General features: G+C 41.2%; 2 protein-coding genes and 1 non-coding gene across 7 annotated transcripts; 2 read left to right on the forward strand and 1 right to left on the reverse strand.

Moving 5' to 3' along the window:
• Nucleotides 1–4,532: 4,532 nt before the first annotated feature.
• Ccdc191 (coiled-coil domain containing 191) lies at nt 4,533–72,682 on the reverse strand. Of its 2 annotated transcripts, none has more exons than XM_027412648.2 (17): nt 72,463–72,682; nt 70,214–70,252; nt 65,826–65,967; nt 60,897–61,034; nt 59,452–59,630; nt 57,860–58,083; nt 52,966–53,116; nt 40,525–40,715; nt 32,351–32,600; nt 27,811–28,271; nt 26,968–27,071; nt 24,840–24,922; nt 24,116–24,217; nt 11,669–11,812; nt 9,033–9,185; nt 8,245–8,390; nt 4,533–4,967 (listed from the first exon to the last, which is right to left on the reverse strand). In XM_027412648.2, the coding sequence occupies exons 1-17, from the start codon at nt 72,547–72,549 to the stop codon at nt 4,823–4,825; spliced, it is 2,739 nt and encodes a 912-aa protein (XP_027268449.1). In that variant the 5' UTR covers nt 72,550–72,682; the 3' UTR covers nt 4,533–4,822. The 2 variants fall into 2 exon arrangements, with proteins under 2 accessions (XP_027268449.1, XP_035300435.1); XM_035444544.1 differs by lacking the exon at nt 72,463–72,682 and adding an exon at nt 72,233–72,455.
• Nucleotides 72,683–72,782: 100 nt separating this feature from the next.
• On the forward strand, nt 72,783–99,413 carry Qtrt2 (queuine tRNA-ribosyltransferase accessory subunit 2). Of its 4 annotated transcripts, none has more exons than XM_035444546.1 (10): nt 72,783–72,928; nt 73,036–73,161; nt 79,518–79,738; nt 81,267–81,322; nt 85,416–85,492; nt 85,939–86,151; nt 91,207–91,406; nt 93,822–94,087; nt 95,517–95,634; nt 97,398–99,413. In XM_035444546.1, exons 3-10 carry the CDS (start codon nt 79,536–79,538, stop codon nt 97,627–97,629), a joined length of 1,365 nt encoding a protein of 454 aa, XP_035300437.1. In that variant the 5' UTR covers nt 72,783–72,928; nt 73,036–73,161; nt 79,518–79,535; the 3' UTR covers nt 97,630–99,413. The 4 variants fall into 4 exon arrangements, with proteins under 4 accessions (XP_035300437.1, XP_035300436.1, XP_027268451.1 ...); XM_035444545.1 differs by having other exon boundaries at nt 73,036–73,154; XM_027412650.2 differs by having other exon boundaries at nt 72,785–72,928; nt 73,036–73,154; nt 93,822–93,973.
• On the forward strand, nt 76,687–76,819 carry LOC113834273. The gene has a single exon (XR_003484963.1). It is a non-coding gene; the product is annotated as a small nucleolar RNA SNORA84 (small nucleolar RNA).
• Nucleotides 99,414–130,242: the final 30,829 nt, after the last annotated feature.

Genomic DNA, 130,242 nt, shown 5'->3' on the forward strand with positions numbered 1-130,242 from the left:
GGGTATTTGCAGTCTCTTCAGCCACGCCTGTCCCTGGCCTAGAGTCAAATGTTCATTTAGAATGAAAGTTGGCTAGGATGCAACTAATTTCTGTGTGGGTTTTAGGTAAGAGAGATGGTAGTAATGTCAGACAGCATATGTGGGCAGAAATTGGTAGTTTTCATGTCTCTTGAATGCCAGGTATGTAGCCAACTCTGAACGTCTAGCTGCTGCTTAACATTTATAGAAACTGTAGTCAGTACTTGTAGTCTCCCTTATCTTCTGCAGCAGTGCACATGTGACGTGATGATGAACGTTACACTGAAACCTGTCACTGAGACAATTAGGAATGACCACTGCCATTCTCAGAGTTTGCCACTCAAGGGTCAGTACCCCTCATGTGGATGGGGGAACTCCTTGTCAGCTCTGTGGCTCATTGGAATGAAGAAGCTTGTTTCTTCTTTTTATTTATGTGTGTATGTGTGTAAGTGTGCATGTGCGTGTGTTTGTATGTGGAGGCCAGAAGAGCTCCATGGAGCTGGAGTTACAGGCATCCATGAGCCACCTGCCATGAGTGCTGAGAACTGAACTTGGGTACTCTGGAAGAGCAGCATGTGTTCTTAACTGCTGAGTCATGTCTCCAGTCCTGAAGCTTAGGTTTGGATAACTGATTGGTGGCTTACAGGGGAAAGGTAAACCTGTAAGAAGATCCTTGTTTTGTGGATCTTTCAGCCTTCTCGTTCACCTCCCTACTGAAGTGTGTCTAGGAGAGGAGAACAGGGTACATGGCTTTCCAATAGTGTACTCATTACTGCTTTCTAGCTCTTCCCAATACTGAATTGTTCCCTTGTGTCTCCCAACTGTGGCTTAGGAAAGACTTGAGTTCTACAGAATGGGCCGTCCTTCTGCCCTGCCCTGGAGGTGGGAAAACTCCCTCTTCATGGTTTGGTTTTTACACTTGTACTGTTCTGGGATCCCAAAGATCAAAGACAATTTGTGAGACCTTAAATTTTCCTTGGCCTTCTTGCTTCATAGAGGGGAAACAGGAAATGCACATTTGCCTTTTAAGGGCGTGTTTCTAGGAGATAGTAAACCAGGGGTCAGCCACAAGCAGCCTCTGCTAGGCCCCAGGATATCTTTCGCATATATTCCTGGACTTTTGAGCTTTCTTATGATCTCCAGTTGTTTGTGGGATTTTGTTGTAGGCCTTGATATTCTCCAGGTGATAAAAGGTTTAACTAGAGTCTTTAAAAGGTCAAGGCCTTGCCAGAGGTGGTGGTGGTGCATGCCTTTAATCTCAGCACTTGGGAGGCAGAGGCAAGTGGATCTTGGTGTTAAAGGCCAGCCTTGTCTACAGAGTTCTAGGATAGCTAGAGCTACACAGAGAAGGCCTGTCTTACAAAAACAAAAAAAACAAAAAACAAACAAACAAAAAAAACCCCAAAAACCTAACCAACCAACTACAATAAAAAAGAGCCAGGCTTTTGTGAAAGGGCTGTCCCAAATATCCAGTGTGGATAAGCCATCAGGCACTAGACCATGGGAGCAAGTGCTCCCCAGAAATGTGACTTCAGATAAGCAGGTTCTCTCTCTTGGCCTCTCTCTCAAGCTTCATAAAGTCCCATTCTGTCCTGATTCCTTACGTTACTACCACATTATCGTGTACATTCCCAGCAAAGAACAGTGTGCCTGCCTGAAAGAGTCAAGGGAAAAGCACGGAGGATCAAGACTGAAGGAAGGGAGAAATTCCTTCATTAGTGGAAATGTTTCTTAGGAACTTGCAAAAGCTTACCACCTCGTTGGCAGGCTACCCTGAACGCTGCTAAACTGAAGCCTTCAGTGTGTTTTGGGGATAGTGCTATTTGTTTCTTCAGCCACAGTTGTTGAGGATATTACAAACCCCTGCTCTCCAAGTGGTCTTTTCCTTTGGTGAATGCATTGATTGTGGTATACTGTGCCATCTGCCTAGAAGGAAGATTGCCATAAACTTTCTCTTATGCAATAGTCCTTGACTTCTAATATTTTTAGCAAGAGAAAACTTTGTATACTAGAATCTACCACTGCCAGGAAACACAATGCCAGTAAGAGCCTGTGTGATACTGGTATCTGCCTGACAGACTCACTTCCTTTGGTAGGACATCAGCTTTTTATATAAAGCTCAGTAGACAAAAGTGAAAGCTTGTAGATGCACACACAGCTTTACCCACGAAGTTGAAGAAGTACGCTCTGTGCACTCACTCACCTCTTTAAACTAGCTAAGTAGGTTTCTATGACTTCACTTCCAGTTAGCCATATTTTGGTACCCTGCCTTTCAAAAAGGAAACTTTATTCCAAACAAGTAGTGGATGTGAATTGTGCGCTGGAGGCATCTGCTTGGAACTTGGTTTGCTTGGCAGCAGTTTGGCAGGTGAACTGTTTCCTATTAACCGTGCAGAGGTCATGGGGGCAAGAATGAAAACCATGTTAACTGAAGAGCAAATGAAGCAATGTTCTTGGCTGCTGAGATTTGTGTAACTGTTCTGAAGAAGCAGCTGAACTGAGTCCAGATGCTGGTGGTCAGTCAGCAACGCTTGAACTGGCTCTAAGCAGTTCACTGTAGGGCCGCAGGCTGAACGGTGAGCAGAGCATGCTGTTTGCCCCACGTTGGGCTTGTGATTTTATTGTTACTGGAGCCTTCCTGGGGCACTTTTCACCTTTAGAAATTCATATTTAAAAGGCAAAGCTTTAAAGGCAGAGATAAACTGTTCTAATGATACAAATAAAATTTTGGGTTTTTTTTTTTTTTTTTTCAGGAAAAGCCATTGACAAGATGCTATGTAGGAAAAGCCATTGATAAGATGCTATGTATGAGCAGCAAGCTCTAGTTGTGGTGCCAGGGTCTGGTGATTTGATGATGCTAGGGCTTTGGGGCCATGCCATTTGATTAATTTGGGGGTCTGATGTTAGACTAAGTGAAACCCAGGAATGAATTTCTGTAGTCAATATTTAATATGGATGGCCCAACAGCGTGAAGTGGGATTCCTCAAGCCAAGCTGGAGGCTGAGGGCTGGACAGTTTGCACTCTTTTTATACCTGTATCCACATCCTATCACCTCAGACTCAGATACAAGGCCTTTTAAATGGAGATTTTACCAACTACTGCCATTTGTGCAAAATAATGTCCTGTGACAAGTTGTCTAAAAGGAAAATAAAGTGCTTTCTTTACAGAAACAGTTGTCAGCGATTCTTGGTGTGTCCTGAAAGTGTTTCACCTTAAGAAAACCCTAAGCTGTGTGGCCTCCTGACCATCTCTTCATCCCCATCCCAAGGCTATGCGCTGACCCTAAACTTCATCTCCCTCGTTTCCTCCCTGGTTTTGTAGATCAGATACTGTTTATTCAGGCACTAGTTAGCAGTCATGTTTCAGACCACATCTTCGCCATGGCCCATCAAGACTCTGATCATGCAGAGGGCCTATAAGATGGCACTATGACCCCATCCAAATACGTGTCCCAAAGAAGCAATTTCTGGTTGGTGCTTGCGGTGAAGCAAAGATTAAGATAATTTTTATATGACTTATTTAGGACATGCTTACTGAAGAAATTCACCCTTTTCTGCAGGCTTATTATTAATATTTGTGTATGATTTTGATTTGTTTTTAGTTGTTAATGGCCAATATTTAACTGGGCTATAATTAAGCATAAACAGTGGTTTAGATGGAATGATATTAAATATGATTTTAGTCCTATTTTTCTTGTGGCCATTGCTCTTAAACACTTGTGTTTTTAGATGGCAACTGTATGATGCTGTTTGCGAGAAAGGTGTGGCTGGGCTGCAGTTCAGTTCTGGTGTTCTCTTGTCTCTCAGCCCACCACTCCACATCTTGCATGAGAAAAGGACTAAGGTCATGGCATGGAGTGCGGCCAGGTAGCTTAAGAACTATTCTGGATCAAGCACATTCACTCAGACAGTTTACCAGTTCAGCTGTTCTGGGTTACCATGATTGTTCTCATTTTACTGTGTGCATCTGTAGACTATTTGGATCTGTCACAGTAAAGATATGTTTTATAATGAAAAAAATTCCTAGCAGATGATTCTGTGTAAAAGTTCACAGAAGGTAACATTTGATCAATCTCTATAGAATCCCAAATATTAGAACATTCTTTGAATTCAGTGTAAGTTGCCAGGCCAAGCAGACAAAGCAGATGGATTACTTAGAAGCTGCAGTCAGGAGCACGGCTGGGCATTTTGATGAGGGGCTGGATGGTCCCTGCTGGAGCTGTTATTAGCGTTTGGAGTTTCCTTCATGCTCATCAAGGTGCTCTGAAATCAGGATGAGTTGCTGCACTCTGCTGCAGCTGTATAGGGTACCTTTTAATTGTACTTGCCATTGGGTGGGATGGGCCCTGTCCGGCACCTGTCACTCATGCTGTGGTCGAAGAACACAGACCCGCCCATCCCTTCTTTTCTAGGTACTCACTGCTCTGTTTTTATCCAGTGTCACACTTACCAGCATTTCACAGTAAGTGATAAGGAAACATCTTCCTTCACAAGTCCAGGCAGGCACACACTCGTCCTTTTTGGAGTTTATTATGCTAAAAATATATAAAATACACCAAACAGTGGTACTCTGGACTGCTCCTTTGGATGACCCACTGTGATAGACATTACAACAAATGCCTAACAACCCAGGAGAGATCAAGAAAGAAGAACAAATTCCCAGGATAATTCCACTGGTCAGTGATGCTTCTAGAAAGTAAGCTAGGTTCAGGTAGGTGTGTGGGTGCGATAACCTGCATAAATCCTGGCCCCAAAGACTTCCCTGAGGACAAGCATGTAGCTATTGGTATGCAGCCCGTAGCTGTCACAATGGTGTCAGCGCCTGGAAGTCTGGAAGGATGTCGGCAACCTTCCGACGGAGTTGCCCTCGCCGTTCTTCTCTCACCCTTTCTTCTTTTGTAAGCTTTACAAATGCCTTCCATGCCTGAATCATGACACTGAGAATCTTCCTTTAAGAGTAAAAGGGAGAGAGAGGTGGAAATCAATGGGAATCCTGACAGTATACAATGCTATTTAAAAAAAAAAAAAAAAAAAAAAACAGATGGGGATTCTGCAGTAAGTTGACATTTGCACCTAGAACCCTGAGCTGATAATGCAGGCTTTGGTATTTCTCAGTTGATCTGGTCACAGCCTGCACACTGACCAAGCAGGACCAGGAATTCTGACAGGCTTGGGCAGACAGCCATCAAGATAAAAACTGTATCCAGAAGCACTCATTTAGGGCACCCAGGGCTCAGTGCTCACATAATTTAAAGCTTGACTGGTAAGCGCACCCCCAACTACAAGAGAAAGCATCTAGAAAAGATATGCTAATACCAAGTTTGGAAAGGAGGTGTTCGGATGGGTGTGTGGGGGTGTTCACATGTTGACACGGAGTGCTGTATTTGGGAAGCATGCATGCCTTTTAAGGACTGTCCAGTACCTAAACAAGCTGAGCACTAGGGATACTGTGGTGAGGCCTAATAGTCTCTGCCCAGTTAAACAGCTAGCCTTAGTCAGAGCTGTGGGAAGGGACAATGGTGGAGAAGCAGAGGCACTGCCCAGTCTCAGGGTGAGGAGCATCTGAGGTGTTGAAAGGCATTACAGGTGAACTGCAGTGGCTACTCCTGAAGAGTGCAGGCCTTGAGTAAAGGTGAGGAGTCAGTCACAAGCTATAGGTTGGAACATAAGCACAAGGTTCCCAAGGCTATTTGTAAAACTAGAGGCAGTGATGATATTTATTCTGGCCTCTTAGCCAGTTAAGGAAGCCCCAGGATGCACCTCAGTCATTAATTTTACGGCTGTTGGTTGGTTGATGTTTTGGAAAAACAAGGTCCCACCCAAGAGTATCTACTCAGCCCACCACTGAAGGACTCCTGTGGTCATCACTAGGGCCCATCCCAGGCTTGACTTGACTCTGCCTCCCTCCCTCACCGGCTATTTAAAGCTCCTCTCCCAACTATATTCCAGGCTTTTTGATGCTTACACTGTGGCTCCTCCTATTCTGCCCCCCTGAAATCTCTGCTTGATCTAGGGAAATAAAAGAGAGCAAAAGAATGGACAGAAACACTGAGGCCGACTGCTGGTCAGAGGATGACATCTGAGCAGAGCTGAATGACGTGAAGGATGAGATAATGTGTGTTTGCCCTTAGGTTGAGGTGGACTTTGTGTCTCTGAGGGGCAGAGCAACCAGGAACAAGGAACAACATGGGAAAGAGACCCAGTCATAGTAGTGTCTCTATACCAAACACATGGACTCATGTTGATTCCATAGTTTTCCCATACTGATTCCACACTTCAAACCCTGAAAAGGAACACTGTCTTGCTATTGTGCCTTACAGCTTATAAGTGACAGTAAGGAAAACGAGAAGGGAGGTGTGTCAAGAGCAAGATTTAGAGCAAGAAAAGCCCGTGCAGAGTCCAGTAAGCTGCCTGCTTGGGAGTACGTGCTGTTCCCTTGTTAGAAGTGAAATCATGACATTACTCCCCCAGGATCATTACCTAAGACATGGTTTGTATGAAAACTCCAAGTTAATCTTCAGGCTGAGGAAGACAACTGAGGCAGATGAAAGGAGGCTGAATGTGTCATATTCACAGTGGCACAAAACTCAGATCACACCAGTTATGATTTAGGCTCAGCAGTGCATTAATACATTACTGTTTCCTTGTTCAGTCTTCACAACAGCCCAGAAGGTAAAGTCTGTTCTTACTTATTTTAAAGATTTTTTAAAAAATTATCTTTTATTATATTCCATTTATTTATTTATTTATTTATTTATTTATTTATTGTGCATTATGTGTCTGTACGTGGGTTTGCACATGCCACAGTGTGAGTATTGAGGTTAGAGGACACATATTGAACTGGGGTCATCAGGCTTGGTGGCAGGCACCTTTACCCACTAGGCCATCTCGCTGGCCCCATGATGGAAGACTCAAAAGGTTATGAATCCAGAGTCACATAGATACCGAATCCTAGCCTTCCTCTAAAGCTGATGCACTTATTCAAAGGTAAGTCCCCTGAATACTGTCATTTATTACATAGTTACCTTTATTTAGACCAAATTATAATACACTTGTTAGTCTGTTCCCAGCCCACTGATTCCAATAACTATACATTGAGAACAAACAGTTTTTGGTAGGAGTGAATGTCCTGGTATAACAAGATATGCAAGAGATGTGCATATACACAGTGAAAACAAAGCATCCAAAGCTGATTGTGAGGTGGGGAGGAGAGGGCAACCCCACCCCTCACAAGCATCCCCATCTCAGGTATTGCTGCAAATACCCACTACATTAACTGTGCTTCCCAGGAGTGACACTTGACCAGCAAAAAGGGTTTTCCTATCTACTCTTGGAACATTTCTGTACAAATGCTTAGAGAAATTCTAAAGTCAGAGAATAAACGCCTACTCATTTATAAGATATTTGTGTGAGAGACTACATTATCTTTCCATAAATAAGACCAAATTGCATTTTAAACATTAACTAGTAATACCACATCTATACACAGAATTCAAACCAAGGAAAAACTACACTGAAGTGTTGAAGGCTCCATGCTTAGGAGGGGAGCAAGGATATGGTCACTGTACAAATCAGTAGATTTCTTTAGCTGTAGGAGGGACTTTGATTAGGAAGGGGCCTATGGGACAGTGAGGTTCTACTTTGACCTCAGTTGTGGTGACACGGGTGTCTAGAAATTACTATCTTCATTTGGTTTATACACTTTAAAATTTTGTGGTGTATTTCACATTAAGAAGTCAAATTTAAAAATAAAACTCTGTGCTAAGGGTACTTGTTGCTCTTAGAGGACCTGTGTTTGGTTTCTAGCACTCACATGGTGGCTCATAAGCACCTCTAACTCCAGTTCCAGGGGATCCTATGCCTCTTCTGACCTCTGTGGACACCAGGCATGCATGTGGTACATTCACATTTGCATAGTCTCTTTCTCTGTCTCTCTCACTCACATATACACACACTAAAAATTAAAAAAAATTAAACCCTGGTGACTAATAAGGAACATATTTGCTCAGATATGTCCCATGAAGTTCACATTTGGTCCCTGCCAGCCTGTAGGTGGATAGGACAGGCTTCCTCATCATTTTAAAGTTGGTTTCCTGTGATGCTCTCACCCATGTGAGTCAGGAGAGCCTAGCTCTCCTAGCCTCCACCTCATCATTTCACAGTGCAGCAGTAGAATGTGTTACAGGCAACTGGGTAGTCAGTGAGCTTGAGAGCTTGAAGCCTTACCTGTCACAATGTTCTGCTGCAATCGCAAGTTTTCTCTGGGATTCAGTCTTCAGATCCCTGACCATGGTAAGCCAGGCCCTGAAAAACTTCTTCTGCAGGAAGTAGACACAGAGTTTTCTTGCTTCTTTCTCCAGATCACTGACATACTAGTGGGTGTAGTGAGACAAATAATATCAGCAGACAAGTAGAGTAAGTAAAAAAAACAAATGACAAGAACCAAAACAGACACACACAGCCAAATAATAAACGATGCAAAAGGCTGAAAGCTAACAAGGCAGTCAAGATAATATCTTCCGCAACATACTATAACAATAACAGCAATTCAGGAGCACAGTCAGGTGTAAGGTTGACAGGAGAGGTTTCCAAAATCAACCTAAGTACTGTGTGACAAGAAAAACCAAGGACTATAAAAAACAAAAGCTGAAGTAAGGACTCATTACAATATAAACACATCCACTTTATGGGGAAAATGACGTGTGCTTGAGATTTTATACTAACCAAAGTTAGTATAAAGGAATGAACTGGATTCATGGCTCTATGTTTTTGAAAAACCAACGAATATGGCATTATGAAGGTCATTTAGGTTTTTGTTGTTGTTCATGGGGAGTTGAGCAGGGAGATGTATTTAGTTTTGCTTTTCTGAGGCAAGGTCTCACTATATACTCTCTAGACTAGCCATGAATTCATGGCAGTCTTCCTGCCTCAGCTTCCCAAGTGCTGAGATCATAGGTATGTGTCATCACACATGGCTCAAGGAGATGCACTCAAGTCCTTTCTGTGTGGCTTACCTGGAGCCAGCTTTGGAAGACTCTTCTACACAATAGTTGGGAATACAACTGATCAGCCTGGGCTGTCCTCGTAGCCAGAGTTTCCTGGCTATACCGGAACCAACTGAGCAGGCATTTTCTTTGTAGTGCCAAACAGTGATGTTCTTCTGCTACCTGGAAAATGTTTTAATGAAAAGAGGAAGTTATTCCTTAAATTTTAAATCACTTAAGGAAACATACATAACTAGGGAAATGATACCATATAGCAGGTTTAAGATAGTTACTGGACAAGAATAATCTTGAGTTGCCTATAGTCTATGTCTAAAAGACTGGCAACTGGCCTTGTTCTGTGGAGCTCGCAGATTCACATACATGCTCTTTCAGCGCTGACTCACTGAGGTCACAGACACTGGCTCCTTATGGAAATGGAATAAGCAGCTTCTACGACATCACTTCATGCCCACTAACCTTCAGACTGGGTGGCTGGCAGTGCTCTTAGTTTGCTCTCCTGGAACCTGGACAGCAATTCCATAACAGACGGCTCTTTATTATGTACTTAACCACTGTCTAATTGAGGAAATGCCAATACTTTCAATTAGTTTTGTAGAATGAACTGTCACCAGGATTGAAATTTAGACATTATCAATAAACCTCAAAACCATTGATTCAAAAATAGCATGATGAATATTTTAATGTCTCACCAATTTAAATGGCTGAGAGTCTCATCCCAAATAAACACAACTCAGCTTTTATGTATGAAAAAGAGACTGTCATGTTCCTTTGACAGAAGAAAAAGACCCTTCTCTTTGTAGACCTCTCTAGACAGTGACACATTTCCCTAGGTCTCATCTAACCACCCAGCACTGTGAACATGCTTCATCCAAGCAGATCTCCTGGAAGTCATATTTACTGGCCAGAACGGCCATCACGGGAGCTCTGGGACATACCAAACTTGGCAGCTAAAGGCCGAACAACATTCCATCTGGTTTTGAACTTCTTGATCACTAACTTGAATGCCCTGTTTTATGTGGTGGGTAAATTTGTCAGTGGAATTGAAACATTTCATTGATGTTGGATTTCAGGTATCCCTGTAGCAGAGCAGTTTGCTGTTCTCTGTAGCAGCATTATGTACTCTTTACAATGCAATTTCACAGCACCTCCCGATGGAGTAGATGGAGCTTCATCCCTTAGTGACCTTGAGCCTGACCTTGTGATTGTTCTGTTTGATGAAATATTGGTGGGAGTGTTTGGCAGGTAGATTAGCAGCCTGGAGGACACTGGGAATAGACTTTCTACCTCACAAGGCACAGCTTACAAAACCATGACCTAGAGCTATGGGGCTGATTACCACTCAAAAGAATGGGATCTGAATATACTCCCTGCCCTGGGAAGAGACATGACATTTCAAAGCACCAGAATGTCACTAATAAAAAAAAGTTGTCTAAAATTTATTTTCATTATGTGTCTATATATGTAGAGGTTCACAGAGGCCAGAAGAAGGCATTAGATTCCTTGGAGCCTGAAAAAAACAGCCTGTTGAGAGCACTCAAGGGTGCTAGGAAATGAGCTCTGGTTCTCTGCAAGAGCAGCAAGCACTCAACCAGTGAGCCGCCTCACCAGGCCTGATACCTAACTTCTAACTTTCCAAGACTACAATCTACTTGGAGGCTGTCTAAAAGAACAAAGATATACCACTGCCTTCTTGAAGCTGAGTCATACAACTGGGTGTGTCACTCAACTGGACAGACCAAGTTCCTCAAGAAAAGCTGCCTTTTCTACACACTTTAGAAATAGAATTCTGCCTTAAAATGTGAAGTGGGGCTGGGCAGTGGTGGCGCACGCCTTTAATCCCAGCACTTGGGAGGCAGAGGCAGGTGGATCTCTATGAATTCGAGGCCAGCCTGGTCTACAGAGCAAGTTCCAGGGCAGGCTTCAAAGCTACACAGAGAAACCCAGCCTCGAAAATCAAACAAAAACAAAAGAGTGAATTGGGACAGTGTAGTCTCTTTGGTCACTCTACACACCCACCCTGGGGGTGGATGGGTGTTCTCCATTTCATTCTGCAATGAACTTCACCCATGTTCTACTGTACACTCTATTCCGATGGAGATCACAAGGACCTTGGAGTCAAGGACTCCAGAGCAAGGTCCTGATGATGGATAGCAGAGTTCACAACAGGCTTGGTCCATCTGCTAGTTAATTGCTAGGTGGAAGGCACAACCTGAGTAGCTCTGGATCCAGTGACTCGGGTTGGGGAGAGACTGGGACCAAAGCTACAACTGGCCTCCAGATTCCTGAGAAATAAGAATGAGTTGCAATGCACTGAGATTTTGGGGTTGTCTGTGGCAGAGACCCAGCCACCCTTATTTCTCTCAGTTGTAAACCATGCTAAAATTGAGAGTTACCTCTATTCCTTCTGTAGTGGTGATCTCTAATAAAATCATTCTAATTTCCAAAACCTGCTAAATTACAAGTATTTAGATAGCCAAATCTACACTGTTATTCACAACAGAGAAATACACATCCTCAAGGCAGTTCTCTTTCTGGCTTTTAAAAGCACTACATTCCCTCCACCCTAAAGCCTGACTTTCATGGTGTTCGTGCTGTCCGTGAAAGGCCTACTTTCTAATTTGGGGGTTGATACCACGATGGCACACCTCAGTGCTTTGCTTGCTTTGCATTCTCAGTCTCTTCCAGGGCTCCAGGCCTTTTTTCCTTAGCAAGACCTTTTCATAATGATCTTTGGCTACTGCTTCCAACTCTTGATTTCTCTTGATTCTCTTCTGTTTCTCTAGTTCTTTCTGGGGGAAAAAGAAGGAAAAACTCCATGATTAAAAAAGCCTTAAGAACTTAATTTAGACAAAAAGCCAATGAATTGCACAAGTAACCACTAAATAGTGTGTCAATTATATAATAGAACTCTGGAATATATATATGTTGGTCATGAGCTCTACATCATTTGAGCTGTATATTCTTGGGTTTATTCAACATTGTTCATAGAAATGAGCTCCACTCCCCTCATTACTAAAAAGTTAAAACATCTACTCAAGAGAGAAATCAGGAGGTTTTCTTTATTATTCTAGAAAACCCAGCAATGCAAACCTTCACCAGAGTTATGATGTAGAGCCTTGTGTATAAATAATGTTGGTCAAATGACAACTCTGTTGAAAGTCTAGAAGAATATTCTTATCAATGAGGTGTTTCTTTCCTAAGTGAACAGTACATCCAGATACAAGCTAAAAGGATTTATCATCACCAAGCTGCCCTCTGTCCTGAGCAGAAAGATTAACTCCCCCTGGTGGTTCCCCAAGAAAAAGACACCTTGTGCTCTCTCACAAAGGGCATACACTTGTGAGTGGTGTGCCTAGGAAAGATGACAGAAATGTAATGGTCTACCCTACAGACACCATTATCTATTTACTTTCTGTCTTTTAATAAAAGCAGCCTGTAATAAAGGTGGAAGAGAAAAAGTCTACTCAACCAAAGTGAGCAATAGGAAGGCACTGCTTTAAAAGCAGATGGCAGACTGCCCTCAAGGTGGTCACTTGTGGGGCAGAAATGCAACATTCAAGTTCCTTTTCATTCTTTAATTTCGTGTTGTGAAAAGGACAATGGCAAAATGGTTGCTTCAACAAGCTACTTTATGTGTATGAGCCTTCTGCAAGAAGAAAGGGGGAGGGGAGGGAGGAGGGAGGGAAAGAGAGAGAGAAACAGAATCAGAGAAACAGAATCAGAGTATTTCTAACAGTTAAGGGGACAGCATTCTCATCTAATTCCATTACCTATCTGCAAGTTCTTGAAAACAAAATGTCCACATTCTTTAGGAAATTACATCAAAACCACCTTCATAATCTTTATTTCAGATAATCAAGATCCTTCTTGAATGGGAGGCAGACATAAAAACTGTAGACAAGCATTTCTTCATGAGTAAAGAATAAATGAAACAGAAATGGATTGTTTCCACATGCAGGGAACTATCCTGCATCAATGGCGGCTTACAGACAGACATCAGAGCCTCACTTCCATTTTTTGGAGAAGCCCTTGGGCTCAGCCTGAAGAACCTGCTTGCATGGACCCACAATTTATTTTCCACTTCTTTGTACAGGAAGTGAATGACAGCTGTATCCATTCAGCTGAGACATTGACATGGTATGATTCTGTTTTGAGAAAGCATTTATATTGGGGATCTATAGTGGGGTTTTAAAGAGCACATAGTTCCCTCAGGTTAAAAAGCAATATTAAATATGAGTTTCTCTCTGATTTAAATTATATTTTGCATAATTACAAATGATATATGAAAACATCTCATCCAAATGTTTATCTGTATCAGCCACTATATCTCGAGCGAAAGATCAAGGATTACAAATATGTTAAGGGAAGTATAGGACACTTAACACTGTTTTAACACTAATTTCTTCACAATGGATCACAGAAATCAAAATAGAAACATACTGGTATATGCCAATTTAAAATAAATAAAAGCAAATAAACCAAAATACAACCACCAACAGAAAGTCCCTTTGATCCATGGGATGCCAAAATATACTCTATTCCTTAACTGATCTCAATCTGCTAGAAGTGGCACCTTTCCTAAGTCGCCACAGAAGGCACTCTCATCCAGGTCATGAATGATGCCAATGTTTCCAAACTAAAGAGTCATTTGTTTGCTTCAGAACTGAGCTCAGTTCATACTGCGCTGGGGCAACCATCACTCCTCCCCAATTCAAACACTTCTCTCACTGTTCTGATCATAAGTTCTCCTGGATCCTCTGCAAAAATATTTATGCATCCTAGGCTATGGCCCTGAACTCTCATCTCTGTCCAGACAACCCCTTCCAGGTTGATTCTAGTCACTTCTAGAGCATTAAAAACACTGACATATTTGAAATTTCTAGACTCCATATTCCCATCTTGATGTACAAGTTTCTCTATCCAGCTGTGTGTGCCTAACAGGTATCTGACATGTGTGTGTGTGCCATGTGGGAGCCTCCTCTGCATCCAGTGGCTCAAATATCCTCTGCTCAGGATGGTTTTCCTGTCTTGTTTCCCACATTATTCTCCCTGGCCTGCTTCTTTCAATGTTAACTCATTATCTCTTCCAAACTGGCACAGGTGCTTTCTGAAGGCAGGGATGTCTGTCCTCACCGCTCCGTTCTAACACTGGAGAAAAGACTAGCACATAAGCAGATATTTCACAGGTACTTACCCCATGAGCCAATATGTTTACTAAAGACTGAAGACTTCATTTTCTCTGATAAAATTATCTATTTCAATAACAGATATTAATTTCCCAGTAGTTAAAAGCATATTTATAAGCTGGGTGTGGTGGTGCCCACCACACTAGGGAAGCAGAGGCAGGTGGATCTCTGAGATTAAGGCCAGCCTGGTCTACAAAGCAGGTTCCAAAGTAGCCATCAACACCCCCCCCAACCCAGAAAAAAAGCATAATTATATGGGCATAAAAAACCAGTTTGATAAATAGTACTAGAAAATATATATCTGATAAAATACAATGGGACTTTAAGAGGTTTTATTTTTAGGTCATGTTGTAAGACCCATGAATGGCACCATTGTAGGAAGCCGGTTCCTGCATTATCCATTACAATAATAGGTGCCTGAAGACACCAAGATGTAAATTACTTCACAGGCGCTGGGTAATTTCCATTCCTTTGATCTCTGCCTATCCCGTGGCTCATTTTGGCCTGAGGAGCTGAAGCCATTCATAGGGTAACACGTCCCAGGCGGCTGGCCAGCCTTTATAAGGGATGGTTTTCTTGGTTCAATGTCTCCGCTCTGGGAAGCTTATGCTCTTTCACTCTCAAGATGCATTAAAGCTTGTCTGCAGAAGGATCCGAGTGTCCCATGTGTGATTTCTTGCTGGCGAGAAATACAGAGCGCGCGGGACATATGGTGCCGAAACCCGGGAACATATGAACATCTCCAGCACCGCGGAGACCCCTTGGCTACAAGGCGGATTCAGAACTGCAGGATGGTAAATTCGGAGAGGTATGTTTTTTCTGGACTTTGGCTTAGGAATGTTGCTATTTTGGGAGGTTAATATAGAGGCTTCTATGCTTTTACTAGGAGCTATTTTGACTTTTCTCACTGTTGTAGCAATCTTAAAGAAGTCCAGAATTACATATCAGAAACCGAATGTGGTGAGAGATGGGGCGCGCCTAACAATAAAATATAAGAAAAAAGGACCTCCCGGGATGTCTAGTGACAAGGGAGTGAATAATTTGTTAAGAGAAACAGCAATAAATAAGAAAAAAGGACCTCCTGGGATGTCTACTGACAAGGGAGTGAATAATTTGTTAGATGATTCTATAAATAAGTTTAAAGCTTTAAATCTTGATAGCTCTGATGACTCTGAAAGCTCAAGAGATAAAGTTTTAGAGGAAACAGCTCAGCTAGGTGAAAAAGAAACAAAAATGGAGGAAGAGAAAATAGGGAATAACCGGTCACACCCCGGTAAATTTAAGAGAAATAAAGACTCAAAACCTAGCCTCTGCCCTACAACGAAACTAGAGGCCTTGGAGCTGAACAGCTCAGACTCTGAGATTTTAGACTCTAGCAAGGAAGCAGAGCTAGAGGAGAAGACAGCACGATACCACCCCGATAGATATCGGCTGCCAAAAGTGAAAACAAATATGAGGCCATCGCCTATTAATCCAGCGGGTGTGCTTCTATCAGCACCCCCATTATTTGGTACCGACTCCTTTTTACCATCAGAGGAGCGGAGAAAATTACAGATGGCTTTCCCAGTCTTTGATAGGGGAAAAGGCCATGCCTGCTATTCAACACTTCTTAAAGGCCTGGAATGCCTGGGGCTTTAAAGCCTCATAAACATTGACGCTCGGGCCAAGCGTCTCACCTCAAAACCTAAAAGGCCAAAAGGAAATGGTAAAATGGAAAGATATCTTAACTGATCTTTGGAGAAGCCCGGATCCTATTCTCATAAGATCCAGGGGAGCGATATTGTGTTTTCTCACAGGATGAAGAAAATCCCCTGTAGATCCCAGAAAGACTCAACCTGAAGAGCCTCTTCGGACCTTCAAAAGTCGGAACTCCACCCTCTCCCCCGGGAGTTGAGAGCCGCTATTGTTATCCAGATTAACTCCTGCCCTTGGCGGAGAGATTGTCACTGCTTAAGGGGTGGGGGTGGGATTGTTTGATGCAGCCGCTTGCGGATTGCTGTTATTTTTGGCTGGTCTGTGAGAAAAGGGGTGGGGGTGAAATTGTTTGATACAGCCGTTTGCGGATTGATGTTACTTTTGGCTGGCATGTAAGCTCCAGGGCTCAAACCAAGAGATCACCCAAGCGCTTATATTTTGGCTAACTATGCTTAAGCAATAGGCCGCCGGCCAGACAGCTCTTGCACACCCGGAGCCTAGGCTCATTGCACAGGGTAGAGTGTCTGGTCTGGGCAGCCCAATGAGGGATGCTGAGCAAAGGCATCGCACAGAGTTGCCTATTATGCAGGCTTCTCTGGGAGGTACGTTGACCTGCATAAGGGTTACCTGCCCTGAGACTCCCTTTCCCAGAAAAACGGCAGAGGACAGGTCAAGAGCGCTTCGGGTCAAGCTAACAGCCTGATGGCGACTCTTGTACACAGTCTTAATGTTTGATTTTGGGAAGGTTCAACCTCTACCTCTATCCCTCAACATATGGGTGACCTATTTGCTTGTAATAATATAAAGCCTTTTCATTAATTAATAAAAAAAGGGGGATATGTAGGAAGCCGGTTCCTGCATTATCCATTACAATAATAGGTGCCTGAAGACACCAAGATGTAAATTACTTCACAGGCGCTGGGTAATTTCCATTCCTTTGATCTCTGCCTATCCCGTGGCTCATTTTGGCCTGAGGAGCTGAAGCCATTCATAGGGTAACACGTCCCAGGCGGCTGGCCAGCCTTTATAAGGGATGGTTTTCTTGGTTCAATGTCTCCGCTCTGGGAAGCTTATGCTCTTTCACTCTCAAGATGCATTAAAGCTTGTCTGCAGAAGGATCCGAGTGTCCCATGTGTGATTTCTTGCTGGCGAGAAATACAGAGCGCGCGGGACACACCATTGCTGCCATATTTGACATGCTTTCCCGTGAGGGTCACAGAAAGAGGAAGCTGTAGCCATGCCCAACCTTTGTACCCCTTCCTCCTGAAAACAGAGGGCCACTTTATCATGGACTTTTCCCTGAAAACTTCCTTCCTCCTACTTAATATTACATGTTGTCTTGATTAATCTTTTGTCAACTTGATACTAGCTAGAATTATCTGGGAAGAGGATCCCCAACTGAGATTGTCTGTGGGCAAATCACTAGGCATTGTTTTGATTAGATGTGGGAGGGCCCAGCTCACTATGGGCCATCCCTGGGCAAGTGGTCCTGGGTGGTGTATAAGAAAGCAGGCTGAGCAAGCCATGGGGAGCAAGCCAGTAAGCAGCACCCCTCCATTATCTCCACTTCAGTTCCTGCCTTGGCTTCCCTAATAATGGTCTGTAACCCATGAGCCAAACAAACTCTTCTTCTCCAAGCTGCTTTTGGCCCTGGTCTTTATCATAGCAAAAGAAAACCAAACTAAGACTCATGTCCTTTTCCACACACAGAACTGAGCTTATCTTTTATTCCGTATGCAGAGAAATATATGTGATTGTCCCCGAGACAATCTGTCACAGCAATAGGAGGGTTACTCAGCTATCTAATTACAAAGTATGGGACCTCTACTGGACAGTCTGCCGATAAATGCAATGAGCAAAAAAATCTGCCAACTAAAAGAAGTTAAACCAGGTTTCTCTCAAGGGCAGCCAGGCACGTACAACTGACAGACAAGTCACAGCAGGCACTGGTTCACGAGTGCCACCAAGCTTTTGTTGTCCATAGGAATAACATCCCCATGGTCATGGAGGTTGTGTATCTGGGTCAGCTATGTGAAATATACAAGGAAGGCGGGGGCTGCTTGTGCAGAGTATGGTGCCTCAAAAGCCCCGAGACCATGGGACAAACCGAGTGGCTAGCACACGGAGCACAGCATGCTCACACAACTGAAACATCCACTCGAGAGCTGAAATCTCTCTCAAGGAAGGCTCACTCACTCACAGCCAGTCTGCAATTGCACTGATCTCAAATGTAGGTGGTTACAGACTGAATGGAAGCTGGTCTAAATGAAAAAGCTTTTGTCTGTTGCTATGGGCTGGCATTTCTAAAAAGGGAAGGTTTGGGCTTGGTAAAGTGAGATAAAATACTCTCCTGGCCAGTAATTTTTTTCAGTCGTTTTTGGTCTGTTCAAGCATTTTGCTTCCAACAAGAAAAAAGCCAGACAGAGAACAGAAGTAATGTCTTTTGGTGAACTGAGCTGAGGCATGTAATCATCCCCCAAACTGGAGAGACAGGTACTATTAGGGGGCTTACCTGAGAATGCACAAACTACAAGAGACTGAACTGCTAAAGTAGTCATTTTGATGAAATGCTTGTTGTGCAGGGAGGTGGTGAAAATACACCACCGTGAGAAGGGTAAGGCTCACGAGAGTGCTTCCATTCCTCTGTAGACTTTTCCTCCTCCGTGAACACCAAATGTTTTCACAAAGATGATAAGGAGACACAAGAGGAGGTTTCCTAATAGTCTGGCTGGGAGAGAGAAAAGAGAAGAGCAGCAGCCCCAAATCTGCCAGAGCATTCTTTGTTGTTGTTATTTTTTTACTTTATTTACTTTTGTTTTTATGTGCATTGGTATTTTGCCTGCATGTATGTCTGTGAGGGTGTTGGGTTTCTTGGAACTGAAGTTACAGACAGTTGTGAGCTGCCACATGGGTGCTGGGAATTGAACCTGGGTCATCTGGAAGAACAGGAAGTGCTTGTAACTGCTGCACCATCTCTCCAGCCCAGCCCAAAGCATTCTTCTTCTGAGAATGAAAGCTCTGTCTACAGCTACCACCTGAGAACAGTGGGGTGCCCATATTGTGGCCAGTGAGGGCACTTTGGGAAGTCTGCCAAATGAGATCCCTCCCCAACAACTGCTGTAGGGAAGGGACAGTCACAGAGCCAGGAGGGAAGTGAGGTAACAATGACAGTAGTTCAGTTTCTACACAGGAACAGAAACTCCAGAACCAGAGCTGGGCACGCCCAAGACTGAAATATAATCAGAGTAGGGACTACGTCCCTTCACCCCCACCTCATCACCTACTTACAAACACTGTGTTACAAAACAGGAGGAACTGGAGAGGACAAGGCTTCTGGGGAGCAGCACAGAGAGAAGACCCAAAGCCAAGTCACTAAAAAAGTAAAGCCTCTGGTGTCCATAGCAACAACAAAAGGCAACGGTAGTAACCGCAGCAACAGTAAACATCAAACAAAACCCAATTCCTGCCTAGATTAACACAAATCTCCACACTAAAGCCCTACACACTCAAATTTCTATTGCTTTAAGCAAATGTCTGGCTTTCAACAACAATATATATAATACACCAAAAGATAAGGATAATTTCCAGAACAATAAAACAATCACCAGAACAAGACACAGATATGACAAAAATGGTGAAGTATCAGAATTTTAAATAATGTACGTCCGTGTTAGAGACTACAATGGAAAAGGTGGACATCATTCAATGGCAGATAGGTGAATACAGTAGACATGAAAACCACAAGGTTCAAAACAAAAAGTGCTAGACGATAAAAATGAGGTAACAGACATGAAGAGGGCCTTCAATGTAGTTTTAACAAGATGAAATAGCTGAAGAAAGACCCAGACAACTTGAAAATAAAAGCAAGGAAGTCACCATAACTGCAAAGCAGCAAGAGTGAGAAACTGGTACAGCTGAGAAATAGAACACTTGCATGACTTGAAACCTGGAAGGAGAATGAAAAGAGGCAGCTGAAACATTTGAAGAACAATGGGTAAAGGTATTTTTAAATTTTACGGCAAAACCCCAAACTACATATCAAAGAAATTTAAAACTACAAGGCAAGCAACCTAACAAACAAACCCTATCTAGGGAAATCATATTCAAGAGGGAGACACTGAAACAGTCTTGACAGCAGGAGAGGGAAGAAACTCCTCTAGCCAACTGTTAGAGACTGAAGTCCATACGTTGAAACCCTAACTCTAAGTTTCAGTAAATGATCCATGAAAAAAGCAGTGAAAGGGTAGGGAACCCGACAGGAATCATGTCCTTGTAAGATATTCCAGACAGCTTTCTGCTTTCTTCCTCCTCCTGAACCTCTACCAAAGAAAAGGTCCTGTGAGGACACGAGGGACTGAGGCTGTCTGAAAGGAAGGAAGCAGGTTAGACGCTGAAGGACTCTGCCACCAGAAGCCCTGCCCCATGACATAGATGAAAAATTTAGATCTGGAAAAAAAAGAATTTAGATCTACACAAAGAAATAAAGAACACTAGTAATGGAAGGAAAACTCCAACGATCCTATCATCAATACCACTAAAAGGCAAGTGTGTAAGTCAGTTTAGCAAGGCACCGAGTATCACATAATACAAGCAAATACAACAGGAATAACCTGGGAGAGACAAAATGAAATCCAAGGATGTAAGGCTCTCAGATGACAGGGGAAGTATGTGATTTGAAGGTGGATGGAGATTATTAAACACTAGACAGGGCCGGGTGTTGGTGGCGCACGCCTTTAATCCCAGCACTCGGGAGGCAGAGGCAGGCAGATCTCTGTGAGTTCGAGGCCAGCCTGGTCTCCAGAGCGAGTGCCAGGATAGGCTCCAAAGCTACACAGAGAAACCCTGTCTCGAAAAACAAAAAACAAAACAAAACAAAAGACACTAGACAACACAAAATATTCTTAAAAGGAAAACAAACAACTCAGTACAGGAGATAAGGTAGGATCATAAAGATACTTATTAAACTCAGAGAAGACAGGAAGAGAGAGAAATGGAGGACAAGTACCACAGATAGAACACAGCATGTTTTAATTCAATTATGTCAATGTCACTTTTGTTTAGTAGCATAAAAACTACAAAAACAGGGCTGGAGAGACAGCTCAGTGGTTAAGAGAACTGGCTGTTCTTCCAGAGGTCTTGAGTTCAATTCCCAGCAACCACATGGTGGCTCACAACCATCTATGCTGAGATCTGGTGCCCTCTTCTGGCCTGCAGAACATCTGGGGCAGAACACTATTATAATAAGTAAATAAATAAATAAATAAATAAATAAATTAAATAAATCTTTAAAAAAACAACAAAAACATTTTCTGGAAGACATTTTTCAGATTGGATACTTCCAGTTTGCTTTCTGTTCGGATAAACACTATGACCAACTTTCTTCCAGAATGCTGAAGAGGAAAGAATACTTTCAAACTCATTTTGTGGGCCAGTGTTAATCTGAACCAGAGTCAAACAAAGATGATGCAAGAACAGAACATACAGTCCAATATTCCTAATGAGTATCATTTCTTAAAACCTCAACAAAACAGTGCAAGTCAAGTTCAAGATTACATTAGAAATATTATATACCATAATCAAGTGACATCTATTCCAGGAATGTAAGGACAGTTTTATCTACACACATCAGTAAATGTGATACTCCATTTTGTAATAATAATAATAATAATAATAATAATAATAATAATAATAATAATATAATTAATAATTCCATGTTCATCTCAATAGAAGAAAAACAGAAAATTCAATATCCTTTATAATAAAAATTCTCAATGAATTGAATATATAAGGAATACTCAAGGATGAAAAATATGATGAACCACAGGAAACATAACATCCAACAGCTTAAGAGCTCCCAAATGAATTAATAGATCTGAAACAGATTTTGAGACAGAGGCTAACTCTGAACTCATTATAACAAACCATATATGTTTGAATCGATGGGAGTTAAGGTTCAAATTATCAGAGAGGACATTTGCAAGCAAAGAAGATGGATGGCTATAATAAGCCCTCTAGTCCTGGATTAGAGCTGGAGACATCAGTATGAGTTCACTTTAATTGTATAAGAAGGAAAGGTTATAATCAGATGTGTATGCATGGCTATATATGTATATATATATATACATACATATATACATGGCTATATACATATATACATACACACATGCATATGTGTGTGTATGTATGTGTGTGTGTGTGTATGTATGTATATATGTATGTATGTCATCTACCCCTATCTTCCAACATTCCAGAATCAGGAATGTTCCAGCAGTAACAGCAGTGCCCAGACCTTCTTTTCCAGCTACCATATAGAACTAAGGCATCTTGAAAAAAAAATGTCTGATTCTAGGGCTTAGCAGTGAAAATATGAGATTAAAAAAACTGCAGAGAATAAGTTGTTCAGAAAGGACAGAAGGCTAGGGGCACACCTAACCAGAAGCCAGCCTCAAAGAGCTCCCAAAGCCAGCCAAAACCACAATTTAAATAATAAAGTTAATAACAGTATTTTCATCATCCAAAGTACAAAATAAATATACATGAGTCCATAATTATATAAATGATAACTGAATAAAAAAATGAAGGAAGCAACCAATTTTATTTACAGAATTCCTAGTATTGACTGTAGATACTCTTCCAGGGAGGGTATGGAGCTGAACTGTTCCTTCTCCCTGTCTTGAGAGAAGACTGGGCTTAACAAATCTCTCTCTCAGGATAAAGTGTGAAAAGGAAAAACTGGAAACTACAGTGATGAAACCTGTTAGGCACTGGCTAACTCAATTTGTCACATAGACATGAACAGATATACTTCATATGGATATCATGTACAATGCTGCCATGCATTTAAGAGGGACCGAGTGTCACCCTAAAAACCCTCTAGTGTAGAGGAATTGTCTGAAGAACACCAAACACAAATGAAGGAACATTTTTGAAATCTCCTGAAAAGTCAGGACAGATGAGTAAAGACTGAATCTGTCACAACCCAGAGGGCACTAAGGGGACAAGGCAACTGCAGGGATGTGAGATCCCAAGGTAGGTCTTGAATATTCTTGGAAAAACAATGTCTGCAGTAATGTGTTCAGGATGACTTCTGATGAATGCTACGTGGTGGTATTGGTTAGCATTAGATGAGCAAGACATACAGCACACTACTATTTTTTCTTAAGCACACCTTACAATGTTTCTGTAAATCTGTATTAGTCCAAAACAAAGATTTGTAAAGAGCATCATTGTATATATAAATTAAGCAGCCCTGAAGAATTCTGAATATACTTATGATACTCTAGAAAAGAAAAAGAAGAAAATTTACAGCTATCTATACCTACGGACAGACAATGATCAATCTATTAACAAAGAGATGCTAAGATGCTGTAATAGAATTAATTCTTAGTGCTGGGCTCAGATATTTTCCCTTTCTTTGTAGTTCTCAAGTTTTCTACAGTGAGCAGATATGAGAGACACACTTGTTATACCATATGTTTTAAAAATCATTTTGTTGCTTTACAGTAGTATGACCTCAAGTCATTCCATGGTACATTACATTTATAAAAAAAAAGGGCTTGTAGTCAGATATGTATGTCGACTTTGGCATATTGTGTCTCTTTTCTGGAGACTCATAATGTCTGGTAAGATGTCAAAAGTTTTGGGAAGTCAACTAATTAAGGAACTTTGTTTATCTTAAACAGCATTTTCCAAAACCATTTGACTACCGAATTTACACTTTCTCAAAACAGCTTACTATTTCAGGAGTGACTAGGGCGACATGGAATATAACACATGTTGGGGAAATGTGTTTTAGAATATCTCACCAGTTTTTAAGGGAAGAAACAGCTGCTTTTAGAGATTTCTTATGTTGATTTAGCAAAGGATGAAAATGCTTTTACTGTTTCCAGAATCTATGTGGATTTTGCCTCAGATGACTTCTTGACTCCCTTTATCCTGTGTAGCATCTGACACAGCAAATACTCTACTGTATTTCCTCCAATAGATAAGGTCATGTCTTGTCAACTAGCATTTAATAACTCGTCTTCCAAACACTCGGAAGCATATTTTCCTCTAATTGTTCATTGTCTATTCACTCATTCACCACATTTGCTAAGAGCATCCTATGTCCTAGGTACACCAATGGCTAACAGAATGAGTAGAGAGCCACCAGATCACTACAATGGGCCTCAACAGAGAGGCAACTGGCTAAAGACAAGAGACTCCACTAACCATCTTCTTCAGCCTCTTTTCCTCTCGTTTTCTCTCAAGCTGAGCTTCCTTTTCTTCGGCATCCTTCTTTTGGCGTTCTTCCTCTTGGGCCTTTAACTGAGCCTGAATAAAATTAGAAGACAGAAAACTCAGACCCCTTCCCCTGAGTGGGAAAGGAGATCTTTTGTGGTGAGGCAGTCAGCTATCCACCAAGTGCCAGTCCTGCCCCTGAACTACCAATGCGTCTTGTGACACTGCACATGAATATAACATTTCATGATAAAATGACTATTTCACTTCTTATTTTCACCTGTGAAACAGGAAGTCTGGTGTGGTGAAATCTGGTTAGCCCACCCCTAACAGAACTGTTAATTTTTTTTTCTTGTAAGTGCAAATTTTACTTCTGACAGTAGGTCAAGATACATATCTACTTTGGAAGATACATTGTTTGCAAAGTCATTGGGTCAGACATCTGTCACCTACAGCATACTAATTGTGGTTATCTGTGAACCTTCCAGTCTGCTGGCTGTCATTCACTTTTGTAACATTTCCTTTCTGCTCTGCTAATGATGTTGAGTACAACCTCCCTTATTTTCCTAAAGCTGAATTCAAAGGGGTGGGCCACAAGCCTTTCCTAAGTTGTTCTAACTCTACTATCTCAGGAGGCATGGACAAGCAAGGTTCCAGTTTTGGAAATCTGAACAAGTCACTTTTCTTGCCTCAGTTTGCATTCCGAATTTATTACCAATTTGTCTTCTTCTTGTTTTTTCTTCCTTTCTGCCAAGATCCGCCTACGTTCAGCTCGTTGAATTGCTCTCTCTTCCATGGCTAAAAAATAGTAACATAGTCCCAATATAAAAAAAATTATGAGGCACTTTGTAAAATAAGTGTCTCCATATTATAGTCACATTTAGAGTTATCATTAGAGTTTTCTTGTCAATTGAACATTCTGACATATGGAGCTTATGTAACTCAACAGGTTAAAGACCTAACATCAGCAATAATGAACAATATACACATTCATTACATTTTTGTTTACTTTTTTAAGAATATATTTCTAGTGGTTTAAATAAGACAATGTTCCTGGATGGTGGACTTTTACTATATGAAACTCAGAAATCAGAATTTTAATATATTGTTAATGAACAAGAAAAATGTAACTACAGCTAACAAGTACTTGGAGAGTAGAAAATTCATTAAATCTCACTTTAAGTGAGGCTATGCATTTTTTGGTGAAGCCACTGTCCATGGTCTGTACAACAACAAAAGCTGAAGTTGGGGTCATGGTGAATACATTTCAATGTAGTTTTCAGACCCAGGCACCCAGATGGGCAGGAAATGGAAGTGAACCAGGCATTTGGAGAACTGGCATCAGAATGAATTTGAGTGTCAGACTCCTGTTCTTGACAGTTTATTAAATATCGATCCAAAAGAAACAAATGTGCAAGATGGTCTGATAATACGACTGTAACAGTCAGGGCTGGCGCGGGGAGGGGGGCATGGGCAGCAGGAGCACTGAGTTCTGCTCACGAAGCCAGCCAATGGTTACTTTCCATTCCTTGAACATTTAAGTCCAAGTTTTAAGAATTAATAAACAAAAAACTCACCAAGCTATTTCTTACGGATATTAAGTGTCTGCTTTGCCACAAAAGATTAGTGGTGGTAGCACAGATGGCAGAGTGAGACTGTCCTTAAGGAGGCAGAAATAGATTAGAAGATTAAAGAGCGGAGAAACAGAGTCTCAGCAACACATCTCTCCGATCTTTCCTAGATTGAGTCATTAAAGGCTACTTGAAAAATAGGCTGGGATTCTAAAATAGGTAAGTCATTGATCAAACAATAATTTTAAAAACTTATCACAATGAACTGGACATTTCCTGGTCAGCCTCAGTAGTGGGCAAAGCCAGCGTCAGCTGCTGCCCTGCCAGATGGTTGATATATAGACAGCCAATCTCTTCATTGACAGAAATGACCACAGTACCCTTCAGATGTCATTACTTCTTGCTAGGGTGGCAATTTTGCCATAGCTTAAAAAAAAAACTAGATTTACAAAACTCAACATAATTGTCAAAATACTCTCCACTGCATGTACACACACACACACACACACACACACACACACACACACACACACACACACACGGGGGGGGGGAGCAGAGCAGCTAGCTATGTGCTAAAATTAATTAGCAGAATCACTAGGTAGGTCTTGAGGAATGCTTCTACTCTCAAAGCATTATTTAGTTTTTAAATAAAGAGTTCCATGTGCATCTAAAATGCTATTAAATTAAACTATCTGGTTTATACATCTCATTACCAAAATGGCACTATTAAGACAATGCATCATAAAATGGCAGAATAACTTGACTTGAATTGCTATGAACTCCTCAGTGTTTTGGCATCGATGGAGTATAATGGCAGATGAACTTGATCAGTGTTTAGCCTTTGCCTCTACTCAGGGGTCTCAATTGTGTATCCCCCAACGTCCCCCCCATTGTCCACAATCCAAATCTCTAATTAGAGAAAAATGATGTACCTTTCATAACTCTGTGTGTGTGTGTGTGTGTGTGTGTGTGTGTGCGCGTGTATACATGTGCACACACACACACACACACACACACACACACACACACACACACACACACACACACACACACGCACGCACATATAGCTGGGAAGGCCACCAGGGCTGGCAAAAGGGAAAGAAAAGAGAGTATCAAGGCTCTTGAGCATCCCATTCCTCCATGTCATGAGTCTTAGATTTTCACCAGGCTTTACCACGTCTCAAAGCCTAAGAGTGCTAAGCAGGCAGTCCCAGACAAACGCTACTCCAGTAGAAAAGGCAACCATCATGAGAGCCATCTAGACAGCCTTGCCTTTCAGTAAGGGATGGGGTGCTGTTGGGTTCTTTTTGGATGCAGAAAGACAATTTCTGGAACCAGTTCTACTATCTTCACACCTTTTGGAAAGAACAGATGACCTGGGAGAAAATAAGGAGAAAAAGAAAAGAAAAAAACAATTTAAATCAATAATTAGCTTCCTTCAAAGTCTTCACACCTGAGGAACTCAAAACACTAAACAAGGTTCAGTTTAACTCTTTGAGTTACACCCAGACTAATGTCGGCACAGGAGGACCCCATCCTTGTCTTCTGATCTGTTCTCCTAATGACCTTCACCACACATCAACTATGTCTCAGGCACACCTGAGACTGTCTTAAGAGACTTTTGAGAATGAGAACTCCTATTCCAAGCCTGAAGGTACATAATTTTACTTCAAACAATAAGCAAAGTAATTACTCAGCCCTGGGGCTGGTCCATAGGGTCCATGTTGTCTGCCTGGGCTTCTCAGCATTACACAGAATCAGAAACCCAGAAATCTAGTTAGAACAAGCATTCTTCTCTTTCCCTGCACAATTACAAAGTTCCTCTCACAATGGCAGCTACCACCCAGTGCTCACTATATAATGCAATCTACCTAGGCAGCCTTTGCTTTAAATATCTATGTACCCCTCAAGGGCAAATCAGAATACATGCGGCTTCTTGGCTGTGAGTATACAGACGACATAACAACCACGGAGTGTAGAAACCAAGCAGTGTGAGTGTACAGACTACATAAAGACCATGGAGCATAGAAGCCAAGCAAAGATATTCAGCAGCCTCTTTCTTAAAGGCAAACCCCCTCCAAACAATGTCAGAGAGCTCTGACACTGCTGGCATACTTCAGAAGTCTCTGGCAGGTTCCCTGTGGCTCCTCTGCTCCTCTGGGATTGGACAGAAGATGACTCTGTGCTTCTGTGACTGATGCTGCACGCTCAGCTGCCCACCGGGCCTCAGCCAACCGCTGGTTTTCCTTCAGCTTCTGAATGGTTTTCTGCTGTTCCTTGAGTTTCTTCTTTTGCTTCTCAATCAGCTGTTGCTGGTACACATGGCGATTGTGGAAATGGCCCACACAAACAGGCTCTGCTTCCTGGCTAGTGGTCTCAGGCTTTTCATGGCTACCAGGCTGTTCAGCGATCTCAGCATCTGGAGTCTTGGGCTGCTTTGCATCAGCTGTGCTCCCAGAGACATTTGGGAGGGGACCCTGAAAATTCCCCTTGGTTGTTCTTCCTGGGGAATGGCTGAGTATACAATCACTGCTCCTCATGGGTAGCTTTTCCCAGGCAGTGGGCATGATGGTGACCTGGGGAAAAAGATAATAATCTAATTCAATGCTGATAGGCTGAGATCCTGGCTTGGTGTCATTAGTGTTGTTTTGTTCAATGACACAAATATGCTGCACCTCAGCTAGAATTGCCCTGCTCTCCAGGTGAGGGTGCCTCAGATACCACCAGCTTAGCACTGTGAACCTCTCAGGATGTCCACTCCACGTAAGAGTGAGTGGGAACGTGGCCACAGCTGTGAGAGTTGTTGTCATGGGCCAAGGCATCTGCAATGAGCTGGAAGGAACTGCCTCTTTCAGTTGTATGGGAGAATATTTCATGTAGCTCAGGCTGGCCTTGAACTAAAGATCCTCCTGTTTCCCCTTGCCAAAAGTTCTGGGACTACAGGCATGTACCGCCATGCCCAACCTTCTCTTAGGATTTTCTCAAGTTCATTTTGTAACTAGACAAGTTCATTTCTTAATAAAAAAAATTAAACATAAAATTAACTCTAAAATTTGCAGAAATCTGAGTATTTTGTGGTGTGGGAAACATTTTTTTTTCCTCAAGAATGTTTGAAAACTTTCTTCTTCACCTTAGATACTTGGAGACTTTTTCTTAAGTCTAAACGTGCGTGTGTGTGTGTGTGTGTGTGTGTGTGTGTGTGTGTGTGTGTGTGTGTATGTATGTATGTATATATGTGTGGTATGTGTATATATGTATGTGTGTATGTATGTGTGTAGGTATGTGTGTATGTATATGTATGAAAGCCTATTGTATAGTAATTTTTTTTGTTTTACAAAGGAAAAATACTTTTTGCTGACCCTTTTCATTTAAAGGTAACAACAGTAAGAACTTGGTAAGAAAAAAGGTTTCTTTCAGCTATCAGCTATTTCTTAAGATGCAGCAGATCTGTTCTTTCAAGGCCTGTTCTGTCTTTACCAAATTCATCCTTAGAAACAGTACAGACTTCAACCCCAGGTCTGATTTCGACACCAGTCTTCACTCTTTTCAACTATCTGTTTGGGGAAGTTTTGGTAAAGCCAGGTCTATGCAAATATCTGTACTACACAAGAACAACTTTATCTACATACCTTGTATTAGCATACAACATAACACCTTTTAAAGATATAAACTTCCTTTATAGATAGGATTCATACTCCATGACGTTATCTGGGGGGAAGGAAAGAAGCATTCCTAAGAGCAAAATTTAGTCTGGCCAAAATTTGTGTCAAGTTAGAATGTTTGAGTTCATGATCTGATCAGCTACCAATTCTGCATGTGCATTGGCATGCAGGAAAAGCCATGAGTGGTCCCATGTTAAAAGCCTTCAGCACTAACAGGGTACCGTCCTCAGGGACTCAAAAGTATTGTCCACGATGATGGAAATGCTTTCCAAGACTTAGCTCAAGTGAGGGATGTGATCCAGGGAAACTCGGACACGTTAAAGACTTTTAAAAACAACCTTTTATTTTAGAAATGTCAGTGGACATTTATTCATGAGAACACGTGCTTATGTAATTTAGCATCAAGCAGGGTGGATGTTTTAGGTGCTTTTAAACCTTGTGGTAATGACCCCTTATTAGCCCAGCAAGACTGCATAAAAGCTTCGAGTACAGCAACAAGGTTTCTTTTGGATCATGGTAACTTCTGAAGGTAGAAACAGGAGAATGAAACAAAAGCTTAGTGGTACAGTTTGTACTCACTGGAAGAGAACTGCACAGCCTGGTCTACACAGCTGGTAGGGGAAATTACCTACTAGCTAATGGATAATTTTGAAATCTTTCAAGGCATTTCATTTGCTCATGTTTCACTGTACATCCTAGAAAAGATGGAAGTTTGTTTCATGAACCATAAGGTCTATTTTAGTCCCTTCTTTTCTCTTGCTCTATTTTTTTTCCACAGAATTATTTGCTTGATAAAACTTTTTCTACTTTGCTTTATATACTTGGAGGCTTTTTTCCTGAAATATATATGTGCACATTATATATATATATGTGTGTGTGTGTGTGTGTGTGTGTGTACATATGTATATCATACAGTAATTTTTTGTTTTACACAGGAAAAGTATTTTTGCTGACTTTTTTTCATTTAAAGGTAACAACAGTAGAACTTGTTAAGAAAAAAAAGGGTTCCATTCAGCTATTTCTTAAGATATAAATCTTTTCTGGGTTTCAATGGAGATGAAATTATCTAGCTGATATAAAGGTAGATAAAATGCCTGGGGGAAGGGCCCAGAATGTTACATAAACCCCATAAGCATTCTCACTGCCCTTCTTTGTTGAGAGTCCGCTTAAATGAAAGCCAGACTGCTTGCTCACAGTAATCAGGGTATAAAGCAAGGCTGAGACCCTCAGGTGCCCAATTTAATTTTATGTGTCTGAGTTAAGTACTTAATAGCACTCAGAGCAGGGTGGAGGCAGAGGATCTCCTAAGGTTTTTTACAAGACATGTGAACAAAGGAGGAAAAATTGTTTTGAGTGACCTCATAAAAAATGAACAGCTGGGCACAGCATCAAACCCCAAACCAAACCAAAAAGGCATATCACCAAGTGGACAAAAGGTCTGCAGTACACATAATAATGTAAGTATCAATATTCCTAAAAGTATAAAGAACTTCTGTAAATAAAGCAGATACGCACACAGCAGAAAAATGAACAAAGGTACTAGGAGGTGACTTACTTATGCCTGTCTTCTTATATCCATATTTATATATATAGGCAATATAAAAATGCTTCATTTTACTAGCAATAAAAATGTAAACGATAAAGAAACAAGACAAAATAAGATAAAAATAGAATATGCATTCTCTCTTAAAATATTTACCCTAAGTAAAGCATTATGCATATATGCAAAGACTTAGTTACTACTGGGATGTTCAGTGAACACTGAAATAGAGACAAACTGAAAACTTAAATTTCAGCCATCCGTTGACTTAAACAACTTCTAGTTTTAGGTTTGCCATAGAATATCATGTAGGCATTACAAAACGGTGGCAGAGAACTGTAGTCCATAACCAGGGTAGATATCAAGTTCACCTGTAGAACTACTTTAATGAAGAACTTTGGTTAAGGTATATTTAATAATATAAAAATGTCCATGTTCTATTTAGGAAATTCAAAGGCTGTTTATAGGAAATTAAATAGTTATGTTCATATTTAAAAAAAAAACCAACCAAACAAAACCCACAGAACAGCCTTGCATAAAACCAACACTTAAGAAGGCAAGAGGATTGGGAGTTCAAGGCCAACCTTTGCTACTGAGTGTTTTTTAGGCCAGCCTGTACTATATGAGACCAGGTCTCAAAAAGAAAGAAAAAAAGAAAGAGAGAGAGAGAGAGAGAGAGAGAGAGAGAGGAAGGGAGGGGTGGAGAGGGGAGGAGGGGGAGAGGGAGAGTGGAAGGAAGGAAGGCAGGAAGGAAGGAAAGAAGGAAAGAAAGAAGAAACAAAACAACAAGCCTTCGTTTTCCTGATTACAGCAGGCTAGATTTCTTCAGTGACCTGGTTGAGGGAAATTTAAAGCTAAATAAAATATTAATAATAACAAATTTATATATGCTTCAACAGAGAAAAGAATAGGTATCTCTACTTCCATGTTACCCCCAGGTAATGGAATTATAGACTTGGTTGTTTATTAAGACTGGCCTTGAACTCACTAAACAGCCCAGGCTGACTTGGAGATTGCAACTACTGGTATATAAAAAATAAATAAATTCCTGCTGATTTTTATCCTACCAAATTGTCACAATTAGTATGAACAACTTTTCTTATTAGAAAAAAATTAACAATACATTATATCACAAGTTTATCCAAAAGCATATAAAGATTAAGAGTTGTTAGTAAGTTTTCTTTACTCATCTCTTTCTAAAGGTTATTCACTTAGCTGTTATGAATCCCTTCTGTATCATGTCCTTACCAACTTTCAGCTAGCCCAACATTGATGTATGACTATTAGACAATTCCAGTCAAGGAAATAGTAACAGTCTGAGTGGTAACCCCTGTGTTCTGCAGCAGCCCTAACTTTTGCATAGCCTAGACAAGGCAAGCTGATTTCAGCTGCTGTAAGAGTGCAACGCTCAGATGCAAATCTGTAATGAAGCCCAAACAAAGGAACAGTGTACCTCTCCACTTCCTGCTGGCTGGTCCACCACAGCTGTTGCCTCTGCAAGATGATGGATACCCAGTGACCCATTAGAATTGAGTTTCCCGAGAGAGGCTGCCTTCAGCAGCTCATCCATTTTCTTCCTAGTTTGCTCCTTTGCTCGAGCCAGCTCCCTCTTTATAACTTCTGAACCATGCCAACGCTGCCATTCGGAAAAGCAGTATCGAAGAACTTGTTTCCGGTTAAACTCAGTAGCGAGCTGTTGTTTTCTAAGAGACAAAGTACATCCATTAAAAAAAGAAGAAGAAGAAGAGTCCATTTATAGTGTTAGTGGATAATACAAATGAAACATGAGGCCAAAGAAGTTCCTGAAATGTTCCATCTTATCATGTTACAGTAAACTAAATGAAATGACTTACATCCCAGCATTGCCTTTAAGAAGAAAAAGCAATTGTACTGTTCTATCTTCCCACTAAGACATATTAGTTTATATTATATATACATGTAACTATTTTGAAAAGAAGCATGCATTAGGGAAAGAGAGATTCAGGCAGGGGTGGAAATCTACGGCAGGTAGGTTAGGAGAAAACTCAATAACTTAGCCATATCACCCTGTGATGCCAATAATTATGACTCATCACTGGGCGGTGGCGGTGCACGCCTTTAATCCCCGCACTCGAGAAGCAGAGGTAGGTGGAACTCTGTGAGTTTGAGGTCAACCTGGTCTACAAAGCAAGTTCCAGGACAGCTAGGGCTGTTACACAGAGAAAACCTTGTCTCAAAAACAAAAACAAAAACAAAAACAAAAACAAACAAGCAACAAAAAGACTTATCAAAATCTAAGTCAAACTCTGAAGGTGATCTTGGTAAAGACAGGCTCAGGAAGAGGATCATTGAAGAGGACCAAAGCCTTGAACTGTTGTGAAGACATTAGCTAAACACTAGACACATGTGAAGAGCACAGGCCAGGCTCCCACTCTCAGGGAGCTCAGCCATCACCTAAGAAAGAGCTACTTTGGGCTCCTAGAACCTTCATAAACAGTGACCCTGGCTGGTTGGAGTTGGGAGTGGACACTTGATTTCTCCATGGGAAAAATCCCCAAGAGACATCATGGTGGAAGTCGGTCAAGAATTCAAGGCTTGGAGCTGTGTGGACTGGAGTTTAGATCCCCAGAGGCAAGGTAAACACCAGGTATGTATAGTAGCCTGTCTGTAATCTCAAAACAAGAATCATTAGATCAACCTGGCTAGCATGCCGATGTCAGCAAGAGACCTTGACTCAATACATAAGGGAAAGAGCAATATAAGACACCTGACACAACCTTGGGCCTCCATCTGCACACATGTGAACGTCACGTCTAATTGGACAACACACACACACACACACACACACACACACACACACACACACGGGATTCAAGACTAGAGGTTTCTTGTATCTATCTACTGGGGAATGGTTATCCCTGTGACCTTGGAACTTATTATGTGATTCATTATGTAGCCTCAGGTGTCCATTTGGAGACTTAAAATCCAATATTGTTTATTTGCCTTTTTGGTTTTATCTGGTAAACATAACTAAGTTCTCTACAGCACTGTTTCCATAACTCTTTCTATTAAACATTATACATACACTCTGGGGTCCTGTGAGGAAAATCATAACCATATAAATCAGTGAGTGAGGAGAACATTTCTAGAGATTAAAAAAAAAGACTAGCATACTTTTGTTTATGACTGTTTTGCCTGCATGTACATACATATTCAGACCACACGCATGTATGCAGAACCCAGCGAGGCCAGAAGAGGATGTCAGATCCCTCTGGAACTGTAGTTACAGAAGGCTGTGATACCACCCCACATGAGGGTACCCCAAACTGAATCCAGGTGTTTTGCAAGAGCATCAAGTACTTTTAACTGCTGAGTCACCTCTCTAGCCCCCATTTCTAGTTTCTCTTTGACTTCTGATGGTTACCTATAGTGAAAAATGTGACATCACAACTTAATATAGAAGTTTATATGTAAACTTAAATGAAACTAAAGTATATATATATAGCTGAAACAAAGTTTCACCAAATGGTAGTTCCCCTTGCTACCAAAAATGCACTGCTATTTCTAATCCAGTCATGAGATATAAGCACCTCAGCTGCCATGGTTTTTAACATACCTTCTAAAAATGTGGAGACTGAACTGTAACATTATGAAGAAGTAGAGCCCTGGAAAGGTAACTGAGAAGCTGGGGATCATAGCTCAGAACTATAGTGCTTACCTGCAAGCCAAAACATGAAAACAACTATCAGGCCATGAAGGCTCTGCCCCTGGAAACAGACTGATGCTCTTGTCTTGGAGCTGGGTTACTAATGAAAACGGTGAGAGCCCGGCTCCTGTCTGTGCAGTGTGTGCTTGTTTGCCCTTGTCATGCCAGTACTATGCTCTTGGTTTCTAAGTCCCCAGATCTAGGAACCAAATAAACTTCTATTGTTCATAAATTATTCGGCCTATACTACTCTGCTACAGCCACAGAATATTGACCAGGACATTTTCCAACAACATATATCATTATATTTAATTGATCTTTATAATGGTTGATTATAAAGTCGATGATGGCTGACAAATACTTGGTGACTGGCAGATATCTTCTATACTAAAAGTATACTATAAGTCATAATAAAAACATATGCATTTACTATAATGGAAATAAACTGTCTAATGAGACTGCCTTGATACAATTTTTAGAGCAGGCAGTAAGTTAAGTAGCAGGGAAATCTCCAAAAGCTAAGCAGGGAGGCAGACAAAAACCTATAGTTTTCTCCAGTGAGTAAAACTTATAAATTTTAGGACAGAAGATGCTTGTTGCTGAGTCTGATTAATGTGAAATCCAATTTACATCAATCTTCTCGAGAGGGATGAGTGAGAGAGGCACCTGGTGTGCTAATATCGTTTTTACAGCATAAACAGCCCAAAGCAGCACTAGGCTTTTGCCCTTCAGTTCAATTCTTTAGATACTATGAAAGACAAAGAGAAAACCGTCTCTATAACTCTATCAAGACTAAGAATGTAGGAAAGTGAGAAGAAGGCGTGTTTGTTCCAGTGCTGAGAGCCCTCTCTGACGGCTGCACAGGAGATCTGGAATGCAGACAGGACTTCTGTGTTTGCCAGCTAAGGTGGAAGGGCAGAAGACAGACACTAAAACAAGAGAGGCTGCTTCCATGCCTGCTGCTCTGCACTTCATTTTGGCACAGTGACAATGTCCCATATGAACCAACTTGTATACTTTTTAAAAGACTGCACTAAAAATATAGCTAGTTCTGAAGAGGGGGCAGTGAATCACCTCAATTTCATAAAATCTTAGTGAGATGCCATCTCATAGGTAAATTCACCTGAAGAAAAAGCTTGACATACAGTTCCCAGGAACCATAAAGAAGGGCAGAGTGCCTTATGGAAAACAGCCTGTCCCAATATGCTTGTGAGCTAAATCAGAACATTTCTAGCAAGAGCATATAAATTGATCATCATAATTACATAACTGCCTGCAAAGAAAGGCTGTCTCCGAAGGCCTAAGAGTACAAAACAGGAACAATTTAAACAGGAATTCAAGTGTGAACCATGCTGCCCCCAGGATCAACACCTCTAACAGTGCTGTAGTGGAGGTGTGTATATGGAACCCTCAAAGTCAAGAGAGCTTCAAGCAGATCTGGGACAGTGGGCAAGTGGTTATGGTCTCTAAGCTATGATGCTTCCGCAGAAATGGTGCTGGGAACTCTACACTGTCTAGTCTTCAAACGATTTTTTTTCTTTTGTTACCTTAAATAACTAAAACAAAATCTAAAATACAGAATGAGATCCACACATAAAGTAATGCTATCTTACAGCAAGACTACTGGATATCTAAACCATGTCTTAATGTTTACATTTTTTTTTTTTGGGTGGAGGTTAAACAGTGAGCATGCAGAGATCAGAGGAAAACTTGCAGGAGTGAGTTCTCTCTTCCCACCATGTGGGTTCTGGGGATGGAACTTGGGTCGTCAGGCTTGATGGCAAGTACCTTCACCACCTGAGCCACTTCACTGGCCCTGAGTCTTGAATTTTTCAGAAGGGAATGGGAGAGGAAAGATAACCACATGCCAGTGATCTAAGTGCCGAAATCTGATGCAGAACACAACAGCAGCAGAACACAGGAGCAGCTGCATTTGGGATGAGCATCTTCAGCAGGAACAGGAAAGAGCAAGCTAATGCATTCAGTAATGTACCAGGTAGCCCCCAGGGAAATAGGGAATATGAGACAATTTTGTTTAAGAGAGTTTTTGAAGTGAGCCAGGCAGTGCAAGCCTGGCCTCTGACTGTCTTATTAGGAGCTCACCAGATGCGCATTCGACATGGCTTTTGGCCACTCACCCGGGAACCCTGGTGAGCACAGAGGGGAAGGCAACTGAACACGATTGACAGAAGTGCTCTGTCTATGATTCCCCAAAGAAGACTGAATGCAGAAGTATTAGGAGTGAAGAATATGGACAATCAAGGACTCTAGGAACAAAGAAGTGGGGGGAGGAGCTTGAGATATGGCAGAGAGCTTAAGGCATGTTCTAGGCAGAGCCAGTGGACAGGGAATGTGGAAGGTGGTTGGTACAACCTAGGACAGGTGCTTCATTGGAAAGTCCAGAGAAAGCAGAGGAACAGGACTAAAGAAGGGCCAGCAGACGGTACTGCAACCAAACCCTGCTTATTCCCATTTTTCTGTAGAGCTGCCTATAAATCCAAGGAAGAAGGGAGAGAGGAGTCATAGATAGGCAACCAACCTGTGAAAGTGAATATGCTAAGGAAATTGACAGTTCAAATTTCTATACCACCACATCAAATGTGTAAGTAATGAAGTTTTATGAAATTACCTAAGCAAATGAATCTGGAAATGTTTGTCATGTTGAAATTATAGTATGATATTATATTGACATTTAGTGAAACCATTAGTCACAATAACTTTTTTCCCCCATTTTATTTTATCTTATGTTTTGAGACCCAGGTCGACCTCCAGCCCCTGATGGCCCTGCCCTCTCCTCCCACATGCTAGGATTACAGGCATGCACCATCATACCCAACACACTCACTACTTCTGAAAGAAAAGAGATGGATGGAAATAGAGCGACCACAATTCCTATTAGGGAAAGCAAGATGCATTTGTAGGATAAGTGGATGAACCCTTGGAGCGGAGGTGAGACTGTGCACAGGCTCAGAAAGCCAAGGAGGATACTACATTATGAATGAGAACAGAGGGATTTGTTGTTGCTGTAAAAAGGAGTGGGAAGAACAGAAGATAGCTTGCAAGGCTGGGCCCTGCAGGGGAGCAGACCACTGGGGTGGGGTGTGTGTGGGGGAACCTCAGGGGACAAAACCACTGTGGGTGCAGAAACCAGGATGTGGATTCAGCTCACATCTGAATCATAGACAAGTGGTTTCAACAGCATCCTGCAATAAGTCACAGCATCACCTGTGTCTTGCCACCCGGTGAGCAGTAAGTCCCATGGGAGTGAGCATTCTACCACTGGCTCTCACCTACCCATGGGGCTCACTGGAGCACGAAGACTCCATCCGGTTAAACTTCAGGAAAGGAAGCAACCGAGCCTTCCTTCACTAACTGGCTCAGTTATCAATGTAGTCACTGTCCACTGACGCATGTGGAGCAACCTCAATGGGCACGATGAAGACGGTCCAGGTCTGAGTTTTCTAAAACAGATTCTAGGACAATATTCAACATACGGAGAGCTGGGGACTCAGAAGGGGCTGCAGAAACAGGTCCTCTGCCTCACTCCTTTCTCATAGAACCTGACACTTGTTAATTACCACTTAGTTCTCACATCATAATCTAAAGCAAATTGCAACACAGAAGAAACTCACGGCTAGCCTGGGAAACCATGACTAAGATGCTGTTTGTCTTAACTGGGAGGCAGTACTGTCTGCTAAAGGCATCCCAGGGACAAGGCTCTGGTCCCACACATGCTCCACTTGGCTTTATGAGAGTCACTTCTACTCTTGGGGCTTTCTTTCCTCATTTGTGAAATGAGGGGCTGGATCTGACAATCCTAAGGTGTCATCCTGCTCTAGGGTATTTTTTTTGTTCTAAAGCTTTATAGTAAAAAAAAAAAAAGTATTATAAGTTAAATATTTTCTAACTTTAACTGTTAAAACAATCTGAGTACCCATTCTGAACATTTAAAAATAGACACCTGAAAATAATTCAGATACCAGACTAAAAGTTCTGAGATCTTAAAAAAAATTGGCACACTATACTATTATGAAATCTCCATTTAGTGCCTTTATATTTAAACTGTTTAATTGGAATGGAATCCTGAGTTCTCCAGATTTTTCTTCTACAAGTTTCTTCTGGCACGCAAGTCTTACAGGCAGCTTTTAACTTTAACATTTCACTTTCCTCTCTGTGCCCTTACACTGTCTCCAGTTTACATACTTTACCCAGCAACCCCCACCCCCATCATTCAGTTTTCCAGTAGGCTGTCACCCAAGTCCTTACACCAGTCATGAGGTCCTGGGATTTTTGGAAACAGATTAAAGGAGAGTTCTCTCCATTGGCCCTTTCCACTGAAGATGTACCCCACTGTATAGTCCAAAAGAGTCATCCTTCTTCTTGAGAAGCTTTAGAAATTCACCTTATAACTAACTAATACCTAAAGTCCTTGGACTGGCATGTAAAGCTTTCCATGAGGGCTGGAGAGGATCAAGGGAGAAGAGCACTTGCTGCTCTTTCAAAGGATCCAAGTTCAGTTCCCAGAACTAACATGGAGGCTCACAACCATGTAGCTCCAGTTCCAGGAGATCTGATGGCCTCTCATGATTTCTACAGGCTTCTGCATACATGTGGTACACATACACTCGTGTGGGCCCACACACAAACACACAAATTAAAAAACAAAGAAGAGAGAAAACAAGCAACCAAGCATCTAGCTTCTTAAAAGTTGATGGACTTGAAGGCCACTTGTTTATCTCCAGCCAAACCAGAAGGCTACACTTCCACCCTGATGAATCCTGCTCTACACAATCTGAGGCACCTAACAGGCCAGTGACATTTCCTAGCAGCAGAAGGGAACATATTCCTCACTGTACAATATGCAGAACACTTACACTGTTTCTAGATACTGTTTATCTCACATAACTGAGTTCTTTGAGGACAATGAACCATGTGCTTAAAGCCTATATAACCTCATGTGTCCAACACCTACAAAACCTCCCAGGTCTGATGCCATCATCGGGTTGCACAGCTGTGCCTTTCAATATAACAACTCTTCTACATGCCATTCACTTCATTTTTCATCCTGAATGAATGGCAGTGTTGTCAGTAATGATCACACATAAGAACAGAATGGTTCCTTCCACTTCAGTGACATTGATTCCAGAATTAAAAGGTGATGGGCTGAGGGTGTGGAGCCCAGTAGTAAAATATACAAAGTCTTGGGTTCCAGAGCCAGCACTACTAAGCAACAACAAAGCAAAAATAACATGCACGTGCGTGTGCATGTATACACGTACATGCACACACACACACACACACACACACACACACACACACACACACACACACACACTACATCCCATGCAAAGTTAAACTTGAAAATGAAAAGAGAAAATGTATTTAATTTTAAGATAATGAAATTTTAAAAAAGTTTTATTTGACAATAAATTTTGTATGACACAGCACGAGCAAAGAGGGATTTGATATAAAAGCGACAGAAACCTCTAAATAAGGTGTGGAACAAAAGACAGCAGTGTGGGAGGAATCACTCTTGGCAGGTTGGTCCTCCCAGATGGATGTTCCCTGTGTCCTTAATTAACATTCTATGTGCAGACAGAAATTCTATCAATGAGAATTATTGGCATATAAACCAAACTCCCTCTTCAGAACTGTGAGATGGTAAAAGGTGCAGTGCTGTTCATTAGCAATGGAAGACCAATCTTTCCTTTACAGAAAGGGAATGGGCTTCATCAGTACATTTTAATCAGATAATCACTTTGCTTCTAATTTTCAGTTAAGTCTTTCTAGCTGTGGGTAACACAGGAGAACAGATCACTGTATCATAGCTGATTGCAGTGGACAGTGTTTTCTCGAGTTGATTTCTGGGCTCTTCAGAGGGAAGATGCCCTAGATGATAATAAGCACAGCAGAAGGATTTTCAAAGGGTCTAAGTAATGTACCTGTTCTCTTCCCTAAGGTCATTTTCCAAGGCTTGGGTCTCCCGCTCCAACTTCTGGGTTCGTGTATGGTCTCTCCAGGCTCGCAGGACCTTCAGTTGAAGCTTCCAGTCAGAAAGGGTCCCAGCTTTCCCCAGCTTAATCCTGTGGTCTAGAATCAGCTTATGCCAGGCAGAGAAATACCGTTTTTGACACTGAAGTGGAAACATTTGGAAAATCACCACCAATCAGCTTTTGTGTTTCAAATATGCTACACTGACAGTCCTGTCCTCAGATTTTCCTATCACACTGTTTTGAACAAATCTATTACCTGTGATTCTGATGGAATGGAACAAAGCTCAATTCTTTCATGCTTATAGGGTTGAGTAATACTTAATTCAGACATCAGAGGCAACCACAGCTTCATGACTTAAACTAAAATACTCAGTTCTCATTACAAGGCACAGTCCTGTGGTAATCGGGATAGCAGGTCATATGGTAGACAGGAACTAGAGACCTGCGGAGAGATGCTTCTGACATGACCTGCCCAGCTAGGATGTGTCTTGGGGCTTAAAATAGTAAGCCTTTAGTTCAATCCTGTCTTAGGCACCACTCCTGTCCTTCATGAGAGAACATGGGAGTTCTCAGGGGAGCTGTATGGGGCCTCTGTTCTTTGAAAACAAGACAACTAAAAATGACAAGCCTAGCTGGGCCACCACTAGTCATGTTATTGGGGTTTTGAGGAACAGGCCTAGAGATGTCCAGGTCATCATGTATCTATGCAGCCAACAGCAAATTAGACGAAGTCTACCACCCCTAACAAAGTCCCCAGGGTACTTTACTCATGATCCAGGTCTAAGGATAAAGCCACTACTACTCAGTCCTTGACTATATACTCTGTCCTCATAAAAACATGCTGTTCTTTCTTTCTAGATCAATCTACTGTCAGTCCTAGCCTCAACACCAAGCGTATGCTATGTCACACTTTCCTATCTCTTCATATTAACTTCTGTCTTTCTTTTCTGCCTTTTCTCTGCTCACTCAGTACTTATTTCTTTCCCAGGTCCTATGGTCAACTCTTACCACAACTTTAATGCTCCTCCCACTATTCCAGAGCAAGCTGTGCATTCTTCAGCTAAGGCAGTTACCACTTCATGAAAAATCTCAAGTTTATTGACTTCCACGAGACCGTGGCACTCCCGAGAGACGGGAATAGGATCCTTAAGCGGGGACAACAAACCAGACAGGAGTGTAAGATCAAACAGAAAGCAATATCACAGGAAGTGGCTTATATGGGAAGGATGGGTTTCAAAGCCATCATCTTAATTCACTGCTTTCTTCTTTGTAAAAATACTTAGGGATGCTATTTCAGTATTTACTAAACACCTGGCACTGTGTTTCAGTTTGGGAACTCTAAACAAAGTTGTTGAGGAAACAATCTATACTTTTGGAAGGTTATAGGAAAACAGGAAACAGAAATAAAAGGCTGGGGCCAGTGAGATGCCTCCTGCAAGCCTGACAACCTGAGTTCCATTCTAGAACACCCAAAAGGACAGAACTGACCACACAAAATTGTTCTCAGTGCTACTTTGTTTTCTGTTGCTGTCATAAATGCCATGACTGAAAGCAACTTTGGGGAAGGAAGGGATTATGTGGGTTACGAGTTACAGTCCATCACCGAGGAAGCCAAGGCAGAAACTTGAGGCAGGAACAACCTAAACAAAGCCCTTATCCCCCTTATATCACTTCAAATGAGGGCACATTTTCTAGAATATCAACTCAAATACATGGGGGGGGATAAAAAGAGGAAAGAAAGGAGGTAGAAGAGGAAAAAGGAGGGGCTTGCTAGATACGGGATTTGCCTTCACCTATGACAAGGGGACACAAAAGGTGCTTCCTATTGTTATTTGTTTCTTTATCTTAAAGAATAAAGCATCTTAAAATAGTTTTTTTTAGATTTATTTATTTCTATGTGTGTGGGTGCTTTGCCTGCATGTATGTATGTTCATGAGGGTGCCTGGTGCCCAACGAGCTCAGAAGTAGAATCTGGACCCCCTGGGACAAGAATTAAGGATCATGGAGAAGCTACCATGTGGATACTGCGAACCAAACTGAGGTCCTCGGAAAGCACATGTTTTATGTGTATGGATGTTTTGCCTGCATGGATGTCTTTGTACCACTTGAGTGCCTGGTGTTTGTGGAGGCCAGAAGAGGGCATTGGATCTCCTGGAATGGGAGTTACAGATGGTTGTGTGCTACAGTCTAACCTGGGTCCTGTGGAAGAGCAAGCAGCCTGTGCTCTTACCTACTAACCATCTTTCCAGCTTGGGTTTTTTGTCTCTCTTGTCATAAAGTTCAAAGTAACTTCTATGTACTGTTACACTTTTAACTGTTCATTTACTCATGTATTTATTGATGCTAGAGATCAAACCCAGGGCTATGCACATAAGCAAATGATATACAGCTAGGCTACACCATCAGTCCTTTATTGTTTTATACATACTATTTTATTACTTCTTAGATCATTAGGATAAAATCAAAACTGTAAGTATTCTTAGGAGTCACCCCATTGAATTAAAACTTTAAGCAGACTAATGCTGGATGATTAAATTCACAAAGTAAAGCATTAGTGTTAATCCCAAGGCCAAAACTCAAACATTCTGGCATCCTGGTGACTCTAATATATTAGGTAATTAAGTCTACCCTAACCATGGAGGGCACATGCTCTGCTTTGAAACTGGAAGCAAACTACATATCTATCGTTTACCACACTAGACCAGCATCTGTTAGAAACTTACCTGAATTTAGGAGAGCAAAGCTGGAATTTATAAACTCTATAGTCAATATGTTCCTTTAGAGTCCCAGGGTTAAGACCCTGAGAGCAAAGGGTGGCTTTTAGGGGTCTGGAGTGGGTCCCACTGTGCAGAAGCTAACAACAGCACATCGACAGGCTCCTGGAATACTGCTTTACTGAGGTAAACATTCTACTGGGATTTTTTTTCCTGCTTACTCAAAAGCAATCTCATTAAAATTTAGATTAAAAATAAAGAATGAATTGAGGATAGCTGTTTAGTTATTCTTGATCCAGAGTGAACATTATTTAGGTAAACATGAGTCTGATAAATGTGCTTCAGGAAACACCAGAGAAAGGAATATACTTTAGTCCTCTCATTTAACTTAGAAGGGACAAGTGGCACACTTCCACCGATAGCATCTATTTGTTCCCTTCACTCTGACATGAGTCACTTTTCTTATTGCTGTGACAACATTCTTGGCAAAAGCAATTTAAGGGTTTATTTGGGTCCTAGGTCCAAGGGTATAGTTAATCATGGCAGGGAAAGGATGACAGCTACAATGGTCCAGCAGTAGTTGCAGTTAGGGGCAGTCAGCCACATTGTGCCCCCAGTCAGGAGGCAGGAAGGGATGGATACGATCTAAGCTGGCTTTCTCCATTTTGGTTGGGACAGCCCACAATGACTTCCTTCTTCTGGTAAACCCTCTCTGCAAACCCCCTCCCTGGTGTGTCTCCTAGGTGATTCTACATATAGACAAGGTGACAATGAGGATTAAATATCACCCTCTGCAGTCCCAGTAAATTGCCTGCTTCTGTGAATCAGTTCACAGTCTAGAACAGTGGTTCTCAGCCTTCCTAATGCTGAGACCCTTTAATACAGTTCCCCATGTTGCGGTGACCCCCCCACCATAAAATTATTTTGTTGCTACTTCATAACTAATTCTGCTACTGTTATGGATTGTAATGTAAATATCGGATATGCCACCCTCAAAGGAGTCGAGACCTACAGGTTGAGAAACACTAGTCTAGAACTACAACGGTGCTCCAGACCTTTGCTCTTCGTAACATGAGTTATTTAAAAGCACACTTGAGTTGGAAGAGGAGTGCATTCTGTTTGAGCCACGAGAATTCAAACTTTTAACTATATATCTAACCAACATGGCCTCTCTCCATTTCTTTCTTACTGTATTTGTCTCTGTATCTGGTTTTTCTGGCTGATGGTTTGCAAATAATAATCACACATTCTCCCCTAGCTTCTACTTTCTCTTTATCAAGCTGCAGTGATAGGCTTGGTATGGTAAATGAACCAGGGAAAATCACTGTGGGAATGAGCTGTACCTAAGTATGAATCTATAATAATTTTTCAAATACAATACTACAATGTGAGAGGAAGTTTTAAAGTGAAATGCTGTCTTCCCCTTAAAATCTTCCACAAGACAGCATTTGGTTTTTAAGGATTCCACTCAAGAGAAGAAATGACAGCCCACCCTGCTAAATTTATTACCTGCACTGGAGTTGCCCTCGTTCTGTTGGCAAGGAAAGCTCTTCCCTGAAGTGTAATCACACTGCTGTCACTGCAGATGATTGACACTAGGTGGAACAGCAATTTGCTATCTAATCTTCATTGTAATTCTAACCCTGTCACTAGAGATGCTTGTTCTGATTAATGAAGTGGGTAACTCATCAAAATTCTTCAGCTATTTCCCTTTTGTCAGAAAGCTCGCTGATAATTGCATCAAAATTCTCTGTCATGGAAAAATAAACAATGAATTGTAAAGAGGACAAAAATGTCAACAAGTTTACAATTTATTTTTGCTGAATGGGACTAACAGTGGTGCAACCAGTAGTCTAGGGGACTTGGCTGAGGTTCAAATGTCAGGAAGAAGGTTGCCCTCCCATGAACGCCCTAGGGACTCCTTTCTGCTCCCATTGTGAAAGGAACAGCTCTTCCATGCTGCAACTGGAAGAAATCTTCAATACCTTGCTTTCCTGCAGGGTCCACTGTTTGTAAGAAAAAGGCATACAGGCGCTACAAAGAAGCTGGGGCTTCAAAAGGATCTTTCCACAGCAACATGAGTCTGCAGCGGGAGGGACCACCTTGAATTCTGGAATGGAAAACAAGTGCCCTATGACTTGTCCTACAGTTCATCTTTTTGTCCCCACCCTTCAAAGAAAAGCTGTCAGATGCCATGGAAAACTCCAGAGGCCTAAAATCTGTACACCTCTACCAGGTGACATTTGTATATTCAATTTCATCCTTTCTTCTTTTAAACATATTTTTTACAATCCTTAGTTTCAGAAATTTAACAAGTGTATCCAAAAGGACAATCAAAGAATAAACCTTCACTCAACTTTACAACTTATCAACACTTTTGTCAATCATGGGCTCCGTCTGTCTTCCTGCACCTTTTCCCCCCCTACAGAGTTGAAAAATAAATACTAGACATCAGACACTGGGACATTTTACCCTTAAGTATGTCCATATGTATAGGTGACATAGGATGTTTGGTAAGTTCTTCATTCTGTTAAGAAGTCAAATCAACAACATTATATTGAATAGTTATTTTGTATTGCTCTAGAAGGACTATTTTTAGAAGCAATTGGTTAGCCTGACCACAATGTAGCTTACAGCCTGATCACTATAGGATAGGGCTCCTTTCCCAGCAGAGCCTGGACTACATCAGGATAGCACCATGTCTTTAGGGAAGACAGGCCGCTGCTCCTCATGGTCTTCTCATTCCCTTGGAGATGCCCTCATCCCTCCAACAGTCCCTACTTTCTGTTTCACGTTCTCCAGACCTGCACACTCACACACCTAAACTCTGCTAAGAGCACATCTGATCAGAGTGCATCAGGCACATGCTTGTTTCGGCTCCAGGGTGGTCCAACAATAAGACAATGAGTGATGCCACTGTCCTCACCCATAGGAGATTTTTATAAATATTCACCAGAAGAAATGTTTGAGAAAAAAATTTATTCTACTCTGTAAATTTTTATGGAGTGGCCTGGACTTACAGCATCGGCTTTCCCTTTAGTCTTTTTTAGAAGCAAGATTTAATCAGTATCTTTTTTTCAAAAAACAAAACCAACAACAACAAAACCAAACATATTGAAGAATAGGTATTGGTAGAGTGCCTGCCAGGAATGGATGAAGCACTGAGTTTGAGATCTAGCCCTGGGAACAAACATTGATGAAGAATAGGAACCTCTGGGCTTACAGCAGGCACCTTTAAAGGCCAAACACTGGCTCTACACTCTGGTCCCCTCATGAGAATGGGCAATTTGGGTTACTTATAGGGTGAGATGAGGAAAAATGACAAGAAGGAAAACTCCATGTCAAAACTGATAAAATTTTAGTGGGAAATTTTCTATAAAGTTGACTATATAAAAGTAATAAGTACATGTCTTCAACACTTTAGGAAATGTATTCCACACAATGCCTTTGGCAATGAACCTAGGGGGTGGGGGTTTCACCAATCCCCGCATGCTTCACATAGGTCTTGGCATCTCTCTCTACAGAGGAAGGACAGTGGCTGGTCACTTCAGATGGTTTTGCTTCAGTGCTCTGTAGGAATTCTGATAACAGTAAGATCTTTGGAAAGGAACCATGCTGTAAATGAGGTACTTAACTACAGTTTCCAGTATCCTGCCAAGAAAATGCTAGGCCCCCACCGGCCCCCATATTACCATGTTTTCTAGGTCTAGTTTAGGATGGATTTTGGAAGGCTCTATGCCACAGGCATAATATTAACGACGATTCCTGTGGGTCATTATTATCTTACCCTCTAGCATAAAAACCTAACCAAATACGAAAATCAAAACCTTCTCCCCAGAGAATGCAGATTTAGGCTAGTATCACCCTATGTTCCATTGTTCTCTGCCACTTTCCCAAGCAGAAGGGATCACAGAGTTTCTAATCTTATTACACAAAAATGTATTTCAGAATAGAGAATTAAGAAGGCACTTTCCAAACAATGTTAAGAATCTCATAGTTAATCCCATGTTGTTTCTGCTAATTAGCTATGACATGTGGATTGCTGAATCTCCCTAAGAAATTTCACTGCCAGATCAGAGAGAAAATACTGGAAAGTCGCTATCCAAAAACAAGTTCCTGATACGCTCAAGGGGAAACTGGCAGGAATGATGCAACACTGCACCTGAACACGTGCACTGGTAAGAGAGGCCAAAGTCTCTCAGAAGTCTATTAATTATATGGTCCACCAGCAATGGGGCAGCCAAGGCAAGTGGACTGCTTTGAGTGTGAGTCCAGCTTGGGTTACTTAGAAAGCTGCTGGTCAGTCTGACTATGGTGTGAAAATCTGTTTCCAAAAAAAAAAAAAAAAACAACAAAAACAAAAACAACAACAAAAAAAAAACCCAAAAAATCCAAAAAACCAAGACTAACTAACTAAATGGCTCAAATGAAATGTTAAGAATTTAGAGGTACAACTAAAATCCAGAATCAAAGCATAAAAAATGATAGAGACCTAAACTGGAGCAACTCCTAGAAAGTGATTCCTTAAAGTCTTCTTGATAATATTCTTTTTTTAAAAAATTATTTATTCAAATTTATTTTATGTGCATTAGTGTACAGATGTTAGATTCTCTGGAGCTGGAGTTACAGACAGTTGTGGGCTGCATGTGGGTGCTGGAAATTGAACCCAGGTCCTCTGGAAGAACAGCCAGTGTTCTTAATCACTAAGCCATCTCTCCAGCAACCCCCTGTCCCCGGGTGATATTTTATCTGTGTATTTCTATCAGGTTTGTGCTGTGAAACATTCTGAGCACACAGGCTGTTATCTCACCCTGTTATGAGTCAGAGGACATTTTCCTTGTTCACCTTGTGAAGGTAGCTTTGGGTTCCTTGAGAACCAGACCTGTACTGGAATTTAACAAAAGAATATCCTATTTCCAGCTATGTCTGTGTAAAAGTATGGGGAGTCAGGTAGGTAGATTTTTACTGTGTTTCAGAATACACTGCAGAAATACCACATTAGAGGTTTAAGACCTATATCCTAATAAATAATGCAGCCACATAGAAGGGGAAGAGAAGAACTTAAACAGTGTTAGAAAATAATATTTTGACTGAAAACTGTAAGGCTAAAAAAGTAAAAAATACACAAATATTGTATTGTAGTTAGACTTGCTCCCATAGTTGTTTGGGAGACAGAATTTACATAATCCAGGCTGACCTCTAACATACTACATAACAGGAAATGATCTTGACTTCCTGATTCTCCTACCTCACTTTCCTGGTTGAACATGTGTACCCCAACACACTCGGCTCTTGGCTTAGCAATTCTCAAACTACATTATAGCAAAGTAGGTCTGAACGACAAGTCAATAGGATGTATATAATGAGCCACCTTTCTTACTGTCAGGTTAAACTGTTACAATGTAGGGAGGGGCACCTGGGTTACATTAAAAACATCATTATGAATTCACAATGATTAATACAAATTTAGACAGTCCAGATTATAAATTACAAATACGGGGAAGGGGGAGGAATAACATAACTCCCATCCATCCCTACACTGTTGTACTTGAATTAGAGGTATTGGATTATGTATTTAATAAGTATGCAGATAGACAGAAAAAAACAGTATGAGCATGCATGGGTTAGTAGACAGGGATACATTTCCTATTTCTATGTGCCAAGAAGGGACAGAAACAACCCTCGTCCCTGGAAACAGCACAACAGCAGGGTTGGTTTCTAAAGATCATTCTCCCATAAAAGGAACCAGGATTCTATGTGCAAGTGTTGATTTCAGCACTATGGCAGAAAAAATATAAGATAAACCTGGAGCATCTTGTGGCACCATTAAAAAATGCTTGAAAAAGAATGGAAGTGTGCTGAAAGGACAGAGATGGAAACCTCTGCTACTTCAAAGGCCAAAGATGGGATACTTTAAGCTCCAAAATAAACAATAGCAAAACTCAGAGGAAAATAAATGTCGGGGAGCTCACACTGAATAAAGTTAATAACGACATACACCAAGTGGGTGATGTTCTAACAGGATCTCTCGCAATGGTAACAATTTCCTACACTGATCACTAGACTTGCTCAACACTGGAAAGGTCTGGTGACAAGGATTCAAACTGTATGGGTAATTTTTGTTACTTTTCTGTATACCAAAAGCAACCTTCAAAAATAGAACCTTAAGCAATAATGTATGAGCTAAAAAGAAAAAACAAAAATCTGTGGCAAAACAAGGACCATTCATTAGAATGTTGTCACTTTTACCTTCAAAATATACTGACATGTCCTTTTTAAACAAAGCAATCAGGTTTAGGTGGGCTGTTAGTTTTGTTATTGTTCCATTTAAAAACATTTATTATCCCTACAACACATTGGACAGGTTTTCTCTGTGTAACAGCTCTGGCTATTCCAGAACTCTTTGTAGACCAGGCTGTCCTGAACTCACAGAGATCCACCTGCCTCTGCCTCGAAAGTGCTGGGATTAAAGTACTGTGCCACCACCACCTGGGCAGGATTTTTTTTTTTAAACTGTAGAATAGAATCCACTGTAAATTTTAAATTAGGAGCTGGGCAGTGGTAACACATGCCTTTAATGCCAGCTCTCGGGAGGCAGAGCAGACAGATCTCTGAGTTCAAGGCCATCGTGGTCTACAGAGTGAGTTTCAGGAGAGCCAAGATTACACAGAGAAACCTAGTCTCTAAAAAACAAGAATTTTTTTTTAAAATTAGGTTTCTAAAGAACAGTATGCTTTCCTTGTGCTGCCTCAAGATGCCCCTGAATATCAGCTCTTTTCCTATTTTCTTGTATTATTTTTATGTGTATGAGTATATGTCTGTACAACACTTATAAGCCTGTGCCTGTGGAGGCCAGAATAGAGTGTGGGAGCCCCTGGAACTGGAGTTACAGACAGCTGTGTACCATGTGGGTGCTGAGAATTGAAGCTGGGTCCTCTGGTAGAGCAGTCCATGCTCTTAAACACTGAGCCATCTCTCCAGATCTCTTTTCATGTATATGTATATGTGTTGTAGCCTTGGCTGTCCTCTCCAGACCTCGTGTGTGTGTGTGTGTTGTGTGTGTGTGTGTGTGTGTGTGTGTGTGTGTGTGTGTGTGTGTGTGTGTGTGTGTGTGTGTGTGTGTGTGTGTAGCCCTGGATGCCCTAGAACTCAATAAGTACACCAGGCTTCCCTAACATTCAGGGATCAATCTGCCCTTGCTTCCCAAGTGCTGGGATAGGCATGAGGCACCATGCTTAGCCCATTTCCTATTTTTTTCTTAGCAATCTTTACTGTTGTTCTAGAAGCATACACTAATTACACCTATCTCTTGAAGGATACAGAATCTAAGAGTCCTTGTAAGTCTTTCTCAAATACTAGTCCTAACTCTTAACATTTCCTTCTAGTTCTGAAACTAAAACTCTTGATTAAATTTTTAATATTGGAATAATGACAACTTCCCATCCATCAAGGATGTCACCATAAAATATGTCCATCTTTTAATAACTCATGTTGACTACTTTTTTCCTTTTATCTTAGTTATCCATATCACAAGTTCCTGTTATTGATTTTCAGGGCCTTTATAAGTCTAATCCCATATTTATCAAGCTCCCTCAGCATCTTCCTACACTCTTTTCCCTTGTTAAATCCACTCATTTATGTATTCATCCTATTAAATTTCATGAATTTTAGCAATGCCTAAGGCCCTAGTGTAGGTGTTATGGGGGCTAGAAAATATACATATTTATCTTTTCTCATCCAACCATCTCATTTACAAATCTGCCAAGTAATTCATTTTATATGAAATGTTATAATCCCTAATTCATACTTTAATCAATTGTTCTTCATTGAAAAAGCTGTTTAGATAACCGGAGAAGTTGTTACGTTTTGAATCTGATGTCCCCAGAGGCCCATGGCTTGAATGCTTAGTCCATAGTTGGTGGTGCTATTTTGGGAGGTTCTGGAAATTTTGCGAGTGGGGGACCTAGATGAGGAAATAAGTCAGTAGGGGCAAGATGTTGAAGGTACATCTCTATCCCCTTTCCAGTTGGCTCTCTGTTTCCTGTCTTCTGTGATGGAAATAGCTGTCCTCTACCAAATGTTCCTGTTGCTATGGCATTCTACTGTAATGCCTGGGATCATGAACTGAGCTCTCTGAAGCCATCATTCAATCAAAGCCTTCCTTCTGCACATTTTCCTGTCAGGCACTTGGATCACAAAGTAACTGATATAGAACATATATGTTCGTCAATATAAAGTTAGTAATGGGTGCAAAGGACACAGGCTTCATTAAGTGGCACTAAGTAAACTTTCTAGAAAAGATTATTCAACCATCTACTATGCTTTGGGAATAAAAAGAAAAAATTAAAAGCTTTGAAAAATCATTAGTTATTGTTCCAATAAAAATTATTCTAAAGAAAGGAAAAGAAAGGAAAAATTAAAAGAGGATCAGTCAGTGAGAGAAGGGACACAAGTTATTTTCATGTTTGGATTTCAGATACAAAACAGGAAGTGACTGACTTGCTCTTGTGCCATCGGCATAACCCAGATATAAATGTCCTTAAGACCGTCAAAGTAGAATCCCAGTGCTCAAAGACAAAGGGCAGTAGTTAAAAGCTATCCCAGCACTGGGGAGGCAGAGGCAGTCAGATCTCTGGGAGTTTGAGGCCAGCCTGGACTACAGAGGGAGTTCCAGGACAGCCAGGGCTGCTACCCAGAGAAAGTCTGTCTCAAAATCAAGAAAGAAAAAGCTATTCCACAGATGTTATTGAGAAGGAATCTTAAGCATAGCTCTCACTTCTCTGGGATTTTACCTAACACCTCTGCAGATTGGAAGAACATCTTGGAAAAGGGACCTGATACACCTACCCATTACTGCCAGGTCAGCAGGCAGAAGGGTGGTGAGGCTGGTTTAGGTATTTAAGATGAACTTTCATGGACTTAGTCTCTGTCTCTGTCTCTCTCTCCCTCCCTCCCTCTCTTGTGGACTTAGCATTCTTGCTCTCATGGACTTAGCATTTTTTCCTCCTCCTCTTATACACTTAAGCATTCTCTCTTCCTCCCTCTTTCTCTCTGTGTTGATGGGGGATATCCATTTGTATGCTATGAATACATGTTTCTCTTATTAGTTGAAGAATAAAGCTGTTTCAGCCAATGGACAGGCAAGATGTAACCAGGAAGGAAGTATAGGTAGGGCTACCAGACAAGGAGAATTCGGGGAAGAGGAAAGCAGAGTTGCCAGACAAACGCCATGTAGTTGCCCAGGAAGTAAGAGACTTAGGCATTCTCCAGTAAGCCAAGACTATGTGGAGGTACATAGATTAATAGATATGGGTTAATAATTAAGAGAGAGCTGGCCAATAAGAAGCCTGAGCCAGGGGCCAATTAGTTTATAATTAATATAAACCTCTGTGTGTTTATTTGGGACTAAACAGCTGTGGGACTGAGCAGGACAGAAACTTCCATCTACACTATGTCTTATTTTTTTGAGATACGGCCCTCACCATGGAGTTCCAACTACACTTGAATTCACTATGTAGCCCAAGCTGGCTTTGAACATGTAGTGATCCTTCTGCCTCAGAAGAGATGAGAGGACAGGCATGACCCACCACACCCAGAACACTTTATTCCATCTCTGCTGGAGCTTCTTGTCATTTATGCTACAGGATGATGAATGGAGAGACACTGTAATTCTCACCTGGTGATTTTCCTTGAAAGTCCGGATTAGTAGCTCTCTCAGTTTTCTTTTTCTTTCTTTTGCAACTTTTTCCTCATTGAGATGAACGTGACTACTTTCCACCATTTTTTCTTCTGGATTCCTCTGAGAATCTTCTTGTCTTTTTTTTTCTCTATTAGTAACAATTTTTTAAAATAGTTACTACAGTTAATAATGAGTAATTATAGCCTACTGTATTGGAATGAACAAACACTGACTATTCCAGAGCAAGATGACAGAAAAAAATCTTAGTTTGCTATTTTGTAATATATAAACAAAATTGTTAAGTACTTTGACAAACAGCCCAGAAGATGCTTTAGTGAAGCATTTCTATTGTTCTATTGACTTTACTACTGACCTATACATTGATCAAAGTTTGTCAATATCTACAAAGTACTCTGTAATGTAGATGTGTTTTCTTTTTCCTTCTAAAAAATTTAGTGTGTGTGTGCGTGAGAGAGAGAGAGAGAGAGAGAGAGAGAGAGAGAGAGAGAGAGGCAAAGACAGAGACAGAGACCAACTTTGTGCGGGTTGGTTCTCTTCCTCTTGGTTTTGAGGCAGGGTCTCTCGTTTCTGCCACTGCATTTCTTATTCTCGGTATCTGTCCTATCTCTGTTACCCATCTTGCTGTAGGAGTGCTGGGATTAGAAATATCAAGTATGAAAATAAATATCAAGTATTTATTTTCTATAAAATACTATAGGACAAGGAATTAAAATCTTTTTATCTCCCCTCACCTTGTAAGACTTTTGTGCAGATATTTTAATACTACCCAACCAGTAAAGCCTTTGTTTACACTAGGTTCCGCTACTCTGTTCTAGGAGTTGATGGCCTAAAACGGTGACCCTTTCTCCTCTGGGCAGCAATTCCTCTTCCTTTCCTCTCTTCAGAACTACCCAGTTCAGTAAGATTGTGAGGCTGGAGCCCAGTCAATGGGGAAAAGACACTGCCACCAGTGTTAGAATAAAACACAAATGTACTTCCTGTTTGGTGTGTCCACTCTTCCAAGCAGACCCTCTTTCTTGACCAAGATTAAAGTTTGTCTTGTCCAGACACTTCAGTTGGAATGGTGGTCTCTTTCTATGGGATCCAGAACAACTTCTAACAGCATTAGGCTTTTTAGTTGGTTCTGGGGATTGAACTCGGGTTGTCAAGGCTTGTGAAATGCACCTTTTCCCTGGAGCCATCTCCCCGGCCTCTATCTCCTTTTGTTTGGGACAGGGTTTATCTGTAGCTTTGGAGGCTGTCCTGGAACTCAGACTGTAGACCAGGCTGGCCTCAAACTCATATAGATTAACCTGCCTCTGCCTCCCAAGTGCTGGGATTAAAGTGTACACCACCCCCACCCAGCTCCTCTATCTCTTTTTATTAGAGGGCTAAATGGATCCTTAAGTAAAAAAGGAACGAGATTCCTATCTTGAGCTTTAACAGGCTTTCTAGGAAGAAAAATTAATAGAATCAAAAATTACTAAGGACGGCTGGGTCTTGGTGGAGCACGCTTTTAATCCCAACACTCGGGAGGCAGAGGCAGGTGGATCTCTGTGAGTTCAAGGTCAGCCTCGTCTACAGAGTGAGTTCCAGGACAGGCTCCAAAACAATACAGAGAAACCCTGTCTCAAAAAACAAACAAAAAAATTGCTAAGGATAGAACAGAATCTAGAGAATCTTCCAAGCCTCCATTCCCTTTCCTCCTGCAGGCCATCCTCCTTCACTTACCAACTCAAGTGTGCTTGGAGATATGCCTGCCCTTCTTTTGAGACTGTCTCATGTAGCCCAGGCTGTCCTTGAACTCCCAATCCTCCTGCCTCCATTTCCCAAGTGGGGAATGACAGGCATGTGCCACTACTTTTATGTGGAGCTGGGGATCAAACCCAGGGTTTTGTGCATGTTAGGCCAGCATTCTACCAACTGAGCTACCCCCAGCTCCCAATATTGTCTTTTTATCAGAGCTAATTACAGATGTATACTCACAAAGCATGTACCATGAATGATGCAAATACTGAGGATCCCAGATCAGCTATGAAAACTCAGGCAATCGCCTAGACTTTCAGGAACTTTATAGTTGTAGAAATTCAAGTTGAGAAGAGCCCAGAATACGGACACTGTGTCATTCATTTTAACATATCATATAGGGGACACATAATATTATGTCTTTTTATTGCTGATACTAGCCTGTTTTTACTGATTATCTAAGGCTGATTATCTACTGTAAGTCTATTTTATTTTCAAAATTATTTTTATTTATGTATCCGTGTGAGTGTATGGTACATGCGTGCAGGTGCCCTCAAAGGTCCAATGAAGGCATCAGCTCCTCTGGAGCTGGAGTTATAGTGGTTATACAGTGGATACTGGGGACTGAACTCCAGTCTTCTGTGAGACCAAGTACACTTGACTGCTGAGCCATCTCTCGATTGCCAAAGCTACTTTTTTCCCCCCTTTTATAATTAATAAATCTCTTTAAGAAAATACTTTATTCAGTAAAGCAAATTCAGGATAATTTACAAATAAGAAAAAAGAACAAAACCCATCAACAAGAAAATCTTACTGGATTGTGCCAAAATACTGGTTTTGCAATAATGTTATATTGGATGGGCCTAGTCATGTCATGGAGGGCTAAATACAGTTCTAGGACTTGGGGCAGAATGACAGATTGCAAATGCAAGGCCTTTGGTGAGACTGCAAGTACCACAAGCCAATAAATAGCACATGATAGAGTTCCAGAACAGGGGTCTGAGTTTTAAAATAGCACCAGGATATATATCTATCATGAAAATAATATATGCTTAATTGTGAAAATTGGAGAGGTAGAAAAGCTATTCATATTTCCTCACAGAAATAACATGTCAATCCTGCTTCATTGTACAATCATTATCTAATAATTTTGTATCATTATTGTTTATTACTATAAATAATGCTATTTTAGTTATGACTGCATAAAAATCTTTGTATTTCTGATCAGTTCTTAGGGCAATTTTCCTAGAACTAGAATTCCCAGGTCAAAGGAAAATACCACTTGATGACTCTTGTTATTTATTGCCAAATTGCTGTCTGTAAAGTTCAAATGAGTTCATCCACCTAAAAGCAGACCGTATTATCTGTGTCACTATAACCACGGGTAAGACTTAACTTAGATGGGAAATGACTAGCCAGTGAACATGTATTGAGTGCCCACTGTGAACTGAACAGAGCATCCTGCTACCATCAAATGTGACTTGTTTTCAGAATTTATTTTAGGTCAGCCTATTTTTTCCAGGCTCAGGAGCAATCTGAAGAGCAGGGTTGACCTTAGTGAGAACTCCCTAACATACTGTGATTGCTTTCTTCGAAGAGCAGCATTTAGAGGAGGCCTGAGCCTGGCACTTGAGTGAGTGGAGCATGAGTCCACTGCTGAGCTGTTTGAAACTGGGCAGAATGAGAGCAATCAAGAACACAGGGGGGAAACTGTGTAGGCTGATGGGGGTGGATGGATTACCTAATAGGTCTTTCTGGCTCTCTGTCTGAGTGTTCAGATACTTGAGTCACGTTGCTGGAAGATTTTTGCAGTCCATGCATCAGTGTTATTTCTCAGAATAAATACATTAGTTATTTCACTTGTGAAGCTCATTTTCTGTGTGAGGATGGATAGCATACTACATCCTGTGAGGGCTATTGTCATTTTCCTCTTATGTCAGATATTCTTTCCCTTTATCAGTAAAGCAATGACTTGTTGCATGATCATCAGAAAATAAGACCCTAGTGCAATTCACAGTAGTACAGGGGGCAATTACTAACCACACAAAAGGGGTAAGGAAATATATTCCACCTTTAAAAATCTTATGCAACCAAAGAAATACAAACCAGTTACTGCAATGCCTATTAAACATGAAAAAAAAAAAAACCTGGAAATGATAGTTCCCAGTACAGAGAAGAGTGTGGCAAACTGGTCCATAGCTGCTGACACTGTAAACAAGTGCAACCAATTTTCAAAGTATTTTGAAATGTTTCAAGAGTCACAAAAAGATCAACACATTTAACCCACTAATTACACTCATAAGGACTTATCCTAAAAATATAATTCAAGCCAGACAGTGGTAGTGCACACCTTTAATCCCAGCCCTTGGGAGGCAGAGGCAGGTGAATCTCTATGAGCTTGAGGTCAGCTGGTCTACAAAGTGAGTTCCAGGATAGCCAAAGCTACACAGAGAAACCATGTCTTGAAAACACAAGACATATATGTATATGTACATGTATATTATATATATTATATATGTAATTCAAAGGAATGACAATGCTCTAGGAATAAATATGCTTAGTGCATTATTATATTGGTATTTTTTAAAACAATTTATTTTTAATTATGTGTATGTGTGTGAATCTGTGTGGGTTTATGTGTGCAGTGCTTGTGGAGGCCAGAAGAGAGCATCAAAGTCCCTGGTGCTGATGTTACAGGTGGTTGTGAGCCACCGAAGGTAGTTTTGGGAAGGTGAACTCAGGTCCTCCAGAAAAACATAAACTGCTCTTAACCACTGAGCCATCTCTCTAGCCCAAATGGCAAGCCATTTTAAATAGCAAAGTGCTTAGCAATATAGGACAAGGCCATCATATGCTATGGTACAGCAAAGCAGTGGGATAATACATACATTCAGGACTCCAGGCATATTTGGTATGGCAAAATAATAAATTAAATGTACTTGATGGCTGTAATTAAGTATGTAAGGGGATCATGACCAGGAGAAAACATGGAAAATTAAAAGTGATTTGTTAAGATGGAGGAACAGTAGGTGTTTTTCTCTTTCGTGTTTAGTGTTTGCAGTGTTATAACATTTCTATTATTTGAGAATACTTCTGACGTTTGATTAACTAGACATCCTCCACAGTGCTCATCACACTGGCTTACATTTTCCATGCTTCTTCCACGGTGTGCCTTCTCTCCAGGATCTCCCTCCGCAGCTTTACCATCTCTCTCTGAATCCCCTCCTTCTCTTTCTTGGCCAGCAGAGCCTTCCTTCTCTTCTCTTCTTGCACTAGATACTGAGCCTCCAAGAAGGCTGCTTTCTTCAGGGCATTTTCCATTCTCTGCAACTCCAGTTGTTTCTCACGTTTTAAGCGATTTTCTTTTACCTTAGGAAAAAATCACAAGAAGAATGGATAGGCAAACATTTAGGACACTTTGAAATTCAGAATACAACCAGTTCGAAACATTCTCACCCAGAACCCCACTGTTTCATTTGCTTCCTGGGGAAAACCAATACAAACAAATGAAGAGGCCTCTCAGCATCCGGGGATGGATGGCCCGTGTGATAGAAAGCTGAGAGCAGTAAAGGGGTCCAAGCCCAAGCTCTAATCTTATTTAGAAATGATCTCCCATTCTCAAGCTTATCCTGTGTATATTCGAGACAATGTTCCCCCTAGGATCTGTACTTTAAAAATCATTTAGGAAAGAACAGTGATGCATTATGGTGGCTCACTCTGCAGGATAGGAGAATAATCCACTACCTTAAAGAACACTGCAAGGCTCTGCTCATTTCTGTCTTTATATAAGTATGCCAGTAATTGTGGCCATATTTGGAAACCAAAAGCAAGACTTTGTGGATAATTCTAGATAAGCACATTCATCTTTTTTCAACACCAGTTCTTCAGCTCCTGGCTCCCCTCTTAACTTTACCCTTTTTCATCCTCTAGTTGTGGTGAGACTTACAGGCAATAGGCATATGTCTTACCAAACCTTCTCTCCTTCCTTCTGTCAAACCAGGATCCTACTTTTCCCATTTTCCAACATTCCCATACTTTATTGGTTTAAAACAGTGTATTTTCAAGATGGGTAATTAGAAATTTAGTGTTGTAAAAAGACAGCCCACACATTTGTATACATTAGTGCCAATTCAGTCTTAGTCCTGGTCATATGGCAAAGACACAGTCATTCTGAGCTCCCAAAACTTCTTCACAAGGCATGGAGATCGCCTTTTCCTCTATTACCTACTATTCCTTTTGGAGGAAGGAAAGTTCCCATATGCCTTTCCAATTCAAACAGCTGAACTAGATTTAATTCAGATCTGTCCTCCTTTTCAAATTATAATCACAAAATGAGTGAATTTTAGTTGTCTAGAAAAGAATTATCCTTATAATATCCAGTAGAATATTCATGATAATATATTAATGTCACCATTCAAAGACCAAATTGGAGCAAATGCAATCTACATATTTATAATCGGAAGTGCCACGTTCACACTAATAAAGTTTAGTTCAGTACTCAACTGGTCAAAATCAATTACTCTAATTTTGGTTATTTCTTAAATAAATTGTTTCCTACTCTCAGTTTATGAGAATTATTTTTCTTCTGAAGTTCTTATATTTTATTTTTATTCTTCCTTACCAAACCACAGATGGCACCCTTTTCATAATAAAGCCTAAGTCTTTATTTAAGCTTATTAAATGTGTTACACAAAGACTGTTTCCTGTTATCCATTTTAATTTTGTTTTCCCTCCCACCTGCTTATGTCTCATCTCCATGGTAAGACGAGGATCCTTCTGCTGCCTCTTGCCTTGGTTTTCCTGCCTTCCAAGCTCTTCCACCATCTCAGGACCCACCACTTCTTTATGGAGCAGATGCTCTATAAATTTCTGAGCAGTGGCACTCTCCTCTTCTTCCTCCAAATAGCCACACAAATCTGAGAGTAAAAAACAACAAAAGGGGAATTTAAAATAATGTTTTATATTTACATTAGAAATACTGAAAAATACAAAGCTGAAATGGTTTGACAAGTAGGAACTGGCAATGCCAACTGGATGGAGTGTGGCCCTCAGCAATCACCTGCAGATAAAAGGGCAAAGCTCCATTCATCAGGAAAGGTCCTCACCAAGTCTCTAAGAACCTCTTCACAGCCAGATCTAAAGCGTAAACAACCTCAAAAATCCTTGCTTAAAAACAACCCTCAATTTCTGTCAGGATATATCTCAGTGGTATAGCTCTTACCCTACCATGTGTTAGCCCTGACTTTTATCCATTTTCTTCCGTTAGAAGCTGTAGAATGGCTATACTGTGGGAACATTTTATGATGTGTACATACTACACTTTTAAAGAAATTATTAAACTGCCATCCAAAGTGGAATGCAACTTTACATCCCACCAGTCCTGTGGGAGTGTCCCAACTCCTCCACATTGTTATCAGGCTGGGCATTTAATTTTTAAGCCAATATTTAATTTTAAGCCATTTGAACAATAATGAGTAGTAACTCTTTGTAGGTCTAGTGTGTGTTTGCCTAATGACTATAGACACTGACAAGTCAGATTAGGCAATATTAAATAGTCTTCTAGCATTCAGAGCTCGTGACTGTGATTCCCTAGCTGGGGATTTTTGTAACCCAGGCTGTCTGAATCAGGTGTGGAAAGTTGCCCTACTATAACTATGTTACCTCATCTTCAGAGGAAAACAAAAAGAAAATCAAAAACCCCCAAACCCTTAAGGTACAATAAAGGACCCCTTATAAGTCTGTTATTTAATTTGTCTGACAATTTGTATGAAGGAGGAAAAGGAAAAATCCTTAGAAAAGAAATAGCCTTTTTTATATGTGAAAATGAATCAAAGCATAAGAAGCATTTTATAATTATAAAATGATATGTGAATGTTTAAGTGTGTTCTCTGTCAAAGTAAATAGTTATCTAATGATATATGGGCAAGAGACACTTTTAATTGTTACATAAATTCATAGGCAAAATTATAAATAATGGAATACTTTAATTTTAAAAAGCAATAGGAACTTACTAATAAGGATATAGCAAAGGAGATTTATACTCAATCAAGAAAATTAAACTCACAAAGATAACCCAAACACACATAAGCCAAATGTATCATTTATTATTTAAAACAATAAAAACCACTTCTTAGAAACATTCATTAGATGTTAAAGCTTAGAAGAACCAGATAATTTCTTACCGTCAAACTTGTCATAGTTCATGTGGCCATGGGCATCTGGCACAGGAGGGCTGCTTAGCACGGCGTTTTCCCCTTCTCCATCACTTGCTAATTCTTGTTGAAGTTTGTTGTCTAACCAGTCATTAACTAGCTCCTGAGCTATCAGTAGAACAAAGACACCTTTTAGTATTACAGGGACTTACAGGCTTCCTTTATTTGCTTCATTCATTCATTCATTCATTCATTCATTCATTCATTCTTACTAGAACATCCATTATGTGACAAATATTATTTTATTAGGAATATAATAGGGAACAGAACTGGAAAGAGAAATGTTACCACCTTGAAGCTAACAGTCTAATCAAGGGAAAATGACAAAACAAATAAACAAGATAACAAATCAGGGAACCAAGAGATGGAGACTAAGTGTTTAAAAACTGTAAGAAGTGTTGTAGTTTTAAATGGGTGGTCGAATAGAATATATTGGGGCAAAGGAGGGAAGTGAATGCACCATATAATGTATAAGGAAATACTGTACCATGTGGGGGGGAGCAAGGTCAAAGGCCCTACTGCATGAGTGTCTAGAGGGCTGGAAAAGTAACTAGGAGGGCAGTGTGGCTGGAGAAATGAGGGACAGACAGATGAGAATGGAAGAGGTGACTTATAGGTCAGACTGAGGTCAAAAACCCCCAAACCCTTAAGGTACAATAAAGGACCCCTTATAAGTCTGTTATTTAATTTGTCTGACAATTTGTATGAAGGAAGAAAAGGAAAAATCCTTAGAAAAGAAATAGCCTTTTTTATATGTGAAAATGAATGTGGTTATTAACAAGGGAGGTCTTGCCCCTCATTTGAAATACAGTTATTTTTGGTTGCTACAAGAAGGGCAAGTGATAACATCGAAGCTATGATGCTGCTAAACACTCTGTTCACAAGATAGCTTCCACACAGCAAAAATACTCTGGCCTCAAATGTCAGAAGTCCTGGGATTAAGGGCTACCATGTCTGGCTTATTTTGTTTTTTAATTTATTGATTTTTAAATTTTCTTTAATTTTTATTTTTTTTAAATTCTATGTATGGGTGTTTGGCCAGCATGTGTACTGTGTAAGTGCCTGATGTCTGCAGAGGTGAGAAGAGGGCATCAGATATCCTGGAATTGAAATTTCAGACAGTTGTCAGCTGCCATGTGGGTGTTAGAAATTGAACATGGGTTCTCTGGAAGAACAGCCAATGCCCTTAACTGCTGAGCCATCTCTCCAGGGCAAGAGGTAACATATTTTAAGAGGATCACTTTGACTTCTCTGTTAAAATAGACTATATGGGGTAAGCAGAGAAGATGTTAACTGGGAGAATATGATAGACTGGTAAGGAGGTGACAATGGTTTGATCTCAGAGTTGAGCAACTAAAAATGGTTACAATCTAGAAAATTTTGAGATGAAGTTGACATGATTTGCTGATAAACAGGGAATGGGGAAAAAGAAATCTTCAGAGTTCTTTTTTTTTTCTTTTCTTTTTTCTTTTTCTTCTTCTTTTTTTTTTTTTTTTTTTTTTTTTTTTTTTTTTTTTTTTTTTTTTTTTTTGGTTTTTCGAGACAGGGTTTCTCTGGAGACTGTCCTGGAACTCTCTTTGAAGACCAGGCTGGCATCAAACTCACAAAGATCCGCCTGCCTCTGCCTCCCGAGTGCTGGGATTAAAGGTGTGTGCCACTACTGACTGGCATCTTCAGAGTTCTTAACTGAAATAATAGAGATGCATTTACTGAGAAGGGAATAGGACAGAGAAGCATCAGGTCTGGGGGAAGACTTAGGGATATCAGGTTGGATGTGCCTGAGATGACCAAATGGGAAGGTCAAGTTGATATTGGTGGCAATACTTGGGGTTTCATGGGATAGATCCAAACTGAAGAACCAGATGAGCATTGTCAGCATACAGGTGTGTCTGAAGCCTTAGAACCAGATGACATTAACAGATGAAGAAAGGAGGTAGAGATGAGTTAAAAACTGAAAACCTGAGGAAATCCACCTTTTAGGAGTTGAAGGGATAAGGCAGAACCAGGAAAGCTGAATAGCAAGGAGAGATCCCTGAGTTGAAAGGAAAGTCAGAGTGTAGTGTGCTGGAAGCCAACTTCCATTTCCATGGCATCATGAAAATCTCAGGGGCTGCAGAGATGGCTCAGTGGTTAAGAGAACTTGCTGCTGTTGCAGAGGACCTGGGTCAGTTCTCAGGACCCACATGCCAGCTCACAACCGTCTGTAACTCCAGTTCTAGAAGATTGACATCCTCATCTGGCCTCTGCTGGCAGCCATGTGCCATGTGGTGCAATAAACTCATGCAAGAATAAACAAGCCGACAAATAAATGAAAGAAAATGACATGTCAATATAGAAGAAATTATTTACGTTAGCATTATCTTCATCTAGGTCGTAGAAATTTCAAAGAAGAGAATCATCTACTTCAGCATTCACTTTACTATTATCTCATAGTTGTGATGTAATTAGGCATTTCTGTATATTACCTGAAGTTAAGAAATAGTATAGATAAAACAGCGGAAACCAAATGGTAATAGTGGCCCTTTATCTGTAGTTCCATTTTCCAGTTTTAGTTACCTAAGTCAACTGAAGTCCAAAAACATCACACAGAAAATTCCAGAAATAATTTCTAAGTTCTGAATGGCACTCAGTTTAAATAGCATAATAAAATCATGCTCTGTCTTATGCCACTCCACCTGGGATATGAGTCATTCCTTTGTCCAGCACATTTATACAAGTGACACTATCTGCTGTTAGTTAATAGATTAGTTGTCATCTCATTTATTAGACTGATTGCCTGCCACGATAATGTAGTGACAGTGTTCAAGGAACCCTCAGGTAATAGCCCAATGCTGTCTCCTTGCTTTGTCATTCACCTCACTTTGTCACGTCACTCAGGTACCATGTCATCACATATCATCACAAGAATGCAGTATAGTAAGACACTTTAAGAGAGATGACAGTCACATAAGTTAGAGTACTTATATAATTATTTGGTTTTATTATTTTATTATCAATCTCTGACTGTGATTAATTTATGAAGTCAATTTTGTCATGAGTATGTAAGTATATGGATAATATTGTAGGGCTTGGCACTGTCTACAGTTTCAGGCATCCACTAGGGGTCCTGGAAGGCACCTCAGGAGGACTACAGTAGAAACTAAGTATAACAAATAAGCTAAAACAGGCCAGAGAAAGGGAGGTGACAATCATTAACCTATGTACAACAAGTTGCGCCTTTATGTGTATAATTTGTATGTAAAACAATCCGGGTCTAACAAATGCCACTCACAGTAAGGGCTTACTAGGAAGTACTAAAAGAACAAGAAAGAGCACTTCCTTTGAAGTTACACTATACAGCTCCTCATGCTGCATGGGGAGAGTAAGCAGAAAAGCAGAGCTTTTCATGGCATGCTCTCCACGGCACTAGTTATGGTAGAATATTAGTGGAGCTGATGAGAAGGGAACAAAAACAGATCTTTGTAAAGCATGCTCTGCCCATACAACAACACAGGCAGGTGTGGACTAGTAGTTTCTCAGGACGTTAGGTGTTGTGGGGATAAAATACCTCCCCCCACCACAAGAGTCCACAAATGGAGTTAAGACAACATTTCTTCCAGATGTTGGGTTTCTGAGGGCTCTTAACATACATTGTGAATGAACTACTAACCCTGAGATGAACCATTATCACTTCTTACCTAACCCTCCAGCAGCTTCCCACTGCTTACTTTCCCTCACGCCCCACCCCCAACATTACATTCTTTCTATATTTAAATCTATATTACATTCATTCCCATCCTATTATGACCAGAATAAAATCCGTGTCATTTTATGTGATGTGTCTCCTGCTCACTCCTTCATGCTCGTGTCTACCGAAGCACCGGCCTCAAGGGTTTTCTTTTAGCTCCTCATGTACACCATGCTTGTCTGTACTTTAAGTTCTTGACACCACCTTGCCTTCTATCTGGAATGCTTTGCATAGTCCACTACCTGATAATTTGCTTTTAATTCTCTTCATTCCCACACTAGAGTGCTTACTCCATGGAAGCGCAGCTTTGCTTTCCTTGTTCAGAGTCAAAACTTATAGTGTCTAATACAGTGGGGCAAGACCTTAATACGCATGCATAGGATAAATGAAGAGACACATGAAATAAACAATCCAGACAGAGGCGGGCTTGCAGGGCATAGTACTCTGTCTTCCCCCTCCCCTGGAGAATCTCCTTCCCAGTCTCCTTTGCAGGTTCCACCCAATCCCTTGAATCCTAGGTGGTACAGTTCTTCAGGCACTCAGTAATCAAGATGGTGAATTCCAAATGTAGGGAACTTTGAGGAGACAAGGAGGTTCAAATGGTTTTGGAGCCTCTTACAGATCAAATTAACATGCCGCCATCTGTGCCATAGGACCAGGACCTTACACTACTCACCAGTTAACTATTCTATCAAATTGCTTCTGTCAGTGGCTGCTTCAAATTTAGGAAACAAAGTGGGCTTTAAATACAGCCTTGTGGGGCTTGGAGATGGCTCAGAGTTAAAAGTGTAGATTGCTCTTGCAAGGAACCCAAGTTTAGTTCCTAGCACCCACACCATGTGGCTCACAACCACCTGTGTCTCTAGCTGCAGGGAACCTGATACCTCTGGCTTCCTCTGGCATCTTCATAAACATGCAGACACCAGTATGAAGACACACACACACACACACACACACACACACACACACACACACACACACACACACACACACATTTACAGATGGCCTTACATGTAGTGATGGAGTTAGCTCCAGAATAAGCAGCTTCAGGACAGTGGAGAAGCAAAGGTTAAGAGTGAGGGGAAGAGTAGCTTTCATTCAGTGCTTTGCAGTGAATGCTGGACTATGCTTTAAGAACTGCTAACATCACATGAGCAAATGCATCCTCTCACCTTCTTCATAGACATCATCATGATACTCTGTTTGCTCACAGGTTCCCAGATCTACCGCGTGTCGCCAGAGCCTTCCAGGTAAATCTTCATTTCTGGTAGAATATGTATTTGAAATGGCAAATTCCGAAGCTTTCTCCACACTCTTCAAAATAAGAGGAAAAAAAAAAAAAACAGAAGAAATCCATCAGATGATAGTAACCTCATTCAGGGTTAGAGAATCCCAGAAGCTGCTTTTCTAACAGCTAGTACAATTCTTTAATTTGCCCATTTTTATTGGAACTCTAGGCAATATTTTAGTTTTTTATGTAATGTTGAATTAATTGAGCAGTTCACCAAGTTCTAACGGGCATTCCTGGTGTTTCTAAGAATGTTGTTTAGGCTTAAGTAAGTGGAAAACATGATTGATGAGAGGTGTTGGCCTAACAACCTGAGCTTCTTCCCCAAGCCCCACAAGGTGGCAGGAGAGAACTGACCTCCACACGTGTGCCATAGCATGTGTATATGTACACACATACATGTACATCTGTCTACACACAGACACACAGACACAGACACAGACACAGACAGACACACACACACACACACACACACACACACACACACACACACACGATAAAATGAATATTTATTTTTATTAGCATGTATTAATTGTCCAAAATAGTGGTTTCATTATGACACATTTAAACATATGTAATATATTTTGATCACATTCCTACTACCTCTTTTGTTCTCCTTTGGGTAACTTTTGTTTAGGGCATTAGCAATGGGTCCTGAATCCTGAATACTTTATTCTGAACAAACATCTGATATCAATTTCTGTGATACTAGGACTTGTAAGTAAACAGGAAGCACAGGCCAAGTTCTCAAATTACTATAGCTAAAAGGGACCACCAGTGTGTATTAGGCAAACCACAGGTTCAATAAAATTGAGATAGACAGCCACCACTTTAATCATTTAGTCTGTTTTAAATCAACAAGAGTTTAATAAAAACATGGCCAAATTCATAGGACTGGGGAAGGGAATGACGGAGTTGAGCAAAGTATCTTGGACTTTGGACAGAGTAGGGAACATTCTACTTCATAGGTGAACCCCTGCATCTGTGTCCCCACAAACCTGCATTCCCTGGTTCTTACTGAGTGCTCACTCTTCAGACTGGCACTGACAAATGACAACTCATGATTCAGTTCTTCAGGTGAAAACTTTGGAGTCATCCTTAACCTAAAATCAGACTCTCTGTCCTCCCCCTCCATCTCTCTCTCTCTTCCTTTTTCTTTCTCTCTCATTCCTGCCCTCCATCCTCATACAAGTTAGAGAATATTTTGATATATAAAGATAAATTATAAATCACAGAGTACTGAATTTAGTGCTAGCCAAGCACCTGCCTGATTCTAAGTGATTTCTCCTCCTTTGTGGATGCGCATCAGGGTTTGCTGGATTTCCTGTTTTACTACAGTATTCCACACAATTCTACTTTAGCAGCCCACTTAACCTAAACCATGTTGTACAGGATGTTTCATTACTTGAACCAAACGTTCTTAACCACCTCTCCACCATCATCATCCCGTTTCCATGTTTCATTCCTCTTACCCCACAACACTGAAATGGACCCAATCAAGTCTTTTAGTCATTGCTAGCCATTCTCTCCTCCATATCTATAAGACCTTGAAAGAGCACCTTCTCTTCCTTCCTACTCATGTGGATCTTCAGCTTCAGCTACTGTCTTATTCCCAAGTCCATGTCCCTTCACTTTTGCAGGATAATCCCCAAGCTTGGATACATTTAATACACCAGTTTTCTTTGTACCATAAAAAAATTATGGTTACCTACTTCAGGTAAATCCATGATGTAACCATGCAACCTTCCTTTTCTCTTATAAAGAGAGGCCCTTATCTACTTTTACCATCCTTCCCCTGAACATATTCTCAGTTGTTTTGGAAAGGGTGGACCACTCAAGTGGATTTGGAAGTTTTAGGAGGAAAGACTGCAACTATTCAGGGTATACCTAGAGTTGTGATATTTTATGGAATAAAACTAGAAAGAAAAAAAAAGGCAGAGAACAGAGAGGTAAAAGGAGAAGCAAGAGAAAACAGTCCAATGGACAAAGATAATGGAGTAGAGGGTGTCGAAAATACAGACATCAAAGCTATCAAATTAAACTGGAGATGTTTGATGGCTATCAAAAGATGACTGGATTTGGTCAGGAAGTCATTTCTAGTAACAGTTCCTGTGGAATGGAAAGTGAAATGAATGGATTGTGTGTGTGTGTGTGTGTGTGTGTGTGTGTGGTAGTTTAGTCGACTGAACAAGAAACAGAAACTAAGCAATAATAATCATGACAAGAGAGAATAATGAAGTATGAAAGCCAAGAGTCCATACTATACATATTGGTAGATATTAGATAAGAAAATAAAATCATTCTATAATCAGAAAAGACTGCAGGGTCATATGAGAACTTATTGATTTTTTTTAAGATGGGAGATTTGAAGGTGGGATGGAGAAAAAGCCAGTGCAGAAGATTTAGAGGAATGATAAAAATCTGAGTCCAGCTTGCTGATAGCTGTATGAAGAAGGAAAGTCACAGAGACAAGACAAAGTAGAATTTTATCCTTGAGTTCCTGAAAGAAGTGGTAAGTAGTTGTGCGATTAAGCCCTGCAGGAAATAGGTACTGGGACTCTGGACACTGATGTGCAAGCTAGGTTTACTAGAGGTTGAGTGGTCGTCCAGGGGCTGGCATTCATGGTGTGATCATTTTAGCCTTCTTTTGAGATAGGGCTTCTTAAGTGGCCAGGGAGTCTTCTCTAGTCCCATCTACTTTGATGCCTCCCAACAAATAATTCCCTTATATCTTTAATTCTCTCATCAGCTTAAAGGAGGTTATTTATGCTCCACTGAGCTATAAACTCTGGCCCGGGTCTCACTTTAGCTCTGGTACTCAACATACCGAGCTTGCATTTGGTAGGCACTTAACAAATAATAGCAAAATGAATAAATAGTTAAAGAAAATACTACAGCTAGCCTGGGAACTAGCTGGTCTGGTGCCCACAATGCCCACAATCCTGTCAACTTAGATAACATTTGTTCAAAATACTATCAGATAGAATATTTTCTCAGGAAAATACTACATGATTTTGAACTATGTGCTACACAAATAAACTAGTTACAACAAATTGCTAAGTTGACACTCAGAAGTACACCCCAGAAGTGTTTTAAAGGCACTTTGAATTCAAATGGTACCTAAATCAAACAATAAACATTTCATGACTGGAAGGTATCAACGGTCAGGAAGTCATTTAAACAACAGCTTCTGTAGGGGTTATCTACCCCAACTCCCTCTCAATGGATGTTCAAACATACTCTTTATTAGTTGAACATTAAGTGAAATTTTAGAGTTTACTCCAATACACCCAGTGATGAAAAACTTGCCTCTTTGTGAAAACTCTCACTCCATTTTTGGATTGTTCTAGACAGAGAATTCTGGTGACACCCATGTAGCTTTTCCAATGGGTCCCATATGGAAGTAACTACAGAATAGTCTTCCATGGGTTTCAGTGAGGAAACCTCAGAAATCTAGGGGACCTCCTGGAGTAGTTCAGTACTTATCCCTAGCATAGGTGTGGACTTTGGGAGACCATTCCACATAGAGGGATACTCCCTGAGCCAAGAAACACGGGGATGGGCCTAGACCCTATCCTAAAGGATATGATAGACTTTGATGACACCCTATGGAAGGCCTCAGCATCCAGGAGGAGCAGAAAGGATATGTGATAGGTAGGGTTTTAGTTGGGGGGGAGGGTGGTAGGGGAAGAGGAGAGTGAGAAGGGAACTGGGATTGTCATGTAAAACAATCTTGTTTCTAATTCAAATAAAAAAAAGTAAAAAAAAAATAGTCTTCCTTGTGTCTGAAGAAGGAAGGCTACAGCAATCTCTCCCAATACCTCTCTATTCTTACTCCTTTGGCCTCTTCATGTGATACCCAGGCCAGATGAAAACATACCTATCCACATGTTTGCTCATCATTTATGCTTAAGCTCTCTCATGAAAACCAAGAGAATAATAAAAGATGTTAAAAAGTATAAAATCGGGGCGGGGGGGCCTGGAGAGATGGCTCAGCGCTTAAGACTGCTCTTCCAGAGGTCCTGAGTTCAATTCCTAGCCATCACATGGTGGCTCACAACCATCTGTAATGCGATCTAGCGCCCTCTTCTGCCCTGCAGGCACACATGCAGACAGAACATTTTATACATAGTAAGTCTTTTTTAAAAAGTATAAAATTGAGGTAACGTACATAATCACATGGGAATACCAACAGTCATGCGTATGCACTTGGGAGATCTGCCATTATGTGTGACTCAAATCTCTTTCCGTCCTGATTTTGAAATGCCTTACCTTAATCCAGTGCCCCACACTGTCAGGGTCAAATGCAGACTGTAGAAAATAGATACAAAGTATTAGTGCGCGACAAAACGTTTTTCAAGCTATCCTTCCCACTAATGCATATGGAAAGTTCACATGCAAGTTCAGCACCAACGCAATAAAAGCACACTAAACCACAGGAGGAGGAGCCGGAAGCCCTGTCTGGGACATCCTTATTACTTCTTGTCTAACCTGCCTTGAGACTGTAATGAAACTAATCAGCAGTCTAGGCATCAGCATTTTTTCTTAAATTCTCCAGGGCTAAGAGTCAAAGTACAGAAATACTAGATGTGAAACTCCATACTAATACTGGTTTAATTCACCTCTCTCTGTAATTTTCTGCTTAAAGACTGTTATGGTCTTTTCTTTCCTATTTGCACAAGTAGCCAGGTGCCTTCCTGCACCCAAGATGATGTGTGGTCCAACAGGAGTGGGGGTGCAGAACAGAATTCTATTACTCAACTTCTACTGTTGCACCAAGCACATGATGAAGAAAATTAATCTCTATCCAAATGATTTTGCTTTTTTTTTCTTTTTTGATTTTTTTTTCAAGATAGGATTTCTCTATTTAAGAACTCTGGCTGTTCTGGAACTCTCTTCATAGACGAGGCTGGCCTCGAACTCACAGAGATCTACCTGCATCTGCCTCCCGAGTGCTGGGATTAAAGTCGTTTGACACCTCCCCAGCATCTCTACCCAGGTGAGACATGAATCTGAAAGAAGAAATCAGACCTCAGGGGGTCTCTGCTCTATTCTCTGTGGCTCCCAGAAGCTTGAAGAACTCTCTCTAATAACTACTGAGCATTCAGGGGTATTTGCTCTGGGAAAAAAAATCAGGCGTTTAAAAATAAAAATGATGGGCCAGCAAACTAACTGGCACATGGAAGTTGTTGGGAAAGGCATAATCTTCTCCCTCGATTCCCTACCACTTCACCTTCAGCTCACCTTACACCCAATTAACGCAGCTGTTCTGCTGAATAACTTTGTCAGTGCAATAAAGAAAGAGCTGATCCTATTCAAACACAGTGGAATTTCAAGGCGCTCTTGTGTCTTTACTTTCTTTATCCTCTAGACAGTAACAATGAGCATTATCAGCAAGAAAGAAAAAAAAACCAACCCTCCCTTTTTTTGTAGTTCTAAGTTGTCCCAAATTTTTTACCTTTCATCATCAAATCTATATTCATAAGCTATTTTGGGCCCCATCTATTATGCAACCGATACTTTGCAGTTGGAGCAACCTCAGTTTCCACTCTCTAATGCGCTGGCCTATGCCCTCTAGTATCAGGAGCATAATTTCCACTAAGTGGAATGTGCCCTGTGTACATAGTTCCTATATTTAGAAGAACCCCACAGGAATGATTGCCGGGGGCTCCCACAAAAGCCACACATCTAGAGGATTGTTTTCCAGTTTAAAGTATAACGGGGGACGGGGGGGGGGTGGTGGTGGTGGTGGTGAAAACAGCTGGTGAAACTGCTCTGCAGCTGAACGTTGAATCCCCTCCATTTCAATACTCTCATTTACATTTGCAGCATTTATTTTTGTGTCTGTTAGAGAGGTATTCTGGAAGGCACACTTGGTATGATTGTGACTTTGCACAGGTCACTTTTGTATGTCACGAGTTAAAAAAGGCATTGTCGGGTTTTCTTTCTTTCTTTTCTTTCCTTTTTTTTTTTTTTTTCCCATGCCTTTAGGAGCTAGTGCACACAAGAGGTAATGGATAAAGGATCTCTTTGAATGCTGGTGGAATTCAGAAATAACCATATGGATAAAGTATTGAGATGCAACCATTTGGACTTCTGGGTTCATTTTAGATATCTGATATAAAACTGGAAACGGGGAATATAAGGGATAACAGGAGAGAATTTAATGCGATTTTTTTTTCTTCCTTTCAAAGGTCCCTTACCCAAGATTTGAAAGGGAGGGGAAGAAATGTAAGGAAAGTTTCTTAAAATTGGTGTCAGACGTAAGGATTTGGGGCAAAGTTCCCTTACCCTAATGGGCACTTAGCGGATCTTACAGGTTGCTGCCCACCACAGTACACAGACCCTTAGGCTCCTAGAACCACACCTCTCCGGGCTGTGTTGGCTCGAGGGCAGTCAAGGCCAGGTAAGGATGCCCCCGGGGGAAGAGTGAGGAAGCGCAGGGCGGGAAGAGACTGGCTTCAGGACTGTGTGACGCCTAGGGCCAGCCCATATTCCTCAAAGCTTCCGATTGGGATCACCTTGGGATTCAGCTTCCTGGAGAACCGTTTCCAGCGACTCGGCTCCATTCCCTTCTTTGAGGACCTTTCCTGGGATGCCAGCAGCATTTTTTCAAGCTCAGGCCGAGACTTTGTCCACAACAGTGACAATCGCTCCTCCTCTCAGGCTGCATTCGAGTGGTGCTGGGAGTTGTAGTCCCACCACCTACCAGTTAGACAGGGATCGGACATTCCGGAACTACTCCTCCCAGGAGGCATCGCGCGGGAAGCTCTCATTGCCCAGTTACCATGGCATCGGTGGGTCTCGCTGGGTTGCTTTAGCAGGGCCTTTGCCTAAGTCCGGCGCTTGGCGATGACGCAGAACTTCCTGATTGGCTCTGCAGCGGAGGCGGTGGTTCAGTGGGCCGCGAGTTCTGCGAGCCGAACACGTGTTACCTCCTGCAAGGAGTTTAAGGGTCCTGGCGGTACCGAGAGTTGTAATCTACGGGTGAGTATCTCTTTTCCTTGATGAGGGCGGGTGAGTCGCGCCCACTTTCTTGATTGCATTTCCGTCTTACTCCCACCTTGACATTTCCTGGTTTCCTGTTGGTCTAGGCTCAGTCTCCCCAGTAATATTGCCGGACACATACATCTGAGAGAGAAAAGGACTTGACTTCCTTTCTTCCGGCCTCTGCCCGGTGGTGAGCTGCTCAGCCGGAAGTTGAGTTTACCAGGTACTTGGTAAGGTATAAAAATAGTAAGCTTTACAGCTCCAGGGATGCCTAACGAGACTAAAGGAAAATTTAACCTGAATAGCTAAGCCTGGATGTTGTGAAGAACACTCCATTGAAGATGTATTCTTTCAAGGAGGGGCAGAAATTAAGAACTGGTTTGGACCCAGCTACTTGCCGGCAATTGAGTGTACTATTGACAAAATGGGACTATATGTACCTACACCCTGGGAGTATTATCATGATTGAAAATCAATGTATGTAAAACATTCTGCCAGGAATTGTAAACCAAACTTTAAATTGGTGGGAATACGATAAGGAACATTGTACCCCTATTTGTCCTAGCACCTGCTGTCTAACTTGAGTGTGAACCAGAAAGAGGATGGTTGAACAGGTTGTCTTACATTCAGACCTTACGCTGTCACAACAGTAGTTCATTTGGAAGAGTTAGTTTCATGTCTGTTCTTTGGGAGAGGTGCCTATTTTTTTTCTGAGAGAAAAGCAGAGTTCAGAGAAGTGTTTTATGCCCTGTTGTAATTTAAGAAAAGCAGTGCTCGAGAGAAAGACCCCATACGACAGGGTTCAAGCAGAGGGGTTTTGTATTAGGGAAGGGGGGTTGGGTATCCTGGCCTCCAGGGGATGGGAGTAGCAGGAGAGAGAACGGCTGGGGGGCGGGTAGGCAGGGTCCTTTTTTAAGGGAACATAGTGAATATGCACAAGTGGTGCTCTTAGAGCCTGAAGCTGAGAGTGTGTCCTGTCAGAACCCAAGGACAGGCCAGTACAGATACCTGAATACTAACATACCCAGATCTCAGGGAACCCCCAAAGACCACTAAGGAGACCGAATCCGTATGCAAAAGCAAACAGCCTTTATTCAAGCCCGAGCTTGAACTCTCTGCCTATCTGATGCAGCAGTTGAGACCAGAGAGTGCCCAGCCTGGGCAGGGTAAGTTTTTTTGTTTTTTGTTTTTATTATTATAGTAGAGTTTGTGGGTGAGTGGATTTTGGGGGTTTAAGACTCTGATTGACTGACATTTGTCTAAGGGTGTCTTGGTGAAAGGGGAATAGGTGCTACACTGGGCTCTAGGGCATCTAATGGTCTTATCTAATCTAATATTAATCTAACCTCATCTTATCTTATGGTTGGGATACTTGGAGTGTCAGGTACTCCCCCTTAGATGCCGTCCTCCCTGGGTGGTGTTGACCTCAACCCGGTGATGCCTGCCAGTAAACTGAAACTCAGGCCTACTTTTTAGCTGGTTTTCATTAAGCCTGCCATAACAGCAGTGCCTAAGCTGTTCTGGGCCCCACAAAGTGAACATAATACAGTTTGTGTCTTTTTAGAAAGGCTATAGAGCAGAGTTCTCAACCTTCTTAATGCTGAGACCCTTTGTGGTGACCCCAACTCTCAGATTATTTTCTTTGCTACTTCATAACTAATTTTGCTAATGCTATGAGTTGTAATGTAAATAATCTGTGTTTTCTGATGGTCTTAGGTGACCTCTGTGAAAAGGTTATTTTACCTCCCCCCAAGGGGTCATATCCCATAGGTTGAGAACCATTGCTCTAGAGGCTGGAAAGATGGATTAGAGACAGAGGAAGGAAATAGGAAAAAAACAATAACACTGTAGCAAAATGGGAAATATCACAGTTAATATGGAACCATTTCATGGGTTGTTTGAGAAATTTCCATTTTCCCTAAGCCACCAGCCTATATTATAGTCTCAAAACCTAGACTTCTGTAATTTCAGGACCAGCTCTCCCAGTTACTACTGGTGACTGTCTCAGTCACTGTCCTATTGTTGTGAAGAGACTATAACCAAAGAAAGCATTGAATTGGGGCCTTGCCTACAGTTTCAGTTTTAGACCATTAGCATCATAGCAGGAAGCATGTTGGCAAGCAGGCAGACACTGGAGCAGTAACTGAGAACTATATCCTGATCTGTAGGCAGAGAGAGGGATTGGCACGGGCTTTGGAAACCTCAAAGTCCACTACTCCCAGTGACACACTTCCTCCAACAAGACCACACCTCTTAATCTTTCTTAATTCTTTGAAATAGTGCTACACTCTGGTGACTAAGCATTCAAATATATGAGCCTATGGGGCCATTCTTAGTCAAAGTCAAACCACAACAGTGACTTCATCAGCTTCACTTTACTAATTTCTAAAAGGCAGGAGAGAATAGAATCTATGTTGTATTTGGCACAAGGGTAAATGTATAAAGCCCAACAGTAAATACCCAATAAATGTAACTACTGCAATTGTTAGGCCTTTCAATGGATGAGATTAGTCTAGCTTTATTGTGATCAATAGCATTTAGATTTCTCAATCATCATTTGCATTTTTTTTTTCCTGTTTTTGAGACAGTGTCTCATTATGTATTCCTTTCTGGCCTGAAGCTCAGAGGTTTGCCTGCCTCTCTGTTTCTCAGGTGCTAGGATTAAACATATGAGTCACCACTCTGCTAGATATTTTGCCTTTTCTTTTTTTAAGATTTCCTTTTATGTTCTGTGTGTGTGACTATTTTTGCCTGCATGTATGTATGTGCATCACAAGCATGCATGGCACCCTCAAATGAGAAAGGAAACCTGATCTTTTGGAACTGCAGTTACAGAGTGAGTGGCCATTTGGGTGCTGGGGATCAGACCTGGGTCCTCTGCACAAATAGCAAATGCTCTTAACCACTGAGCTGATGCAGCAGTCCTGTATTTTCTATTTTTGATGTGCTTTTTTTTGTTTTCTTTCTTCCTTTTTTTTTTTTTAATAACTTTCATGGGATAATTGAAATTTCTTTAAATTCCTTTATTCCTTTCGAACATGTTTATATATTGTATATTCTATTATTCATTTCCTTGATGACTGTTTCCAAACTTTCAGCACTGCACCTAGTAAAGTTAGTGTATTTCTAGTTAGTGTATTTCTCTCCCCCTTCCAAATAGCATAAAAATTTTTAAATATTTAGAATATTATAGCATCCATCATTTTTGAGTTGGCTCAGTGCATCATATTGTTCAGAAGTCCTTTATAGTTTGTTTCTGTACATATACAAATGTTGACTCTATATGAAGAAGATGGAGAAGATATGGATGTTTATTTACAAATATTTGTAAACCCCCCCCCACCCAGTGATTATCTAAGCTTGCTGCATTCGGTTATCAGATTTGGGCCATCTTTCCATAAAGACAATCCATTCAAGAAGCATTGAAAAATTCTTTCTCTCCTGACAGACAAGGGCAGAGTGGCATTAGCAGTGCTAGGGGCAGGGTGTTGTCAGAAATGCACAGATTTGCTTACAGCCTGTCTGTCAGTTTTCCCTGCACCCGCAGGGTCCCTTCTTAAGACCTCCAAAAGCTTTGTGGAAGTGAAATGCAAAAGACAAAACCGGTGATAAAAGAGACTCACAATAAGTGAAAAGGGAGGGGATGGTGACAACAGCAAATAAAACCATTTGATGTCTTGGAGACATTGGTCTGCATCTTGAATTTTGCTTGGGTTAGTGATTATGTCACTCCCAAATTATGTTTTAAAAACTACGCCCTGTGGTTGCTGGAGGCTGTTGTGTAGGTACAGCTTTCTAGTGGATTCAGTGGGCCAGAGAAATCCTGTGATTTATGCATGGGAGCTGTTTCTTCTCAGCGGCTGCCATAGCCCGGTCATTGGTACATTACTTAAAAGAAGAAAGAAAGAAAGAAAGAAAGAAAGAAAGAAAGAAAGAAAGAAAGACAAAACCCATATATGTCAGTATACATTTATGTCTATATTGTATACATTAATTCATAATAAAGACGCTATATAAAAATGTTACAACCAGAAAAACATATCTGACATTGGACAATGAATGAGGATAGGAAGTATTGGTTCTAGCTCTGAAAAAAATTCTATTTATGTTTTTGAATGTTGATTTCCAGCTAAGGTGCATTTTCTAGGGCCAGTAAGATGGTTCAAAAGGTAAAGGTGCTGGTCACAAAACCTTATGACCTGAGTTTGGTTCCTGAGGCCCTACATGGTAGGAGGAGGAACTGAATTCTTCAAGCTGTGCCCTGATCTCCACACTGAACTGTAGTATATTCTGTGTGTGTGTGTGTGTGTGTGTGTGTGTGTGTGTGTGTGTGTGTGTGTGTGTGTGTGTGTGTGTGGTGTGTGTGTGTGTGTGTGTGTGTGTGTGTGTGGTGTGTGTGTGTGTGTGGGTGTGTGTGTGTGGGTGTGTGTGTGTGTGTGTATTGTCCTTTTTTCATTTTCATTTCTTGAGACAAGCTCTCACTGTGGACCTCAGGTTAGCCATTGAATCAGTATCCCCCTGCATCAGCCTGCATCTGGGATTAATGGTAGTCACCACCATAACTAGTTTGTCTGTAGGTTTATCAATATTCACTCCATCATCACGAAACAGAATCACTGATAATATTCAGTTCCCTTTTTGGAAATCATCTTCCTTTTTTTCCTTTTTTTTGTAAGTATGTCCTTTAACACTTTGAATTACCATAACTTGGATGAAACTTAAGAAGCCCAAAGCAGCAGAAAAGATACACAGCATTAAAAAAAATTGGGAGGCATCTGTTTTTTTTTATTAATTTATTTTTTACATTCCAATCCCAGTTCCCTCTCCCTCCTTTGCTCCCACTCCCTCTCCCACTCTGCCCTCCTCCCATCTACTCCAGGGAGAGGTAAGGCCTCAAAATCTTATAGTATGAGCATCCCCCTCTTGCTCAAGGAGAGGATTCCATAGCTAAGCTGAGGGTTTGAATTTGGTCTTTTAAATTATGGGGATTAACCATCCCAACTAAAGAACTGTATCATACAAAAGCCAATCTCTGCATCTAAGAACTGGTGACTGATGTCTTCAAAGGGCTAATGTTTTAAATTGTGCATCTCAACCTGGTATGGGTTTGTCCAACTCTGTTGGGTTGTAATAAACAGTGATTGTCTTTGAAAGTGATGCTTTAGAACATAGGCTCTCCAGTTGCATTTTTATCACATAACTATAGTAAATCATTTACTAGTAAAACTTGGGAGGGGCTGAGGGACTGAATCAGTGTGTAAAGTGCTTGCCCTGCAAGCATGAGGACCTGGGTTTGGATCCCCAGCACCCATGTAAATGCCTAGTGTGGCTGTTATGCACCTGTAAGTCACCATTGGGTGCTAAAACAGGTGAATCCTGGGGAGTTGGGGTTACTTGCTGGCTTCTGCATATATGCATTCTTGGGAGTGAGCACTCATGCAATCACATGCACATGAAAGTTTGGCTTGGTCCAATTGGCAAGAGTTCCCAAGAGTCCTTGCTGTAGTGATGTAATATGGTATTTGTAAAATACTATATTAGTTGATATGACCAGTGACATTTAAATTTAAAAAGTGTGTGCTTATATGTGTGTAGGTGCTATGACACATATATGTGGTTAAAGGACAACTCTGCAGAGTCGGTTCTTTTTTTTACCCCCTTTCCAAGGGAGATCAAACCAAGGTTGGCAAACTTGGTAGCAAGCACCTTTACCCACTGAGCCATCTCTCTAGCCCTCCAATGACATTTTATAAATGGTCAACCTTACTGGGTTATCAAACTCTATAGTGTGCATCTTAAAACTCATAATTTTTCACACTAAGTTCTAATTGTTTAGCAACATCCTACAAATAATGTTTTCTGGTTTGTTTGTTTGTTTGTTTTTTCCAAACCATCTTGGTGTATCTATAGAAGTTAGAAAGAATATCTGTATTTTTTTTCTTAAGAAAAGTTTTACCTTTCCCATTATGAAATCACTCATAGATCATTTATACACTCATGTGTGAATAAACTAGAATATGATCCTACCTTGCAGATAATCTGTTATCTGTGCAGTCTTTGATGTATATTCATTGTACTGTTTTGGAATCTTTTCTTTATTGCACAGCACTATTAGGAGGAAAAAAAAACAATATTGCTTACTATTCTCTCAAGTTGGAGAAAGAAATGTAGTTCAAATTAGTAACATGCCATAAATGGTATGACCCTCCCCTGTATGTTTCCAAGGCTGAGTCACCTCGTGTGCCATTCTCTGACAATTAACCTATTCCAGTCCTTTCATTCATTTTTTTTTATCAGCATCTACAAAAGCATGCACACGTGCAAACACGCACATACAGACACACATACACCACACTACATTTCAGAGTGATTGGTGTTATCATTTTGCTCTGGAACTTTGGAGGAAGAATCTTGGTTTTTGCTTTTTTTTTCCTTGTCCTCATCCTGATCCCCAAGGAAGATGTGAACTGGAGGTATAGACATACAGCCATTCATTGTTGTGCACATTTCTTTCTTGGCACGTTTCTTTACTTAGCCTTTAGATGTCATGAACTGCCTTCTAAATTTAATGCTGTTTTCTTCTCAGAACCTGGAGGAGTCCCTAATGATGAAGCTGAGTCTCACCAAAGTCGTTAATGGCTGTCGTCTAGGAAAAATACAAAACCTGGGCAAAGCAGGCGACTGCACAGTGGACATTCCAGGCTGTCTTCTGTACACCAGGACTGGTTCAGCCCCACACCTGACGCATCACACACTGCACAATATCCATGGGGTCCCAGCCATGGCCCAGCTCACACTGTCAACCTTGTGAGTGCTGAACCTAACCATTCAGGTATCCAGCTTTTAGAGGCAGCAGAGAGGAAGGTTTCTTTTTTTTTCCCTCATATGCATAATTTATAGATTTTAAAGATGAAATCAGGAAAAAAAAGTATTAGATATTATACAACATTTGGTCCTGTAAGACCCTCGAAAAGCTGAGGCTTCCAGAATCTTAGCCCAGGACCTCGGCCACCCCAAACACAGAATGGAGGCGAAAGCTTGATGCAAATTGCATGAGACTTTATTGTAGTTTAACGAGCTAACCCCATGTTAGCTCGGGTCTTTGACCCACCCACCATGGCAGATAGCTAGCAAAGACAGTTCGAAGCTACTGCGTACAGATCTTTATAGGGCAGCGTAAGGGGAGTGTCTAGGGGTATGAACAGGCTCAGGATTGGCGTGCCTCCAGGCTTGGAGGGTTTGCCCTGTGTTGATTGGTCAACTGGTTGTTATGGCCCATAGGCCCTCCCAGGGTGGTTGCTATGCTCTCTGCGTCATTGCTGTACGCTTGTCTGTAAAGCACACTCAGAGCCATAAAGCATAGTGCCACCAGCTAACTTCTGATTGGTTCCTTGTCACGAGGCAGGCATCTGACTTTCTAGTGACTAACTAACTTCTGATGGGTTCCTTGTCACAAGGCACGAATCTGACCTCTAAGTGACCAAGGCAAGTTTATGGCAAGCACGTGTTCGGCTGTTATGGCTGCCGAAAGGGAAGCTGGTCCCTTCAGTCCTAACCTGGAACCACAAGCCCGACCTGTCTGTTAGCAATACTTTGCATTTCGGTCAAACTTTCAGGCCCTTTCTATTACTCCCTGCGTGTAAGAACAAATGGAGTTCAAAGGTTCCTCTGCCCTCTGTACCCATAGTTGCTGGTACAACTTTATTGAAATGAAATAAATAGAGTCAACTCATTTTGTTAAGTACAAACTAACTGTGTTTAATTGAAACTGTTATATGATCAAGTAACTGACTTATTGTGTTACTAGTGATTTTACAGAGACAAGAAAAAAGGAAGAAAATCCAAGTGTTCTGAAGCAGTTGTTGTTTTGTCAGTTTTTCTTCTCATGCACTGGCAAATTATATACCTTCGTTTTAACTAATGACCCCAGCCCTGCTGGTTGGACATCTTGAAAAGTGGTATGCTTTGCTGTTGAGGAGGCATTCACTGTCGTGTGGCTTATTTGGGTGAGAAGAAGAGGGCTTCTGGTGTTGCACAGCGTAGCTAAGGAATGAGCCATTGTGCGGTTTAAGTATCTTTTTTTCAACTTCAGCAAAATGGTTACCAGCCAGCCATGTGACCAGCTTGCCATGCGGCTGGCTGCAAAATGGCGGTGACCTGCACCATTTGTTTTAGCTGTATGCTTCTAACAGAACTTAGGTTATGCCAAAACAGAACATTTTAAAACAAGCATACATAATTTACTTGAGAAATAAACAACTTTTTAAACCAGAAAAAAAAAAAAAAAAAAGAATGATCCATTGCTATGCTGTGCACTTTTCTGTTTTTCTTACAGAGCAGAACATCAGGAAGTCTTGGCAGAGTATAAGAAAGGAGTTGGAAGCTTTATAGGTAAGGACTATTTAAATTACATGTATGCGTGATTTGTGATGTATTAATTTGGAGTTTGTTGGTCCTGATGGCTTACTGTGATTCCCTCATACATTTATTTATCTTTTTTTAAATAATCATCTTTGGGGCATCTAAGAACGAGGCATTGGGGGTTGAAGGTTCATTAGAAACACATGGTTCTTGCTGCTTTGTATAGTCATATATTAAGGTTATACTCATATATTAAGATGTTAGACCCCCGGAAAACTCAGGTATCCGGGGTCCCAGGCCACGACCGAGGTCACCCCAATCACCAGGCAGATTCGAGAGCTTGTTGCAAACAGCATGAGGCTTTATTGTAATTTAACGAGCTAATCCCATGTTAGCTCGGGTCTTTTGTCCACCCACCATGGCGGTTGGCTACAAAAGACAGCTAGGGGCTCCCAAGAGATCTTGTAGGGCAGCGTAAGGGGAGTGTCTAGGGGTATGCACAGGCTCAGGTTTGGTGTGCCCTCCAGGCTTGGAGGGCTTGCCCTGTGTTGATTGGCCAACTGGTTGTTATGGCCCATAGGCCCTCCCAGGGTGGTTGCTATGCTCTGTGCGTCATTGCTGTGCCCTTGTCCGTAAAGTACACCCAGGGTCGTAAAGCATAGCGTCACCAGCCAACTTCTGATTGGTTCTTTGTCACGAGGCAGGCACCTAACCTCTAGTGACTAAGACAAGGTCATAGCAAGCACGTGTTACTGTCATGGCTGCCGAAATGGGGGCTGGTCCCTTCAAAGACAGACCACAGGAACATATAATCTGCTCTGGTGAGAGGGGGTCAGAATAAAGAATTCTTGATGAAGATGATGAGGGGGCATCTTGGCTGGATTAGGGAAGAATAGGTGTTAGCCAGGTCAGGATGGAAGCTGTGGTTGTGGTAAACAGGTGTGGGGCCAACACTCCAAGTTGTGAGCAAAGACTAGAGCAGGACCATAGGATATATACACTCCAGAGCTGTCTCCTCATGCATGAGCCTCATTCATAAAAAAGAGGGTTGCAGTCGTGTTCTGATAGGTTAGTATTACCTTTTGTTCTGGAAGTAGAACTTTAAGTGCAGATAACGTGCCCATTTAGTTGGAGGGAAAACTTAAGTTGCGGCAGCTACAGAACCACTTTCTCCTCAATTCCCCCAACACCTAAGCCTCATTAAGTAAATGACTCCAGTATCCTTGGTCATCTGTTCTGCTTTAGAAGGAAACTGCATGATACTTCACTAGTTCAGAAGAGGGAGTTAAGAGATCTTAAGTCTCCATAAGCTGAGAGCAGTTGTCGTCACCGTCACCGGCTTTTGTTGTAAATGTATTATAAGGTGTTACATTTGCCATTCTGTTTAATGATGTAAAGGTGTGTTGCTTTTTGTTTATACTGCATTTGTTTAACTCTGTGAAGCTGTGATTCTGTGCCTGTCTAAAACACCTGATGGTCTAATAAAGAGCCAAACAGCCTATAGTGAGGCAGGAGAAAGGATAGGCAGGGCTGGCCGACAGAGAATAAAGGGAGAAATCTGGAAGAAGGTGCAAGAGAACAAGGAGAGGAGGATGTAAGGGGCCAGCCAGCGAGCCAGCGAGCCATGGAGTAAAAGTTAGATATATAGAAATAGAGAAAGGTAAAATCCCAGAGGCAAAAGATAGATGGAATAATTTAAGAAAAGCTGGCTAGAAATAAGCCAAGTTAAGGTGGGGCATTTATAAGTAAGAATAAGACTCCCTGTGTGTGATTTCTTTGGGAGCTTGGTGGCGGACCCCCCTCCCCCCAAAGAGCCAAGAGTGAATGAGTAAAAACAACAAGATTTAAAGCCCACAGGCCTTTCATTAAGTGCCCGTGGCTAGCATGCACTTAACAGAGATAATTGTAATAAAACTGAAATTTAGCAAATAAGGTAAACACTGCAGGGGCTTTTAACTTTTTTAATTTGTTTTTGTCTCTTTTTTAAAAAGTGATGTTAGACCCCCGAAAACTCAAGTATCCGGGGTCCCAGGCCACGTTCGAGGTCACCCCAATCACCAGGCGGATTCGAGAGCTTGCTGCAAACTGCACGAGGCTTTATTGTAATTTAACGACCTAACCCCATGTTAGCTCGGGTCTTCCACCCACCCACCATGGCGGATGGCTAGAAAAGGCGGCTCCTAGGGTCTCCCAAAAGATCTTATAGGGCAGCGTAAGGGGAGTGTCTAGGGGTACGAAAGGCTTACGCACAGGCTCACGATTGGTGTGCTTCCAGGCTGGGAGGGCTTGCCCTGTGTTGATTGGTCAACTGGTTGTTATGGCCCATAGGCTCCCAGGGTGGTTGCTATGCTCTCTACGTCATTGCTGTGCGCTTGTCCGTAAAGCACACCCAGAGGTAAAGCATAGCGCCACCAGTTAACTCCTGATTGGTTCCTTGTCACCGAGACAGGAATCTGACTTTCTAGTGTCTAGGGCAAGGTCATAGAAGCACATGTTCGACCGTTATGGCTGCCGAAAGGGAAGCTGGTTCCTTCATTCCCCCATTTTCTTTTTTGGAAATTCAATCATGGAATTGCTGTTTCTCTAGCATCCCCATGCAAGGGAGTTCCTTTTGACTTAGCATTTTAACCAGGGAAAATGGATGGCGAAATTCTTTTCCAAACTGCTTCCTGCTGACTTTGGGACGAAGTCAGGGACCCCAGAAGGTTGAATGCTAGTCAAAAGCAAAAAGGAATTTAGGTAATGGGGAATTCATCACTGCTGTGATAACCTGAACCTGATACCAATTTCTGTCTTAGTTAGGGTTTCTACTGCTCTGATAAAGACACTGTGACCTAAAGCATCTTAGGGGTAGAAAGGCTTTATTTAAAGGTGAAAGACCCCCGAAGAGGCACTTTCGTAGAGGGAGACCCACACACCCAGGAATCAGCGAGGCCACGAACTGGATGCAAAAAACAAGAGGCTTTATTGGAGACGCGGGTACCCGGGGCGACTTAGCTTCAGTGTGGCTAAGCGCCCCGAGCCAAGGGAAAGGGGTCCTTATATAGGGAAAAAGGCGCAAGCTAGGAGCAGGGATTCGATTGGATAATTCTAATGAGGCATTATACAGAGCTATTCCCATTGGTCAATGTATATGAGGCGCTATACAGGGTTATTCAAATGAGGCAAAGTACAGAGTTATTCAAATGAGGTGAAACACAGAGTCTTTCAAATGAGGCGAAATACAGAATCATTTCTATTGGATGGTTCAAATAAGACACAGAGCCATTCCAGATCAGCATATTCTCAAGGTCTGGTGTCTGGTACAACAGACTCAATTCCCCCTCCCTCCGCGTCCAGATGGCTGACCTTGGGGGCGGAGACCTTGGGACGGAGTGTTTCTCATCGGGCGGGGGCTCAGGGGCCGGGCTCCAGGCCGGCTCACTTGGTGTTTGTTCTAGTGCCGGCCCACCTGGTGCTCGCCCTCGTGCCGGCCCACCTGGTGCTCGTTCTCGGGCCAGCCTACCTGGTGCTCGTTCTCGGGCCTGCCCACCTGGTGCTCGTTGCTCGGCCCCAGCCCCGAGGCGCGGTGCCAGGCGGGGCGGGCCGGGGGCGCGAGCCCTGCCGGGGTGAAGGCTTGGGAGGCTCCGGCAGCTTCGGGGCAGGGGGCTCAGGGGCATTTCGAGCGGGTCTTTCAAAGGTTTTTGTATACCAGCAAAAACTGAAGCAGAGGCCCAGGAGGCAAACTGCTTGCTCTGCATGACTTGCTCAGATGCTTTAGTATAGAATCGGGGACCACCAACCCAGGAACGGCACTGTCACGGTGAGCAGGGTCCTCCAGCATCCATCATTAATCAAGAAAATGCCCCAAGGACTTTCTGTAGACCAGTGTCATGCAAACAGTTTCTCAATTGAATTTCCTCTTCTCAGATATGTCCAGGTTTGTGTCATGTCAGCGCAATGTGAATTTTTACATTTAATTCTTTTAGGGTGGAGAGTCTTCCTTTTCACAGGCCCTCTATAAATCCAAGATCAGGTTCCAACTGTTCGCTGGGATTAGGGTTGCTTTATCTACAGCACATGCAGGCATGCTGGGAAGCTTTTTCCCATAGCACTTTGAACAGTTCTTTTTGTGTCTATACAGGCATGCCAGAATCGCTCTTCTACTGCTCCTTGCACGACCCAGTCAGCCCCGGCCCAGCTGGCTATGTAACAAATAAGGTGTGTTCTCAGCCTTGTCCCAGGGAAGTCCAGTTATGGTGGCCCTCAAATGCTATGGGATTCCTTCATGCCCTCTATTTATGTTCATGATTTTAGCAGACTGTGATGATTCATAAAATTGAGGAGGGCTGCTTGAAGATGAGTTAAGTTCAGAACAGATCCTCAGCGTTTTTATGTTGTTGGAAAAACTTAGAGCTCTGGTCTTCAACCTGTGAGTCTCGACCCTTTGGGGTTTCAAACAACCCTTTCACAGGTGTCACATATCAGATATTTACAGTAGCAAATTTACACTTATTAAGTAGCAACAAAAATAACTTTATGGTTGGGGGTCACCACAACATGAGGACTCGTCTCTTCAGGTGTTGGGAATCTCCACATCTCGCTGTCTTATTTCCTTTTTATTTTCATGTTATTCTGATTAATTCCTCGTCTCTTGCTCCACACAGTCTGTGTCTGTGTGGGGTTTTGGAGGTCGAGTGGAAATGACTGTTTCCAAGTTCATGGCAATTCAGGAGGCCCTGCAGCCAGACTGGTTCCAGTGCCTTTCAGACGGGGAGGCATCTTGTGCAGAAGCAACTTCCATCAAAAGGGCCAGGAAGTCTGTGGATCGGTCCCTTCTGTTCCTGGACAGCTGTTTGCGCTTACAGGAAGAGTCTGAGGTGAGGCTGCGGGTTCGCCACTCTGTGGAAACACTCGCCTCCCGTCTGCTTCATGATGCGCCTCAGCTGCCTCTCCACTGCTTCCCTGCTCCTCGCTTCCTTGTCTCTATCTGTTCCTGTTCTCCTTGCTGAACCTGGGAAGTTTCCTGATGTGGAATATTATTTTAAGATGTGTTACATTTGTTTGTGCTGCGGAACACGTGTTTATTGATGCAAAGATGTGTTGCGTTCTTTTATGTTGCATTTGTTTAACTCTGCGAAGCTGTGATTCTTTGCCTGTCTAAAACACTGATGGTCCCAATAAAAAGCAGAATGGCCAGTAGTGAGGCAGGAGAAAGGATAGGCGGGGCTACCAGGCAGGGAGAAGAAATAGGAGGAGAAATCTGGGAAGAGGAGAAGGGATGAGAGAAAAAGAAGAGGAGGATATCAGGGGCCAGGTACCCAGCCAGCCACAGAGTTAAGAGTGAAAGTAAGATATACAGAAATAGAGCAAGATAAAAGCCCAGAGGCAAAAGATGGGATAATTTAAGATAAGAAAAGCTGGCTAGAAACAAGCTAAGGCTGGGCATTTATAAATGAGAAAAGGTCTGGCTTATTTAGGATCTGGGTGTAGTCCCCTCCTCCCCAAAGAGCCCAAGAGAGTAAAGAGCCAGAGAGTGATAAAAAACAGCTACACACTCATCAGTTTATGAAACTGTCCCTGACACTTCCAGGAAGTTCCACTCATCCTTTGGTACGTCTTTAATGTGCTATACTGTCCCCTCAGCCATACTATACAACACTGATTTTTTTTTAATGCATTTGCTTTTATTAAGCTATTTGCGTGCTGGTTTTATACTTTTATCATATAACAGAATGTCTGGTATAGAGTAAGCCAATAATGAAGCGTTATGAGCTGATGGAGACGAAGCTGTGTCAGTAAATCACAGCATTTGAGAGCAGAGGAGGCAAGGAAGCAAAGGAAGTGATCAGTCAGACCTGGTGGCTTGTTCCTCTAATGCCAACAGTCAGCACATGGGATACTGAGGCAGAAGGATCATGAATTCAAGGCCAGACTAGGCTATCCAGAGAGGCCTTGTCGGGAAAAATAATGGTGATCACTGGGGCCAAATTTGGACTTAGCAGTAAAATTTATTGGGGCTAGTAAGCTTAACTAAGAGAAACTTCACTGCTAATCCGAATAGAACTTGGTTTGCGGAGGAGTCCAGCATAGGGATTTTGTTCTGGATCTGGGTGGTTGGTATTGGCTTACTAACCAAGTTTGTCATATTTGTAACATTTGCTAAAGGGATGTAGCAAAGATGATTAGAAAGTTCAAGTGGGTCTTGAGCCCCTCTTCTGAGTTCTTGCCGTCAGCTTTATCTGTTATTGTGCATGTTAGTAAGTGTTGGTGCCCCTTTCTATATCCCGAGTGCTTGTGTCTTGATATTATTAATAGTGCCTCCTTAAGTGTTCCATCTTAAATAGGATAGTACACAGCCCTCCTTCTTATATCCATGAACAGGAGTTTCCTACACAAAGCTGTGATAGTGTGAAGGGACAGGCTAGCCAGCTCTCTGCTCTGTGCATGTATACATTTTTCCTTTTTCTATGTTTCCTTCCTCTTAGCTACTGGATCTTACTCTTTGTTGTTGTTTGCTTGCTTATTTTTTGTTTTTGTTTTTTGAGACAGGGTTTCTCAGTATAGTCCTGGCTGTCCTGGAACTAACTCGGTAAACCAGGCTGGCCTTGAACTCAGAGATCCACCCGCCTCTGCCTCCAAATGCTTGGGTAAAGGTGTGTGCCACCACCGCCTGGCTATGGATCTTATTCTTAGTACCATTCAGTATTGAAGCTCTGCAACATTCTGTTTTGGTCTTTTTTCCCCCTCGGATAATCTCTAGTTGGGTATAATAAGCGGTTTCATCCAGGTGGTTGGAATTGTACCAGTGCTAGTTGTGTCTGCAGTGGAAGCAGGAAAAGGACGTGGTGGCATCCTGCCTGGCATCTGCTGAAGTAGTCAGGCTTTTTTGGTTTGGAGACTTTTAATGACCACTTCTATTTCCTTAGGTCGATTTAAATTGTTTATCTAACCTTGATTTAACCTTGGTATATGGTATCAAGAAAATTGTTCATTTCTTTTAGGCTTTTCCAATTTTGTGGAGTATAGGTTTTTGAAGTATGACCTAATGATTCTCTGGATTTCCTCAGCTTCTGTTATGTCCCCCTTTTCATTTCTGATTTAGTTAATTTGGATATTCCCTCTCTGCCTTTTGGTTAGTTTGGATAAGTGTTTGTCTATCTTGTTGATTTTTCTCAAAAGAACCAACTCTTTGTTTTATTGATTCTTTGTATTCTCTTTGTTTCTATTTTATTGATTTCAGCCCTCAGTTTTATTTTCTGTCATCTACTCCTCCTGGGTGAGTTTACCTCTTTTTGTTCTAGAGCTTTCAGGTGTGCTGTAAAGTTGCTAGTGTGGGATTTCACCATATTCTTTATGTGGGCATGTAGTGCTATGAACTTTCCTCTTAGCACTGTTTTCATAGTGGCTCACAGGTTTGGGTATGTTGTACATTCATTTTCATTGAATTCTAGGTAGTCTTTAATTTCTTTATTTCTTTCTTGATCCAGTGGTGATTCAGTTAAGTATTGTCCAGTTTCCAAGAGTTTGTAGGCTTTCTGTAATTTGTGGTGTTGTTGAATTCTAACTTTAAGTCAGTGTAAATAGATAAGATACAGTGGTTTATTCCAATTTTTTTTTTGTATGTGTTGAGATTTGCTTTGTGACTGAGTACATGCTCAATTTTAGAGATGGTTCCATGAAGTGCTGAGAAGAAGGTATACTCTTTTGTGTGGGTGAAATGTTCTGTAGATGTCTATTAAGTCCTTTTGAGTTGTAACATCTGGGGTGTTGAAGTCTCCCACTATTAGTGTGTGGGGTTTTATCTGTGATTTGAGTTTTAGTAATGTTTCTTTTACAAATGTTAGTGCCCTTGTATTTGGGGCATAAATATCAGAATTGAGATTTCATCTTGATGGATTTTTCCTGTAATGAATATGAAATTTCCTTCTCCATCTCTTTTGATTAATTTTAGTTTGAAGTCTATTTTGTTAGATATTAGAATTGCTACACCAGCTTGTTTCTTAGTTCCATTTGATTGGAAAACTTTTCCCAATCCTTTACTCTGAGGTAATGTCTGTCTTTGAAGTTGAGGTGTGTTTCTTTTATGCAGCAGAAGGACAGCTGCTGTTTTTTTTTTTTTTTTTATCCATTTTGATAGCCTGTGTCTTTTCATAGGCGAATTGAGTCCATTGATGTTAAGAGATACTAATGACCAGTGATTGCTAATTCCAGTGATTTTTTTTTTTTTTTTTTTGGTTTTGTTGTTGTTGTTGTTATTGGTGGTGGTGGTGGTGGTGGTGGTGGTGGTGTGGTGGTGGTGGTGGTGGTGTGTGTGTGTGTGTGTGTGTGTGTGTGTGTGTGTGTGTGTGTGTGTGTGTGTGTCCTCTTTTGAGTTTTGCCAGTGTGAGATTATCTATTGCCTGTGTCTTTGTGGGTACAGCTAACTTATTTGGGTTGGAGTTTTCCTTCTAGTACTTTCTATAGGGCTGGATTTGTGGATAGGTATTGTTTAAATCTGATTTTGTCTTGGAGTATCTTGTTTTCTCCATCTATGGTGATTGAAAGTTTTACTGGGTATAGTAGTCTGGGTTGGCATTTGCTGTCTCTTAGTGTCTGCAAAACATCTGTCCAAGACCTTCTGTCTTTCAGAGTCTCCCATTCAGAAGTCTAGTATTATTCTGATCTGCCTTTATATGTTACTTGCAGTTCTTAATATTTCTTTATTCTGTATATTTAGTGTTTTGATTATTATGTGTCCAGGTCTTTTTTTTTTTTTTTTTTTTTTTTTTTGGTCCAGTCTGTTTGGTGTTCTGTAAGCTTCCTGTACCTTCACAGGCATGTCCGCTTCTATGATTTTGTTGAATATATTTCCTGTGCCTTTGAGCTGGAATTTGTCTCCTTCTACCCCTATTATTCTTAGGTTTAGTCTTTTCATGGTGTTCCAGATTTCCTGAATGTTTTGTGTTAAGAATTTGATGAATCTATTTCCTCTAGTGCATCTTCAACATCTGAGATTCTCTCTTGTGTTTTGTATTCTGTTGTTTATGCTTGATGTTGGTCCTGATCATTTACTGAGATTTTCCTTTTCCAGAATTCCCTCAGTTTATGTTTTCTTGATTGCCTCTATTTCCAGTTTCAAGTCTTGAACTGTTTCCTTCACCTGTTTGATTGTTTTCCTTGGCTTTCTTTAGAGGATTTATTGATTTCTTCCAATTTTTTTGTTTGTCTTTGCCTTGATTTTGTTGTTGTTGTTGTTTTTGGAGACAGGATTTCTCTGTATTGCTTTGGAACCTGTCCTGGCACTCACTCTGTAGACCAGGCTGGGATGTTGAGGTCTTGCTGTTTTAGAAACACTCGGTTCTGATGGTGCCACATTGCTCTTGATGTTGCTGAATGTATTCTTATACTGCCGTTTACCCTTCTGGGTTTGGGATAATTATAGGTACAGGTGTTGATTTTTTTTGATGTCTTTGTTGAATGGGTCTTTTGTTCCTTCCTTGTCTGTTTCCTTTATTGTCTTTTGGCCTGAATGGTCAAGGGTTCTGGTAGTTGACTAGTTGTCAGATCTAGTAGGGCTGTCTCAGCTGAGGTTTGTGGGTGTCTGGGTGCCTAGATCGAGCTTATCATCCAGTTCTTTTGGATGGTGTATGCTTTTATGTGTGCCTTGATCTTTCAACTAGTGTGAATGGTGTTTGTGCCTCTAGGGGCTGCTGATCTTGAGGATGGTTGGCCAAGGGGAGAATGATGGGGTTTGGTGGGTTTGGGCTGTGGAGTGAGACTTGTAGGTTACAGTGGCAGTGGTGGAGTGGCCGGCCCGCAGGACTCTCCCTGCTGCCTTGCTGCTGGGCAAAACATGTTGTTTTATAGTGTGCTCTTTAGAGCCCTGAAAATTCTTGGGGTAAGTCCGAGGTCCTTGTAATGGTTAAAAGCATTCGATTCTTTTCTTCTCTCAGGTCCTTCAGAAAAGTGTGGTTATTGGAGTGATTGAAGGTGGAGATGTGATGGAAGAGAGGTTGAGGTCCGCACGAGAGACAGCCAAGCGGCCCGTGGGGGGCTTCCTTCTGGACGGCTTTCAAGGGAATCCCACAATCACTGAAACCAGGCTGCACTTGCTGTCATCAGTCACCGCAGAGCTGCCAGAGGACAAACCAAGGCCAGTGCTGGATTAGGATGCAGGCCAGCCTCATGGGAGGTGGCAGGGGTGCTGGGGACAGTGTGATGCAGTCTACACAGGGTGTGCTTTCTGTGTCTTGATTATGTCCTTCCTGTCTTACTCTTCGGCCAGCTGGGCATTTCCATTGAGGCTCCTATCCTGGTTTCAGAATGTAGAGGGGTAGAGTTGCAACGAGATTGGTTTATTTGATCCTCATAACTGAGGACAGATGTTACCTTGTATCCTCTTGCTATTGAGCCAGATACAGAGACTTCTTTTTATTTGATGTAACATGGTACCTGGAGACAAGTGTAAAGTCATGTGCACTTTAGTTTAAATCAAGGCATGTTGAAATCTGCAGTGCCTAGTGGCATGAGGATATGCTCTGTTAATAAGGGCCTTCAAGGGCCTTTCTGCTTTTGTAATAGTGAGTGGCATTGTTTTGTGTTTTGAATTGATGTAATTAGTAGGGTTGGTTCTTTTGTTTACATATATCTCAGTACTGCAGTGGTGACAGAGTTGAGAGGATCCCCCTGATGTCACACTAGTACCTAAGTGTAGGGAGAAACCCTGATTAAAGGTGCCGCTGACCACGCCTGCTTAGGCGTGGTCACAGATGGATAACAAGGGTTTAAGAAGGAGGGAGGCATGCACTTGGCTCTCTTTTTTTGCCTGGCTGAGCTGACTGGGAAGCACTTCTGGGTCCATCCTGCTCAGGTGCAAACCTGGTTACTGGCTCCCTTGCGTGAGTATTTTTCCCCAATAAACTACCGGTTATCAGCCTATCTCTGACTCCACTTTGTAACCATCTATAGATACTTACGTTAAATCAGAGAAGTTCGGTGGGTTTGTTGTGTAGCTATGGTTCATGGTGATAATATTTATTGAAAACTGAACAGATTGGGAATTGAGTGTTGTCACCAGAAAAATGGTAATTATATGAGATAATGCATTTGTCATTTGGCTAGATTGACCCATTTCATGGTGTCTACAGATTCCAAAATACATTGGAAAAATACATACAATCTTGTATGTCAGTTTAAAAAAGGTTTTTGTTGTTGTTGTTTTTGTTGTTTGTTTATTTAGTCTTTTATCCTTACTGTGAATATTCTTGCCTTTTAACCTGTGGTATCTTGGGATTTTGGCTCTGAGATGCTATTTTGTTCTCCAGGGCTATATAGGACAGGACGTATGTAATCTTAGTACTTTTTGAGCCCGATATAATTGCATGCTTGTATCTTAGAGACAGCTAAGTGAATCACACCTGTGTACACGGATGTCAAGATCCCCCAGAACAGGATCTCGCAGCATCCTGCACGCACACACACCCCAATTTTTAACATCACCCCCCTCACTGTGCTGCAGATGAACAGCTCAGCATGAGCTTTTCTAGTCATTTTCTGGACTTTTTGTGCTAAGTGTTCACAGATGTCTCTTTCTGAATTTGAAAGCTGGGATTGTTTTTCTCTAAGTGTGTAGAAATGCCAGCTTCAGTTGGAGTGGAGCTCTGAAACTCACAGGACTTGAAGGAGGCTGTAGTCAGGCAAGTTGGCATACATATAAGGGTTCTGCTTGTTTAATATTATATAAGCCCATCTTTAAAAACCTCTTAAGAAATCAGAAAGTATGAAAGCTTTTCTCCTCTAATTCATGAAAGGGGCTATGGGTAGAAAAACAAACAGTAAAAGAAGAAATAGTTGCAGCTAGCCAGTCCTAATCACGTACATCTCCGCATCTTGCCTTCCTGTCAAAACCTGCTGGAAAATTATTAATAGTCCCAGACTGCCTTAGTCCTTCCCTTGGAAGACAGCATTTTATTTCCCAGTGCAGACTTTCATTAGCAAAGAAAATATGAGGAAAGCCAGCTAGAGTTTTAGACCCTGGAGTCAGTGCCGAAATTCTGAGAGCAAGAGGAACTATTGAATGAACCTGTAAAGTGCAATCAAAAATGGAAAACTAAAGCAAATTGTATTCCTTTCCAAACATCTGTGCAGTGTTTAGACAGGGTGTGAAGTTGAGTCTGTGACCAGGGAGGTGGATCAGAAAGATGGGAATGGAAAATGTTAGAAATGATACTGTTTGCTTTTCAACTGCCTCCTCCGGCCTTGTGATGATTTGTGGAGATCTTTATAATTGCTCTTGGTTTGAAGTGAACAACCAGGACAGGGATGGAAAGGAACGGCCCAGAGCAACACCGCGATTACATAGCCAGTGGCCCCGGGTGTCAAGCACATGTCCCTTTCCTTCAGAGTTTCAAGTCCTGCCTCACATTACGGCCCATGCCCGCCACCCTGAGCTTGAGCTTGGTGCTGCTTTGTTGTATGGTTGTATTTAATGCCCCGTTGATTTGGAAGCATTCTCTGATTTCTTTCCAGCCATTGCCTCACATTACTGTTCTCATGACTGTCTTTGCAGGCTCATCTGCGGTGTAAGCCGGCCAGATGAAGTGCTCGAGTGTGTTGAAAGAGGAGTGGACTTGTTTGAGAGTTTTTTCCCATATCAAGTGACGGAGCGGGGCTGTGCCCTGTCTTTCACCTTTGATTGCCAGCTGAATCCTGAAGAGACATGTGGGTCTTTGATGTTCCTCACCCTTAGCTTTCAGTTTCTCCTATTTCCTGTGACTTTTTGGCCCAAGCCGCACAGCACAAATATGTACACGTCGCACCAGCCTTTCATTAAAGGTCCATCTTGATTTCTTCTTTGTGTTCCCTGGGATGTTGGCACCTAGGGCAAGGCACTTAATACTATATGTGTAGGGCATCAATATTAGGATCTGATTTTTGTGGTGAACAAAAACAGAACCTCCTTTGTTCACAGCCCGAATAAAAGAAAATTCAGAGTAAATCATGATGAAAATCTAAGGAGAGGAAACCTTTGAACAGCTTAGTAAAAGTTAATTTTTTTTTTTTTTTTTTTATCCACAAAAGATTTCTTGTCTCCTTTTTGCAAGCCCCATGCAATTAACTCACAGGGAATCTCACCGTCATTGGATCCTTGTGTCGTCTTTTGCTTTTCTGGGTTGTTTTTTACGTACTGAGATATGAAAGCTACTTTCTTCTGCTAATATTACTTTGAAGTGATGCCATTTTCTTTTATTGTTTGTTCATTTCAAAGTCAGGACAAGCAGTTTCAGATTCTGACACACATGGTAGTGGAAGAGGACCCAGGTCACAGATCATGGGCTACTCCCTTGAAGCATGTCTTCAGGGGTGAGTGGCCCACACAACCCCCCCTCCAGCTTGTGGAGAAGGGTTTCCTTTTTTTTCTCTCACTTTCTTTTCAAGTCTTTAATCATATTTGTGTCTGGTGTACTATAAAATCTGGAATTTTACCTAGTGAAGATCTTAAAAGAAAGTTGCCAGCTCTTTCCCTAAGTGACAAGGATTTTCTACAATGCCAAAGCTTTATTGTGTTTCCATTTCAGCACACAATTCGCGTGAACAATTCCATAGCATTTTTGTACGTAGTGCTTGTGTCGCTTGCTAAAATTACCCATCTAGAACCATCTGGCTATCTCGGATCCACACAGATTGCTATCATTCCTGTCCTGAATACCTCTTCTCTACTTCCTGTGTTCAAGGGAGCGGGATTCTTGTAGGATAGCTAGTCTTCGTCTTGCAGTTCAAGGAAATATTCCTCCCTTAAGCAAGGAGCTCAAGGATACTGTGGGTTCCTTGGAGGGTCAGAGTCCCCAAACAGAAGACATAAATTAAAGCTATGTTCTACATTAATCTACTTGGGATATGTGCTGTCACAAAGCTCAGTTTATTTACATGTCCATCGTAATAAGTCATAGGGATAACCCTCCCTTTTGTTGTTGTTTTTTTTTTTTTTTAATCATTCCTTTATGTCAAGATTATGTATCATGTACTTAGATCCATGATTATCTTGGACTTGCTTAGATATCTTCAGTTGTTTTGATGGTATAGATAATAGTCTTTGACTATCCGGGAATGTACTGTTATTTGTTTTTTCTTAGGTGACTTCCTTAGGATAATTCTAAGAATGGAGTTACAAGGTTAAAGGTTGTGAAATTATAACCAGAATAAAATTTTTCCAGTGTGTACTCCTTATCTGATTATTCAAGATGTTTTATTGGTTTCCCTTCAGTATTGCAACAAAATGGAATCCAAGAAGAAATAAAATGCTTGGATCAAGTAAAGAAAATTGAAACAACTGGGTACAACCAAGAAATGACATCATTTGAAATTAATCTGAAGGAGAAAAAGTAAGAAATTTTTTTGAAGTTTAGGTTTTGAATTCTGGCTTTTTAATTTCAGTCTGAAGTTTATGTAACTGTTCCCTTTTCATTTTATGACTTTGTAAAATATTTATAGTTGGACATTACTTAGGCCTTCTCAAATACGGTTCCAGAAAACGTTGTTTTTTCTGCTGTAGATGACTTTGGGTACTTTGTCTTGTCAGAACACTAAGCTAGATAACTTTTGCTTTAGAAAAGCTGTCAGAAAGAGGCTGAATCCATTACTTGATTTTTTTTTTTTCAGATTACTTTTAATTACAACAGCAAAATAACACACAGTAGACCTTTTTGTACTTTGAAAAGAGCTAAGTCCCCATGATATGGAGGTTCTAAATGCAGTATCAATGAAGAATGATACCGAGGGAATCATGGTGGGTTCACCATTAATCCCAGCACTTAGGACGAGGCAAGTCTGAGACCAGCCTCGATCTATCTAGCAAGTTCCAGGCCAGCTGGAGCTACATAGGAAATCTGGCCTCAAAACAAAAACAAAAAGAAGAATATATTGAGTTGTTTTGGAACTTTGCACTTGACCAAAAGTGGTAGTCACCAGTCTCAGTGCATAGTTTCTCTGTGAGTGTAGTACCTGGTGTATTTGGTTTTTACAAGGAGATGTTTTAGGGGTTCTGACTTATCATGGCGTCTAATAAGTGTAGACCTGAGAATTTATGAAAATATAAAATTCGTACTTCCTGTTTATATTCTATTGTAGTTTCGTGATTGTGGGTCTGAAGTGATAACATCTACATCTTTTAATATTTTCTTTAAAGTAGCCAAGACTATTTTTCCTTTCAAACAAATATTATGGTAATATAAATGCTTACTACTAAAATAGCCTTTGCATTGTAGATATAATTGGAAATTGTAGTATGCTTATTCTTAGTCCTAGGTTGACATTTTGGGGACAAATCCTACTACTGATTTGATTATGTGACCTTGGAAAAGTCATTTCCTTAGTAGGCAATAAAAGATAAGTGTAATAATTAGTGTTACCTAAGTCTGATATTTAGTGTATAATATTTAGGTAACAAAAGTAGAATATCAGTGTTAAATCCTTTTTGCTGTATTTTTAGCTCTTTAATAACCTTCACAATTCCAGGGAGGTGGGCTGTTAATATCTTTGTTAATGAATAAGAAACACGTGCACAGCTGGATGTTTAACAGTTGAGTTGTAGAACCCAGACTCAAGCCCCTAGGCAAGGTATCCTGCCAGAATCCTCCTTCTAAATATACAGTAGTAGTCTACATCTGTAAAAGGATAGTCAAAATGGTCATTTCCAAGAGAAGATGTAGACATTGGCTAAAATGGTGGCTGTATGGAGCTTTGTAGGTGTCAGTAAGTTATGAAGGCTGTGTGCTAACTGCTGACACTAGTGCTCTGGAGTGGAGGAGGAGCGTCATTTGCCAGAAGATCATTTCCTAACACCATGTGCCTTGGCACTGGTAATGCTCGTGATGGATGAGTGGCTATTGTGAATGTCTCAGGCCCCAGATTTATAAGGTTGTGTCTGTCAGCATGTCTTTAGCAGGTCCCCAGCAAGGCTGTTAGTACCATTGGTCACTTCTAGTGGACTAAGTAGCCTGTTGCAGATTTCCTTTTTTTTGTTTGTTTTTTTTTTTTTTTCGAGATACATTTTCTCTGTGTATCCCTAGCTGCCTTGGTTGTCTATTTCTTAGTCTTCATAGTCTTCATTTACCGGACCCTCTCTCTCTCTCTCTTTCTGTCTCAGGTATCAGGAAGATTTTAGACCACTCGTGAATGGGTGCTCCTGTTACTGCTGTAAGAATCACACTCGAGCATACATCCACCATCTGCTCGTGACCAATGAGCTCCTGGCTGGTGTCCTGCTGATGATGCACAACTTCGAACACTACTTCAGATTTTTCTGCTCCGTCCGGGAGGCACTGAAAAGTGACACGCTGGCACAGCTGAAAGAACTCATCCACAGACAAATGTCTTGACAACTGGAAAATACAAACCTGTCTTGTTTCCAAAAACGGTAAAGACTAGAGATCTGAGCTTTCAGCATTTATGATGGGAATAAAGACCATCTGCCTCAAAGTGCCCATGGGAGTGTGGAGGAAGGCCTTCTAGAGATTGCAGTAGACCAAATTGATCAGGATGATTTGAGCCGTGACTTTTACAATTTTCTAGGCTATTCCACTAGTAGATTCATTAAATTGATGACAAAGCTTTAGATGTAAGAGAGATTTTTGAAAGGATGGTGAGGTTCTAGGAACTACTTAGATGGGTGAGTGGAGATGACTGTGTGAGTAGCTTGTCATCTGGAGGCACAGCTGTTGCCTGGAGAAGAAATCTAACTGATTTGAACAAGGGTTTTTTGTTTGTTTCTCCTTATGCTGTCAGGGGTTTATGGAGAATCTCTATAGTCTTCTTAGGGGACAATTTAATGTCAGTATGTTTTGATGTAGTAAAACAGAATGTCTCCTCCAGGGTCCAACTTTTCCTTGTTAAAAAACATGGCAAATACCAGGCAGCAGTGGCGTACGCATTTAATCCCAGCACTCCCAGTACTTGGGAGACAGAGACAGGTGGATCTCTGAGTTTGAGGACAGCCTGGTCTACAGATCGAGTTCCAGGACAGCCTCCAAAGCCACAGAGAAACCCTGTCTTGAAAAACAAACAAAATAAACATGGCAAGACATTCTGGTTGTAATTCATCAGTCAAGTAATCCAGGCAACATGGTCTTGGTTCAGAATCCTTCATGACTTTGGGGAACAGCATGGCATCAGAAGCTTTCAGTTCAGCCTGTGAGATATTCGGGCCTCTTCTCTTCAGCTGAGGGTCATGCATTGACTGACTTCCTAGTCTTCTCTCCCAGTGTGATTTCTCTTACAGATAGAAGCAGATCTGCATATTCCATCTCCTGATCAACACTGATACTCATTTCTAAGTACTTGCTCTGTTGCCCAGATAAAACCCTTTCCTCAGGCTGACAGCACACACTGACCAACTGGCAGTCTCGGAACTCCTGTGCAGAGGTGTGCTGGGGTGGCCCACATTTTTTTTAATGGATCAATAAGTTTGTTCTGTGGTTTGAAGTGTTTGGTGATTGGCATCTGCAGGTCCTGAGGCTGGTTGTCCTTCCTGGGTTCTCTGTGATTCTGTATTTTTGTTGGTGGTATGACAGGGATTTTTTGTTTTGTTTTATTTTTTTTGTATGTGTGCTTTTCTATATTAATTTTTCTAAGGAATACACAAAGCATATACATGTGTGTATGTATATATATGCATGTATATATATAGTTTTTATAAAAATACAATTTAAAATACTCATTTTTTTGGGTACAAGAAATGCATTTCTTATATTGGCTGCAATTTATAGTGGGCATTACTGAACATTGTATATAGTAATTATGTAGTTATTGCATTTTTATGTGTTAGAAACCCAACTTTGTTTTTCCATTTAGTGGTATAATGGCTTTGCATCTCATGGATGCAAAGGGTTTCTGTTCTCAATGATCTGTATTGAATGTATTTTGTACTTGTTTATGTTTATATTCTTGGTCAATACAAACCCATTATTGAAGGAGTACTAAGAATCCATATAAATTTATGAGTTTTATTTATGTCCAGAACACTGAAAATTCTGTTAAACATTGTTCAGGTCCCTAGGTCTTTTTCTTATTAGCACATTTGAAAAAATCTTTTATGTTTTAAATGTGTATAAAGGGCAATAGCCAATAAACATTTTTAATTAAAAAAACAAACAAAAAACCTCCACTGTGTGTTGACTTTTTGTTGGTGGTAGTAAATTTACTAAAGTATTAAATTTCCATGGTACAGGGACTGTCCTAAGGGTTTCTCGTGAGAAAAAACTTGTTCCAGATTTTCTCTTTTGTTTATTATCTAAAGGAATTTTCATGTTGAATTTAAAGGAATGTTACTCAATAATATACATTACCTGCCTCTCTACATTATATACTCTCTGCATTATATAATTAGTGACTCTAAGGCCATGCTAGTGCACAGTGAAAATAAGTTCAGCACAATCTTTGGAGCAGTTTTTAACATCTGTGTCTGCGTTTACAAATATGTCATGACCCATGTGGCAGAGGACAGCTTTCAGGAGTTGTTCTCTCCTTCTACCGCCTAGATTCTAGGGATTGATCTCAGCCTGTCAGGCTTGGGGGCAAGTGCCTTTACTCCCATAGTCACTTCAGTGGCCCCCTTTGGAGCATTTTGCCAAACAACTTAGCAAATGCTTTCATAGTTCATTGACCCTGGGGGTATGTATGTGAGGGGCTATTGTCCCATGTTATGAACCAAGGTTCAGAGGAAGGTTGTTTTAGCCTGCCTGAAAGTCTGCCAGAAATTATGTCACTTCTCAACTCCCAGGTACAATTCTAGCTTCCCCTGAGTAAAACACAACTGTTCACCTTTGTAGCAAATTCTTAGTTATGTGTAGGTGTATTGGCACCTGCCTGTGATTCCAGCACTTCAGAGACATGGAAGGAAGATTGTGAGTTCAGGACCAGCCTGGGCCACATAGCAAGAATCTCCCTCCACCACTTTCTCCATCTCATTTTGACTTGCTTCTGGGTTGAGGGTACCTAGAGAAAGACTGAAAGGATGGGAGTATCCCAGTGGGAAGCGGTGACCTGACAGATGTGTCCACAGTACCATGCTGATGCCTACAGGTGTTAACATGAATTGTCAATCAGTAGCTACCAATCCCATAGCCCTGCCACAGCTTGAGGTTAGTCACACCCTGAAGATGACTAAAAGGGTTTGAAGCTCAAATTAATGCAGTAGTGTGCTGGCTAGTGTTATGTCAACTTGACATATAAACTAGAGTTATCTGAAAGGAGGGAACTTTCTTTGAGAAAATGCATCCATAAGATCCAGCTATAAGGCACTGTCTTTATTACTGATGGTGAGAGCTTAGCCTATTGTCAGCCCATTATGGGTGGGGCCACCCTAGGGCTTGTAATCCTGGGTTCTATAAGAAAGCAGGCTGAGCAAATCAGTAAATGGCACCCCTCCATGGCCTGTGTAAACCCCACTCTTCTAGGACCCTGCCTTGTTTGAGTCCCTGTCCTGACTTCCTTCTGTGATGAACAGTGCTGTGGAAGTGTTAACCTAATAAACACTTTCCTCCCCAACTTGCTTTTTAGTCATGATGTTTCATCACAGCAACAGTAACCCTTAACTAAGACAAGTGGTCCATGGGAGCTAAGGTTTCTTATACATTTGGAGACAGGGATATTTTGTTATTCTCTGTGGCAAAGTAAAGAGAAAACATTTTTAAGTCAACACTATATATAATTAAAGCTATTTAATAAAAAGTTCAAAGACCATGCAAGGATCCAGGCTAGAATGTGAAGCAACTGCCTTATCAGGGACCCCCCCCTTCCCCCATAGAGCAGCAGGAAGCTAACTAGAAATGCAGCTAAGTGACTATCCTGTGCCTCTCTGATTAGAAACAGGCTGCTCTCTGCAGTTTGATTAGTCGTGCTTGTCACTATGGCCTTTCAGCTTATTAAAACTGATGATGCTATGTGCGTCCCTGACCTATACACAGGGAGCCTAGAAGGTCACATTTGACATATGGAACAGCTCTGAGCAAGAACGGCTATGCTTTTATAGAATTGGTGGAATTAATGTTCACTTTATTTAGTTATTTTAATGTTCATTGTGTGTGTGTGTGTGTGTGTGTGTGTGTGTGTGTGTGTGTGTGTGTGTGTGTGTTGCACATACCAAACTCACACAGCATGAGTGTGCAGGTCACAGAGGACAGACAGCTCCTGGGAGTTGGCTCTTTCCCTTCACCAGGTGGGTTCCAGGGCTCGAACTCAGATCATCAGGTTTGGTAGCAAGCATCTGCAGCCCCAGAGCCATCTCACCAGCCCTGCAGCTTATTTGATAATACTGTTTGGAATAGCTTTGGTTTCTTTTCAACCTTCACTTCCCCATTTTATACTTCTCTCTTCTTCATGAGGTTACCAGATTTTAGGAGACAAATCCCAAATAACAGGGCACAAAGAAAAATGAAGCAAGTGTGCCAGGAAAACAATGTGCCAGGGAAATAATATGCCCTCGTTGGATATAACAGTCCTGGTTTATGCCTGTGGTCCAGGTAATTACTAATGGCACTTCCTTCACCCTCAGAAGTGCCCTATTTGGACAAGTTATATGCTCACCCAAATGAGAGTGGTAGAGGTGACCAAGCTGGAGAGCAGGTGGCCATCTAAGCAGCGCAGCTGCTACCCACTTCCTGCTAATTGCTGCTGAGTCCAGTGCTGCCACACATTCCAGTCTTTCAAGAGAAGCCAAAAATCTGGGTCCTCACACTTTTTAAATGTTGCAGCAATTAAAAAAAAATAGTCTGCTCTTTGAACTTAATTTAGGAATGCCGAATTTGCAAGCCGTGGCTTAAAATCTACAAAGGTGGCTTTGATATCTGCACATGTGTGTGTGCCTGCGTGTGTGCGGGCATAGTGCCTGAGTCTGGCAAGATGGCTTCGTGGTTGTACTTGCCGCACAGAGCTTTGCAACCTGAATTCAATCCTCATGTAAAGGTGGAAGAAGAGAACCAACTCCACAAAGCTGCCCTCTGACCTCCACACACTGGCATTCCCCTACCCAACAATGCACAAAAAGCTTGAAAATGGAGATTAACCCTTCTGTGAGGGGCTGGAGACGCAGCTCACTTGATAGAGTGCTTGCCTGACATACATGAAGCCTTGACCCCAGCGCCACATAAAACAGGGCATGATGGCACACTTGTAATTCCAGTACTTGAAAGTTGAAGACAGGAGTATCAGCAGTTCAAGGACGTCTTCAGCTACATATTGAGTTCTAGGCCAGTCTGGAGCACATAAAACCCAGTCTTCTCAGAGTACAGAATGGTCCTCAGGCAATGATCTCCACCAGAAAGGTACAAATCACCTTGCTCAACCAGTTTTGTGGATGGTAAGTTTTAGGTCTTAAGAATGAAAGTGTTCTTTCCTTTGAAAGGCATCTTAGTCTACTTAGACAGCTCTAACAAAGAACCAGAGACTCAGTAGCTTTCTTGTGGTCTGGAGGCCAGAAGTCTTAAGATCAGTGTGGCAACATAGTTGGGTTCTGGTGAAGATCCTCCTCCAAAGGCAACTTCAGCCGGGCTTCAAACGTGGATCCTGAGGAAGGCGAACAAAAGAAAAGTTCACTGTGCGCTCCCCTTGCCAGAGCAGGGGAAATTGCTTTGAGATCAGCTCTAAAAGGTGGTAATGATAGGAAGTGGAACTGTGTAACAGAAAAAAAAATAGCAAATATAATAATCTTATATCTTCATAGAATAAAGACTAGGAAGCTCTCTTTTATAAGGGCACTAATCCCATTCATTGAGACTGCTTGTGTTCTAGTGACCTAAATTACCTTCCAACATTCCAGCCTCATTTGCGGCTGGGACTCCAAAACACGGCATTAGGGATGATTCCAGCATCCTGCCCATGAGGACTTAAGATTTGACACATTCTTTCTAGTTACCATGTTGGCTTTCTTGCATCAAAACTTCTGTTTTGGGTTGGGCCTGTGCCCTTCCAGGGTCAGCATCTATTCATTTCCTAGGACTCATTTTCCAACAATCCCTTCTGTCCTTACAAAAACCATCTGTCCCAAGGATATTACAGCTGTTTTTGTAAGGGAAGGTGTGATGCTACACCTTCCAGTATCTCACTCAATGTGCCCCGGCAGGCACATTGAGAACCAATTACTATTTGTCAAGTGAGCAAACATCCTCAGAATAGTCAAGGCCTTATCCCGAGAGGTTAGCCCGCTACGCTGGTTAGGAGTAACTTGCAAGCTAGGACCTGAGCACAGTGGTAGTTTTATCTCGCTTTATGCTAGGCAAGCTCCCAGTGACCTGGCATATTACTATTATTTTTTTTTTCTGTTACTCAGTTCCACTTCCTATCATTACCACCTTTTAGAGCTGACCTCAAAGCAATTTCCCCTGCTCTGGCAAGAGGAGCGCACAGTGAACTTTTCTTTTGTTCGCCTTCCTCAGGATCCACGTTTGAAGCCCGGCTGAAGTTGCCAAGGAGTTCAAATGGCTCCATGCTCTGTATGATTCAGAGGGATTAACCACCCTTTCTGCACTGTCTTCCAAAGGCTCGCCTCTTTCCCCGAGCTCTTCTCCCCTGCTGTCTGTTCCTTTGTCTGTGAAACACATTTTCTCTTATTATCACCTTGTTCCCTGCCCGCTTCGGATGGCTTCGGCTCATCTCTTAACAGAATCAAGATGTTGCTATTAACGGTCTTCTCTTTTTTAACAGCTTAGAGTCATTTCTTTATATTTAGTCCTTTCCCTCCTTCCCTCCCAAACCACATAATCATCTCTGCTTCAAATAAAGTTTTATAGCCATTTCATAACCATGGCTTTATAGTTGCTATCAAAAAAGCACAAGAAGGGGAGATAAAAGCAGCAAAGGGAGGAAAAACTAAAATAAGAGGTGAAGGGTTGAAGGCTACTCTAATAATTGAGAAACCAGGCCAGCATCTTCTGGATGCCTCTGTGAAGGAATCCAGGGGACCCTGAGTCCTCAGGCCTATGAACTGCAAGCTTGGTGGTCTGGTGAAGCTTCCCTTCAACTTTTATGGGTGGGTAGGAAGGTGGTCTCTCCTCCTAGGACCCGTTTTTCCTTCCAAATAATTAAAACACTGTCTTAGAATTCTCCCAGCATCATTCATGCTGGCCATAAATCCTTTCACAGAATCCAATTACATGATAGATTAGAGTTTTGCAAATCACATCCCCCCACCAAAGCTAAAATATTTACCCATATTTCCTAGCATTTTCTATTCCCTACTCATTTATTTTTATTTTCATTTAGCAAACTTAAATAACATTTCCATCACAATTCCATTTATTGTTCCCCATGATGCCAGCTGAAGAAAATACAAACGATGCAAATAAACTCCGTTCCCACATAGTAATTAGACACCCAACAGGAAGAAAGTGGCAGTGTGCTCAATTTTTGTCTTTACTAAACTCTTTATCTGATTTTGGTTAGACTCTCCAATCTCATGTTTTTTGTTTTTTGTTTTTTTTTTGTTTTGTTTTTTTTTTGTCTCTTCCAGTCATGTAGAAAAAGATCAGTTCTACTTTATTTTTGCACTTGAATATTCATCCACTATTCCAGAGATCCAATATGCCCGAAGCCAGACTTGGTGTCTGCTTTGCTTTACTCACACACGTTCTCCACTTCAGCTACTTGCCCATAGCTCCTGTCTTCCAGTCAAATCCAGATGGAAACCACTATTCCTTAGATGAATAATGCAATATCCAGAAGGGATAGGTACAAGACTCTGCAGGGAGAGGAGGCGATGTAATGATGAGCTCAGAGTTAAAGGTGTGACTCGAAGATTACCCCATCTGTGAGTGCTACTCTCAATTGTTAGTTCAGGAGAACCGGGATCTCCTGGGAGATGAGCTTCTGGGCATGCCTGCGGTGGCTTTGTATGGTTAAATTAACTGAGGTGGCAAGGCTTACCCACTGTAGATGGCACCATTTCCTGGGCTCAGATCCTTGGCTGTATAAAAAGGGAGGAGATGGGCCAAGCACAAGCATTCATAGCTCCTGACAGCTTGGCAGGATGCAGTGTGGTCAGCTGATTCAACTCCTCATGCTATGACTTCACCACCATGTGGCACACTAGATGACCTTGAACCATGAGCCGAAAGAAAACCTTTCTCCTTCACCTTGCTTTTTAAATCAGGGTGTGTTATGAGAGGGAATGTAATTAGGATTCCATCAGTTCTGCCCTCTTTCTATTCCTTCCCATCTCCATTCTCTCTCTCCTGTGGTTTTACCAGTCACCACTGCTAGTCTAAGCTCTCACAGTTATCTCCACTGAGCTTCCCCACACTAAAAGCCTTCAATGGCTCCCAGTACCATCCAGACCAGAAGTTGATTTTCTGGGCCTCCCATAGTCTGGCTTCACCCACTTGCCATGGGCTTCTCTTCTCCCCCTCTTCCTTCTCCTACCCTTTCCCATTCTTCAGTGCCCAGCCTAAAAACCAAAACTCTCACAGAACTCTGCTTTTCGGGGGAGCCCAGACTCTCAAAAAGGGGAAGCTTCTCTTCTGGCTTTCCTTGTGTGTTACAAGCACTAGCCACATGTCACATGCCACAGGTTCCAGGGCCTCAGTTCTGTGCCTGGTCTCCCCTAGTGACTGCCAGCTATATGAGGAATGAATTCCGGATATTTTTATGGCAGCCCTACTTCCCAGCTCCCCACCTCCAAAATGCTTGCTGTTTGTAATACAAGGTCCACTGGAATAAACAGGACATATCTGGCTAATTTTCTTTGTGCTCTTGTCTACAAGATAGTCTCCATTCTAGACTCATTGCTCACCATTTCCCTTTCATTATGACTGCTTCAATACTTCCTAAGCATTAGCACGTCACTTACTTTATTGGTCATCTATATCAGTGGTTCTCAAGCTATGAGTCGTGACCCCTTTGGGGGGTCAAATCACCCTTCCACAGGAGTTGCCTAAGACCTTTGAAAAAAACCTAGATATTTACGTTATGATTCATAACAGTAGCATATTACAGTTATAAAGTAGTAATGAAAATAATTTGAAGGTTGGGGGCTCACCACAATCTGTGGAACTGTATGAAAGGTTCACAGCATTAGGAAGGTTGAGAACCACTGCTTTAGATTAATTGCATCATTTCCAATCATGGAAGAGGAGCTGAAGCTCACAGAACTTTAATGACTTGAGCCAGGATACAAAACAGAATTCAGAATTCAAACTCAACACTATAATGCAGAAGTTCAGGTTTTTCCCATTTCATTCTTTGGCATCCCTAAATTGTGTTTTTGTTATACAGACAGAACGTACTCTCTCTCTTAAGAACAAAGGCCAGAGACAGTGAAGAAGTCAGGGTGATTTATTAACTGTCTCTGCATCCCATTTTAGTCTCAGAAATCTGCACTGCATTTTGACTTCAAATGACCCAGAGATGATAATTTCATTTTGGTCAAAAGCTCATATATTTACATATAAATGAATGGCAAGGGGACATTTAAATTTTAGAAAGGGGAAAAAAATAACAGTTTTCCTCCTTGTCAGAATAAGGCTTCTTGGTGACACACAGAATGTGATGTTTAGAGGCAGAAGGAATGTTACAGATTATCAAATATGATCCCCATATTTTACTGAGGCAGAAACAGGCCCAGAGAGTGTGACAACACACGGTCCAACAGGCAATAAGAGACAAGGACAGGAGAAGAGAGCCTGAGGTTTCCTTCTCTGCCTCAGCCCTCTGCACATGCCACCTCTTCTGTCCCTATACAGCCCAGGTTGTTTAAAACAACAGCCCCCTTGTCACACACTAGGTGGTTTACATGCGTACATTACATGCATGCTTTAGCAGTTTCTTAGCCTCTCCAGCTCCCAGGGGAATAGTGATTTTTAAATTCAGGGACTGTTGTGTTGTAGATACTTTTTAGGAAGTCTCACTAGCAAGGCTATGGGCATCACGGGATGTGACAAGACATGTCCCTCAAAGTCCAGTCTATTGTAGACCAATCCCTTTCCTGTGCATTCTTATACCACTTATAAACTCTTCCCTGGCCCAGCCCCTCCCCCTCTTATGATTAACTCTGCATATTTTTTAATGAGTTTCTGGCTTTTATCAGGAGACAGGAAGGAGTGCACATCAGAGTTCACCTATCTGATGATCCTTATTCTTTTTTTTTAAATATTCCATGGGGTCTTGATGGTCTTTTGATCTTCTGCCAGCCAATCAGTCATAAAATCCAACTCTTTGATCAGGGACATCCCTCTACCTTTGCACAGGTTTATTGCTTAGCCATGAATACCTCTTACTGCTCTCTGATACTTCTCATTCTTTATTTGTCCAGTTCTGTGAGATTTAGCCACTTTTGTATTAGCTTTTGCATCACTGTGACCAAAAGTCCTGACATAGACAATTTAAAAGCAAAGAGATGTTTTGGCGTTCAAGATTTCAGAGGATTCCATTCCTGGTAACTTGGTTTCACGTTTCTAAGAGTGTTGAGAGACAGGATACCATGCAATAGTATCTTGCAGTAGAAGTTCTCTGCCTTACCTCATGGTAGACAGGAACTGAGTGCCAGGCAGGAACCAGCCGAGTGTTCCTTTCAAAGGCCTGCATCCCAACTAGGTTTGCCCTCCTAGAATTTCTACAACCTCCCAAAATAGCGCCACCCAGCTGGTGACCAAGGATTCAAACATCTGAGCATGATGGGGTAAGGAATGACATTTTCATAGTCAAGTGGTGACAACTTCCAACGAAGTGCCAGGCATTGTCTAGACACTCAAGATTAAATTATAAAAAAAAAAACTGTATAAAACATATTTGCCTTTCTAGAATTTACAGACCAGAAGCAAACTCTAAAATTACACGTATTTTGCCTAGAGTTAGAAAGCTTCAATTCACTCATCTAACTGAGCAAATCATACCCTAACTAAATGAGATGTCTAGATGCCAGTTATCTATAGATAAAGAAAATCAAAACCTTTCTGTTAGTGTTGTTTAGCTATCTCTACCTATTTGTTATCAGGGAATGGAAAGAACTGCACTGTAGGCATTTTAAAGACATCAGAGTACAAGAGGCAGTTGTTGGGGAGAGAGAGGGACTCGGTAGAAGCAATAGATGACAAGGGAGGGTAATGGGAGAGAATAGGATCAAAACACATTATGTATGTGCAAAAAGTCTCATAATAAAACCATTCATCACACATAATTCATATGTGCCAATTAAAATCTTCAAAATATATCTAGGACAATGGAGACAGATCAATGAATACACTTGCTGCCTAACCCTAAAGACCCAAGTTTAATCAACAGAACATATATTAAAAAGCCAGAGGCCATATTGCTCATCTGTGGTCCTAGCACTTCTACTGTGAGATGGGAGGCAAAGACAAGACAATAAGTAAGAAGCTCCTAAGTGGCCAGAGTGCTACCCAGTGCAAATAAGGAGAGACCCTGCCTCAACAAGATAGGAGGTAAGAACAGATTCCCAAAAGTTGTCCTCTGACCTCCATACATGCACTGTGGGATGCACGTGCTTGCCCGCACACGCGTACACACACACACACACACAAACACACACACACACACACACACACACACACACACACACACACACAGAGAGAGAGAGAGAGAGAGAGAGAGAGAGAGAGAGAGAGAGAGAGAGAGATGTAAACACTCACATACACAGGTAGACAGACAGTGAGAGAAACAGAGAGAAAGAGAGAGAGACAGAGAGGGATATGATAGACCATCTGCCTCAGACTGGAAGTTTTAGCTCAGTGGTAGGATGCATACATAACAATGACAAGGCCTTGGGTTCAATCCCAAACACCAAATAAAAGTTCACGTCTAAAGAGGGTTGAGCTAATTAGTACTGTGAATAAAATTTTCAGAGACACAGGCATAGATTAGTGTGACTGTCATAACTTATTTAAATGTTGTATGTGTATGGGTGTTTTGCCTGCGTATATACCTGTGCACCAGAAGTCAGAAGAAGGAAGGAATCATATCCTCTAGAATTGGAGTTATAGATCATTGTGAGCATCATGTTGGTGCTGGGAATTGAACCTGGATCCTCTGGAAGAGTGGCCCAATGCTCTTAACCACTGAGACATGTCTGTAGCCCCTGATTTACTGTTTTTGTTTGTTTGTTTTGGTGTGAATTTTTTTAAAGTCAAGGACAAGATACTAGCTAAGAAGTCACATTTATAGTGTCCATTTGGAAACAAAAATGATTTTTAAAAGTTGTCATTTGATGTTGTTAACTTTCTCAATAACATTTGTTGACTTCTGTTCTGCAACCATTGCCTCTTACTATGTCCTATATTTTCTGAATGGGTAAAATTCAAAGGTGACAATGTCAGAGTTTTTGCTTTTTGGTATCACATCTAAGTGGTGATTAAAAATTATTATATATCAACCTATGCTGTTGTTGCTCTTGATTACCCAGCAGAAGTGATATAAAGCCTATTGCTAAAGACATCACATGCTTCAATTCAAGCTGGAACTGAGATGAAAGCTACCTTGTTTGCTGGCTGGTTTTCATAGCAATAGATCAGAAATCATCAATAGTCTTACCCAGCTTGGAACTCTGAAAACTACAGCACCAACCTACCAGGCGAGATGAGTCTACTGATGCAATGGGTATTACTGTTACAGTAGTAACCAACTGCTTTCTTATTGGATTTGAGGCCCATTCCACGGGTGAGAAGTCATGCCTGCTACTGCAAAACTGGTCAAAAGTGCAGGACTAGGGAGGTCATTGGCCATAGGGGAAGCTGACTACTGTTGTTTTGCTAAATGGGCATGTTTTCAAACTGCTTTATAAATATGTATGCTTATACCCATATATTAGTGTTGCTCTCAACCTTGGCTAGAGAAGCTTCTGTTTGTGGTGAGCAGTGCTTACTGCAGAGACTCGTAGCTGGTCAAAGTGATGAGAATAAGTGACTTATTGAATGCCTGTGTCTGAATTGGACATCTATATAGCCTCAGGGAACATTGTGAAGGAGGGAGAGAAAGGAATACAACAAAGAATAAGTCAGAAGGTAGGGAGGATTGGTGTGAAATGCTGTCTTCTGGAATGAGATGGCTGTTGTACTTGTGAGTTTATAGCTACCTGCACAAAATAACATTCTCTTGTTGGTAGGGGAGGGGGTACATGAGGTCCTATTCCCTGACATGCTACTAGAACTTAATGGGTGTTGGCCATTTCCCTCAGTTGCATAGCCATTGATAAGTTGCCCCAAACTTGGGTAACTAACTCCCACTTATAAGACGTACATACAATTCTTAATAAACTAAGTGGATCACAAACAAACAAACAAACAAACAAACATGGAAATAAGAAGGTACTTGCTAGAAAGAAGAATGGGTTCAGCAGTAGTGCTTGTAGGATGAGAGAGGGTAATTGGAATGAAAATGAAACTCTAATACCAATAGTGTAGTATGAAGGGGTGGGATCTTCGGAGGGTAAGAACCTATCTGTAAGTTTGTGTGGATGGAGCCCTCCTGATGGGACTGATACATTTATGAGACAGCACAGTGCTGGGTTTTTGCTCTCTGTCTTAGGAGGGTCTAGCAAGAAGGTGGTTGCAAAGTTTAATCTTGATTGTCAACTTGATAGGCACTACATTCACCACGGAAACAAGTGTCTCCCTAGGTGTCTGCGAGATAGTTTCTAGATAGGGTTAATTGAGGCAGAAAGATTACCCTAAATTTATACAGTACCATCCCAAGGTCCAGGACCCTTCACTGAACATAAAAGAGAAAGAGAGTGAAGTACAGCATCTGTCCCTAGCTACCTCCTCGCTTTGGATGGAATGTCTCCAGCTGCTGTCAGTTTGTGCTGCAATAATTTCCTCACCATGATGGACTGTACTTTTGAATTTGAGTCAAAAGAAACCCTTCCTTCCTAAAAAGAAAAGTTACTTTTATTTATTTATTTACTTTTAATTAGTCATAAGCTTGCTTCACATGTCAATCCCAGCTCCCTCACCCTCCCCTCCTCCCCTGCCCCAACAATTCCCCAAAGTCCTCACCCTATGCCCTCCTCTGCTCTCCAGGGAGAGTGAGACCCTCCATGGGGCATCTCCAAAGACTGTCAAATCATCGCAGGCAGGGCCTAGGCCCTCCCCCCCATGTGTCCAGACTGAGAGAGCATCCCTCCATGTGGAATGGGCTCCCAAAGTCCATTTGTGTGCCGGGGATAAATACCGGTCTACTACTCGAGACCCCATAGATTGCTGAGGCCTCCTCACTGACACCCACATTCAAGGGGTCTGAATCAGTCCCATGCTTGCCTCTCAGCCATCAGTCTGGGGTCCCTAGGCTCCCCTTTGTTTAGGCCAGCTGTTTCTGTGGATTTCACCAGCCTGGTTGTGAACCCATTGCTCATCATTCGTCCCTCTCTGCAACTGGGAGCTCAGGAGCTCAGTTCAGTATTTAGTTGTGGGTGTCTGCCTCTGTTTCCATCAACCACTGGATGAAGGCTCTAGGATGGCATATAAGGTAGTCATCAATCTTATTATCGAGGAAGGGCATTTAAGGTAGACTCTCCACTATTGCTTAGATTGCCAGTTGGTGTCATCCTTGTAGATCTCTAGATATCTCCCTAATGCCAGATTTCTCTTGAAACCTATAATGGCTCCCTCTATTATGATATCGCTTATCTTGCTCTCCTCTATGCTTCCCCTGACTCAACCTTCCTGCTCCCCCATGTCCTCCTCTCCCCTCTCTTACGCCCAGCTCCCTCCTCCTCCCTGTAACATTCCCCTTCTCCCAGGTAACATGCATGCCTCTCTTACAGTCCTCGTTTCCCAGACTCTCTGGTGGTAGGATTGTAGGCTGGCAATCCCCTGCTTCATGTCTACAATCCATATATGAATGAGCACATGCCATGTTTGTCTTTTTGTGACTGTATTACCTCACTCAGGATGGTTTCTTCTAGTTCCATCCATTTGCCTACAAATTTCAAGATTCCATTTTTTTTCTGCTGAGTAGTACTCCATTGTGTAAATGTACCACATTTTCTCCTTCCATTCTTTGGTAGAGGGGCATCTAGGCTGCTTCCAGGTTCTGGCTATTACAATAATGCTGCTATGAACATCGTTGAACAGATGTCCTTGTTGTATGAAATTGCATCTTTTGGGTATATGCCTAGGAGTGGAATTGCTGGATCTTGTGGTAGACTGGTTTCCATTTTCCTAAGGAATCTCCATGCTGATTTCCAAAGTGGCTGTACAAGTTGACACTCCCACCAGCAATGGAGGAGTGTTCCCCTTTCTTCACATCCTCTCCAGCATAAACTGTCATTGGTGTTTTTGATTTTAGCCGTTCTGACAGGAGTGAGATGGTATCTCAGAGTTGTTTTGATTTGCATTTCCCTGATGGCTAAGGATGTTGAGCACTTTCTTACCTGTCTTTCAGCCATTTTAGATTCCTCTATTGAAAATTATCTATTTAGTTCTGTACTCCACTTTTTATTTGGATTATTTGGTGTTTGGGGGTCTAGCTTCTTGAGTTCTTCATAGATTTTGGAGATCAGCCCTCTGTCAGATGTGGGGTTGGTGAATATCTCTTCCCAGTCTATGGGCTGTCATTTTGTCTTGCTGACTGTATCCTTTGCCTTACAGAAGCTTCTCAGTTTCAGGAGACATTTATCAATTGTTGACCTCAGTGTCTGTGCTACTGGTGTAATGAACAGGAAGTGGTCTCCTGTACCAATTCATTCAAGGGTACCTCCCATTTTCTCTTCTAAGAGGTTCAGTATGCCTGGATTTATGTTGAGGTCTTTGATCCATTTGGACTTAAGTTTTGTGCATGGTGATAGATATGGATCTATCTGCAATCTTCTACATGCCAGATTTCAGTTATGCCAGCACCATTTGTTGAAGATGCTTTCTTTTTTCCATTGTATAGTTTTAGATTCTTTGTCAAAGATCAGGTGTTCATAGGTGTGTGGGTTAATATCAGGGTCTTCAATTCGATTCCATTGGTCTACCTGTCTGTTTTTGTGCCAATACCAAGCTGTCTTCATTACCATAGTTCTATAGTAGAGCTTCAAGTCAGGGATGGTGATGCCTCCAGAAGGTTCTTTGTTGTACAGAGTTATTTTGGCTATCCTAGGTCTTTTGTTTTTCCATATAAAGTTGAGAATTGTCCTTTCAAGGTCTGTGAAGAACTGTACTGGAATTTTGATGGGGATTGAATTGAATTTGTAGATTGCTTTTGGCAAGATTGCCATTTTTACTATGATCCTACCTATCCAAGAGCATGGGAGATCTTTTTGTTTTCTGGTATCTTCTTTAATTTCTTTTTTTTTTTAATGATTCAAAGTTCTTGTCATACAGGTCTTTCACCTGTTTGGTTAGAGTTACCCCAAGATATTTTATGTTGTTTGTGGCAACTGTAAAGGGTGATGTTTCTCTGATTTCTTTCTCAGCCCCTTTATTGTCTATATATAGTAGGGCTACTGATTTCTTTTTAAGTTAACCTTATATCCTGCCACTTTGCTGAAGGTGTTTATCAGCTGTAGGAGTTCCCTGGTAGAATTCTTCGGGTCACTTATGTAGACTATCATATCATCTGTAAATAGTGAAAGTTTGACTTCTTCCTTTCCAATTTGTATCCCCTTGACTCCTTTTGTTGTCTTATTGCTCTAGCAAGAACTTCAAGTACAATATTGAAGAGGTATGGAGAGAGCGGACAACCTTGTCTTGTTCCTGATTTTAGAGGAATCACCTTGAGTTTCTCTCCATTTAGTTTAATGTTCGCTGTCCGTTTGCTGTATATTGCTTTTATTATATTTAGTTATGTTCCTGTTATCCCCATCTCTCCAAGACCTTTATCATGAAGGGTTGTTGAATTTTGTCAAAGGCTTTTTCAGCATCTAGTGAGATGATCATGTGGTTTTTCTTTTTCAGTTTGTTTATACGGTGAATTACACTGATGGATTTTCGTATGTTGAACCATCCCTGCATCCCTGGTATGAAGCCTACTTGATCATGGTGGATGATTTTTCTGATGTGTTCTTGCATTTGATTTGCCAGTATTTTATTGATTAGTTTTGCATCTATGTTTATGAAGGATATTGCTCTGTAAAAACTTGCTTTTGTTGAGTGTTTTATCATAGCAAGAAGAGAAGTAAGAGGGGCTGTGGCGAGGGCTCAACAGTGAAGAGCACGTGTTGCCCTTGTGAGGCTCTGGTTCAGTTCCCAGCACCCACTAGATGTCTCACATCATTTCTAACTGTAGTTCCAGGAGATCTAATGCTCTCTTCTGACCTTTGTGGGCACCAGCCATTGATGTGGTGCACATACATACATGCAGGCAAAGCATTCATGTGCACAAAAAATAAGGAGAGGAGAAGTTACGAATGCAGTGCCTCTCTGCAAAATAGTGAGAGTGCACTCATCAGACACGGAGTTTGCAGACTTCCTGATCTTGATCTTGGCTCTCCTAAATTTCAGAAGTGTGAAAAAGGAATGTTCAAGCCACTGTCTATAGCTTGCAATAGCTGTCTGTCACACCAGCTTGCAATGACTCTGATGGGTCTTCTGGGTGACAGCATATTCTTCCTTCTGCATTCTTTAGTTGGGATATTTCTGAAGGAAAAAAAAATCTCTTGTCAATGATCTTTGTATACTGAGGTTCAGCTTCTACAGAATGGATGCTTGATTCCTGTATTTACCAGTTTTCCAAGGAATAAATTGGTTCCTTAGCATCCTCTAAACGTAACCGAGTTTGTACATTACATTTTAAGTATTTTAAGCTATTTGGCATTTTAAAGGTATTTATTTTAATTTTAAAGTATGTCTATGGGGGGGGGGATGTGTGGAGTGAATGTAAGTGCAGTACCAATGGAGGCCAAAGAAGGGCATCAGATCCCGTGGAGCTGGAATTACTTGCCATTATAAGCTGCTTAATTCAGTAGGCAATGGGAACTGAACTTGGGTCTTCTGCAAGATCAGTAAATACTCTTTTAACAACGGTTGAGCTGTCTTTCCAGCCCCCTACTTGTCATTTAAAAGCCATTCTAGTTAACCTTTGTGTTCCTCGTATTGTCAACTTTGTTCAATGGTGGATCCCATTGCCGACTTCTGAGTCCCTTTGATGCAATCCCAATGGTTTTTGTTGTTTTCTTTCTACAATACCGTGTTCCAGGGTCATATTTTATGTCTCTGTCTCCAATCAGGAGCCAACAATTTTCCTAAGAAATTCTCGTGTTTTTTTTTTTTTGTTGTTGTTGTTGTTTTTGTTTTTTGGTTTTTTGTTTTGTTTTGTTTTGTTTTGTTTTAATTGGGAACTGCATGCTTGGTTTTAAGAGTGCTTGTTACTGTATTTACTGTTGTTGCCTACAGATTTTCCCATTTTCTTTTTTTTTCTTTTTAGTGGACAGAACAAAAAAAAATTACGTCCTGAAAAAAGAAAATACATTGTAAGTTCAAAATAGAGTTTAGATGGAGGGGTTTTTAAATGACTTTTTGAGTTTCACATTGGTATCTTATTTTAAACTGAAAACCTTTTTTCCTAATGACATCAGCATCATTGCTTATTTTGTTTCTCCCTTACACAAAGACATATGTAGTAGTGTTCCAATAACAAAGCCAATTTTGTGAGTAATGGTGCAATATCTCATAACAGTTTGGAGGTTCTTTATAATCCTTCAATTTTGGGGGGAGATGTGCACATCTCAGAGATGATGTGGAAATTACTGTGTTTTTAATATCACTTGAAATGATTTCTTGCTGTGTGATTAAGCCATCAACTCTATTCACAAGACTCATTCATTTCATTTTGCTTCTGATTTTTAAGGGTTGCTTATTATCATGAATATTTAATTCAGATAAGGGTGAGTGGTATTTACTTCAATATTTAAATATTTCACTTTTTTCTTCTTGTTTGTGTGGCTTCTCAAGCGAAGTTTGATGCAATTCATATGTATCTTTGTCTTTCTATGGAGGGCTCCCCCCACCCCTTTTCCATTTCTCTGATTTTCTTCAGTTTGAATGATATGCCTACATATGGTATTTTTGGTATTTTATATATGTATATTTATAGAATTAATATATTTCTAGATACAGATAAATAGGATGCTTGGTGTTCTTTGAACTTCTTGGGTCTCTGGTTTAGTTGCTATCATTACTTTGGAAAAATCTTGGTCATTACTATGTCAATATTTCTCTCCATTTTCTCTTCCTTTTCCTACTGTCTTCCAGTCACTCGCAGTTACAGCTTTCTTTTAAAACAATTTTTTTGTCCTATACTTTGTAGCTATTCTGTTCTGCTTTCTTTTATTTTATGTATGAGTGTTTGTATAAATGTGTGTGCACCATATGCCTGTCTAGTGCTCATGGAGGCCAGAAGAGGGTGTCTTGTCACCTGAAACTAGAGTTATAGATGAAATGTGAGCCACCATGTCGGTGCTCAGAACTGAACCAGGGACCTCTGCAAGAGCAGTAAGCACTCTTAACAACTGAGCTATCTTCCCATACCCTCCACCATTTTTTCCCTAAGGCTTCCTTTTCTCTTTGTATTACAGCTTGGTTGCTTTTACTGACATCTTCAACCTCCATAATTTTTCCCTGTCTATGTCCAGCCCACTAGTAAACCCATCACAAAGGCATTCTTCATTTCTGTTTTTTATTTCCAGCATTTCTTTTCATTCTGCTTCTCTTATTACATAATTCATCCATTCTTGGATATTACGCACTTTTTCCAGGACCTATGTTCTCCCTGCTTTGCCACTTTAGACTGTTTCTTTCCCCTTGCACTTTAGTGAGTTTTACGACATTTGTTGAGAGTTGGACATGATGTATCATGTGTTTATTGGGAAATTGTATCCTAATCTGGTAGTTGAGCCCTAGCCCAGCTGTTGGAGTTTCAAATTCCTGCAGTGCTAGCAGTGTTTGGGATCTTCTTAGAATTTTTCCTTTTGAGTGGAGTCTACATCTTTCTACTATAATCCACAACAGTTTTAATACTGCAGCTCTCTTAACACTCTCTCTCTCTCTCTCTCTCTCTCTCTCTCTCTCTCTCTCTCTCTCTGTGTGTGTGTGTGTGTGTGGTGTGTGCGTGTGTGTGTGTGTGTGTGTGTGTGTGTGTGTGTGTGTGTGTGTGTGTGTGTAGGGGTTCTATAGCATTATTGTTAAACCTTAGCCTTTCAGTGTGACTGTTTCTGAATCATAACATTCACAAGTGTTTCTTGACTTCTTTCTTGCCCTCACTTGCTCTGAGATCAGACAGAAGAGAAATACAAAATTGGATCTAGGTAACAGTCCCTCCCCAAGGTGAAGCATGAGGTAGTCTTTACAATGGGGAACCCTTTTTGAATATGGTAAGATTTTCCTGGTTCTTTACCACAAGAAGCTTCTAAGTTAGCACCTAACCCCACCTCAAACAACAAGAGACTGACCCTAAGAGCCTCTTACATTCATACTAGCCCATTTTTCAGTTTCCAGTTGTTAGAATTAATACTTGAGGGTGGTCAACAATTTCTGGATCCAGCCACGTCTGTTCCAGGCAAGTTGATGTCAGCTGTGATTTTCACAACAGCCTCAAAAAATATAAAAATATCTTGTGTTAACTCTAACCAGGCAAATAAAAGACTTATATGATTTAAAAAAAACCCTTTAAGACACTGAAGAAAGAAACTGAAGAAGATATCAGAAGATGGAAAGATCTTCCCTGCTCGTGGACGAGTAGAATTAATTTAGTAAAAATGGCTATCCAACCAAAAACAATCTATAGATTCAATGATTCAATGCAGTATCCATCAAAATTCCAGCACAATTCTTTACAAATCTTGAAAGGACAATTTTCAGCTTCATATGAAAACACAGACACACACACACACACACACACACACACACACACACACACACACACACACACACAAACCACAGGAGAGCTAAACAGTCCTGAACAATCAAAGAACTACAAGAGGTATCACCATCCCTGATTTCAAGTTGTACTACAGAACTATAGTAATCAAAACAGCATAGTATTGGTACAAAAACAGGTTGATCAATGAAATCAAACTGAAGATCTAAACATAAATCCTCACACCTGTAGTCACCTGGTTCTTCATAAAGAAGCCAGAATACATACTGGAACAAAGACAGCATTTTTAACTGATGATGCTGGTCAAACTGGATAGCTTCATGTAAAAGAATCCAAATATGTCATACTTACCACTGTTTACAAAGTTCAACTCCAAATGCATCAAAGACCTCAACATAAGACCAGATACACTAAAGTTGATAGAAGAGAAAGTGGGGAATAGCCTCACTTGTTGGCAAAGGAGAAAACTTTGTGAAAAGAACACCATTCACACTGGCACTCTAAGATCAACAATTAATAAACGGACCTCATGAAATTGGAATGCTTCTGCTTGGCAAAGATCACCATCATTCAGACAAAGTAGCTGACTACAGAATGGGAAAAGATTTTTACCAACTACATATACAAGAGAGGGCTAATACCCAAAATATATAAAGAACAAAAAACAATTAGATACCTAGAAAAATAATCCAATTAAAAAATCAGGGATGGGGGCTGGAGAGATGGCTCAGTGGTTAAGAGCACTAGCTGTTCTTCCAGAGGACCTGGGTTCAATTCTCAGCACCCACATGGCGGCTCACAATTGTCTATAACTCCAGTTCCAGGGGATCTGACACCTTCACACCAATGCAAATAAAATAAATTTAAATAAATTATTTTTTTAAAAAAATGAGGGACAGATCTAAACAGAGTATTCTCAACAGAGGAAACTCAAATGGCTGAGAAACACTTAAAGAAATGTTCAACATCCTTTGCCATCAGGGAAATGAAATCCAAACTACTTAGAGATTTCATCTTATACTCGTCAGAATGGACAAGATCAGAAAAACAAATGACAGCTCATGCTGGTGAGGATGTGAATAAGTGGACACCCATCCATTGTTGGTGGGAGTGTAAACTCATACAGCCACTATGGAAACCAGTGTGGTAGTTCCCAGGAAGACAGGAATCGATGGACCTCAAGATTGGTTGTATCACTCAGGCATATACACAAAGGACTCTTCATCCTACTACAGAGATACGTTTGCCACTCATTGCCACTATTTTCATAATAGCCAGAAACAGAAAACAAACTAGTGTTTGCTAGTGGGTGAATAGATAAAAGAAACGTGGTAATTTTACACAGTGTAATATTACTCATTAAAAAATGAAATCATAAAATTAGTAGGTAAATAAATGGAGCTAGAAAAAAAATCATTCTGAGTGAGGTAACCCAGACTTGGAAAGACAAATATGGTATTTGCTTATATGGGGATGTTGGCTGTTAAGTCAAAGATAAGCAAGCTACAATCTGTAGAACCACAGTGGCTAGGTATATAGAACTAGGGAGGAGGAACAGATCTCCCCCAGAAAAGGGAAATAAAATAGATAGTTATGGATGGATGGATGGATGGATGGATGGATGGATGGATGGGGAGGGCCTGGAGTGGGAGGATCAAATGGCGATGGAGAAGGGGGAGGGGAGAGGGAGGGAATACAAAGAGGGATAGCTAAAATTTAGGGCCATTTTCGGGGTCATAAGGAAACCTAGCACAGTAGATGTTTCCTAATTATATACATACATGAAGGTGATTTAGATGAAATCACCAAATAATGGTGTGTGGGGGGATGCAGAGCCCTAACTGGACATCTCTCAACACCACATGAGGCTTCAGGACTGGGAATGGGTTACATCTAATTGAGTTGTTGGTCAAAGGGGTCCCATGGCAATCTTCAAAGAACCCAGGCATTTGCAAAGGCTATACATTGTTCTCTGCAAACTGACTGCAAGGCCCTATTGCTGAAGACAACATCTACACAACTCATTGAATGTGAAGAAGTCGAGCAGACACCTGCATAGAGCCTTTACTACTACTAGCTAGTGTTCTTGGTGCCGAAAGGTACTCTGCACCCTACCAAAGGAGAAACGTAATATCTGCCCAGCTACAAACCTGCAATGGTGTTCTGCCTGCAAGATATGCTAATGTAATGGTGGCACAAATCTTGAGGGAGTAATCAACTAATATCTGATTTGACTTATGGACCATTCCATAATAGAATAGAGTCTATTCCTAATTGTGCTTGGGTGACCAAGAACTTGAGACTAGATAGCCAAGGGACCTAGGGGATAAAACAAAAACTAAATACTACTGTCCCACAAAAGGAATGTAGCAATAAAATTACTCCTGATGATATTCTGCTATACTCATAGTTCATTGCCTTGCTCAGCCATCATCAGAGACGCTTCCTCCTGCAACAGATGGGAACAAATACAGAAACCCTCAGCCAGACAATATGCAAAGAGTAAGAGACCTCAGGCCACTTAGACCTTAATGGGATATCTCCATCAAATCCTTCCCCTCGGGGCTCAGGAAACTGCAGAAGAGAAGGCAGGAAGACTGTAAGAGCCAGAGGGGATGGAGAACACCAAAGAAACAAAACCTTCTAAACACATCAGGACCCGTGCACATATGAACTCACAGAGACCGAGGCAGCCTGCACAGGCCTGCAAGAGTGTGCACCAGATGGGGTCCTAGAGCTGAGAGAAACTATCTCCAATTGATAACCACTTGCAAATAGATATTTAGGTTTTTTTTTTCCCAAGGGAGTGTTCTCCCTCCCTACCTCTCTTCTTCCTCTCTCTCTCCCTCTCTCCCTTCCCTCTTTCCTCCCTCCCTCTCTCCCCCATCCCTCCCTCTTTATTGCCAGTCAAAATTAAAATATTAATTGCTTCAAGAATACAAAATGATTTCATATCGGAAAATATACACAACCAAATAAAAAGTGAAAGTGATCATTTCACTTTCACTTTTAGACATTTAGACTCAGAAAATGGCACAGGTGATAAACATTTGCACATTATTATAATCATTCATTTAAGGAAAAGGAATGTGTTTTAGGCAGAGAAAGCTGCTGTTTCATATACAAAACATGTACATGTTATATAAACATTTGAATAAAGGTGAGAAAGGAAGTGAAGATGCCAGCCATGCTGATATTTGAGGGGATGTGTTGAGAGAGGAGTATGTGTTGTGGTTTTTAATTCATAAAAATAAACAAAAATAAAGCTCATAGCATCTGTGGATAGAAGGTTATACTCAGAATTGCTGAGAGGATGTATCTACTAAAAATCATAGAAAACTAATGATGATTTCTTTTTCTCTTTTTGAGGTTATAATATAATTACATCCCTTCTCCCTTCCCTTCCCTCCACCAAACCCTCCCATAATGATAAATTTTTATTGAACTGCATTGCTATTTCATACTGTTATCTATTGAACATCCTAGACAATGCAATAAGATGAAAAAAGAATAGAAGTTAGAAGCATAAGGAAGAATTTCCAAAAGGAATCTTATTTTCAGTCAACATATTAGGGGACACAGGAAATTTAAGTGAATCTAGCAATCACAGGCCTTCAATGCTGCTAGATACAAGATCTATATAAAAATCAATCCTATTTTTGCATTCAAGAAATAGCCAATTGGAAAAGATCCCGAAACAACAATGATTATAAAATTATAAAGCGTGAGGAACAAATAATACCCAGTAGACCAGCAAATTTAACACTGATACTCCTCATCTTACCATGAGGCTTATATTCCAATCAACCCATTGTCAAGATGAAAACTGTAGGCTGAAAATACATTCCATTCAGCAATCATCATGGCTTAGCAACACAGTACACTGTAGAACACTGGTTGCCTAGGATGGATCCCAGATGCATGGCTTCCGGCTGCTACCTGTACCTCAAGAGAGTGTTGTGCTACTCCAGGAGAAGGCCAACCTGCAAAGTATGGCTCCTACCGAAGGCATATCCCTTTTGCACCACTGTGAAGCCGGGAAATCATAACTAGAAATGTTGTAAGCTGGGGGCCAGCTGTCAGTAGTTAATAGCTCAGAGGGATTGAAAATGCACGTAAGAAGGAACTTCCATAAACTAGGGTTGGGAAAATGAATGCATACAACTGTTTTGGAAAAACAATTTGATGATATTTACTACAGAGGAAGATGTGCAAATGTCACTACCAGTAATTTCTCTTGTAGGTTTACTTTCAAGAGGAAATTTAGTAGCATGCTCAAGGATACATGTACAGAAGTGTTCACTGCTGTGCCTTTTTAAAGCAATAAAGATTCGAGAACAAAGTAAATGATTATCAGCAGGAGAATGGTATGTTTACACAGCAATTACAACCAATGAATGAACTAAATCTACAAGCATCAATTTCTGTAGGAAAGGAAGTATCAGAAAACATTGCTTAATGCACATTTTGAAAGCCTGTAATCCAGTGCTGTATAGGTACATACATATATAACAAAGCATTACACAGGAAAGTGATAAACACTGAATGTCAGCTGCTGATTCCTTCCGGGCACAGAGGAGGAAAATGACACAAAGAGGAATATAAATCATTCTTGTATATGATTTGAAATGAGCATGAGAAAATGCCATTGTTTGATAAAGCTGTTATACAGTTATGTTATTTTTTATAAAGTATTCTGAATTTTTGGTATATCTTATTTTTCAAGGTGAAAGAAATTGTCCAGAAAGGCTAATTTTTTGAAATCACATAGGTCACACGCAGGCTTGCAGAAATCAGCATTTCTGCCAGTTGGGCACTTCAACTTTCCTGGCCTAGTTGTTATCTCTTCCTTAGGAGTTAGGTTGAGGCCATAGCTGCATCAGCAGTAGAGTGGCACAATTTGTAAGTTTCTACAATGTACTGTTTTCTGTGATAAACACCACAACCAAAAGCCACTTGAGAATAGGGGTTATTTGGCTTGCAGGTTATAGTCCATCATTGAAGGAAGCCTGGGCAGGAACTCAAGGCAGGAACTTTCTTGTACAAGCCAGGACCACCTTCCCAGGGTGACACAACCCATACTGGACTGCTCCTTTCCACATCAATCAAGAAAACGCCCCAGCTGGGTGTTGGTGGCCCACGCCTTTAATCCCAGCACTCGGGAAGCAGAGGCAGGTGGATCTCTGTGAGTTGAGAACAGCCTGGTCTACAAGAGCTAGTTCCAGGACAGCCTTCAAAAGCCACAGAAAAGCCCTGTCTCGAAAAACAAAACAACAACAACAAAACAAAAAAAAGGAAGAAAGAAAGAAAAGAAAAGAAAAAAAGAGAATGCCCCACAGAGATGCCTATAGGCCAATTTAATGGAATTCCCTACTTGAGCCCTTTCCCCAGGTAACTCTAGTTTCTTTCACAGAAACTTACCAGAACACACTATATTCCCCCCACCCCACCCCACCCCTTTTTGAGACATGGTTTCTCTGTGTAACAGCTCGGCTGTCCTGGAACTCGCTCTGTAGACCAGGCTGGCCTCAAACTTACAGAGATCTGCCTGCCTCTGCTGGGATTAAAGGCATGTGCCACCACAGTCCAGCTGTTTAGTCTATTTTATTTATTTTTTTATTTTTCTGGGGGGGGTTTAAGACAGGGTTTCTCTGTGGCTTTGGAGGCTGTCCTGGAACTAGCTCTTGTAGACCAGGCTGGTCTCAAACTCACAGAGATCTTCTTGCCTCTGCCTCCAGAGTGCTGGGATTAAAGGCGTGTGCCACCACTGCCAGGCTAGGCTGTTTTAATGAGAGAAGTTAAGACATGTCTTCTATGGCAAAGTCGATAGGAAGATGTAGAGAATGAAAAGACGGGTGGGATGGAGTAACTGACTAAACTTCTGTTCATTTGATTGAAAATATTCTTTCAATTGTTTTTCCTGAACCCTTTCTCACATTAGTGAGAAAATACTGATACCCCCCACCTCCTTGGTCCTGTTTTTGAGGATGTGTTGATGTATTCTCATCTGAAAAAGCTTTTCCCCACTTCTATGTCTAGAGCTTTACTCAGCATGGGAACAGTGTTATCTGCTTGCTCCCTTCACCTTTGCCAGATAAATAAGTCTAAGCAAGCCCTGCTCTGGTTCTCTCTCTTCTCTACCTCAGTCTTCTAAGTACTTCCTCCTTATCATATTTTCAAACGAGAAATAATTCAGCTCGGTGTACAATAGGTCTGTCATCTTCTGAAACACTCTCACTTCCATGTGGGTAGAACAGGGTAATTCCTGATTTAAAAAACCCACTGTTCCTAGCTCACCATAGCTTCTCTAAGTACCTTCAATTTCTGCTGAGTTCCATGTTCAAAAGTTCTTCCCTTGATATTTCCAGCAAACAGGCCTATGATTAAATATAAGGGAGATATATTCTTTTATATGTGAGTCATGCTTTGCAATCGTCATTATCTTCCACATCCCCCACCCCCCGACTCTACAATGGAAAAGAAATTACAGTCCTCATAACTCCTACAGAGACCAAGGTATAAAGACACCCACTTACTGCAGAAGGAAGACTTTAATTGAAGTGAATAGAAACAGAACAGTGAGCAAAGGGAAGTTCCAAGCATCATGGTCTCAGACACAGACAATCCCATGCATGCAAAAGAATCTCCTTCACCTGGCTCTGCTCAGGGATTTCCCTGGAAACAGGTGGGTTTGAGTGAGGTTTCCTTGTACAACAATGATTTGCTCTAATACATGTTGTGCTGGACAGTTTTATGTCAACTTGACATAAGCTAAAGTCATCTGAGAGGAGGGAACCTCAATTAAGAAAAGGCCTCCCTAACCCAATCACAAAAAGACAAACATGATACATACTCACTCATATGTGGATTTTAGACATATAGTAAGGGATTACCAGCCTACAATCCACATTGCCAGAGAAACTAGTAAACAAGGAGGACCCTAAAAGAGACAAACTTTGTCCCCTGGAGAAGGGGAAAGGGTCACCATCCCCTGAGCAAATTGAGAGCATGGGAAGAGGGGGGAGGGAGCTACGAGAATGAGAAGGGAAGAAGAGGAAAAATGTGGAGGTCATGAGGGAGCAGAAAGGTTGAGTCAGGTGTAGATTAGAAGAAAGGATATGTGATAGGTAGGGTTTTAGTTGGGGGGTGGTAGGGGAGGAAGGGAGGAAGAAGGGAACTGGGATTGTCATGTAATTCAATCTTGTTTGTAATTCAAATTAAAAAAAAAAAAAGAAAGAAAAGGCCTCCCTAAGATGGGGCTATAGGCAAGCCTGTAGAGAATTTTCTTAATTAATTTCATGGGGGGAGGCCCCAGTTCATCATGGGTGGGGCCATCCCTGGGCTGGTGGTCCTGGGTTCTATAAGAAAGCAGGCTGAGCAAGCCATGAGGAGCAAGCTAGTAAGCAGCATCCCTCCATGGCCTTTGCCTCCCGCTTCCTGCCCTGCTCGAAGTTCCTGCCCCAACTTTCTTTAATGATGAACAGCGAGCGATGTGGAAGTGTAAGTCAAACAAACCCTTTCCTCTCCAACTTGCCTTTTGGTTATGGTGTTTCATTGCAGCTATAGAAACCCTAACTATGACACAAGAGCAGAGAGTTTCTTAAGAAAAGCAGAGCCGGGCGTTGGTGGCGCACGCCTTTAATCCCAACACTCGGGAGGCAGAGGCAAGTGGATCTCTGTGAGTTCGAGGCCAGCCTGGTCTACAGAGTGAGTGCCAGGATAGGTTCCAAAGCTACACAGAGAAACCCTGTCTCAAAAACAAAGAAAAAAGAAAAAAGAAAAGAAAAGCAGAACCTGGGAGAGAAAGTCAGGGGTTTTCACCAATCCCAGGAGAGGCTGGAGACAACCAGAGATGAGAAGGAAGGACAGCAAGCAGATGGGAGGGAGAAGGAGGGAGTGACAGAGAAGGAAAAGGTGTGAAATCATTTGCCCCCAATTTTTCTTTATGAAAATTTGCTATGTGAAAATACCCACTTGAAAATGAGATCACTAAAGAAGTAATTATTTGCATTACAAATTAACTTTTCACTTCAAAGGAATATTTACCACAGGTGTGACTCTGTGATGTGAGACTTTTAGAAAAGAATATGAGTTGGGAGATTTAAACAATAAACCCCTGGTTATAACTATAATAGGAAGTAATCCCAGTGATACAGGGTAGCATCCATGAAGAAAGAGGTGGTAGCACAGAGAGTTCTCTGCAGAGCACAGGCTTCGAAAGGGACAGGGACAAAAGGTGGGGATGTATTGATAACCTTCAACACAAAAACCTATCATGCACCTTCAAAAAAGGAGTGAAGGAGGGTAAAATCAGGGGGTCTTATGAATAGAGATGCTTCACTTAGGGAAAAGGAGAGGCACAAACATGGAGTGACTCAAATTTGAGCAAGTAGTGTAATGTCAACAGACTATAGGAGGTTGTACATGTTCATTTGTTTATTTTGCTTATGAATACTCCAAGGTGCAAAAGATGGTTTTACCAAAACAGAGGAGATGCTATTTCTCTGTGCTGCTGGGAGCCTGTGGCACGGGTGTCTCCAGTTGCAGTGGACCACGGAGGAAGAGAGGGCTGGACCAGGTGGGAGGCGATAACCTTCAAAGGCCTGCCCCTAGTGTCCACCTATAGCAAATAGGCCCTCATCCTAAAAACCCTACAGCCTTCTAAAATAGCACTGTCAGCTAGTGAGCAGGCATTCACGTCGTGAGCTGGTGGAGGACATCGAAGTTTCAAACAAACTGTAACGGTTCACTACTTCTGGTTACCAAAGATGGCGACCATCTCACAACACACCATGTATTTATCCAATTTCAGGAGTTTCAGCATCCAAACGGTCTCAGCAACACCTAAAAGCCCAAAATTCAGTCTCTTCTAAAACTTAAGGCAAACCTAATTTTTTTTTAATGTAGATGTGTGTGCCCGTATATATGTGTATATACATGTATGCCTGGTATCCATGGAGATTAGAGGACATCAGATCCCTTGGAAGTGAAGTTATGGTTGGTTGTGAGCCAACATACGGGTGTTGGGAGTCCAATTCAGGTCCTCTGTAAGGACAATAGTGCCTTTAACTGCTGAGCCCATCTCTCCATCCCCAACAAGGCACACTTCTATGAGTCCCGGTGTCATAAAAAAGGACCTTACATAATTCCAATATACAATGTTGTACAAATGAAGCAAGCATTCCCATTCTAAAATGGAGGGGAATTGGACCAAAGCAAGACTAAAACCTCCAAGAGCAAATATCAGATGCTCTGTCTCCATGTCTAGCATCCAAGGAACAGGATGCCATTAAATAGGCTCCAACAGACTTGGGTATCCCTTCTTCTACGGCCCTCCTACCTGTAACATACACGATCTTTCACCTAGGTTGGTTTCTCTCAGTACCCATAGCTTTCTTTAGCAAATGTCGTGTGATTTTCAGCATCTCTAAAATCCTCCAATTTCCATTACAACTTAAGCTTTACACTGTTAACTTTATGTGCCAGCTTCTTAGGGACTTCCTGCAGGGAAATTGACCCAGCTACTCACTTCTTGTCCTCAAAAGCATCTCTTCTTTTAAGGACACTGTATCATCATGTCAGAACCTAATTATTATGATCTAACTTATCCCTAATTATGTACCTATGAGTTCTATATCCAAGTATGGCTAGATTGTTGGTTACGGCTTAATATGAATTTCGAGGCGACACAACGGAGTTTCTAGCATACTTCCTCTATCGTTATTAAATCGCTGTTTGTTTAAAATACGCTTTTACTTATAAGTTGTCTTTGTTGACTTTTGTTGACAATTGTATAATCAATTGACTATATCTATAAGGATTTTGGATTTTCACTTTTTTTTCAGTCTGTGTGCAAATACTATACTGTTTGATAATTTTATTTTATTTTTTATAGTGTCCAGATTGAACCCAGGGCCTTGAGCCCAATAGAAAAACATTCTATGATCACATAGCACATATCCTCAGCCCTCAGGTTTTTGAGAAAGGATCTTGTTAGTCTGAACTGTCCTCAAACTCATAATCCCCTTGCCTTGGACTCCTGAGTGCTAGGATTCCAGGCATGTACCACCAGCCTGGCTAATAACTTACAGTAATTCTGGGGTGAGAATTCTTCAACCCTTACCCCTCCCCCATATTTTAGAAATGATTGATTTCTTTCTATCTTTATGGATTTACCTATTCTGGATATTTCTGCTTTTTAAAATGTGTTTTGGCTAGTCTGGGTTTTTTGCATTTCTATATAAATTTACAATCTGCTCGTGAGATTTTTTTTTTTAAGGAAGAAAAAGCCTCCTGGAATTTTGTGATACATTGCATAAGCATACATATCAACTTGGAGAAAATTGTCATCTTAACATATTGAGTCTTCTAATCTGAGGGTAGGACATGGTAGAGGTCCCCATCCTTTCTGATTGGTTTGTTTTTCATAACTGAAAGTTTTAATTGACATAAACCAGCCATTTTACAGTGAATAATTCAATGGCATTTAGTAGCTTACAATATTGTGCAACCACTCCCTCTGTGTGGTTCCTTTTTTGTTATCATAGGAGAAAACCTGTCATCCATCAAGCAGTTAGCACCCACTCCCCTTTTTTCCATTCTTGGAAATAAACAATTTTCTTTTTATCTCTGTGAGCTTATCTATTCTGAATATTTCATGAAAATAAAATCATAATAGATGAGATTTGTGTGTCTGGCTTCTTACATTAGTGTAATGTGTTCATCCATATTGTACCATGAACCAATATTTTATTTCTTTGCATTGAAAAGATGAAAATTACTTTGAGATCAGCTAGAGATTATAGACCATCCTACTAAACTTCCACAGGAAGAGACACTAACTGGATTCCTGATGTTGCTGTTTATAGAATCTATTTCCTGAAGAAAGTAGAAAAAAAAAGTGCCACAAAGGGTAGATTGTAGTAGATGCTGGGATGTTCCTCCTAGATCTCATTTGGGGATTTCTTCCTCTAGTTGTTAAGAATGGAATAAAAGCTTTCAACTGAAGAGAGCCTTTGCCTAAATCATGCCTCCTCCCTAGAGGTAGTTCTCATCCAGTGACTGACTCCGGTGGGATTCTTCTCATACTCTGAGCTTGCTCCTACTTCCTCCATCCCCTTTGTATGTGTTGATCCCTAAGTCATCGCCCATTAAACATCTCCATTCTCTATGCAAATTTTCTTTTTAGAATTTCAATGCAAGCCCTACAAAGTCAATGCAATTTGCGTTGGGTCATTAAAAATTGAATATTCCAATCATGGGAAATAATGAATCTATGGCATTCTGAGCTGATTCAACAACATTTAGAGGATCATAACCTGTTGAGGTCTTATAGTTTAGGAGAAACTAATAAAATGGCTATATTCAGAGGAAATCAACCAAGATAGGTAGTGCAAGAGAATGCTGCTTAGAGACAGAGGACTTGAAACTTTGAGGACTGTCTTAATCTCACATATGGAAGATGGAACCTAAAAACTGGTTTTAAAAATTGGCAGATTTTAGCTGAATGACACAGCAATTTTTATAAATTAAAAAAAACATGTTTGGACATTTTGCCTGCATATATGTCTGTGAACAACTTGCATGCCTGATGCCTGTGGAAGTCAAAGGAGGGCATCAGATCCCTGGGAACTAGAGTTACAGATGGTGATGAGCCTCTTTGTGGATACTGAGAGTCAAACTCTTGTCCTGTGGGAAACACAGCAAGTGCTCTTATTTGCTGAGCCATCTCTCCAGATCTGGCAGGAATTTTTTAAAGGGCCACTTGTCACATGTCCTGGGAAATAATGAGCCAGCTCCTTAATATAGATGGATGATGATGGATCAGAAATGTGCAAGCCAGGATTTCTACACTAAGAACTGGGATCCAGGCCTCCTCAATGTTCAAATCTCATGATTATAGCTTGCAATAAATTATAAGCTTTTAAAGGATCTCAATATGGAGACCTATGGAATCTGACTCAATGTTGTCAGTGTTTCTTAAAGGGGAAAAGAAAAATATCCCCCACCACTTTCATTCTGTCTAGAGTGACATGGCATGGCTCAGGATACATACGGGGTATTTTCGAGTATCCTCCCCACCTACAATGAGTTTACTGTTCAATTCCCCCCTTTTAAGACACAGAGAAGCAAATGGTTGATTTTGAATTAGCTCTGACTTTTATTAATAAGCATATTTACAAGTTTTAAGGGCT

Source organism: Cricetulus griseus, chromosome 4 (genome assembly GCF_003668045.3).
Source record: "Cricetulus griseus strain 17A/GY chromosome 4, alternate assembly CriGri-PICRH-1.0, whole genome shotgun sequence".
Lineage (NCBI taxonomy): Eukaryota > Metazoa > Chordata > Mammalia > Rodentia > Cricetidae > Cricetulus > Cricetulus griseus.

Excerpts from the sequence above, each read along its gene's own strand:
- Ccdc191 (XM_027412648.2), bottom strand. The coding sequence starts at position 72,549 with ATGCTGCTGGCATCCCAGGAAAGGTCCTCAAAGAAGGGAATGGAGCCG. Across the intron at positions 70,253-72,462 it reads CCAGGAAGCTGAATCCCAAG|TCTGCATTTGACCCTGACAG; the intron begins GTGATCCCAATC and ends TATTTTCTACAG. Across the intron at positions 61,035-65,825 it reads TGATGATGTCTATGAAGAAG|CTCAGGAGCTAGTTAATGAC; the intron begins GTGAGAGGATGC and ends TTCTACTGATAG.
- Qtrt2 (XM_035444546.1), top strand. The coding sequence starts at position 79,536 with ATGATGAAGCTGAGTCTCACCAAAGTCGTTAATGGCTGTCGTCTAGGA. Across the intron at positions 94,088-95,516 it reads GCACCAGCCTTTCATTAAAG|TATTGCAACAAAATGGAATC; the intron begins GTCCATCTTGAT and ends GTTTCCCTTCAG. Across the intron at positions 95,635-97,397 it reads ATTAATCTGAAGGAGAAAAA|GTATCAGGAAGATTTTAGAC; the intron begins GTAAGAAATTTT and ends TTTCTGTCTCAG.